Source organism: Gossypium hirsutum, chromosome D06, assembly GCF_007990345.1.
Source record: "Gossypium hirsutum isolate 1008001.06 chromosome D06, Gossypium_hirsutum_v2.1, whole genome shotgun sequence".
In the NCBI taxonomy this organism is placed as follows: Eukaryota; Viridiplantae; Streptophyta; class Magnoliopsida; order Malvales; family Malvaceae; genus Gossypium; species Gossypium hirsutum.
The window spans coordinates 15,071,292-15,215,470 of NC_053442.1; the positions used below are offsets into that span (position 1 = coordinate 15,071,292).

Consider the following 144,179-nt stretch of genomic DNA (forward strand, 5'->3'; position numbering starts at 1 on the left):
GAGTCTAAATCGAGTTTACGAAAGCTCTTTTATTGACCAGAGCATGAAATAGGACCAAATTACAAAGCTTTAAAAATTCAGGGCTGGCGTTGAGACATCACCTTCTCCACGTTGTGACGCTGTAAAATAGTTTGTCACGTCACGACATCAGGCCACTCGACGTCGCGACGTCACATATTGTCGGTCAATGTTACAATGAGGAGATGAGATCGTCGGGACAAGGACTATGTTTTTGGTACAAATTAGACCATTTGGTACCTATTTCAAGCCATCAATACCATTGACCCATTTGGTGCATAATTGCACCTTTGTTCCCGAACGAAACCAACCAAAATACCATCTATAACAATCATTTAACCATTTCTAAAAGCAATCAATCAAATATGCCAAAATTTTGACACCAAACCTACCAATTTAGCCTATTCATACTTCACCTATAAAAGCATGCTTTTACCCATTCACACCAAAATTCAACTCTGTCATTTTAAGCTCAAATATGTCAAGTTAAAGACTATTCATAAGTCCCAAAAAAAAGCCAAATTATGTATAGTCACATGTATGAACATTAACTAAGGTTTAAACTAAACTATCAATTCAAAGTTAACAAAAATTATAAGCTTATATGTACATACCACAAAATCGGGCTAAAACAATCAAAAGACTACCAAGTCTATGGTAGGATAGTATGGTCTTGAAGTTGATCCAATCGCCAAGTTCCACAAACTGAAAATATACAGAAAAAGGGAAAATAACTAGGTAAGCATTTCAAGTGCTTAGTAAGTTCACAGGTATTTAAATAGATAAACTTACCTCGATTTACAATTAAACATATTAAACTATTTATTTCGATAAAGTTTGTTTAACATAGCAAATCGCAACAACAAGGCGAGCTTCATTATATAATCAATCATAGAATGTACCTATTTTACAACTTGTCAATACATATCATTTAAACGACCACCTCAATCTCATGTTAATCATGGATAAGGTATTAATACATGTATATCAAAACTTTACGTTCAAATCATTTGTTAATACCACATTGAACATTAAATACATTTTGTAACAGATCAATTTATCATTTCATGTTATATGTATTACTCAATAAAACTCAATAAATGAACTCGAATACACTAGTACTAATCACATCCATTGCTTATCCTAGCTAAACATATAATTGTATCAGGTTACCCATCCGGGCTAAACCTTTGAAATGACATCAGGTTGCTCGTCTGAGCTAAACCTGTGTCACAAGTATTTTCGAGTTTGCAAAAAATGCTAGATCTTGATAATCATTGGTAATTAACCATATTTGTAACCATGTGTACAATACATTTACAAAGTTTCATCAGAGTAATTTGCAACATAAAAGTTCATATTCATTTCTTTGCAATTTAGTCCAGATCTCACCTTTTGTACTAAATTGTAAACAATCCAAATTTCAATTAGCATACATACATTTATAATTTAAATACACAATAATTAATAACACAGTTATACCACATGAACTTACCTGCAAAATCAACAGACAAGTTCAATTACAAGAATTAATTGATCATTTTGCCTTTTCCACCATTACCCTCGGTTTGGTTTAAATCTCAATCTATATAATAATTTAATTCATTTATCAATTTCAAAAAGTTTATAACAGCCTACTAAATGCATAAATCAGTCCAATTTTTCATTTTTTGAATGTCTATAAAGTATTTCATTTTATTCAACTTAGTCCTTAAAACCAAAATTGACATAACTTTCGAATTTGAACTTTGATTTTGAAATCGATCTCAATTTCATCCTTCTACAACCCTATATTATCTATATTTACAAAAATTTAACATCAATTTCAAAATTTATACACATTAGTCCCTACGTTCAAAAATAACAATTTTTACTTTACAAATTAGTCATTTTCATATCTAAGCTCAAAATCAAACCGTTTAACACCAAAAAAATTCAAGAACTCATTAATGGAAACTTTTAGAAACTTTAACAATTTTACAAGTTAGCACCTGAGTTAGCTACATTAAGCTCTCGGGACCTCAAAACATAAAAAGTAGAAGAAAATGACTTAATTGCACTAACCAATTAGTAGCCAAAAGCCTGAAACCCTAGGGATGTTTCTTTCTTTCTTTCTTACGGCCAAAAAATGAAGAAGATGAAGAAATGGTTCATGCTTTTCTTTTAATTTTTGGTTATATATTTTAATAGTTATTAATTAATTAATATTAACTTAATTAACCTATGTTTAATCAAAATTAAGCTGAATTAACACTTTTGGTGGTTACCAACTTAGCCCTACCATTATTTATCAATTTAATAAGGGTTCAATTGCCTTAATTAATTAAAAATCAATAGTGATTAACTTTTACACTTTTACAATTTAATCCTTGTAAATTAATTAACTATATAATTGCTTAATTGGTCCCTCAATTAATTTAAAATAAATAGCGATTAAATTTTACCTATAACACCCTAAACCCAGCCTAGACGTCCAGTCCAAGTTAGAGAGTTACATCATCGATACCTAAATACCACACAAAACATAATAATACTAAACCATGATTCACATGGTGTTCATCACAAAGATTAGTTAAGTGTATAATCTTTCAAAGTCATATTATCATAGTTTACCGAACTCCTATCGTAATATTTTAAAAGAAAGATAAAAGTTTGATCGAGCTCCCGTGGCACCGACTTGTTCAAGACTGGGAACCACTTGAAATCCAATCAATAACAAAATGATTTGTGAACTCAATAAGTAAAACAAGTTTGTTTAATTAATGTTCACTTATAGAATAGTTTCGAATTCAGAGATTTGATTCGATACAAAAGTAATTTCAGTTCAGATTCAGAGCAAATTAGTTACATATATATATGCTATTTCAGTTTCATATACGATACAAATCAGATTCAGATGTAATATTCCTACACCCATCCGCTACACACCGTTTTCGGCCATCCCAACACACCGTTAAGGACATTCAATGCCCAACCAACCCTGCACACCTTAGAGTGTTCGTTTGACACTTTTACATAGACGCATCTTACCGCTAAATTGGAATGCGACAAAGCGCCAGAATTAAATTTATACGCATGGTGGCTTAACCACTAATTCAGAACAGATTACTTCCTTCTTCACAATATCCCAACCCATACAAATGCAGAGCACACATACCCGTATCATGTACTCAGTAATTATAATTTATTTCACAGATAGATAAGATAGTTCAACATCAGAATAAGTATCACGGTATACATACAATTATGTTATGCACACATCAATCTCAGAGTATCAGACAGTTCTCATATAATCAAATTCAATCATTCTTACATTGAGGAGGCTAGTATCAGTCTTAACCAACATCCACGGCCTCAAAATAGGTTTCGGACCCCAATAACATGCCACACGGCATGGACACATGCCCATGTCCTTTGCCCGTGTGGTTCTGAAGCATAAACACTGAGTTACACGGCCTGGACACTCGTCCGTATCCCTACCCGTGTGACTCACACGACCTGGGCACACGCCCGTGTGGTCCTATACCACAAACAGTGAGTTACACAGCCCAGACACACGTCGGTGTCCGTTACCCGTGTGAACCTTGCACTAATATGACCACACACAGCTTAGACACACGCCCGTGTGGCCCCAAATCGATAAATAGTGAGTTACACGGCCTGCCACATGGCTTGGACACACGCCCGTGTGCCTGGTCGTGAGGTGTCGACAGCCACTATTTTCGGTGATCGAAACTTGCAAAAATTAAGGTTTTCGGTACGCACCTAGTTTCACTTTGACGAAAAATAATGCGGAGACTACTCGGAACCTAATTAACCATCCAATAATCAATTACACCATCTTTTTCAATATTTTACTAAAATCAACCTATCGTCAAGATAATGTCGAAAATTTCGACGCAACCCCAACTCAATTTGCATACTTACCTCGAACAAAATAGAGGAAATCAGGCTAACGCAACGGAGTAACATCTCTTGTAATATCCTCGCCTAAAAAGTAACCAATCGAGTGTTTAAACAGAACATTCAAGCAAATGAGCAAAATCCCGTTTCGATAGAATAGTGTTAACATAAAGAAACTCGTAAAACAAAAGGAGATAATGACGAAACTTACACAATAATAGCACAATCGACCTCACAGGCAACGAAGAATTCCCAATTAACGCAAAATCAAATACAGTAAAAAGAAAAATTAAAAGGAAAGAACAGGAAAAGAGAACCAACCAAAACTTAGAAAAATGAAAAGAAGAAACGATAGAATTTCTTCAGAATGTTTTAAGTTAACCACCATCCCACCTTCCGACATTTGCAAAAAAAATATTCCCTAACGCATACGATGGGGCTTGAACGTGAAACTAGATAGAACACAAACAGATGCTTAACCAGTGAATCAACAGGCTCATTTTTTACACCAATTTACCCAAAATTAAACTTTACTACATAACACATGGATAAAGGTTGTTTTAAAAATAACAAAACTTTTAACGATGCAACTCGAACTCCAAACCTTAAATACAAAAGTAGAGCACAGAACCAGAGATACAGAAATCTAATTACTGCAAATTCTCACAATTAAATTCATAAAATTTTGGGGTGTTACATTACCACTTTTATAGTTTTGTCCTTGTACCTTAATTAGGTATCCGATTGAAAAAATTAAAGAACCAAAAATTTAATTAAACCTTATACTAATATCGTAAATATTATTATTTAATATTTAAGGACTCACTTATTGAAAATGGGGTTCCAAAACCACCATTTTCGACACCATTGACTTTCGGGTTGTTTCATCCCATATCTCCTTGGCGTTAGAACAAGATGACACCCTACTATACTCATTCGAACCAAATGCACAAAATAGAGTGTGCATGCCATTGACATTGAGTTGATTCTTCCTTCTATCTTCTTCATTCCACTCTTTCTTACTCTTTGGCACTAATAGCCAAGATGAGGGTGAATTGAGACTTTAAAAATTTTGTGGAAGCAAGGATAAGAAAATAAGACAATGAACACGGTGATTTTAAAGTGTTTCAGCCCTAATTGCCTACTCCATTACCTTAGCTTTCTAGCACCAATGATTTTCTTAAATTCACTAATTTGATGAACCTTTAAGGACAAGGTTTAACCTTACAACTCCCTTAAGATTTTTACCCAAATCTTAAGACACAAACCCTATCAAAAGAGCAAACAAATGAGTAAACAAAGAAACAATCCTCACAATATTAGAATATTTGCAAATAAAGCACAAACCCAATAAAAACACTTGAGCTAAAAAAATACAATAGATGCTCACATGTGTTTACAAGAGAAAGATGAAAATTTTAAGCACAAAAGGTTAGTAATAGATTTCTTGATGTTTCTTGATGACTTTTAATCTCTTGTAATCTCTCTTGTTGTTGTGTAAGCTTTGGAAACTGGTATTTATAACCTCTCATTGATTTCCAACAGTTGGGGTTGTTGGGAAAATGAATTGAGTCGTTGGAGGTGTAAAACCCAGAGCATTAATGACTCCTGCAACAAAATGTATCGATACATTTTAAAAGGTATCGATACTTTGGGCATTTAATGCCTAAATTCTGTGGCCGTTAAGCCTATAGTATCGATGCAATAGGGAATGTATCGATACTTGCTATGAGGTATCGATATTTTGGGGAGGGTATCGATACTCGAACAATTTTTCTTAAATTTTAATAATAAAATGGTATTGATACAAGGATCAGGTATTGATACTAGGCAAGGGTATCGATACCAGGCAGGGGCATCGATACCATATAGAACGTATCAATACTTTGATCCCTGTGAGCAATTTTACACTTGATAAAAATGTTTGAAAACAAATGTTTATCATTTTGAACAAGTTGAAAATATTTTATAAGTGTTTGAAAGATAGATTGAAAAGTTTATCCTTTAGAAATATTTTGAAACAAATTGTCACTTGAAATTTATCTAGTTTTATTCAAAAACATTATATTTGTTATCTCAAAACATTTATCAAATAAAGCTTAGCTTAACAACATTTAGCTTAGATGCGCAATTATTATACAGGATATACTTGTGTAGTTGAGTCCAATTACTAAGTTTCGTCGGGTGATACAAATGATATGAAATGAGGAATCAAGATGACACGAAATGTATTTAATGTTCAAATGAAGAATTAGTAAATGAATTGAATAAAAAGCTTTGGTATACATATATGATCACTTTATTCATGATTGAAATGAGGTTGAGTTGGTTACTTAAAATGATATGAATTGGTATGTTATGTATATTTGGCATATTACATGGTTGATTATGTACTAAAGCTCACCTGAATGTTGTGATTTACCATGTTAGGCAAACTTTGCCAAGTTAAGTCAAGGTATGGCGGATACAAAGGGGCAGGTGGGGGCCATTGCCCCCTAGCTTTTTAGAAATTTATATAGCACCGCTTTAAGATTAACTTTATTACATTAAACTCCTAAAAAATTTAAATTCTGCCCCCACACCTAAAGAAACACCAACCCCTTTTAAAGTTTAAAAATTATATATATAACTATATATTTATCTTTTATAAAATAACTTCTTTTAGAAGTTCAAAATTTTAAAGCTTTCAAAGGAAGTTACAATAAAAATAAATAAATCATCAATTTTTTAAAATAAAAAACTAAAGAAAAAAAAACTTTTACCAATAAATCTGGAAACAAAAAACATCCTAGAACAAACTAAAAAAAGAAAAGAAAAAGAGGAGTAGTGGAAGAAAGCAATTAAAAAATTATAAGAGAAAGAAGAAGATATTATCACCAAAGAAGAACAAGAAAAAAATTTAAGGTATTCTTTAAATATTTTGGCTTGCTTTCTTTAAATTGCACAACATTTGATGATGATTCAATTATTGATAATTTCTATGACATGAAAGAAAAGAGATTATAGTTTAGAATGCCCAACTTGTTCAAATAAGTGAGTGATTTCTCTCTTTTTTTTGTATTTTAGATCATATGATTTCTATATGCAAAAATTATATTTTAATTTTGGTTTCTTTCATAGATGGTAGAAGATCATACTAGTTTTTGGATTTTGATATGTTGGTATTACTTATTAGAAATTGGAAGCAGAATGCAATTATCAAGGTTAAAAGGTTAAACTTTAATTTTATTCATATTTCAAATCATAAATATATATATATATGTATACGTTAATTATTGACTAATTATACATGAAAATTAATAGTAAAAAAATTATGTAGTCGACAATGCTAATATAAGTTCCCTCTAAGTCGTATTTCTGGATATTCCATTGAAGGTAAGTTTCTTGCTTAAATATCCATGAACTTACTAAGCATTCGATATGCTTACTTCGTTGCCTCCATTTTTCCTTGTAGATTGCTGACTTGTGAAACGTATCTAACGGATCGATGAGAAGCTCACTCTATCCCATTATTGATTTAGTAGTCTTTCAAACGTTTAAAAGTTCGGTTATGTGGCATGTACATAGGTGTTTATATGTGTTAGCTTGGAATGTTAACTTAGTTTGAATCTTATCTAATGCTTGAATTTGACAAGGTTAATACCAACATGTATATGTATGTTTTGGTAACTTGTTGTGATATTGTGAATGAATTTAAAATAGAATGTTTAAGAATGGAATGGTATAGGTAAAATGATGACATTTAATGGCTAAAAGCATGGTGGAATAGGTTGTGTTTGAACAAGTTGAATTGATATGTTTTGATGCCAAATTGTGGCGGATTGAATTGGTTGATTTGAAATGGTAAAATGAAATGTTTGGTATGTATTTTGGGCATGTTTTTATGCAATTAAGTTTTGCAATTATGCACCAAACTTAGAATTTGAGAGGTTGACATTAAATAGGTACCAAATGAACAAAATTTTACCAAAAACAGAGTATGTGACGTCGTGATGTCAAGTGGCCTAACGTCTTGATGTGACAAAATATTTGGTGACGTCACGATGTTGGCCCTAAAATTTTAAAATTTTACAATTTGGTCATATTTTGTGCTCGGGTCAACAAAAGAGCTTTCATAAACTTGGTTGAAACTCGAAATTGGTTAGGAATCAAAATATGAACATGTTAATGACATGATTGTATGTTTGTATGGTTTATTTATTGTATTATCAACGGTATTTGCTTTGGAAACGGTTGTGGCATCCTGTAGCTCGAATCTGACAACCGAGTCAAGCTTTGGATGTTACACAACTGTTTAACATTGCTTTAAAAAATATGGTGAAAAGTTAAAATTCCCATCTTAGGCATGATATTGAAAACTTAAAAATAAGTATTATTAACCTAGTAGCTTGACTCCTCAAACTACAAATATCCATCCTAACTCTCAACACCAACTTACGAATTTTTGAGCTAGTTTGGCATTGGTGTTGTGGATGAAAACTTATATTTTTTAGTGTTTAGTATTGTTGTAAACATTATAATGGAAAGTTAAAAATGCCCATTTAAGACATGATGTTGGAAACTAAAAAAATTAAATTAAATGATGGAATAATATTTTAAAAAATAAATATTTTTAGAAAAAAAGAACATTGCCAGTTTTTTAAGGTTACTGTGGAATAAAAAAAAGTATACTGCTAATGTACCAAACACTAATCTTTAAATGATATTTAAATAATTTAGTATAATAAAAGAATAATATGAACTTTTAAATAATCAAGAAATAAAAATATTTTAATAAATTCATCTAAGGATCCATTTGTTTACATGTAAAAGGTTTTATGGAAAATGCTTTCTGCATTTTCTTGTGTTTGTTTCTTAGAAAACAGCTTGGTCAACGAAAAATGACTTACATATCAACGTAAAATAAATCATTTTTCTTGTAAAATGACTTTCCGTTTTGAAAAGCGTAAGTCATTTTTCGGAAAAGAGCTCCTCTATAGATTATTTTATTTTTATATAAAAATTAACTTAAATCAAGTTTAATATTATTATATTGATAATAATTTTTATTTTTATTTTTAAAAATTTTAAAATATTATAATTTTCAATATTACTAAACATACATATTTAATTATTTATATTTAGTCATATAATAAATTATTAATATGATAAATACAATTTATTATTTTAATATTTCAATTTTATTTTAATAATAATTTTAAATAATATTATTTTCATATTATTGAAAATATTCAATATTAATATTTTAATAATAAATATTTATTACAACTATAAATATATTAATAATAAATGTTATGTAGTATAAAGGTTAAAATATGTCATAAGTCTATGTACATTTCATAGATTTGCAATTTAGTCTTTGTACTTTTATTTTCAAGAATTTAGTCCCTTTACTTTTCAAAATTGAAAATCAAGTTTAATTGTTGACATGTTAAATTTTTTTGTTAATTTTGTTGATGTCACATTTTTAAATAAAAAATACTCACTTGGTAGACATATAATTAAAAAATGATGTTGTAATGAACCTGAATTTAACATAATATTTTTAATATATGCAAAAACAATGTAAAATATAAAATTATAGATAAAAACAAATTCAATTAAACAATAAAAAAATAAGAAAATCTCAAATGTATATTTGTTTCATTGAAAACAACTTTTATGAAATGTTTTAAGAAATCTACTAAATAACAAAAAATATTTTACACAAATTTACCCAAATATCAGAAAATATTAATTTTTCCAGAAAAATAAATTATTTTTCAGAAATCATTTTCAGTAAAACAAACGAAACATAAATTTCTAAGTTTCGCAAAAAAACACTTTTAAGAGAAATTTTGATTCAAAAAGCCAAATATTTACCATTGTTTTTGGAAATAATTAAGGCTTTTGGGGGAGGATTTCATTTAAATTTGGTGATAATAATCATAAAATGAGTGGGATACAAAATTCAATGTACATATTTGAATAAATTGTAATGAAAAGATGAACCATATTCACTCAAACGTATTATAATATAGCAATCATAAATGAATATCCCAGACGTATTTTCTTTTTTTTTTTTGACAAGAGTGAAGTTGCACAGAAGTGACCTTTGATTTAAGGCGCATATATAAAAAAATGCAATAAATTCACACTTTACGTAAGTAAAATAATAAATTATTTTCTTTCGGTAACGATTTCCGTCATTTATCATGTTGGCTGTTAAAATAAATTGACGGATCAATCAGATGATAACATATGATAACTTTTAGTCTAATCTAATAGTTTTTTCATAAAAATAATTATAAAATTATAAAAGCTCATTAAAATTATACAAAAATATAAAATTATTAATATTAAAAATATAAAAAAAATTGAAAATGGATATAAACTAAAAAATACAAAATATTATAAAATATAAAAATTCTAATAAATTATATTTTTTATTAAATTAATGAAACGTATTTAAAATATTTAAAATTTTATTAAAATTCTATAAAATTCATAAAAATTATAAAAAAAATTAGAAGTATTAAAATTGATATAAACTTATAAAAATTATAAAAAAATCATAAAAACTTAAACTAGATCATAGTAGTTGGTTAGATAGATTTGATTGAAATTAGCAAGGGCAGCGGTTCGGAGAAAGTCATTAGACCAATTAATTGGGAACTAGACAGTTGAATCGATTTTTTAATATTTTTAATTTTTAATTTTTTATTTAATTGAACTGCATGGATCAATTGGACTGGCAAATCGGTGGCTTGATCAGTTTGACTACCGGTCTGATTCTGAAAACCTTTAGAATATTTCATTCGGAAATATGCTAATAGTTGGATAATGAAATTTTGGTTTGATAAAAATATTAAAAAAGAAATGCTTAAGGGTGAAAAAAGCCCTCAAAGTTTTTTAAAAAAAGCAATTAAGCACTTCCTTTCTTTTTCACTCAATTGAGCACTTGAGCTTTCAAAAAAAAACCTTCAAACTTAAAAAAAAATAAACCCCTGCTTTTTTTTCACTCAATTGGGTGCTTAAACTTTCAAAATGCATAAAAAAGATCCTCAAAATTTTTCAAAAAAACAATTAAGCCTAGGGGCGTAAATGAACAAAACATTCGATGAACTGTCCGTGAACTGTTCGTAAAACGTTCGTTTATATTCATTTACTAAGCTAAAATAAACGAGTATGGACAAAATTTTTATGTTTGTTTAATAAACGAACGAACACAAACAGAGGTATGTTCGGTTCGTTTATGTTCACGAACAAGCTCATTTATAAACTCTTTTATTGACTCATTTATGACACGTTTATTTATTAATGATATTTTCTTATAAAAATATTAAAATAATATTTGTGTGTATGTATTTATTATTTGTTTGTTTGTTTGCTTGTTTGCTTGTTTGTTATTCATTAACATTGTTAAGTTAAATTAACATCTTCGTGAACATTAAAAAAAGAATATGAACACATATAATTTTAAATAAACGAACATGATCAAAAATTTTGAAAAACGAACATGAACAAAGATTTGTTCGTTTAAGCTCGGTTTGTTTAAACTCGGTTCATTTACAACCCTAGTTAAACCCATGCTCTTATTAAATATTAGAAAAAATAAAAAATTTTAGAAAAGTTATTAAATTTTAATAAAAATATAAAAAAACTAAAATTTATTAAAAAAATTAGATTTTTTATAAAAATCGTAAAAATAAAAAAATTGTAAAATTTTATAAAAATCATAAAAATTAACGGCCCCTATTTTTTTCAATTAAAGTCATCACGTGTTGCAACACAACGTGACATGTGGCAAAAAATGATAAAAAAATAAAAATCAATAAAATTTATAGAAAAATTATAAAATGCTTCTTTTGGTAAGATAATTTTTATAAATTTTTTTACGAAATTTATATTCATTTACATTTTGTATAATTTTCTTAACAATTTATAAAATTTTTATAATTTTTTATATTTCTATATATTTTATATTTTTTTACGTTTTTATAAAATTTTACAATTTTTTTATAATTTTTAATAAAATTTTAATATTTGAAATTTTTATTAAAATTTAATAATATTTATAGCTTTTATTGATTTTAATTTTTTTATAACTTTTAATAAAAGCAGGGGCTTAATTACTTTTTGTTGAAAAAGTTTGAGGGTCTTTTTGATGCATTTTGAAAGTTCAAGTACCCAATTGAGTGCAAAAAAAAACTAGGGGCTTAATTACTTTTTAAGGTTTGAGTGCCCAAATGAGTGCAAAAAAAAAATAAGGACTTAATTACTTTTTTTTTAAGTTTGAGGATTTTTTACACCCTTAAGCCAAAAAAAAATCTGTTCAACCACCTGATTTCCAGGTCAATCGGTCTAATAGGTTTTGCCAGACCGGTACCCTTGCCGATCTCGAGCCAACCGGTCTAGTTCAAATTTTTTATAAATTTTATAAGTTTATATCAATTTTAATATTTTTTTACATTTTTATTATTTTAAAGAATTCTAATATGTTTTTAATTTAAATATTTTAAATAAGTTTTATTAATTTTTATAATATTTATAATTTTTAAAAGTTTATATTAATTTTATTTAATAAGTTTTAATAATTACTAACATTAATTTTTATAATGTTTCTGATTTTTTTATCAATTTTTAATATTTTTATGAGAAAATATTAGATTAAATCAAAAGTTGTCACATGCCACCATTTGATTGATTTGTCAAATTATTTTAATGATCAAACATCATCAAAGGTAAAAACCGTCAAGAGAAGAACTTAATTAGGGCAAAACACCATTAAAAGCCTATTTTTTTAAATTTACCGAAATTGGCCCGATATTTTATTATTTACCGGAATGACCCTTTTCCACGTTAGCGCGTCCACGTCAGCGCGATGTCAGGGGACGTGGCAGAAAAATGCGACCCTGAGGGCGCGCTTTGCCTACGTGGATATAAATCGCTCCCTCAAGGGCGCGTTTTGCTGCCACATAAGCGCTCCCTTGGGGACGCGTTTTGTCTGTTTCTCCCACGTTATGTTTTGGGTTTTTAGGGTTAGGGTTATGGTTAAGAGTTTTAGGATTTTTAGGCTTTTGGAGAAAAAATTAAACGAATAAGGGATTAGGGATTATTAATTAAATTAATTATAATTTTTCAAAATTGGATTAGGTTTCGTGTTTATGGTTTTTTAATAAAAAAAATCAATTAAATTAGAGTTTAGGGTTACGTGAGTAATTTAATTAAAAATTTATTAAGGAAATCGCTCCCACGTGGACGCGTTTTTGATATAGTAGGTCCAGAAAAATAATTTCGAGTTGACGTTTCTGAGCAAATAGTATAAAAAACGCTTCAAGCAGGATGTTTTATAAGAAGAATTTCTGAAATCGCTCCTACGTGGACGCGCTTTTGCTACAGTAGGTCCTGAAAAAATAATTTCGAGTTGACGTTTCTGAGCAAATAGTATAAAAACGCTTCAAGCAGGATGCTTTATCAGAAGAATTTTTGAAATCGCTCCCACTTGGACGCGCTTTTGCTACAGTAGGTTCTGAAAAAATAATTTTGAGTTGACGTTTCTGAGCAAATAGTATAAAAAATGCTTCAAGCAGGATGCTTTATTAGAAGAATTTTTGAAATCGCTCCCACATGGACGCGCTTTTGCTACAGTAGCATGTTTGGGCTGAGGCTATAAATGAGGCAAAAAATGTTCTCAGATTGCATAAGTTACAGCAAAAACAATTTAGACAGTCTAAGAAGGTTAGAAATTAAAGATGAGTGAACGTATTAGTGCCGTTATTTACTATGATGGTGAGGTTTGCCACACCGAGAATGGTGTTGTTTTTTTATAGGAGAATACAGTGCGACTGGTTTTTAACCAGAACATAGATTTGACATAACTTCGTAAAAGAATTAGGCGTAAAATTTTCAGAATGAAGCCAATGAAAGTTCTGTCTATTACGTATCGATTTTGTTCTTCTGTTGATCCGGTGATATATGACTCGTTCGACATAAAAGGTGCCTGTAGCTTGGAGGCAATGCTGCAGACCCATCTTGCTAGTGGAGCACCTTATATTGAGTTATATGTACAATTTACATCACCAAATGATGTACTTGCGACTGATGTTCGAGAGGTATACATGACCCCTAACCGACACTCGGTTAGTGGGTTACAAAACACAGAACAGCCCATGTTTGGTAGCGGTGTGGAATGCACATCCCCTGCAAGACACTCTATCAGTGGATGGGACATGTATGTCGGTGGCTCGATGTATGATGCTAGAAATACGTACTGGGGAACGGCATCAAGTTCTAGTGGTTGGCAATCTACATCCAATTGGGGATGTTATGAATTGCCCAAAAGAAGGGATGATGTACTCTCTACGACGTCCACCGGTGAGGGGAACTTGTATGTTGCAGATGATGATGGGTTAGAATATGACTTCGATGTAGATCCACCTTGAGAGTTCGGGCTCGATGGTACAGATGCTTATTTTCTGAACCGGAGTCTATTCCAACAGAACCTAAAGATGCTGAAAGGAGTTCAGATGAAGAAGAAAATCCATGATTCAGAGCATACTCATCTCCAGCCCACATGCATAATATCAATCCGTCTGCAGATGATGCGTTGAAGTTTCCAGAGCTATCACACCGGTTGCAAGATCGTACAAGTTCAGGGATGGATTCGGGTGAATTTGAAGTTAGTAATCAGTTTTCCAACAAGAATAGTTTTATTGGTGCTTTGAAACAGCATAACATCACCAACGACGTTAACTACCACGTGGTTAAAAAGTACAAAGGTCCACATACATGTATTGCAGGTACAATATTGACGGTTTCTGAATAATACTGTTATTATGTAATGTTGCATTATTTAATGTACACCATTTATAGGTGTTTCAGAAGATCATCCCAAGATAGATTCAGCTATGTTAGCTAGCTTGATACTACCCACGGTGAAGGAAAATCCCAGGACATCAGTGCCGGTCTTAATGGGCAATATTTGTAGCCAAATGGGGTACACGCCCTCTTACCCCAAGGCTTGGATAGTTAAGCAGAAGGCGTTGGAGAAGATGCATAGTGGGTGGGACGCTTCATATAATGAAATATGACAGTGGTGTCAAGTGCTAGAGAGATACGTCCCAGGTTGCATTACAGACCTTGAAACGGAAAATGCGTACTACAACGACCGATTGATACGTGGATGCCAAGTGTTCAAATGTCTGTTTTGGCAATTTCCACGATATGTTGGCAGTTTTGCGTTCAATTAACGGTGAAGGCGCGGACTACCTTTGCAATATACGTTTCGAATAGTGGGCACAAGCATACAATGGTAGCCTACGATATGGTCATATGACCTCAAACCTGGCTGAATGCATAAATTCTGTTCTAAAAGGAACGCGCTATCTACCGATAACATCGGTTGTGCGAGAGACATATTTTTGTTTGGTGGCACTATTTCCAAAGCGAGAAGCGAGTAATGCAGGCCAGATGCAGGGGGGCCATGTATGGTGCAGTAAGGTAGTGCAAGAAATTAACAAGGCCAAGGCGCGGGCGAACACCATGCACACAGTGTGTCCCGATCAAGACAACTTATGGTTTCGCGTGATAGAGTTTGACAAATCGCACCAAGGTGTTATTGGCGGGCAATATCGTGTACACTTGCGAAATAGGACTTGTGACTATGGGATGTTTGATGCACTTCGTTATCCATGCGCTCATGTAATTGCAGCTTGTCAGAATCTCCGTCTGGATCCAATAAGCTACGTCGACGAAGTGTACAAATTAGAAAACATGTACAACGTCTGGAGACACGTTTTCCCACCGGTCCTAGATGAAGGTAAATGGCCGCCCGTATTGCTTGCTCCTTTTAAGCTGCTACCGACTAGAGAATTGTGTCGCAAACCGAAGGGTCGACCTTGCTCGACTAGAATACGTAACAATATAGATATCCGAGAAATAGCTAGTCAAGGCAAGTTGTGCGGATGGTGTAGGAATCCAGGCCATACATGTCGGTCATGCCCAAATCGTAATAGTTCAACGTCATTGTAAACAACTTTGTATTATTAAAAATATTTGCCTATTTTTTGAAATGAAATAATATGCCAAGTGTTCAACATATTGAATTATTTAAAATAATTTTTATTATTAAGAATATTAACTATTTTGTATTTTATTACATCAAATAATATCAAAATATTCAAAATAAACTATTTTGTATTTTATTTTTTATTACATCAAATAATATCAAAATATTCAAATTAAACTATTTTGTATTTTATTACATTAATATAAACTATTTTGTACAAATATTTTAAAATAAAAATCAATCTCCGTGCCCGCCGAATTCAGTGCCACATGGCGGTCGTCGACGGTTACGCTCTGGATTCCTTCTTTGTCTAGCTTCCGACGGGGGTTGTGGTTGCTCCCGTGGGGATTCTGGTTCATCCGGTAAGGGATCTGGTTGTCGGTGTTGGGACGATGAGCCACCTTGATAGAATAGTGAATATAGAGGTGTTTGCATCACCAATGGCGAAGGTGTTTGAAACCCATACGGTGATGGCGTTTGGTAAAAAGAAGAGCTCCCTAACGGCCCCTCTTGCGATCCCTCCCGCGACGATGGCCTATACATCGGCGGTCCAATCGGCGTAGTCAAAAATGGAGATAAATCGGGCCATTGACTCCAACCTGCCATGAGACTAGAAAAAGGAAACATATAAGGGCTAGGATACGCACCTGGCATCATTTGAAAAGGTTGTGCCGTGTGTATCGTCGGTTGAACTATTGGGTCGAGTGACTGTGTCGGTGCTGTTGCTGGGCCTGATAAAGTTATGGACGTTGATGGGCCTAGGTCGTTGTATCGTCTTCTTGGATTTAAAGGGCCACGTCGTTCCCTTTAGACACGCAATTGCCGCTGCCTCTCCTCTGGCGAGAGTAAATACGACTTCCCATTGATCCTAAACCATGGCATGTATTCCGGCACGCACGCTAATTCTAGAACGATGATCGGTTCCCGAATAGGTATATAGTCATACCGATCTTCCCACATTTGGATGTAGTGTGACCAGAATCTCGACCAATCCGTATGCAATTGCCGTAGGTCGATTTTGTGATGATCATTCAACACCTTAAGTGCCACGGGAATCGATTGTCGGAATCCAAATTGCCGTAATACTCTGTTCGACTGGTGCATCTACACAGTCGCAAAGTTGACCAACAGGACTTTTACATGCTAACCGTTTCGATTTTGGAAGTACTCATCCAAAATTACTACCCGAATTCCCGGATCCTCGTATAGTGTCCATTCAAACTATATGACCATGATAGAAATATTAGTTATGTACTAAAAACTAAATACCAATCGACTATCTCATTATGAAAATATCTATTTTATTTAATACTTACTTGTGCTTCCGACCGTTGGTCCAATAGAAGCCATATATCTTCAAGAGAGGTAGGTAATCGAGCATAATTTGCCGGATGGTTCCACCTAATTAAATAAATTTTTTACCATACTATTATTTTTAAAATATACGTAATAATTATAAAATCTAATATAAAATTTACCTCGTTATGAGTGGGAATGTATATGGGTGGTCCACTCGAGGACGTAAAAATGGAAAGCAAAACCGTGCCCATGATTGTAGTAGTGACAGGCAACCTCCGATTTTCGCTTTACTCGGTCGCGTCGCCTCGCACATCTCTCGATATAATGTTACCAACACGGTATACCCCCAACTCAACTCACCAGCTGCTCTAAAATCAACGAATTTCAACAGCAATCTTAGATGTACGAGGTTCCGTGACAAGTCCGCATCACATAACCTCCAATTATTTGAAGAATGTATGCCCGAGCATATCGGATTCTTTCTACTTCGGTTGAATCATCTTCTGGATCCGAGAATGTGTCTCGTAACCAGCCCATCTCAATCCGACCTCCATTAATTTTCTCCGAAATAGCGCCCAAAAACTCGTAGCACACCGCTCCTTAATCGCCAGATTGAACAGACCCGGTGACTGGGTACCTGTCCACCGGCAATCCCAATTGCAGATTGACATCTTCCAAAGTATGCGTCTTGGGTCTCCACCTCTCAACGAACGCACTGATAAGTTTCGGGTCCAACTTGCATCCCCGGCCTACTGCCGCCACGTGCCAAAAACCCGCTTCCCGCAGGTAATTCTCTACCAATGGTGATGGAGGACCATGCATATTCTGGATATAGCATTCCAATATCCGATCTACAGACTTTTATAACAAATAATAAATTAATAATTATTCAAAAATACATAAATAAAAAGTCTTAAATAATATTTAAAAAATAAATTTAACACTTACCATTTTTATTTGTTCGACAGATATGTGCTTGTTATCAAGACGAATCAATTATCTAGCCATTGCTAAATGCGTACAAATTTTTACGATTTAAAAAAAATTTAAAAATAATTAAAAATTTTTTAAAAATAATTAAAAATAGGAATTTAAGAGAAATTTAAGAGGAAATTGAGAGCAAATTGAGATTAAATATGGATTTGAGAGAAATTTGGAAAGAAATTGAGAGTAATTTGAGAGGAAATTAAGAAATGATTAATTTGTGAAAAAAATGAAGGAGTGGGGGGTTTTATAGTTTTTTTTTACCGTTGGCACTGTTCATGCGCGGGGAAAATGCGTCCCCTAGAACGCGCTGACGTGGCAACAAAACGCGTCCACGTCAGCGCGCTTTCTGTCCACGTGGACAAAGCGTGCCCTTGATGACTCGTTTTCGTGTCACGTACCCTGACATCATGCTGACGTGGACGCGATTTCGGGGAAAATGACACATTCCGGTAAATAATTATTTACCGGGCCCATTTCGATAAATTTTGAAAAAAAAGGGCTTTTACTTGTATTTTGCCCACTTAATTAATTATTTTAGTTAATACTGAAAATTAATTGATTTTTTTTTTACTTTTTCTTAAGAGGACATATAAAAAAAATTTAATTTTCCCAAAAATTTCTAAAACCGCTAATTTAATCTCAATACTGATTAGGCGGCAGATTCATGTGGTCCCCACCACATCCAACTGAAAACATTTGCTCAAAATCTCTCTGTTCATCTAATTGCTCATTTGGAAAAATATCTATGCTGTCTTTAACACTCTCGATTACATCCGATCATACCCAAAAAGAAACCCATATATTTTATTTACAGTTAAAATATACTTCAGATCCCTGTACTCTTTTCTCATTTACATTAGTCTATCTTTTAAAAAAATTAATCTTTCTAATTTTTAAATTTTAAAACTTTCTACTAAATTTAGGTTTATTATAACATTAATTTTGTTACATGATTACTAAATGAGTATTCTTTTTTAATTTTAAAATCTTAGTATTCTTTTTTAATTTTAAAATCTTACATCAACAAAAATTTGATAGAAGGATTCTAAGGGTAGTAAGAGTTGGACTTGAATTTTAAAATATGAAAAACAAGACTAAATTCAAAGAAATAAAAGTAGAAGGAGTAAATCTAAAATATACAAAAAATACTTAGACTTGGGGCATATTATTTATAAACTCACATCAAAGTTTTTGCATTTTTATACAGGGATAAAGTCTAAAAAATACATATGAAGTTTGGTCGAATGTTTAATGTCTTGCATGTGTAAATTTATATATTAATTTAATCTTTACAAACCATTACAATCATTACCAAGATAAAATGTTGCGTACACAAATGGTAATACTAACTCCATATAAAAATAAATTGATATGTGTACAAGCTCATTTTGCCCGGGCCCAGACAAACCCAAAAACAAATTACAGCCCGAAGCCCAACAGGCCCAATTTCACCCCATCCCAACAAATCGAGTCAAACTTGCCGCCGTAGCTACCTGCCTTCTGCCACCACCGCACGTCTGCCAACCTCCCCCACTTGCGCCATCAAATCACCTGTAAGAAGAAGATAAACACGCAAGCAGCAAACAGAAACAAACAAGCAAAATAAATCATATATAAAAATCGAGATCAAAGGCTTGTAAAACTCTCTTTTTTTCACGAACATGAAATAAAAAGATAACACTTTCAATGTGGTATTTTTACTTCCGATTTAGGTGTTTATTCTTATTTTTTATCTATTTTATTTTTTTATATATATACAAAAGTAACAAAAAGAAAGAAAAGGGAAGAGACTTACCTGGGCGGGGCCAAAAGGCTCATATTGCGTTACGTCGGCCGTTGGCCACGGCGGCCGCGCGATGAAAGCTGAAAGGTCTTTAATCTTTTTTTCTTTTTCGTTATCGTTTTTTTATTCTGAAGGCCTTAATCTGTTTTAAACCCCCAAAAAACTGGCTCTACTCGGAAGGAAGAGCAAAAGGGGGAAATTTTTTGTTTTCTGGCCACCGCGGACGGTGGCACCATCGTCGGTGACTGGCGGCCGATGTGGTGGCGACTGGCCGGAGCTAAGGCCGGATGCGGGGAGGCTTGAGAAAGCTTTGAAAGGTTTTTTGAAGTTTTTTTAGAAGAAACGGGCTAAAGGTGCAATTAGCCCTCCTGCTCAAAAACACGCGGATCTTGGCTTGGAGCGAGTCGATTGTGCCCATTTCTCATCAAAACGACGCCGTTTAACGTCTAGGGTCATTAAATCAAAACCCGAGATAATTAAATATCTTTTAAATAAGTAAATTTTTTGCATTTATTCGCGCATCGGGAATTCAAGACATTGTGTCCTAACTTACTGGATATAATTCTCTTTCTCGAATAACGTGAAATATGCCCTTTTCTCAAAAAATTTCAACATTTCAATAAAGGATCATATTTTAAATCTCTTCAAAGTTTTCAATTTTTGACACTAAGACATTAAGTAATCAACTAGGTACCAATTTTGGGCATATCGATGATGCTAATCCTTCCTCGTGCGTAACCGACTCCCGAACCCATTTTTCTGAATTTCATGAACCAAAATTGTTGTTTTAATAAAATCAAATCGTTTATTAAAAACCACTTTTCGAGGTGAGCTGATCACACCTCATCAAAAAGGATTGGTGGCGACTCCTATTTTCGTTTTCATTTTTAAAATCCAAGTCGACCCTGTTTTCAAAAAAATGGTGTTAACAGCTTGGCGACTCCGCTGGGGACCCAAAATAGGAGAGTCAAGCCAAGAGTTGATTATTTTTTGCCTTTTTGTCAAAAATTGAAAACTTGATTTAAATATACGATCCTTTCGTTGCATTTCATCAATCTTTATTATGATATTCATCATTGTGGTTTATAATTACTATGTTAGTTTAAGTTTTGGTATTTTTCTGCACATTGCATTGCATGACTGTTGGTTACGCCCTTTTAAGTAGGAGTGAGAAACTACGCATTCGTGAGGTTTTCACCTCTGCATGGGATAGTGAATCGCTTCCGGGATACATCCGTACCTATGTCTTCGTGAGATTTTCATCTCCGCATGGCCATACGGAAATGTATTCCCCTGAACTGAACTTGGTCCATATGAGCCTATAATGGGTGAGGATCGAGGAATCTATTGGTTCGGGTATCTTTACTTTAGAACCAAACCACATGTAGAAGACTTTAGGAGCCTACCTTAGGCAGAGCCACTTCAAACCTTTAGTGGTTACCCGAATAAGCAGTCTATTTTTCTTGTTTGCTTTTGCTTTGTACTAACCCGTTTCGTTTTGTTTATGTTATGATTGCATTGCATTTTCATCTTAGAAAAAATGTGTTGATTCAAATTTGATTACTAAATTAGAAAGCTTGTCATGGAAAACGAATTTTTGATAAAGTGGAAGATAATATGGCTGCCCGAATATATCCCAAGGAACACAGCAAAAGAAGGGTAATGGAAAAGTACATGACTTTACTCCGTGGCCCGAAGATTCAAGCTAATTATTTGAGGGTCGCCGACATTCTGACTTCCTTAAAGAAGATGATGAGCATTACAAGGATAGGCAGACGATGGATCACAACCAGGATCAAGCAAGAAGGAGTTAGTAGTGGCATTTCGTGAGATTCATTTTAACATCCGGATGAAGAAAATGATCGATGTTGTTTCTTAGAGTCTGAAGGCAAGGCCGTACATGCATCCGTTTTATGTAAAGAAATTTATTTTTTAGTAAATTTTTCTAAATGGAATTGAATCAGAGTCAACTTCTTTTTTGCATTCATGCATCTACATTACATTTCATTGCATGCATCAAATTTCACTATAAGACCCTAATTAAACAAAATCATTTCAGAGTCAATGGAAACCAACCTACCAAACCAACACCCTTGCGCTATCCGAACAGAAACTAAAGGAATGGACCAAAGGTTGGAGAGATTAGAGCAAATGCAAATACAGATGCAAGAGCAATTGACCAAATTTCAACAAGATATGAGGGATCAACTGATAGAATTCCAAAGAAATATAATGAGCTAATTAACCCAGTTATTGGCTAAAAAGTTAGAAAAAGGAAAGAGCCCAGTGGTCCAATTTGGGAATGATATTGAGGACCCTGCATATCCTTCAGGCTTTACCCTAACAAACATCCAAACACAACCAAATACATATCCACAAAGGGTAACTGTTAACATCCGACCACAATACCAGACTAGTACCTTGACACCGGTAAATCTCGCGACAGGCTCGGGTTCCAACTTTTGGGGCAATCTAACTAATCCCGTTATCCTTGATGATCTAACAGGAAAAAAATAAGAGAGAGTGGAGTTTTTAAAACAATTTAGAGATCGTTACACACGGAAAGGGCAAAAGTTAAACTCCCAAATCAATACTTTAACGCCTCGAGAAAGAGGAAAATTGAGGTAAATAATGCGAGTAGGTATAACGAGGGTTATTCAAAGTTGATTACCACAAGCCAGCCAAAGACGGTTGCTCCTAACCATCAGATCCCCTCGAGACAAGAATCCGGCACAAAGCAGAACATTGAGAAGTCCCAATTTGCATCAATCCCAATGTCATACCGGGAGCTGTATCAGAGTTTATTTGACGCACATGTTGTTTCCCCTTTCTACTTGAAGCCTTTACAACCTCCGTACCCCAAATGGTATGACGCGGATGCACAATGCGACTATCATACGGGAATTACGGGGCATTCTATAGAAAATTGCACTGCCTTCAAAAAGTTAGTTGAAAGGTTCATCAATATGGGCATTGTCAAGTTTGATGACTCATCTAATGCAGAAAATTCGCTACCCAATCATACTGATAATGGGGAGAATGCGATATATGAAGAAGTGTTGGGAAACGTTCACATCAACGCCATATATGAAGACGCAATTAAAAAGGGACCTTGTTAGATATTCGCCCTTATAAACTTGGGAGTGTTCTGAATAATCGGACTGCAGAAGAAATCCTTGTAGTATTTAGAGCTTGCTCAGAGTAATATTCAGAACACACTTGTTGCTTTTAGCCTAGAAGCAATAAGAACTTTTTTGTGAAATAGGCTCATGTTTGAACGTCGTTATTTTAATATATCTTTGCGATCATTTTTGATCCAATATTATTTCATTCTTTATGAATAATTATTCTTTCATTCTTTCTTCCAAATTATTCATTCATTCATTCATAATCATACTGAACAAATAATTACTCATAAGTTCATATATTCTTTATACATTCTTTTGTACCTATAATAGGTCCCTAGATATCAATGACATAAGTGACGCTGCTACAAACTCAGAATCTCCTTTTGAACGAGACATGTGTTTAGAAGGATTTCATGACTTTGAAGATGACATCGATTGTAGCCTATTTCCGGACTTATTGAGGATGGTAGAACAAGTCGAGAAACAAATCCGGCCTTACAAGGAATCAGTGCAAATTGTGAGCTTAGGAGAAGAGAAAAATGTAAAGATCGGAGCCTGTATCACCGCAGAGATAAAGCGAGACGTTATTGAGTTACTCTAAGAATTCAAAGATGTTTTTGCATGATCGTATCAAGATATGGCTGAGCTACTAAGATGTGTGGATGCTGCTGAGGCTAAGGAAATCTTGGAAGAGGTATATAAGGGTGTATGAGGAACACATGCTAATGGTTTTACAATGGCCAAGCAAATCATGAGATTTGGGTACTGCTGGTCCACCATGGAAGGGGATTACATCAGTTATATCAAGAAATGTCAATAGTGCCAAATCTATGAAGATAAGATTCATGTGCCTCATTCATCTCTTCATGTTATGACTTTTCCATAGACTTTCTCTATGTGGGGCACAGATGTCAGTAGGTCGATCTCGCCAAAAGCTTCTGACGGTCATCGATTTATCTTTGTGGTCATCAATTACTTTACTAAGTGGGTGGAAGCTGCTTTATATGCCGATGTCACAAAGTCGAGAGTCAGTAAATTCTTGAAAAAATTATATGTCAGTATGGAATGCCAAAAAGGATCATATTTTACAATGCGCTAAATTTGAACAAGAGCACGATATCAGAAGTTTACAGTCTGTTCAAGATTAATACAATATCGCCCCAAAATGAATGGCGCGGCAAAAAAAAACCTACTGGGGCAATGTCTTTTTCTTTGGCTTATCGCAATTTTACTCATTGAAGTCGAGATTCATTCTCTCTAAGTTTTTGGATCCAATCCTGATTGAAGGGAAAGTTTTAAAGTTATCCGTTATGGTCAAATGCGCCAAAAACAAATGATGCGAGCTCACCAAAGAAGGTTCACCCTAGAGAATTCCATGAAGGGGACCTAGTATTGAAGAATATCTTCCCCATACAAAAGGACTTCAGAAGGAAGCGGATGCCAAACCGGGAAGGCCTTATGTGAAAGACCCTATCTGAAAAAGCATTGATTTTGATCGTAAGGGATAACAAGGACTTGCCTAATTCTATGAGTTTAGAGTCAATAAAAATATATTTCAAAAAAGAAAAAAAATGAGAAAAAAAAGAGGCTAAGGTGAAAACCCGCAAAGGGCGCCTTGAAACCAAAGGGGATTTGAGTTGAAAACCCGAAAAAGGCGGCTCAAATTTTGGATCAAAATGGGGCATGAGGTGATCAGAGCAACTTAAATTTTGATTAGATTGGGGCATGTGTTGATCTTGTTATACCTGAATCAACAGAAAATGGTAGGCGACATCTTGGGGCATCGACAAAGTCCTGTTGATCTGCTAAACACATGTCAAATCAGAATGGTCTACAGAAAGTTTGTATAGAGAAGTTCAAGCTGCGATATCTGGGGCACCTTGTCTTTATACTATTTATATTGAATTTGTTGTTCTTGGAATACTTCATTTTTCTTCAAGATACGTGTTCCAATTAATTTTTTGCTATATTTAATAATTTATTTCAAGCTATGCTCTCAAATCAATTCTATTTTTATCCATCGTTATGATCTTTTGCAAGCATGTTGCATTGGAATAATGATTAATGGACTAATAATACTTTCACAAGGGAAGTTTTGCATATTACTCTAGAAGTTTCTAAATAATACAGTAAACTAAAACAAGATTATTGTTTAGAACGTACCAAGTTTAAAGGTTGAAATATCTAAGAAGGAAAAGTCTAAACTAAGACCATCCTTTTGGATTTTGTCGTCAAAACATTGATTGAACAAAATGACAAGATGCCAGAGCTTCAATGAACAAACAATCGATGTTCACCAAGCAATAAGAAAAAGTTTCCTGAGAAAATTCTTCATTGGTGCATGAGCATTTGGTATGACATCCTGGGAATGGGGTAAAAGACCAAAGAGCTTCACATTTTGTATCCTTGAATTGCGATAGCAGAGGATTGAAAAAAATTCATATTTTTCTACCCTTGGGTTACAGTGGGAGAATGATGGTACAAATTTTGCGTCCCAGTGGATTGAACTTTGACGTTCACAGTGGGGGGTCTGATTAAGTGTTTCTTTGGATATGCCAGCCGAGCAAGAAGGCGTTGTAGCGCGTCAGTGATAAAACCTTAATAAACTTTGAGTAATGATAACTTAAGTGATAAAGGAGGATCATTCTTGAAAAAATGACATTCTGCATTCATTCAAATGTCATTTATACACTTCTAGTTAGGAGCATTTGATTCATTTTGATCATGTCATCCTAATCACTAGGCATAATTAGGTTCATAAAATAGATTATAGAGGTCATGTTCCCCAGAGAACAAATCAGTGAAGATAGCAGATCTTGCCTTCCTGCATTGACAGCGAAGCAGATCGAAGACAACAACCTTACCTTTCTGTACTGACAATGGAGCAGACTGAAGATAACAGATCTTGCTTTCCTATACTGACAGCGAAGCAGATCGAAGACACTAGCCTTGCCTTCCTGTACTGACAGCGGAGCAGACTAAAGATAGTAGATCTTGCCTTCCTTGTACTGATAGCGAAGCAGATCAAAGACACCAGCCTCGCCTTCCTGTACTAACAGTGAAGTAGACTGAAGATAACAAATATTGCCTTTCTGTACTGACAACGAAGCAGATCGAAGACACCAGCCTTGCTTCCCTGTGTTTGCAGCGGAACAGACTGAAGATAGCAGATCTTGCCTTCTTGTACTGACAGCGAAGCAGATCGAAGGCACCAGCCTTGCCTTCCTGTACTGACAGCGAAGCAGATTGAAGATAACAGATATTACCTTCTTGTACTGATAGCGAAGAAGATCGAAGACACCAGTCTTGCCTCCCTGGGTTTGTAGCGGAGCAAACTAAAGATAGCAGATGTAACACCCCTTACCCGTATCCAACACCGGAATAGGGTACGAGGCATTACCAAAACACATACACTTGTAAACGTATTTAACCGAGTTATAAAATTTCATCAAAATTAAAACTCTCAAAATAATTAACATGTTTCTATAACTTTTCACAATATATCCTCAAAATATTATAATCATAATAATTAGGGCCTGCGAGACCCGATACATACTCATGCAATTTAATGCTTCATTTCCATTTCATTCAATTCGCAATTTCTCATGCTCATAATTTAAATCATATCACTAGCAATTTCCATTTAATTCACGTACAATTCAATGACATCAAATTCAAAACTAATACGTATTTACCATTTAACTCAATGTTTATTGATTATACCATTCAATAACACATTTATGAAATTCTCAATTTAGCAATGAAAATATCACCTTAGTTTGAATAACAACATCGTCCTGATATAAATACACTACCACTTATCCATTTACTTTAATTCTTTTGGGCCCATTTGTCACTTACCATCCTTAATCAAATTAGGGAACGGTCACGGAAAATTGAGTACTTCACTTTTACTTTGCCATAGTATAACTATGGTCTTACGTATGATCACTTATCACTTGTCCCTGATCAGATAAGTGTAGCCACCTATCACTTTGTTTCTTGATCAGATAAGTGTAGCCACTTATCACTTTGTTTCTTGATCAGATAAGTGTAGCCACTTATCACTTTGTCTCTTGATCAGATAAGTGTAGCTAAAGCTATCACTTATCACTTTGTCTCTTGATCAGATAAGTATAGCCGAAGCTATCACTTATCACTTTTCACTTGTCACTTGATCAGATAAGTGTAGCCGAAGCTATCACTTATCACTTTGTCACTTGATCAGATAAGTATAGCCGAAGCTATTACTTATCACTTTCCACTTGTCACTTGATCAGATAAGTGTAGCTAAAGCTACCACTTATCACTTTGTCATTTGATCAGAAGTACTCAAATCCGGCGTTCCGCTCAATTTGATCATTTATTCATATATCAGGCTTACCAACATGTGTTAATTCATAAACCATTCATGGTATTATTTCATGCCAAATCATATACTGAATATACCATACACACATACTATGAAACTTTATTTTCACACATGAGCTTAAACCATGACCAATAATGCACAAAAATAAGCATCATTCATATTTCATCGTTTATGAGTTATAATCAAACATATGACCATTTATACACGAATCATTCATATATTTCCCAATTTTCCTCCTCCTCCTCTCCATTCCACATCCTTAATGTGTATAACACACTTAAACAACATTAATCATAATTTCAATATTCACTAACATGTATATTCAAAGCTGTTTATCCGAGTTAGAGTAACTAAATTATTTTTATCCAGAGCTACAGAGCTCCAAATTAAGATCCGTTAATTTTCCCTGAAACTAGACTCACATATCTTCATACCATAAAATTTTCATAATTTTTGGTTCAGCCAAATAGTACAGTTTATTCTTTAAATTTTCCCCTGTTTCGCTGTCTGACAGTTCCGACCACTCTTCACTAAAAATTAATTATCTCATTGTACAGAATTCGGATGATGTTTTAGCTTGTTTCTTCTAAAAATAGACTCATTAAGGATTCTAACCATATAAACTATAACTCATAATCATTTTTTTACAATTTTTAATGATTTTCCAAAGTCAGAACAGGGGAACCCGAATTCATTCTGACCTTGTCTCACAAAATCTATTATATCTCATGATTTACAATTCCATTGCTCACATCATTTCTTTTATAAGAAACTAGACTCAATAAGCTTTAGTTTCATATTTTATTCATCCTCTAATTCAATCTCTACAATTTTTGGTGATTTTTCAAAGTTACACTACTGCTGCTGTCCAAAACTGCTTTAGTGCAAAATGTTGATTTCCATTGTGCCCCAAATTTCACAGTTTATACAATTCGGTCCTTTCTCAATTAACCCCTCAATTAATCTAATTTTCTCAATTAGTACTTTACTAGACATTATAAGTTGTTACACAACTATTGAAATTCAGAATTTCCACATATAACTCTATCTTCAAACTCTTTTACTATTAGGTCCCAAACATTCACTTTCTATTCAATTCTTTCAATAAAATCAGCATATGAACAATTTAAAGCTCTAATTTCATGCTAAATCATCATATACTTCCAGCACATATTCATATCAACTTTCAACTTCTTTCATAAAATCAAAAACTAATGGATTTAACAAGTGGGCCTAGTTGTAAAAGTCATAAAAATACAAAAATTTCAAGAAATAGTCAAGAATTGAACTTACTTGTAATAAAAATATGAAGAACCAGCTTGAAGAAGCCCTTCCATGGTGTTTTAGCTGATGAGAATTCAGAAAAATGAAGAGAAATCTAGATAATTCCACTTGGGTCCTAACTTTATTAAGCAAATTTTGCAATTTTGCCCTTAATTCTCCTTACTTTCTTGCTGATTTCATGCCTCTGCCGTCCAGCCCAAATAGACCTTGGGTCTATTTGCCTTTTAAGCCCTCTTCCTTTTATCATTTAAGCTATTTAATCATTTCTCAAAATTTTGCATTTGTTACAATTTAGTCCTTTTTGTTCAATTAATTATCGGAACTTTAAAATTTCTTAACGAAACTTTAATACTAACTTTTTAACACTCCATAAATATTTATAAAAATATTTATGGCTCAGTTTAAAATCCCCGAGGTCTTGATACCTCATTTCGATTCTAATTATTTTAATATTTATTTCTAGTGCACTATTCACTATTTCAAAAATTTTCCTAACTTCATATTTAACTTATACTTACTAAATTAATAATATTTTCTACCCATTTGTCGAATTTAGTGATCTCGAATCACCGTTCCGACACCTCTGAAAATTCAAGCCATTACATTTTTTTTTCGTCGGATTTGTGGTCCCGAAACCACTGTTCCGACTAAGCCTAAAATCGGGCTATTACAGCTGATCTTGCCTTCTTGTACTAATAGCGAAGCAGATCGAAGACACCATAGTTTACAGCAAAGCAGATTAAAGATAGCAAATCTTATTTCTCTAAAATTGCAGTGGAACAGATTAAAGCTATAAATAGCATATCTCATCTCTCTGAAGTTGCAGTAGAGCAGATCATATCAAACTTTATCTCTCTGAAGTTACAGTAGAGCATGTTAAAGTAGCAAACCTTATCCCCATGAAGTTGCAGTGGGGCAAGTTGAAGATACAAGTGTTATCTCCCTGAAGTTGCAGTGAAGTAGATTAAAGATAGCAAATCTTATTTCCTTGAAGTTGCAGTGGAACAGATTAAAGCTATAGATAACAGATCTCATCTCTCTAAAGTTACAGCAGAGCAGATCATATCAAACTTTATCTCTCTGAAGTTGCAGTAGAGTAGGTTGAAGTAGCAAACATTATCTCCCTAAGTCGTAGTGGAGCAAGTCGAAGCAACGAGCCTTATCTCCCTAACGTTGCAGTAGAGCAGACTAAAACCACAAATCTCATTCCCCTGAAGTTGCGACAGATTAGATTGAAGCTACATGTCGTATCTCTCTGAAGTGTAGTGGACTGGAATGAAGCTACTTGAAGAAGAGAAGCACTAAAACAAGTTGAGACTCGGCGAGACTGGGCAAAATTGGTCTTTTTTAGTCTTTGCTCTGTTCTCGTTACACGACAACAAGCAAAGAGGGACAACTGTACAAACTCATTTTGCTCGGGCCTAGGCAAACCCAAAAACAAATTACAGCCCGAAACCCAACAGGCCCAATATCACCCCAGCCCAACAAACCAAGTCAAATTAGGGTTTCAGAAAAGTTGAAACCTTAGCCCTTCTAACGTTTGCCACCGCAGCCACCTGCCTTCTGCCACCGCCGCGCGTCTGCCACCCACCCCCACTTGCACCATCAAATCACCTGCAAGAAGAAGATAAACACGCAAGCATCAAACGGAAACAAGCAAGCAAAATAAATCATGTATAAAAACCAAGATCAAAGGCTTGTAAAACTTTTTTTTTCACGAACATGAAATAAAAAGATAACACTTTCAATGTGGTATTTTTACTTCCAATTTAGGTGCTTATTCTTATTTTTTTTATCTATTTTATTTATATATATATACACAAAAGTAACAAAAAGAAAGAAAAGGGAAGAGACTTACCTAGGCGGGGCCAAAAGGCTCATATTGCGTTACATCGGCTGTTGGCCACGGCGGCCGCGCGATGAAAGCCGAAAGGTCTTTAATCTTTTTTCGTTTTCCTCCTCGTTTTTTTATTCTAAAGGCTTTAATCTGTTTTAAACCACCAAAAAAGGGCTATACTAGGAATGAGGAGCAAAAGGGGGAAAGTTTTTGTTTTTCGGCCACCACAGATGGCGGCGCCGTCGCCGGTGATCGGCGACCGGTGCGGTGGTGACTAGCTGGAGCTATGGCCGAATATGAGGAGGCTTGAGAGAGCTTTGAAAGGTTTTTTGAAGTTTTTTTAGAAGAAATGGGCTAAATGAAATTTTTTGTAAAAATGTTGGTTTATATAACTTATCAAAACGGCGTCGTTTTGATGTGAAATAGGCTGAATCGACCCGCTCCAGGCCAGGATTTGCGTGTTTTTGAGCGGGAGGGCTAATTGCACCTTTAGCCCTTCCGTTTTTTAATGGTTTTATAATCAAGTCTTTTTATTGTTTTTAATTTTGCCCCGTGATTTTTTTTGTTTTCAACTTAGTCCCTACTCGAACTACGTCGTTTGAAAGGAGAAGGAGAAATTGCTTTGTTAGTCCCTCCATGCTACGTGCGCGTTCAAAATAGTCCTTCCCCCTTGTTCATTTGCAGATTTGCCCCTCAAAGTTCTGTTTTAAGTTCAAATTAGTCCCTTTTTGTTATTTTTGCTATTAAGTTAATTAATTTTAATAGTGTTATCATTATTTTTACTATTATTATTATTTTTAAATATTACTATTACTATTATTATATTTATTATTATTAATTACCTTATTATTATAATTATTTACTCATTCATACATTTTTTTAATTTCAAATTTAGTTATATATGCATACATACATTTTCATAATATATATATGTACACATATATATTTTTATAACTTATTTATATATACAACAAACTCATATTTTTTTATATTTTATAATTTGTATACATATATATATCTATATACATATTTTTTTATTTTCATGAATATATAAATACATACTTATATATATTATATTTTATAATTTTTATATACATACATATATATATACATACATATATATATATCCTTTTACATTTTTATAATTTTATTCATTTTCTTTCTCTATTTATCTATTTACATTTTCATTATTTTCAAAATGTCTTAATTTTATTTGTTTATATACTTGATATTTTGTATGTTATTGATTTGTCCTTTTATTTATCTTATTTTGTTGCTATTGCTCGTATTATTTTTACATCATCGTATTCATTTTGTTTTGTTACGTATATTAGCACCGTGTTTTATTTCTACTATTTCGTGTTAGATTACTTTTATTCAATGCATAAATTGATTTTTGAATAAGCAAAATCTCGTGTTTAGATTCGAGAAGGTCGTACCCTAACTTACTAGGTTTCGATTTTCACAATAAATCTAAATACACGAATCTTTTTAAACTCAAGTTTTAAACAATCTCGGGAATTAAGAAGAGATCGTGTCCTAACTTACTGGGCATAATCCTTTTTTTCCTCAAGTTTTTAAACGATCTCGGGAATTAAGAAAAGATTGTGTCCTAACTTACTGGCATGATCCCTTTTCTAAACCCGAGATAATTAAATATCTTTTAAATAAGTAAATTTTTTGCATTCATTTGCACATCGAGAATTCAAGACATTGTGTACTAACTTACTCGATATAATTCTCTTTCTCGAATAAAGTGAAATATGCCATTTTCCCAAAAATTTTCAATATTTCAATAAAGGATCGTATTTTAAATCTTTTCAAAGTTTTCAATTTTCGACACTAAGACATTAAGTAATCAACTAGGTACCAATTTTGGGCGTATCGAGGATGCTAATCCTTCCCCGTGTGTAACCAACTCCTAAACCCGTTTTTCTGAATTTTGTGGACCAAAATCGTTGTTTTAATAAAATCAAATCGTTTATTAAAAGCAACAACTTTTCGAGGTGAGCCGATCACACCTCATAAAAAGGGTTTGGCGGCAACTCCCATTTTCGTTTTCATTTTTAAAATTCAAGTCGACCTGTTTTCACCAAAAAAATGGTGTCAACAATGTGTACAATTGAATCAAGATCAAAGTTTCATATATAGATTTGAATCACAATCAAATTTTATGGGTATAATTGCACTAAATCAAAATTCCTGGGTAAACTTACATATTTAACCAAAATTTATACATAGTTTTGATATTTTACCCTTTCTATACCCATAGTAAAAAGTACTATAAAATCAAGGGAGCTTCGTCTCTTTGCTCAGTCTTCTTTTTATCTTTTCCTTTCCAGTTTCAACTCATAATAATCTAGTGTTCCCTTTCGAGGGATTTTCCCCCTTTTTTTCTTTTTTTTTCTTTTGATTTTTTTTGAATTTTTTTCTTTTTTTGGGTTTAATTTGGTTTAGTTTCCTTTTTTGTCCTCATCCTCATCTTCTTTTTCGATTTCTCCAGAAACCCTAACCCTATAGATTTTCTCAGAATCTTCAAAATTTTAACTAAACTGAAAGAAGATGCAGCAGCAAAGGCTAAAGCAGCAACATGCTCTGATGCAACCGGCTTTGTACCACAATCCCAGTCTCATGAGTGGTCCTCAGGTTCTTTTTTACTTCTCTGATTTTCTCCCTCTATTAATTTTGTTTTTAGATCAAAATTGAGGGGTTCAGTTTCTATTATGAAGTTTGTTTCTTTCTTATTCGACTTGGGTTTGTTTTAATTCATATATGTCGTCTGCCAATTTGTTTGCTTGCTAGTATTAATCAGTGAAATCTTTGGGGATTTTAGCCTGAGAATTTTCTGTTTTCTGTTGAAATTGTACGACAAAAATTGGATTGAAAAAAATTGTTCTTTTCTTGGGAGATAATATTATCATTTTTGTGTAAGAAATGGCTCATTAGCTTTGTCTTCTGATGTGGGTCATGATGACAACAATTAGGGACTGTTTTAACGAAAATAAAGAAAAAAATGCAGTTAGCAGCTTAATTATGTAAATATGATCTTTTTTTCTTTTTTGTTTTGTATTTTGTTACTTTTTAAGTTTAAGCTTAGGAATCTCCTTTAGGCATTTGTTTCTAGTGTTTGTCATATTGACCGTTGCGAGAGTGTCCCAGTCCAGCAAAGGGAAGAAATCCTTCTTTTTTCTTTTTTTTTACCTTTAATTTTTTTTTAAATTTAAATTTTGCAGATAGAACCTATCTTGAGTGGGAATCTTCCTCCTGGCTTTGATGCAGCTACTTGCCGCAGCGTGTGAGTTTTGCTTAGTTCACTGTTTAAAAAAGTTCACCTTTGGCCTTCGAGTCTTTTTATTTGAGCTATGCTCATAATTCATAATATCTTTTGCATGTATATTTAGTGAAGAATCTTAAGTCTTAATTTTTCTGTTTATGTCCCATTTCATTGTCATTTTTTTCATTTACCTAATCTTAAATTGCAGATACGTGGGAAATATTCACCCCCAGGTCACGGAACCCCTTCTGCAAGAAGTCTTTCTGAGTACTGGTCCCATTGAAGGATGCAAACTTATTAAAAAAGATAAGGTCATCTTTTGATGCACTTGTTTTCCCATTTTTCTTTTGATATCCGTGCTTCATCAACTTGTTATTGGATTTTTGGGGGTTCTTGGTTCGTGCTTGTATCATTGCTAATGGAGTGGGCTTATATTTGCTTTTAACGCAGTCATCGTATGGTTTTGTGGACTACTTTGATCGCAGATCAGCTGCCCTTGCTATTGTTACTCTAAACGGAAGGCATCTGTAAGTAACAAGATGAACCCTCATGGTTTTGGCCTTTTCCCATGTCCTATACTTTTAATATATGGTATTCTTTGCAGATTTGGGCAACCTATTAAAGTTAATTGGGCATATGCTAGCAGTCAGAGGGAGGATACATCAGGTTAGTAGATGTGCACCATGAGTTCTACCCAGTTGTACCATATCTGTGTATTTCGTCAATAACTAATGATATTTCCACTTTTGCTTTCAGGTCATCACAACATTTTTGTTGGTGATCTCAGCCCTGAAGTTACAGATGCTACTTTGTTTGCATGCTTTTCTGTGTACTCTAGTTGTTCGTGAGTGCTAATTCTCCCCATTTTACCTTGAGATTACCTCTTATCAATCCTGAATTGCTGAAATTGTGGGTTTAAAGGGATTTTGGGGTTATCAACCTTGACCTAGTAGGACAGTCCACTGAAGGGCGAATATGCCCCTCATTTTTTGTGGTTGCAGGGATGCTAGGGTTATGTGGGATCAAAAAACTGGCCGCTCGAGAGGTTTTGGTTTTGTTTCTTTCAGGAACCAGCAGGTACTTGGGTCACTCTTCTTCTCCTCTTTCCAAATGTGTTTTAATAATGTCATGATCATTCTTTTCTTTTCTTTTTTTATTCTTTTCAGGAAGCCCAGAGTGCAATTAATGACTTAAATGGTTTGTGAAACATTGCTCTTTTGTACTCTGAGAAGACTTTTTCAAATTTCTATCGTATTGTTTTGGCGTATTGTAGGGAAGTGGCTTGGAAGTAGACAGATCCGTTGTAACTGGGCTGCAAAAGGTGCCACTTCCAACGATGACAAATCTGGTTCGGATGCCAAAGGCGTTGTAGAGCTGACAAATGGAACCTCTGGTAAGACCTTCCTTCAGTTTTGGAATAGTTCTTGTACTTAAGATCTGGTATCAGTTATTTTAGCTCTCCCTTCATTTTCTTTTCCTGGAATAGCAATTTGTGTTTCTTTCTAAATTTTGAATGCATTACATCTATAATTTCATCCTACATGGTCTCCGCATTTTGGTTCTGGGCTTTGTTGGAGTCAACGCTGCCAATATGGATGTTTGATGTGTTAATTATATTATCTTTAACTATCAAGAGTAGTATTAAACCATAAAATGCTTGTTCTGCCATTATTAAGTGTTCTTGTTTTAAGTCTTTTCTAGTCTAAATGTTCTACAATTACATGGAGTAGGGCATGCAAATAGTTATTTTGATTCTGGTGGAGCTCATATAGCATTATGCTTCTTGCAGAAGAAGGTCAAGAGAAGACTAATGATGATGCTCCGGAGAACAATCCTCAGTATACCACGGTTTATGTGGGCAATCTTGCCCCAGAGGTAAGTAGTTTTTTCCAATCTAAAGTTTGTCTATTTTCCCCTTAATCCTAACTTTTGACTGAGTAAAATAGTGAGGTTGGTGCCATCAAATCTTACTACTGAATTAAGATTCTTTTGCCACAGCCAAGTTTCCCTGCCTGCTGCACAGTTAATGAATGAACCCAAAATTTTCTGGTGTACTGTTTTCTAATAGCAAGATGCTAACCTTATAAGCATCACATCACATGGTAGTGAATTGAGTGGTAAAACTGTAGTTGCTGCCAGAATGTGTCTCAAAAGATTAATGAAGTATCAATTCTTAGGCTTAATGACAACTTTTAATAATTTTTTATTAGCAATATAAAAAAAGCCTTGCATGAATGATGGTAGTGGTTCTCATTGATAAATAATTGCAGGTTACATCAGTTGATCTCCACAGGCTTTTCCATACCCTTGGAGCAGGAACTATTGAAGATGTTCGCGTGCAACGAGATAAAGGTTTTGGTTTTGTGAGATACAGTTTGCATACTGAAGCAGCTTTAGCTATACAGATGGGAAATGCTAGAATTCTATGCGGTAAACCAATTAAGGTATTGCTCTTTCCAAGACCCCATCTCAGGTTTTTTTTTGAAGTTTTTAGGTATAATTTTAAATGCTGATTCAGCTACCATAATTTAATTGATATATTTGATGTCACCAACGACGCTCATCCTATATTTTGACTTACCAAGCATCATTCATCCTGGTATGGAATTATTCTTACCAATGTTATTGCTGGATGTGTAAATTTTCTATATTTATGGCTGGTCCAACTATTATCTTTTGGTGCCATGACCTACAAAATGTTTAAATGGTGCAGTGTTCATGGGGTAGCAAGCCTACTGCACCAGGAACAAGCTCTGCCCCTTTGCCTCCACCGGCTGCTGCACATATGCCTGGTTTTTCAGCTGCCGACCTGGCTGCCTATGAACGACATATGGCAATGAGTAAATATGGCGGTGCACAGGTAATGGGTATGATGCATCCACAGGGTCAGCACCGCCCTTAAGCAAGTGGCCATGGGAATGGGTGCGGCTGCAGCTGGTCAAGCAATCTATGATGGCGGATACCAAAACGTTGCAACAACTCAGCAGCTTATGTACTATCAGTAAATGGCGAGATCCTGATCTATTTTGGCTTCTCGTATTTGGAGAACTGCTAGGATGCTTCTGTTGTTTCCATTTTTCTCTTCGTTTACCCCCTTTTTTTGGTTAAGATTGCTGAATACCTTCAACTTGTATGTGTACTAAATCCATTCCTTTGCTAACTAATGTCTTTTGTGATCATTATCATATATGAGATAGCTTCATATTTCTACCTCTACCAACAGACCATGGATTTAGCTTTCAGTTTATAATTTTGAACATCAGAATCTTCTCTCTCATTTTATCTTCAAAAAAGAAACTGCGAAAGGATGTTCATTTCTTATCAAACCCAATATTTCTCATTACAGCATAATATATATATGTATATACGACCAAAATTTCTTTTTTTATTATTCTTAATAAAGTTATTCTTAATCCTCATAAAGGTATATGGTATTTCTCCGATAGATATAATTACATACGCAGGAAGAGCCCAAATGAGGACCGGAGGCTAAATTGCAAGAATCCCAGTTGAGAAGAAGATATCCCCAGACTCATAAGAGGAGGTTGAGACTTTTGCAGATCTTGAAACTTCTGATCTGCACTGTTCTTTCCTCTCATCCATCATTATTTGCGTTGACCTACACTCTGAACTGCAAAACGCTTTTTCCCCTCTGAAAACAACACATATCATTAAGAACAGAATTATCAGTTTCTCTCATGTAATTAATTACCATATGGTAAGTTGAAACAAGCAAGCAGAGATTGGGTAATTAAAAAAGGGGGAAAGGGTGTGTGTTTACCTGTACATGTAAATGTCTTGGCCATGCAGCTTTTTCCTGCATAGGTTACAACAACTGAGAAAATCTGAAGTTGGGTAAGCAACCTCTTCCACAAATCTTGGTGCTGGAGCTGGGGTTTCACAGTTACTTTTTCTCCTTTCTTCACCTCCATCATAAAACACCTTTGTAGACGACTTGCCAGATCCATGGGTAGTCACATACGTAAAATCCTCCAAGCTTTCCATCTCTAAATTCTTCCCACCAGATTTCACAACAATTACATTTGAGCTACAAATAGTATGCCTGCAGGAATGGGTACTACACTTGTTATCCAGTGCAACAGCGATCCCTAGTCCAACCCCACCAACATCATATCTCTTCGAACTTCTAGGTGATGGTGTCTTCAAATCTAATGGACTCCTAGGGCTTGTAACAACAGCATCCAAAAATCCGGGTTTTTTGCCGGAAACCAATAATTCAGACAATTTCCCCATCATCGGACGTGGTCTCTTCCCTGACATAACTTGACTAAAAGAGAAATCAAATCTATGTTAAGAGGTGGAGAATTCGGAGAGATATTTGAAGCTCTCTCTCCTCCACAAGAGGTAGCCAATGTTTAAGAAAGCCCCTATAAATTTATGGAGGAGTGGAGTGGGTGGTAGACTTAGCCCATGGTTTAGTTTGGAATTATATTATTATTATTATATGACTCATAATTGCTACTTTGCAATTACCAATTTCAACCATTTAATTTTAATGTTATTTTATGTAGGCTTTTTTCTTAAATTCATCCTTAAACTATACTCTAATTTAAAATTACTCCTTAAACCTTTTTTTAAAACTATCAATTGTCTCATTTTATACAAAAGGCATATGATATTTAATAAGTAAATGCCATGTGTCATGTTCTTATTAGATGATATTATTTTTTGGTAAACTAAGACAAAATTGATAGTTTAAATACAAAAAAGTTCCAAGGACAGATATGAAAATTGAGTTATAGTTAAGGGACCAATTTATAATAAATGTTTTTATGTAGAAAATGATTTTATGAAAAGGGTGGCTTTTGAGGTGGGACTAATCTTTTATAATGTGTTTGTCTAATGATTGAGACGTGATCTCGAAAGCTATGGCCCACATGCGCCCCCCCTGCACTTACCATAATAAAAGATTCTTCGCCCATTCCATCATCGCCGTTTAACTCTGGTACGTGGCGCAAATCTATGGGTGATGTTGTCTTGCAATAATTGCTGATGATATTGATTATTTTCTTTTTCTTTTTTAAAATTAGTATCGGAATTATTTTTGGAATCATTCTTTTGTGCAGTGTTCAATGTTCGTAATGTTTCCAAGCTTTTAAAATAATTTTTAAAATTTGATCACTTCATTAATATTTTAACTTTATTTTAAATGTTACTGATAGTGAAGCTGATATTTTTCATACATGTTGCTTACGGAATATTTAAGATTATATTTCAGGAAAAAATTAGGGATGTGTGGGAAAAATACGTTTACAGAAGCGTTTTTTACAAAAAAAAATCATTTTTTTAGGCTTAATATAATATTTGGTATCTAAATTTGATAATTTTTTAAATTTGATATTTAAACTTTTTTTTTTCAATTTCGTACTTGAACTTGATACTTTTTCTTAATTTAGTACCTAAAATTTTTTGGGCCCAATTTGGTATCTAAACTTGGCATTTTTTATTATTATTTGGCACCTAAGCTTTTTTTAAGCTCAATTTGATACCTAAATTTATTAAATGTTATATAAATTACGCAAAATACTAATAGTATTAAATTTTTTGTTATACTACAAAAATACTGTCAGTATTAGAGAAAATTCATATTAAAAAAATAGGTATTGAGCTATGCTTAATGAATTAATAATAAATAAGAACAAAAAATTTTAAACCTCAAATTAAAAGGAATTCATTATTTTCAATTAATGAAATAATTAAATAAATAAAACTAAAAGAAATTAAACATATAAAATACAAAAAAAATCATATCATCTGTCACATGTCAATCATACATTGATTATTTTTTCTACCTCATAAAAAATATTATTAGTATATTGGAGTAATTTGTAAAACATTTGACAAATACCAAATCGAACAAAAAAAATAGGTACCAAATTAGGAAAAAGAGTCATGTTTAGGTACCAAATCAAACCTTAAAAAAGATTAAGTACCAACTTAATAAAAAGTGTCAAGTTTAGGTACCAAATTGGACCAAAAAAAGTTTAGGTATCAAATTAAGAGAAAGTGTCAAGTTTAGATACCAAATATTATATTAACCCTTTTCTTTATTACTACTTTAATCCTTAAGCCTAAGTTCAATTCCTATCTTTTAAGTACATTTGTTTTATTTATTTAATGTTGTTTCATTTTTTTTAATGAATTTATTATTATTTTAAATAATAAACATGTTATTTTCACTTTTTTATTTTATTTTTAATTTTTATTTTTAATTAATAAGTATTTTATTTATATAAATAAAATAATAAATATGTAATTATATAATAAAAATAGATTTGATATAATTCATTATGTTAAAAATATTTTTAATTAATAACACTTTTATTTATATAAGAAAATAATAAATATGCAATTATATAATGAAAATATTATATATAATTATCATGTTAAAATATTTTATTTTTTTAAAAGTATCAACTAATTTTATTTATTTATTCTTTTATATAATCTGGTTGGGTTCCTCTAGCATTGTCCGGACTTTCACTGTTAGAACACTCCCCTATGATTCAGTAGGAACAATCTTTGGTTTAGAAAATAATGCAATTTTCGAGCCATCGAGCCCAGACTCCCAAATTGGATCATCATCGATTTCAGCTGTTGGATCTTGTGCTATACGTATAGTATTTTTGTCTATGTACACTTGTAATTTATTTCAAACAGATTGGTTGATAAAGTTATTCATGAATTACATTAATACTCTTTGTATATTGTATTCACATGGTTTTTCATGCAAAGCAAAATAGAAGAAAATATTAGCTCACTGGTTGTCTAATGTTTAACTAATACTAAGTGGTATTACATTGTCAGGTCATAATACGGAAAGACAACTTATATTAGTACATGAACCTAAACATGTCACTACACCAAAACAGGCTTTTAGCGGCACTTTTAGCGGCGTTTGGACAAAAAACGCCGGTAAAAATCAAGAATTAGTGGCGCTTTATGGAGATCGCCACTAAAGATTGAGAATTAGTGGCGTTTTTCAAAAAACGCAGCTAAAAATGATCATTAGCGGCGTTTTTAGGAAAAGTGCCGCAAAAAACCTAAGCCCAACGACGTCGTTTTCTGACCTTTTGGGGCTTTAGCAGCGTTTTTGGAAAAGCACCGCTAATGCTCGGGGCTTTAGTGGCTTTTTTGCAAAAGCGCCGCTAATGCTTGGGTCTTTAGCGGCGTTTTTGAAAAAGCGCCGCTAAAAACATTTTATCTTAATTGGTTTATTTATTTAATTAAATAAAATTCAATTTATTTCTAATTGAATATTTAAAATCTTCAGAAAAAAATAATGACACGTAGAAATAATTTGAAAATAAAACACATGGAAAAATTAAAATACTATTATTTAAAATAATTTTAAAGTTTTTTGGGTGTATGATTACTGATTGTTTTTTAATTTATATATTAAATTTTTTTATATAATCGTAACAGAAATAGTATTAATTTTAAAATATTGAATTAATTATCACTATAGTTTAGGGTTTTTAGTTTAGGGTATATGATTAATTTAAGATTTAAGGCCGATTTAGGAGTTACTATTTTAAGGTAGGGAGTATGAATTTAAGGATTATGGATTAGGGATTATGGTTTAAGGGTTGGGATTCAATGTTTAGGGTTTATGAATTAATTATCATTATAGTTTAGGGTTTATGATTTAGGGTTTAAAATTTAAGAGTTACTATTTTAAGGTTTAGTGATTATGTGTTTAGGGATTATGGATTATGGATTATGGTTTAAGGGTTGGGGTTTAAGTAGGTTTAGGGGTTAGGGGTTTAAGGTTTATGTTTTATGATTTAGGGTTTAGGAGATTGGGGTTAGGGGTTTAGGGTTTAGATTAATTGGTATTTTTTAATTTATATATTAAATAATTTCTTATATAATTGTAAAAGAGATAATATTAATTTTAATATATTAAAATTGTGATTATAGTTTAAATTATTTAAGAGATAATAGATAAATTATATATATTAAATGGTTTATGATTCAAGGTTTACTTGAGACTTGTTAAATGATGAAATTTTATACAATCAATTAATGCTTTTATATTTAAAAATATTTAATCTAAATCATTTGATATATTTAAATATTAGATTTAAAAAAATATTGATAAATAAATAAATAAAAGTAACATATTGATGTGGATAGGTAACTATCTATTTTGGATAGAACCAAATTATAACAAATAAAAATGAAATACAAGTACTAAAATCATTCCACATCGAACATCTAGCAAAATAAGTAATTATATTTTAGTTAGAAAAAAATATCTCTAATAAAATGGAGATTAGATCAGAAAAGAATAATTTAAAATCATGATTAATGTCTTAATCTTTAATAGAAATTTGATATGTGAGAAATTGATTGCTTATATTGGATAATTCTAACTTAATAATTAATTACAGTCATTTTATCATTTGTTTTCTTATTAAAATATAAAATATTTATTTTAAGAGTACTTGGTTTTTTTATTTTATAAAAAATCAATTTATAAAAAATAGTAATAAAAATGTTTTATAAAATTACTTAACTAATAATTTTTAGCAGAAAAAATAAAAAAAAATTAGCAGAGTAAAACAGTATCATTTTGTTCAAAATAAAATAATTTTTTGCGACATTTTTATGAAAAAACACCGCAAAAAATTAGCAATAGCGGCGTAAAATGGTGCTTTATCCCAAAATTCCCCCCTGAAACCCTAATTTTTCTCCCCTAAAATTGGTATCCTCAAAACACGTTTTAAGTGTTTCTCTCTGCCACCACCGTCTTCATCATCATCTTCCCCTCTCTTTTTTTTTTTTAAATTTCAACACCTAACATACATGTTTCATTACTCAAAAGCCATTTTTATTTGTTTCTCATGTGACTCTGAAGCCTCCTTCTTTCCTTCAACATACCCAAGGTAAAGTTTTCTCAACTTCTTCTCAATCATTTATTTCCATCTACTTGCCTTTCTGTTTTAATTCTTCATGACTTTGGAATTTCTTGCATAAATTACTATGAAGACAATAATAAAAAAAACCCTATTCTTCTGGCTTCAATTCGCCTTCTGTTTGTTGATTGAATTTTTTTAAGTTATTAGTTTCGGACGTTGGTGCTAGGGAGAAGCAAGGAAATCCTAAAGCATGTCTTCACTTAAAGCTTCCGCTCAAATGGATTATGATTTGCAGTACTTACCTAATCTTTCTATTTATTTTATATGTTTCTTATTATTGGTCCAATTTTGCAAAGCACTTAAAGCATTTTTCTTATCTCTTCTTTGTTAGGTATGGCCACCAAACTGCTTTGGTTTATTGGGTTAATGAAAGAATACATTCGAGGTATATAGTTCACTGTTAGTGCTTTTAAGACTTGTGATAATGTTCGAGAATGGTCTTTTCTGGTGCTAGTTTTAAATGATGTACAATCGTTTTTGTTTTTGTTTTTTAATTCTTAACCCTTCCCCTATTCCCAACTGTGGTTTGTTTTGTACCAAAGAATGAATATCGAACTGTGGTTTTCTTCCTTAGCTAGGGGAACTGCATAGTATTGATACAAAGTTTTTCCCCATTTTTAATAGAAGTGTTGAAAGCCAGTCCACTTATGTTTTCGGAAACTCAAGAAAAAAATATATCTTCTGCCTCTCTCTAAAACTCAAGAAAACCCTAGATTGTTAGGAGTTTTGATTTATTTATGTAGAAAATTTGTGGAAATGCCAGCAATTGATTGGCGAGAGGTTGCTGATAATTGGTTTGGAGGTTGCTGTTGTTCATTCGGGGGTATAAGTGAGAAGCTGGTGACTAGATTTGCAAATTCCTATAGATGTGCTAAGGGTGTGTGTCTTTTAAACTTTACGATCATTCTTCTTTTAATTTTCAAATTATTTGAAAATTTTTAATCAAACACAATTCTTTAATGTTTCCGTTTCACAAAAATGAGAATGACTTCTATTTCTTGAAATCAAATGAAGCCTTGAGCTATTTTACGCATTATTTAAGGTTTAATTTTTTTTCTTGAGTCACAATGTGGATGTCATATAGTCTAATTTTTCATTTAAAATTGGGTTAATATATAGTTGATCCCTTTATCTTATCTAAAAGTATTTAATTCGTATTTGAACCATTTTTTTGTACTTAATTGCCACTTGAATTTATATTCTATAAGACATGATACCCCAATTTGTTAACAACTTAATATCAAATTGCAGATATGCTATTGCTTTCCTAAATTGCAGATATTGCACCGCTATCGCTGAGACTGATTACTGTGTTATAGCAGCTGATACTTGAATGTCTACCGGTCACAATATCCTCACCGGTGACTACTCCAAAATCTCCAAAACTGTATGTTCTTTACCCATCCTTCGCTTTTACAATACAAAACTTAATAGAGAAACTTGATTGTAATGGTGTTTTGGCACTAAAGGGCTTTTCTTTTTTGCACTTTTATGTCGTAATTAGTAGGAAGGTTGGGTTTTAGTCTCCAAAACTGGTAAGCTACTTTGAATCAAAGGAATAGAAAGCTTTAGAGAGAAATTAAGAAATTTTGTGAAATTTGCTACTAAGTTTTTGTTGCCTCGTATGGTTGAAGAAGTAGTAAAACTACTTCATTCTTTTTTTTTTTTGTGAAATTTGTTTACCAGTCAGGGAATTTTAATTTAGTTTTTGCCTCCATTTACAAAAGCCACTGGCAGCTAGCTACTTGGTTAGATTTCAACTTTCAAAGATATGATGATGTAAATTTGTTTTTTCATATCAATGTTGGCTTCACTTGACTTTTTTTTTTGTTGTTGCAGTAGAAACTGTTCTATAGTAATTGCAAAAGACAAAGGCATTTAGTTTTGATATAGATTAGGAATCTAAGAACAAAACTATGGCATCACTAAATCTTGTGAACATTCTTCTGCAGCTAACATAATGAACATATGATTCTGTTGGTGCTTTCTCAAGAATATAGATTTGTCAGCACCAACACAAGAAGCAAATGAGCTGCCCTGCAATGGCTCAACTGCTTTCCAACACCCTTTATTATTACAATTTACAAGCACTTGTTTCCTCATTATTCTTATTAATGTTTTTGGGGGGCCTTGATTACGAAGGTATCTGCTTTTGGTTGCTAGCTTTAAGCCTTTCATTATGTTAAACCATTTGGAAAGGGTTGTGTCTTCACATATGATGCCATACGTTAAAATTGGTGTTATCCCACATTATTTAAAGTTAAACCTTCCCTATAGCCAATTGTTTTTAAGTTAGATGCTTAATATGTTATCGAAGCTAGGATTATAATTTGTTCTTCTTGCTTGGTACTCTTGTTACTCTTTGTTAGTTCGTCACATGATTGGCTCTTTTGTCTTGGTTTACTTACGATGGTAGATTAATAGATGATTCCAAGTTTGTCCTCAATAATCAACCCATTTGTTTCTGTTTTCTGTAATTATTATGACTTGAAATGTATCTTGATTTATTGTGTTTTTTTTCCTTTTGATTTTTGGCGACTTAATAATAAGGCTTCACGGTTTAATATTGGCAGATCTTTACATTTATGACTAAAGTTAGATATGTTTCAATCTAGAAAGTAGAGTTGCAGCAATGGATGAATCTATTGTAAGTTAGATATAGCTCTTATTGTGTTTATTGAAGAAAAAGAATCGCTTAATTCCCATTATTGAGTTTAGAGCCATGGTATTAGTCTAAGTAGAATGCGAATTTGAATTGAATTATGCAATGGAAAAGCTTTACATATTGTATTATCTAATAATATCTTATTAGAAGAAAGTTGGAAAATTCATGTATCTGAATCTAATATCTACAAGTGTTAAGAATTTTAATTTGGTTTGTTAACTTGTTCTCCTTGTTGATGTCAAAATTTGTCTTCATGAGTTTTTAAGCTTCCCAGCATTTCTTTGTTATATTAATTGATTAGTTGACCCTTTGATTTTATGGGAGCTCAAGGACTTAAGGCCCCAGCTTTATTCAGCTGCTGAGTATTGCGAAAAGTCGTATCTCCATAATGAGTAGAAGCAGATGTAAGGTTACCTATTTTACTTAAATACTTGTTTAGTTCCTTCATTGTTTGTTTAACAGCCTTCTCATGTTCATGCAAGCAATACCATAATTGATTTCAGAACTTGATCGATTACCACAAGTACTCAACATTTGGTTAAGTTTGTGTATCTTTTATTCAAATATTTATCACTATTTATTTCTTTTTTATGATAAGGCCATAACTTAGTCGTAGAAAGGAAATTAGGGGAATTTTTTGATCCCTTGTTTAAGTGTCATTGGATGTAGTTTTCTCTATATTTATTCTAATTTATTTTGTGGATTTGTTCTTACATATATATTAGTTATTAGTTATCAGTCAGATAGTTCATTGTAATAATTGATCACGTTTGTATCTATAGTCGAATGCATTGATTGTAATTATTATTGTAATTTCATGGACGGTGTTTCTTTGTCCAGCTGAATTGGAAATGCATTACAGCTTTTCGGATGCTCTTTTTGTACCAAAATAGTTTTTATCGTCTCTTTTCATGTTGGGGAGGGTTTGTTCTCACCTTTTTTTTGGTTGAGGTAGTATTCTCTTATGTTAGATAAAGTTTATAATTCATTTCTCTTCAATTGCAGGGGCAAATGATTACTTCTTTGGAAAAGGTATGCCGATTATGCTGTATATTGAATATTTGAGTTTCTGATATTCTATTGAGTGTTGAATTGAATTCTACATTGCAGGTGGTAGAATGGTTTGCGTTGCAGACCAATGTGCAAGGCGGTCAAGTTTATATCTTAATTTTCCCCTCTGATTGGCAAAGGATCATGTTCTATTCATGCTCGAAAATAGTTTCTAGCATATGTTGAAAAAGCAAAGACTACCGGATGGTTGGATTCATCATTTCATTGTGGCAATTCCATAAACGGTAAAGGGAATGGGGCCTGCCAATAATAACGAGTAAGTTTTCTCATCCTTTGTTGTACACCATTTTATATAACATTAGATATACTAAAATGGTTATGATGTTGGGATTTGAATCCCAGATGCCACGTCTTGAAGGTGTTTGCATGAGCAATAGGTTGAATGCAAATTTTGATTCTAATTTATTAATCCCAATCATTCCACTCTTATCAGAGCTGACATGCTCAATTGTTTTTACTCTTAAAATTAATCACTCGTAGGTTTACAGGGAAGTTGAGTTCCTTCTAGCTGTGCCCTGGTATTGCAGAGAATAAGTTAAGAATTGACTTAAATTTAAACATTTGCCTGACACGCGCTGCATTATTGTTGAAGTCAGCATGTTTTGTTTTGTTTTGTTTTTGCCATTACAGCTGCTATAGTTATGTAAAGAGAATGGGGCCTGCCAATAATAATGAGCATGTAGGCACTAAATCTGCAGTTCAATTTCGAAGTCATGCTCAAAAGTTTTTCTCTAAGGCTCATTGCTTTGAGTTCATTACAAGATTTCCTTGATTAAGTAAATGTATTATATCTTTTATTACCAAGATTTACTTGATTAAGAAAATGCATTGTATTTTTTATTACCTTGCAATGTGTACAGTTATAGGCAGGTTCAACTAGTTAGTCTGTTTCTCATATGTATTATTTATTTTAGTTTTGATTCTAAATTTTTATTTTTACTTTAATATTTACGAAAAATTGAGTTCTAACTTTTGGATTTTAATTGTGTTATTAATTTATTATTTTAAATTCTAAAACTAAATTCATTAATTTTTATATTTAGTTTTAAAGTTAAATTTTCATAGAAAATTTAATTTAAATAATATTTTTTATTTATCCTTAAAAGTATATTTAAAGTTAAAATTTAAAAATAAAACATAATATAATATTTATCATAAAAATAAATATTATTTGATTAAAATAAATTTTTTTAAATGTTATGTTTTTAGCGGCGTTTTTGCGAGAAGCGCCGCTAAAGGTTTGTTCAATAACGGCGTTTGTGACAAAAGCGTCGTTAAAGGTCATGGTCTTTAGCGGCGTTTGTGATAAAAATGCCACTAAAGGTCATGTTCTTTAGCAGCGTTTGTGCCAAAAGCGCCGCTAAAGGTCATGTTCTTTAGCGGCGTTTGTGACAAAAGCGTCGCTATAGACCATGACCTTTAGCAGCGTTTGTGTTAAAAGCGCCACTAAAGGTCATGGTCTGTAGCGACGTTTTTGATAAAAGTGCTGCTAAAGGTCATGGTCTTTGGCGGTATTTTTTCACATAAACGTCGCTAAATTTAGCAGCGTTGTCTATAGCGACACTTTTTCCGGCGCATGTGAAAGCGTCGCTAATACTTTTAGTGGGGCTTAAAAGTGTCGTTAAATGCCTAAAAAATGCCGCTAAAAGTCTATTTTGCTGTAGTGTGTCCTTAGTCTGATCAGAAATGAGCAAACCGATTGAAAGACTAATATGTTGTCTATCAAGTCTAATTAGGGAGGTGCACTATCTTGGGCATCGGAGTGGATGACTCCCAGAAGATAGACGTAGATGTGGTTGTCTGGACTAATGTACATCGGACTGGACCCAAGGAGAATAGATCCTAAATCCATTTTTAAATTTAGTCACTTGTAACATTCGTAGTGTATCATACCTTAATCTTGAGTGGATGACAGACTATGTTTGTGTGACTCGTATACTTTGATGTAAGTAAAAGCTTGAGTTCAAATAGATAAGGAACCGAAAGTCATGTGTTGGGTATACGACTTCTGCAGTATGTAGTATTATTCACAATAGTGGAATTCATAGTCCAAGACACAGGTAAATGATATCCAAATAAATAGTGGTATTAATGACTTATAATTTAGGAATTTTTCTATTGAAATAAACTTCTACTAATTCAACAAGGGTTTTACTTCTTGTCCAAATAAATAGATGACACCAGTAGGGCTGAACACACAACTTAGAGATTGTTATTTTGCTCAGGAATAGTGAGAATTAATTTTTTAAGTGTAAATTCTATTTTTTGGAATAAAAATTCTATAGGTTTCTATAAGAGAGATTTACTTTCCAACTGAAAGTAAAGTAAATATTTTTTGGTTCTAAATTTGATTCGAATTTATTCAAGCACACACTCGAAGCAGTTCATGGTATGAGAATAGCGAAAAAGGTCGTTTCGGTTGAAAGTTAAGGACGACAATAATCTGTCTAACAAAAAACACAGGTGTGATTTCGGGTATAGTTTATTGTGATTTCGGTTTTCAAAAAAAATTAATTTTCTGCTATGCAAGAAAATTGTTTTCAACTGAATTTTTTCAAACATCAAATTTCTCTTCAGTATCAACCTAGTTGTGGTTTCATGTATCGAATTGGATGTCCTTTCGCCGGTGCAGGTTGTAGGGAGAATATCATCTGTTCTGATGGCATACTCACGTTAGTGTTTCCAGCATAGGACATTAGTGTGCCAAAATTGAAATCAAAGGCACCCACAAAATGTAGTGCCGTGGTATTCGCGTTGAACTTACTAACTGACCTCGATTGCACGCCAAAGTTGAAATCGAATGTTGAAACCGAGGAATGCCTTCCCATTGATGATTCTAACATTACCTGATACGAGCTTTTCAACAACATCATGAAACCACTGCACTATCATGGTTGGACTTTTTATTTCCTGTTTTTGAAACAAATTAACTGAAATAGTTGTCGAAGTTGGACCACCTTCCTTTACATTGACAAATTGAGTTGAGCAATGCGTGTCAAGCCTTAGTTCGACATCCATGTCGCCTTTGAGCTCAAATGTGTCATATTAACAGGGTTTATTGATGTTAGTGTTCGAAAAAATGGGTTTGTTAAACACAACGGAAAATAATTTAGAGAAAATAGAGTTAAATTTTTTTTTGCAAAACAATATCTTTATTGTGATATCTAAAGTAATAAGCACTTAATCAAAATTGTACCTTTTCTATTCGTCTAGGATGAGCTCTTCAACTAAGTAGTCTTTTTTGCTATTCTCAAACTCACGTCTGTCGAGTGTAGGCTCGCTTCGAATCAGAAAATTTTTCACGAAAATTACCAATAGGGTAATTTTGCAATTTCTCTTAACTTTTGGGTTAACTTGTAAATAAAAAATATCTCTAAATTTTTCTAAAATAATCTCTTCATGGAATTTTCTCTCTACAATTTTCTCTTGAATTCAAGTGTGAAAAATGATGACCCAATGCTCTCTTTATATGGGAAGAGTTTAGAGAGTTCAATTATGATTATACTTAATCACTTTAATATTAAATTAATATAATATGATTAGATTAAATTTAATATTAAGACAATCACTTTAATATTAAATTAATAAAATACTATTAAAATAAGTATTACGTTAAATTTAATATTAAACTTTTAAAATAATATTATTTTTGAAATAGTTAATTTGAAATCAAATTCTCCAGTAGAGTCCTAGTAGGAGTGTAACTCTTCTATTGCTCAACCACCGAAGACCAACCGCCGTAGGCCAGCGAAACACCACCGTTGTAGTCGTCAACACTGTTGTGTCTGGTGATGCAGGTACAACACCCTTACGGCACCCCGAGCCGGTTCGATTCGGTCTAGTCACCGGTTGGATCGTTGACCCTGTTTCACATATCGAACTCGGTTTGACCAGTTTTTGGGTTTTGGTCTTGGTTTTGGGCTCCCAAACCCAATTTACGATCTTAGATCCAATTTTCAAGTTCCATTACCCATTAGGCCAATTTTTTGACTTGAAAATTAATTTCTAAAAATATTATATTAATTTTAATTAAATTGATTAATTTAATTTTACTTGATCAAAATTAAATTTTCCAAAAATCAATTGGATTTTCTAAATTAATTTTTTAAGAAAATTCTTTAATCAAATTCTTTAGTTGACAATTCTCACGACTACCTAATTTAATTCCACATCCAATAAATCAACTTAATTAAATTATTTTCAAAGTCGTAGAGTTTTCTTCTTATTCAAACGCGGTCCGATCAAGCTTTTGTTGAGCTAGTGGATGGACCAATCGGAGACATACAATTAGACTCTAGTAATTGACATTATGTCCAGAAGCATTGTTCTGATAATTCGTAATTACTTAATCATGGAGTCGGTCCACAATAATTACCGTGATTGAAAACTCCTTATTGTATACTCTTTACAAAAGTAATTAATCCAAATGATTTGTCCAATGACCTCGTCATGTGTGTGTTACCCTCATATGATATCATTGATTTATTTGAGTTAAATCCATTCACTCAATACAATCTTATTTTATTTCATTGTCACCATTGTGTCTTTTTAATGATTAACATGATCACTGTCAACAAATGACTATGATAAATTGCTCGTTCGGGAACCAGCAACCCGTGACCACTTTCATATTTGTCAATCCTCACAATGCCCAGGGATCAAATTAACTAGATGCCCTGTATTTGGAACCCAGGGATCCCACCAACATCTAACATTTCGCCCATCCGTTATTGACCAGATCAAATTCTCATGAGTAAGGGACCAAACCTTGGTGAGGGCTTTCCACAGGAAAGAACATCTACTCCTTGAAAGAGATTCAAGATTTCTGTTTGCAACCCCATATTTAGCTCGAAGGACCTGTACCTAGAGGGCTCTAGAGTCAGTAACAAGTTTAAAACACAACTTTATCATAAAAGAAATGTTATGATCTTGCAGTTTTCTCAAACCAATCCCGCTATGCTCTCGAGGTTGACAAATGTCTTCCCAGTTAACTAACGCCACTTTTCGATTTCTACTAGAAGATCCCCAAACAAACTAACACACCATGCTTTCAATTTACATGAGTCCATAAATTTCCATTAACATTATGTATGACATAATTACCAACTAAGTTCGTTAATTTACATTTCCAAAACCATTTAATCCATCTAACTAATAGAAACCAATTTTTGCATCTTTTACGGTTTAGTTTTTTTAACTATCTAAACCTCAAAATTTCTGAACAAAAATTTAATACAACCTTAATATAATCCCATAGACATTAAATAAAAATTAAAATACTAACTCATTTATCGAAATCGTAGTCCACAAACCACTATTTCTAACACCACTGAAAACGGGTTATTACATCACATCTAGTTCAGCCCCATTGTCCTCTACTTCCGCAAAGAATCCCATAAGCTAAAGTATATGTTCTTTGATTGGAGTGTTAGGTATCTATTGAAAATTCATCAAATTTGTAATACCAGATTGTCGAGCCAATGTGACTTGGCTTCTGAGCAAATCTTCCAAATTTTTCATGATCTCTTTGACAGTACGAAAATTCTTGTGTTGCTTTTGCAACACACTACTCATGCTTTCTAGCATATAACATCGAGTAATCGAGTCAGAATCTCTCCAACGATCTCTCACTTTGGGCTGAGCTTTAGGAGGGCACATCTCGTCAAGAACAAATTTGTGTTTCCCACAGTTGAGAACTATTAGCAAGTTTCGTTTTCATTTTTTAAAGTTATCCCTATTTAATTTATTCTTAGTAAGAATGCTAATAAGAGGAGTAGGTGACATATTTGAACTGAAAAAAAAAATGAAAGATTTACTAATTACTATCTTTGTATTAAGCAAATATTTTTATTTCAGCAACATATCAAGAATGTTGTATGATGCATGCGTCTTGTATTAAAACTTTGAAAAAACCTTTTTCCGTTGCTACGATCATTCTTTCAGCCATCAACCATGTCCCTTTGGATCCCATGATTAACTAGTAAGAACATGGATTACATCTAATTAGTTCGTGAATCTTAATTCTCAAGTGTGGAAAAATAACGACCCAAGACTCTCTGTATATAGGGAAAGTTTAGAGAGTTCAACTATGATTAAATTTAATCACTTTAATATTAAATTTAATCTTATTAAAATAATATAATATTTATTTACAAGATAAATATTAAATTAAATTTAATATTAAGATAATCACTTTAATATTAAATTAATAAAATATTATAAGATAAGTATTAAATTAAATTTAATATTAAATTATTAAAATAATATTATTTTTGAAATAGTTAATCTGAAATCAAATTCTCTAGTAGAGTCTTAGTAGGAGTGTAACTCATCCACTACTAAATCATCAAAGACCAACCGTCGTCGATCATCAGAATGCAGCCGTCACAATCGCCGGCACGGCCGTGTTCGGTAATGCAGGTGCAACACCCTTACGGCATCCCGAGTTGGTTCAGCTATTGTTGATTTGATCTGAGTTAATGACGAGCCGACCGGTCTGGTCTAGTCACCGGTTGGACCGTCGATCTAATTTCATATACCGAACCCAGTTCGACCAATTTTTGGGTCTTGGTTTTGGTTTTGGGCTCCCGGGCTCAATTTCGATCTCAGGTCCAATTTTCAAGTTCAATTATCTAGAGGACCAATTGTCTGACTTGAAAATTAATTTCTAAAAAATATCATATTAATTTTAATTAAATTGATTAATTTAATTTTATTTGATCAAAATTAATTTTTCCCAAAATCACTTAGATTTTCCAAATTAATTTTTCAAGAAAATTCTTTAATCAAATTCTCTAGTTGAACAATTCTCACAACCACCTAATTTAATTCCACATCGAATAAATCGACTCAATTAAATTATTTCCAAAGTCATAGAATTTTATTTTGATTCAAATGCAGTCTGATCGAACTTTTGTTGAGTTAGCAGAGGAACCAATCGGACATATACAATTAAGCTCTAGTAATTGCAATTATGTCTAGAAGTATCATTACGATAATTCGCAATTTACTTAATCATGGAGTCAGTCCACAAGAAGTACCATGACTGAAAACTCCTTATTGTATACTCTTTACGAAAGTAATTCATCCAAATACTTTGTCAAATGAACTCGTCATATGTGTATTACCCTCATATGATATCATTGATTTCTATGAGTTAAATTCGTTCACTCAATACAATCTTATTTTATTCACTATACCAAAATAGGCTTTTAGCGGCGTTTTTATAAGTCAAAGCGCTGCAAAAAATGCCGCTATTGACAACGTCGCTAACTTTAGCGGCGTTTATGCGAAAAAAACGTCACTAAAGATCATGGTCTTTAGCGGCGCTTTTCACACAAACGCCGCTAAAAATCATGACCTTTAGCCGCGCTTTTACCACAAACGCCAATAAAAATCATGACCTTTAGCGGCGCTTCTATTACAAACACCGCTATAAAAATAACTTTTAGCGGCACTTTTTCACAAACGCCACTAAAAACATGACTGTTAAAAAAAATTAATTAAATAATATTTATTTCTATGGTAAATATTATATTATGTTTTATTTTTGAAATTTAAACTTTAAACTATATATTTTTAAGGATAAAAAATATTAATTAAATTAAATTTTCTATTAAAATTTTAACTTTAAAGCTAAATACAAAAATTAATGAATTTAAATTTAAAATTAAAATATTATGTTTAAATAAATGAGCAATCTACCTCACAGCTCATCTGATCTATATTAACTCGGCCAAATATAAAAGAAGCTAAAAAACACGTAATAATTAACAATCATGGTTAAAGAAGCTAGTACACAAGGTAGCTACAAAACCCTGTTTCAATAACACCAAATTCAAGTTCCGACTAAGATAAACGACCATGGAATGCAACATTAAATAATACTCCACTTGAAGAAGTGCTAAGCCTTGGCTTTTCCAGCTTGAAGAGATTGAATCCTCTACTACACCTTCAATATCTAAAGGATGCAAAACCAAATGATCAGATAAACCCCAACAGCATACCCTGCATCCTCCAGCCTGATCCATTTTCCATGAAAGATATTAGATTCATTGACAATAGAAGAGCCATTTAATGAACTAAGCATCATCCCAAATCCCAATATTAGCTTTAATGTGAAATAATTAGATCTCAAGATCAGTCAGCAATGATGAGATTCAACTATAAAACATTAAGAAAAAGTACCTTCTTTCTAATTCAGCAATGTTGTCAACCCGAGTTTGATTGTACTGAACAAGCTCAGAGAACAAAAATGCAAAGGCACTCAAGCTAACCTGAAATGGAAGCACAACATTCAACAGTTCAAATTTTGACTCCAAATTGAGTTAAAACAAATCCCCAATAAAAGCTACTATTGATTTGGTTAGTTTTGGCTTATGTAAACACCTTTTCTATTTTCTAAAGTAATAAGATCTCAACGGATTTATTTTATTCTTATTCTGAGACTAATTTGCCTCATTTGATCATAATTTCTCGACTAATTTAATGGATAAATCAAATAATTCAATGAGAAAATAAAAGTTAAAGGAAACAAACTCAATAGATGTCAAATATTGCAATAAGAAGAAAAAGGTGAATTATTGAAATAATCCGAAACTCAAGTTGCTTGCTAAGAATACGAATTTACAGTTTAAATAAAATAAGCGAAAAGAAAAAGCAAGTCTCTAGTTTAAACTTTATCATTTTCTGATGCATTTCTGCATAACATAAGAGGAGGAGATACCAAGAGAGAGTGAATGAACCTCTTGTTTGTCCTAGCATCTAACCTTGTCCCAGCATAATGTCGAGAACGTCTTGAAATGAGAGTTAAACAAAAATCCCTGGAAGAGACAGAAAGTTTCACCTGGACATCAAAGTTGGAAACAACAAACATTAGATCAAAACTTTAAATCATGCACCAAATGGAAACAAAAACTTCTAGCTAACTTGGATGAGAAAAATTTTGAGACAGAATCTAGTTCATCTTTAGTTACTAATTTTTAAGGTACCTAATGCTATAAGAGAAAACCTGGTAAATGGTCGATGATGCTCCTTAAGAATATTGACAAACAAACTCCATTCAATAAAATAAAACCAACGAAATTGTAAATATAATGGTTGGTCCAATAATATGGATTAAATTTTTAAAAAAAGGAATAGTCAATGCAAGACAACAAATAACATTTGACAGCTACTCCATAACCGGAAACAATTCTGCATCGCTGAAAATGGTAATAAAGTTCAGGGTTACCTAGATTTCCCTAAAGCAACATCTTTTAAGCAAAAACCAGACATAGAAACTGAAAGAAACTAAAACAATTATCTGAACTTAACAATCTTCCAGCAAATATTACTTCCATTATCACTTATCACAAAAATAAATGAATAGGAAAAAGCCTAAAGTGTATCATACCTGCTTGAAAAAGCCAAATACCAAAAAAATTTATATTAAACATATTGAACTCTAATAAATTTGAACTCTAATATAGCATCTGGATATCCCTTTAAACATATTGAAACATCTTCCATCTCTGCAAAAGCTTCTTCTTTGTCTCCAACCTCGTAAAAGGCCAATGCCCTACCAACTCTTGCATAGTCTAAGAATGCAAAATCTTTATAATTTTCAACCACTTGAAAGCAAGTGATGAAAATTTATTCACATACACTGCTGCATCACAACTTCACAAGCTGGTCTAAGTTCATAGGCATCAGAGGTGCATTAAAAATAATACGAATTATTGTATATATGTAATATGCTATGGTCATAATAATCCTCTTGCAACAAAATAAGGTCTGAAAAGGGTAGAGACACATTACACCTTCATATTTTTACGATATATTAGACAGTAGAATTCAAAATTCACAAGAAAATTTCTATAAATCCTGTTATACCTCCACCCCTTGGAGACAAATTTATGGCTAGTATTTCCTTCAACATCTGGTCCATCATCCTTCAAAAGAAAATCATTACTCAATATGTGAAAAAGGCCCTCTGTGCCAACACAGAGGCGAATCTTAGGACCTTTTGAAAATTTAATTACATTTATCTGATTGCTAGCTGACAGAATGAAGTGGATCCAAAAGAAAACAACAGGGAGCCATTGCACTCATCCAAATTGTGGGAGAAAGAATTCGGGTCTTTTTCTTAGAAAAAATTTTGATCAAATAAAATATTTTAAAAAATTTCAATAGTATTATATTAGTTTCTAAGTAATACAAACCTCTGCTTCTTCAATAGCATCCTCTCCCATGCCCCATGAGATACCATTAGAAAGAGATGCTTCTGCTCTTGCTCGTCTAAGTGAAGCTTCCCGGTCTAACATCTCTTTTCGGATCTTAGCTTCTCTTATGACTTTCAAGTCTTTTTCCTAGACCACAAAAGCATGAAACAAATTACAGCAATCAAACACAAAAAGACAATTGTATATATGACAATTTTAATGACTGAAACAATAAAACAATGCTACATTTCTTTCTAGTTCTTCCAATAAAAGAATACAATAGAACTAAATGTTAAAGCAGAAGTGAAGATCCTGATCTAGAACACAACCCAATAAAGTATTCTCTCATAACAATCCTTGGAAAGATGTCAAGTAATACAAGTATACTAACTGAAAAAGATACAACTAGATTCTAAATTGTTAATTTGCTAGACTACTTCTTTCAACACTTGGTTTGTATTTGATTTGATTTTATTTTATTTTCAAATTTAAAAAGAAGAATTGTTCCACACAAAAATGTGGCAAGAAATTCATCAATGTACAGGAAGTTCAGAGGTTTAAGAAAATTTAGCAAGCCATCCTAGCCACTGTGCTATGGTATTAAGAGAATATGAGATAAAAAATATTAAGTTGTTGGATGGTGCCTCATGATGTTTTAATTTCTCAGCATTCAAAAATTAGATGGATATTTTAATAAAGAAAAGATCTGCAAGCAAAGAAAATAATTTAAGTGTAAAAAAAAAAAGTAATTCTATCTATTAAACACTTCACCCCTAAATTAAACTAAGATCAAATCAAAGAATCAATAACCAAAATAGGTTGCATAAAAGTCTTACCGGTGGCATCAACTCCGAAGGCCCTTGGAAAATATACAAACGAGTTGAGCTACGAATAAAAAGAAGAAAAATTAATCTGAATCTGATATAACTTTTTTCTTCCAAAAGTAAACAAGCAAATAAGAGTGCAACATGGTAAAGGTGAGAGCAATGAAGCACTAAAACTTTTAGAAGTTTAGAACCTTTTGAAAATCATTACACTAGCATTGGGTATAAACAAAAAGGTGTTTTTTTGTTAAACGTTTGCGGCGGGGATAGCCATTGGAGAGCAGAAGAAGAAGGGGAAGTAGAGAAAATGATGAAGAAAGAGTTCAAAACGTCATCGTGTGGTAGTGAGATGTAAAGCTGGGTTCCTTTGATAGGGTCAGGTGAAGAGGAAAGAGAGAAAGGGAGAGGGGAAAGGGTAATAGGAGAAAGGGAGAGCAGAGTGTTTGTTGAAGAGTGGCAACTGAGAAAATATTGTCGGCCATGGGAAATTAGGGATTTTAGTGGGGAAAATTTGGGGTAAAATGGCGCCATTTTTCAAAGGATTTTTGCGGCGTTTTCTGTTAAAACGCCGCTATTGCTTGCCTTTTGTGGCGTTTTTCATATAAACGTCGCAAAAAAATATTTTATTTTGAATAAAAATAATTTTATTTAAACTAATATTTAAATATATTTATTAATTCTATTTAAACTAATATTTAAATGTATTTTATTTAAACTTAATAATTAATTCTATTTTAACTAATATTTAAATATATTTTATTTAAACTTATTTATTAATTCTATTTAAACTAATATTTAAATATATTTTATTTAAACTTATTTATTAATTCTATTTAAATTAATATTTAAATATATCAAATGGTTTAGATTAATTTTTTTAAAATGTAAAAGCATTAATTAATTGTATAAAATTTTATCATTTAACAAATCTCAAGTAAACCTTAACCTTAAACCCTAAATTAACCATTCAATACATATAAAGTCTCTCTATTATATATCTCTTAAATAATTTAAACTATACTCATAATTTCAATATATTTAATTTATTATTATCTCTTTTACAATTGTATAAGAACATATTTAAAATATAAATTAAAAAATAATTAATCTAAACCCAAAACCCTAACCCGACCCTGAATCCCTAAACCCTAAATCCCTAACTCTTAACCCATAAAGTCTAACCCCTAAACCTTAAATCCCAACCCTTAAACCATTAAACCATTAAACCATTAAACCTTAACCCGAATCCCTAACCCCTAAACTCTAACTCAAATCCCTAAACCAATTAAATAAACTTATTTAATATATAAATTAAAAAACACTAATTAATCTAAACCCTAAACCCTAACCCAAATACCTTACCCTTAAACCTTATTTAATATAAATTAAAACATACTAATTAATGTAAACCCTAAACCCTAAATTCCCAACACTTAATCTCTAACCCCTAACCCTAAATCACAACCCTTAAACCAAAATCCCTAATCCATAATCCCTAATTCCATAATCTATAAACCTTAAAATTGTAACTCCTAAACCGACTTTAAATCCTAAATTAACCATATACCCTAAACTATAATGATAATTAATTAAATATTTTAAAATTAATACTATCGTATCTTTTACAATTATATATGAAATTATTTAATATATGAATTAAAAATCAATCAATCATGTACCCCAAAAATTTTAAAATTATTTTAAATAATAGTATTTTAATTTTTCCATTTTTAACAAATATTTTTCAACGTTTTTATTTCAAATTATTTCAAATTTATCCATTTTTAACAAATATTCAATTAAAAATAAATTAAATTTTAATTAATATAAATAAACAAATTTAATAGTAAATAGACAGATAAAATATTTTTGCGGCGCTTTTTCAAAAACGCCGCTAAAGCACCGAGCATTAGCGGCGCTTTTTCGAAAACGCCACTAAAGACCAGAGCATTAGCGGCGCTTTTCAAAAATGCCGCTAAAGACTAGAGCATTAGCGTTGCTTTTTCAAAAACGCCGCTAAAGCCCCGAGCATTAGCGGCGCTTTTTCAAAAACATCGCTAAAGCCCCGAAAGGTCAGAAAATGACGCCGTTAGGCTTACATTTTTTGCGGCGTTTTTCTAGAAAACGCCTCTAATGCTCATTTTTAACGGCGCTTTCCTTAAAGCGCCGCTAATGTTCAATTTTTAGCGGTATTTTTTATCCAAACGCCACTAAAAATGCCGCGAAAAGCCTGTTTTGGTGTAGTGATTTCATTGTCACCATTGTGTCTTCTTAATGATTAACATGATCACTGTCAACAAATGGCTATGATAAATTGCTCGTTCGAGAACTAGCAACCCGTGACCACGTTTCATATTTATCAATCCACACAATACCGATAAGAGGATATCATTAACTCTTTAATTGAGCTATGTATTTCACTGTTGCTAGTAAATCCATACCATACACAAGTCATGTACCCAACATACCGGCTATGGGCTCCATCATCTTTAAAGCATAAGCCTCTATTTATATCAAAGCATATGAGCTGCATACGCATGGTCAATAACTAATTCAGGATTTAGGTAAATCACATCATGAACGCCATAAGTGAATTAATTCACAAACGGATTCAGAATTAATTCATATTGGGTCCAGTCCAATGTATCGTTCTACCAATGAATACATCTATGTGTCTACCCGTGGAGTCAACTGCTCCGATAGCCAAGACTAGTTATCTCTCCAATTGAAATTGTAGACAACATAATCATCTTTCTCAGTATTTAAGTCAAATGCTCACTTTGATTCTTTTATAGGATTACGGACTCATTTAGATTATATATTGATGTAAGTTTTCTTTCTCACAATGGAAATGTTCTTATAATGCCACTTATCTTCAGTTTGAACTTAGACAATCAATGAGCTAATATTTGGTTGTCACAATTTTGCTATGCATTCAAAATATGAAAGATAAAAATACAAAAGACATAATAGTGAAATGTGAAATTAACTTTATTTATTCATCATTCAAATAAATAGAAAACAGTTACATGTTTACTACAATATGAACACATTTCCAAAAAATCTCCCACTTGCCTTAGTGAAATAAATGTGTCATGTTTCACATTCCCATATCCTCGACGTGTTTGTTAAAACTCCTAGTTACAAGAGTCTTAGTAAACGGATCCGTAAGGTTATCTTTAGAAGATACTTTCATCACATCTACAATTCTTTCGGCTGTTGCCTATCGTATCAAGTGATAATTCCAAGATAAAAATACAAAAGACATAATAGTGAAATGTGAAATTAACTTTATTTATTCATCATTCAAATAAATAGAAAACAGTTACATGTATACTACAATATGAACACATTTCCAAAAAATCTCCCACTTGCCTTAGTGAAATAAATGTGTCATGTTTCACATTCCCATATCCTCGACGTGTTTGTTAAAACTCCTAGTTACAAGAGTCTTAGTAAACGGATCCGTAAGGTTATCTTTAGAAGATACTTTCATCACATCTACAATTCTTTCGGCTATTGCCTATCGTATCAAGTGATAATTCCAATTAATGTGTTTCGTCCTCTTGTGACTTCTTATTTCTTTGGTATTAGCTACTGCAATATTGTTATCACAATACAATGTTATAGATTTTTCCATACCAGAAATGAGTTCAAGATCGATTAAGAACTTTCAAAGCCATATTGCTTCTTTCGTTGCCTCAGAAGCAGCCACATACTCAGACTCCATAGTAGAGTTAGTACTGCAAGTTTTTTTACACCTCTTTATACTATGGCTCCATGGCCTAAAACGAATACATTTCTCGACATCGGTTTCCTCAAAACTATACATGTTTGGATGTCTGAGTCTGTGTATCTAACAGGAGTAAGGTTCTCCTCAGAATACACAAGCATATAATCCTTGGTTCTTTTAAGATACCTTAATATATGCTTTACATCTTGCCAATGCCTGAGACCTAGATTCACTTGATATTGACTAACCATTCCTACTGCGAAACAAATATTTGGACATTTGCAAAACATCGCATACATAATGCTTCCAACTACCGAAGCATATGGAACCTTACTCTTATGCTCTATTTCTTCCGCTATCTTAGGACAAACATCTAAAGAAAGATGAAAACTTGATGCTGCCAGCTGGGCACCTGGCTTCGCATCAGTCATTGCAAAACGTTCCAGTACCTTATCGATGTATGAAGCTTGAAATAGAGCTATCATTTTATTCTTTCGATCCCTAAGGACTCGAATTCCAAGAATATAACTAGCTTCACCCAAGTCTTTCATGTTAAACTGTTGAGCTAACCATAGTTTAACCGATGACAATTCTCCTACATTGTTTCCGGTAAGTAGAATATCATTGACATACAAAATAAGGAAGACCACCTTTTTGTCCTTTATATGCTTATAAACACAAGGTTGATTAGTGTTTTGCTCAAATCCAAAAGTCTTAATCATTTAATCAAATCTTTTATTGCATAAGTAGAACACTTGCTTAAATCCATATATGAATCTTAGTAGTTTGCAAACTTTCTACTCCTTTCTTTTAACAACATAGTTAATGGGTTGAGTCATGTAAATGATCTCATCAAGATAGCCATTTAAGAATGTTGTCTTGACATCCATTTGCTAGATCTTATAATTGAGAGTAGCGGCAATGGATAAAAGTATGCAGATACTTGAGCATGACTACTGGAGAGGTCTTTTCTTTTTGTGTGCAGCATTTCCCTGCAAGTCTAGTTTTGTGTATTTCCACTTTCCCTTCCTCATTTCTCTTCGTCTTGTAAATCCACTTACACCATATGGGTTTAACCCCAACCAGAAAGTTTACAAGTTCCCACACCGTATTGGATTTTATAGAATCCATCTCGGCATCCATGGCCTGTTTCTAGAGCTTGGAATCAATGTCCTACATAGCCTCCTCATAAGTGTATGGATCATCATCCTCATGATTGGCTTTCGTATTATAAATACTACCATAATAGATGAAAAAGTTTAACTTCTTAGAAACTCTCCCACTACGACAGATTCCCTATGTTGTTGATCTTTTGCATGTCTTTCTACAACTTTCTCGAGAATTGAACTTGGTGATTGTTCTACCACTCCCGAAAGTTCCTCGAGTACCACTTTACTTCGAGGCTTAAAGTTATTCAGGTAGCTTTCATTGAGAAAAGTAACATGAGTAGAAAATTTAATCATATTATCTTTTAGATTGTAGAATAATCCTCCCTTTATTCCTTTCGGATATCCTATAAACTTGCACAATTCTGTTCGTGCATCCAATTTCTTTGTATCCTTATCCAAAACGTATGCTGGACAACCCCATATTCTAAATTGATTTAGAGTGGGTTTCTTTCCATGCCACAGTTCATAAGGTGTCTTGCAAGTAAACTTGGTTGACACATCATTCAAAATACAGCAAGCCGTTTGTATCGCATATCCCAGAAGGAAGTAGGGAGTTGTGAATAACTTAACATTGAATTAACCATATCAAGTAAAGTTCTATTCCTTCTCTCAGCTACGCCATTTTGTCGTGGAGTGCCCAACGCAGTCAACTTGGATAAGATTTCATTCTCTATGAGGTATCCTAAAAACTCATCGGATAAATATTTCTAGTGCGATCAAACCAAAGATTCTTGATGGATAAACCTAATTACTTTTCCACTTCCGCACGAAACTCTCAAAATTTATCAAAGTTTTGGCTTTTGCGGTGCATTAGATACACATATTCATATTGAGAATAGTCGTCGAGTGAAAAACTCCCGTACAAGTCTAATGATTCTTTCTTAGTTAATATAACCAAGTCTTAAGTGCCAAAGGTATCCTTCATTAGAGTGAGAAGTTTTTAAGTTTTTTATTCACTATTTCAGTTTGAAGCATCAAGTAGTTATTTGGTTTGATTAAGTAGAGATTGTTTTCCATCCATCCATTACAGATTAAAGAATGACTTCTGTGAACAGAAATCCTTTTATTGAATGTCACGATATAACCGTCATAAAATAAACATGTTATAGAAATTAAATTCCTCTTAAAATGAGGTATATAAAATACGTTCTTTAAAACAATCTTCCTAAAATTATCAATGTGTAAAATAACTTCTCTCACTGCTTTAGCTGAAACATAGCTCCCATCTCTAGTTCGCAATGAGAGGCTCCTGTCACGCAGACTTCTTGTTTCGCTAAACCCTATAAAGAAACACACACATGGTTAGTGGCTTTAGAATCAATAACCTAGTTTTCAATTGATTCTTCCATTAAGCAAGCTTCAACCACAAATGTAACACCCCAAACCCGGGCCAGACGTTATGGTTGGATTTAGCGATGTCACATGATAGGGTGTTTGAGAATTGTGTCGTCGCGTTAAAACCATTTCCATTGAATTCCTTATCTTAATATCTTATTAGTTCCAAAGTTGTGTTGCTCATTTAATCGATAGTTTCAAAATGTTATTCGTTTGTAGAAGCTTTTCAAACAGATTAAACTATCGTGTGTTTAGGAAAAACATTTGTTTCTTTGGAAAACCAAGGTTTCCTACTACTAGCAGTTGTAATCTATAAGGTAAAGATAATTAAAACCTAAAACCAAAGTCCGAAAGTCCAATTACAACCTAAAAACTTAGCCAGTAAAAATAGAAAAGAAATAAAACCAATTATCGTAAATATGAGTTAAAAACCATGAAAGTCCAAAATCGTGGTCACCGCCGAGTCCTCCGCTTCACCATTCCATCTAGATCTGGGGATTACTTGTGCACGTTTAAACAAAAGGGGTGAGTTTATGAAAACGCAGTGTGTAATCCCACATGACCAAACAATAGTAAATCACAGTGTACAGTTAAAGCAATCTTAGGCCTAAGCCCTTTTTTTTCAGTATCAGTAACAGTTTAGGCCTTAGCCCATCTCAGTACAGTATCAAATATGCAGTAGGGCCTTAGTCCATCATAGTATTAGTAGTAGTCATGCAGTATTCAGTAACAAAGCCCTACCCAACCAGCCTCTACACACCATCTCCGACCAACCCTACACTCCATGTGGGGATCAAATCAACCCACCCATGCTACACTCCAGGTAGTATCGAATACAGCACAAAATAGTAATTTAAAGTTGAGCTGCCAGTATGTTAGACTTCAGATCATTTCAGTACACTGCCTCCAAATATAATCAACCCAACCCAACCCCATGCAATGCAACATACAAGTCATGACATGCTATCTAAGGACATTAGTACATATAACCAGTTCAGTATACAAGCATACTATCATCATGCTCAACATATATATAAATCAAACAGTCAGTTCATACAATTAGGGGTCTAAGTGATGCTTACCGACCCTACAATAGGTTCACAGTCGACTTGGGCGACCCGTGCAACCTTAGCACTCAATTCAGTGAAAATGGGCTCACATACCCATGTGGTCTGCCCATGTGGACCCACACGCCCATGTGGCCCACTTGGCCCAAATTGGCCTTGGCCGCGTGGTCCATTTTTAATGTAACTCGTGCTAGCTAAATATTCATATATGTTTTCACTATTTACTTATATGTTCCTTCAAAGATGTCTACTTGAGTCACTATTACTAAATTATTTATATCTTCAGCTACAGAATTCCAAATTAAGGTCCGTTTGATGTCTTTGAAACTAGACTCAAATACCTTTCTAGCATAAAATTTTTAGAATTTTTGGTTCAGCCAATAAGTACAGTAAAATCTTCAATCTTACCTTTGTTCTGCTGTCCAACAGCTTTGACCTTTCTTTGCTAAAAATTAATTATCTCTTAGTAAAACATTTGGATGATGTTACCATTTGTTTTTATTGAAAATAGACTCATTAATAATTTAAACGTGTAAATTTCAACCCCTAATTATGTTTTTCCAATTTTCGATGATTTTCCAAAGTCAGAATAGGGGAATCCGAATTCATTCTGACCTTATCTCACAAAACTTATTATATCTCATGATTTAAAATTTCATTACTTACACCGTTTCTTCTATGAGAAACTACACTCAATAAGCTTTAATTCTATATTTTTTTATTCCTCTAGTTCGATTTCCATAATTTATGGTGATTTTCCAAATTTAGCCTACTGCTGTTATCCAAACAGCAAGTAATTTCTGCTTTTCACTGAATCTCATTTTTTGCGTTTCGAGTACACTTGATTTTGTTTGATGCTAAAATAGTCTCTGGGCACTCCAGAGCCTATAATTGAACAAATAACACTAATTTAGTCTCACATAACGTGATCCCAAATCGAACTCGTGTCGAGGTTTTAACCCATAAGCGACTAAACCTTACCTTCAACCGATGAACAGTAATTCCCACACAAACTAAGACTTTGATTGGTGATTACGAGCCCTTGAATCCTTCCCTAATTGGCATAAACAAAACACTTCAAAAGAAAGTTAACATATGGAGACAAATCACTTATCTAAAACTTACCGAACGATCATAGACAAACATGGAGCGACACGAGGCAGAGTGGGGAAAGAAAAATCAAGAAGATAAAGGGTGAAAGAGAGCAGAAATTCGGCAGCAATGAAGAGAAAAACGACAAGAGGGTGGAGGGATTTTGGGGAAAGTAAAAAAAGAGAAAAAAACAAATATGAACAGAATATTTGATAACTACCCTAATCCCTTATTTTAGAAGAAAGTTAACAAATGAAGACAAATCACTTATCTAAAACTTACCGAACGATCGCAGACAAACGTGGAGCGACACGAGGCAGACTGGGAAAAGAAAAATCAAGAAGATGAAGGGTGAAAGAGAGCAAAAATTCGACAGCAATGAAGAGTAAAACGACAAGAGTGTGGAGGGATTTTAGGGAAAGTAAAAAAAAGGAAAAAAAAGATGAACAAAATATTTGATAACCACCCCAATCCCTTATTTTTCTCCATCAAACTCCCCACTAAATCCACTACTCAGATTTTTAGTCCATCTCAAACTCTCCTGGACGCACGAGCAAAAATAATGCCCACGCTAAGATTCAAACACAGGACCTCCTTCACACCAACACTCCACTTATCCACCAAACGAGCAGTCCCATTTTGTTAATTATTTGCCAACTTTTACTTCAAAGCCTACTAACCAAAGATATTAATAAAAATACCAAAATTTTCCCAAGTCCTGGCTTGAACTTAGGACCTCCCAAACACACCCAGAACACATAACCACTAAAGCAGATAGATATTTTGTGTCACGCATTCACAATACCCAAAAATAAAATTTTGGGGTGTTATAACAAATACTTCTATACCTTTACCTTTTTTGGCTAGGTAATCCAAATATCCTTACAATTTGATCTGAAATGCTCTTTCTTATTGTAGAAGAAACATTTAAACTTTTTAGGATCTTTTGACTTCTTAGCCTTCTTCCTATCCACATAAGATGGAACCGAAGACTTAGTTGGTTTCTTTTTTCCTTTAGCTTTCTGCTTCCTCTTAGAGGACGAGGGGCCCATAGCTAAGTTTGCCTAAGGTTTCTCCTGAACCAGCTTACCACCATTCAGCATCAACTCATAGGATTGTAATTCCTTCATGATCTGAGTCAAGGTAAGCACCTTATTTCCCAAGTTGTAAGCGGCCTTAAAACCAACAAACTCCTTGGTTAAGGATTTGAGCAATATTTCAATCTAAGTGTTCACGTGTAATACAACTAACTCGTCTCCGTCACTAAATTAGGCTTACGAAGCATTACTATAGAAAATAGAACCTTTAACTTCAAAATAGAATAATAATACAATTTAATATTTATTTCTAATAACTCAATACAATCATGGCAAAAATACACATTTGGGCCTTAAATCGAGTCTTCGAGGCTTTAAGAAAAATTTGGGGACAATCAAGGATCAATTTGAAACAAATCAGAACATTTTGGAAAAATATGAAAAATCAATAAACAGGGGTCACATGGTCGTGTGACATAGCCTAGACTGTGCGGACATTCAAAGTAGGGACACACGGTTGTGTCTCAACCCGTGTGCCCACCCATGTGGGTTTTTGAAATCAGGCTACACGGTCGTGTCGCGAGCCTTGTGCCAAACCGTGCCATGAACTGTTTTGAGATACACGGCTACATTAGAGACTCTGTCTCAAATTGTGTGAAACTTACACCTAAAACAATAACGACACACGTCCATGTACAGTGACCGTATGTGGCACATGCCGTGTGACAACACGTGTGCTCCAATTTTAGCCCCTAAAACAAGCCATCATAAAACCAATTGTTTCACATCAAGACACACCATTTACACATACATTCATATGATCAAAACACTGTCCAAACACACTCAAAATATACCAAATCCATCAACCTATAAGTTCTAACCAATATGCCATTCAAAGGCACCACAATTCACACCAATTCATTTCATTCAAAATCACATTATACCATAAACATACATCATCACATCCACAAGTCATTTAACCATTTCAATCACATAGGTATAAGTCACTAGCCATATATTTACAATGCACTTATAAGTGATCCAAAAGACACAACTTGCCTATGCATTACAAGTCAAAGCAAAATATGTACACAAAAGGCATAATCACATCTAGTTGACTAAGTAACATATTTAAACTTCTATTACTTATAAGCCCTATACATGTCATTTATAACCATAGCAAAAAATAACCAAATCTACCAAAGTGATCAACGAATAGTGTGATAGGCTCCGACAATATTCCCAACCGATCGAGCTTCCGATGATCTACAAAATAGAGAAAAAAACAACCACGTAAGCAACTAGTGCTTAGTAAGCTCGTATAAGAGAAACTCAAACTTACCGAACAACAAATGATAAATCATTTAACCATGCTCAATAATTCATATAGGTATTTTTCTTTTCTATTCACAACAATCCACATAGTTAGTAGATAACATAAAAATATAACATCTATGAAACATGATATATAACATGAAATGAATTACATACATCCACCTTTCTTCACATGTTTGATTAGTGCCCTTTTCTATTCATTTGCACATACTAACTTTCCATTTCATATGATCATTAATACAAATAATTTCAATATTTCCATTAAACTTTACTTACCCATTAAACCATATAGAATAACATCGGATACTCGGGAATGCTCACACAAAATGTGTATTTTCATGTAACCGTAACCTTTTTAATAATGCTCACACGAGCTGTGAAATGGGCCTGCTCACATGAGTTGTGGGTCGAAATGTTAGCTACACGATGCTGCTCACATGAGCTGCAGAGAATATGTAACAAATGCAGGACCTTAGCCATCGTTAAGACATCTAGGACCAGCACCCGAAACCATATAATCCCTAATGACATGTCATTTGTATCCTAAGTATTCCCAAGGTTCAAACGAGACTATTAAACCGTAAAATATTTAAAACATTGTAATATTTCCAAATTAAATTATATCTAACACAACAATAACTAACACACAATCCAAACATTGCAACCACCACGGTTGTTACAACAAAGTCTAAAACTAATCTAAGACTTTCAATTTCCCTCAATTCAAGTCCGGTTGATTATTTTCTTGATCTAAATAATAATTTAACTGAATTAAGCATTTCAAATAGCTTAACTTTATAGACTCTAACTTACAACCTATTTTAATATAAAATTATGAATTTACCCTTAACTTTTTAACTTTTTTACAATTTAGCCTGAAATTTACAATTTAGTCCTTTTTAACCAAAAACCATGCTAGGCAATTTTAATAGATCCTAAACAACTCATATTTCCTACTATTTCACATAATTATCAATGAATTTTATTATTTAAACAAATAAATCCCTAAACCCTAAATTCGCTAAAAATCACTTAACAAAATAAGTTTACTCATCACTCAAGCTTAACATTCTATCATCTAAATTCAAAACACATACACATCATTCATGGTAGATCCCTAGAATTTTAAAAACTTAACAAATTGACCCCCAGGCTAAGTAGATTAAGCTAATACAATCTCAAAAACAAGAAAATCATTAAGAACAAGTGAAAATTACCTACCATGCAAAATGAAACCTCCTAGCTGAACCAAGACTTAACAATGGTGTTTTTTTCCCTTTAATTTTCAGTGATAGCTCAAAAAAGATGACAACTCCCTTTCTTGATTGTTTTGTTTTAATTTTTAAAATTTTAAATTACCATTTTATCCTTGATTTTGTTTGGTAATAAATATGGAAAAGAAAAGAACAAATTATATCACGTATCCCATTTTCCCAAATGGAGAAACTTTAAAAACTTGTAAACCTTGACTATCCAAATGAGTTAATTTAACCAATCGATCGGCTGCCTGGTTTTCATCTCTAGGGATATGACAAATACTCTAATGATAAAATCGGGATAACCGCTAAAGAGTTATCATAATCAAAGCAGAGTTAGATCCTCATTTGAAGCCTTCCTTAATGGCAGAAGTCACTTCTAGACTATCTGTTTAAACTCGCACGTCAACATAACCTCGATCACTCAAGATGTCTAAACCATCTAAGATGCCCCACATTTCAGCCTCAAATACTGAGTAGCTCCCCAAGAATCTATTAAAGCCAAAAATCTAATTCCCATATTAGTCTCGCATAGTTCCTCCTGTTGAAGCAAAATCATCCTCAGTCTTGACGGAACCGTCAGTATTCAAGTAGACCCAATTTCCAAGAAAATTGGAACAGGCTTTTGGAGCTTGAGGTGATCTCGTTGGGCTTCTAGCTGACATCATAAACTGTCTAGCCCAATTATAAGAGACCTTAATCATGTCGATATTACTCCAAGATGTCCCCTGAAAGATAAAGAGATTACGATTTTTCCATATGCACCATGTGAGTATCCCAAAAAAGCATTTCCAGTCGACCTCTCCGAATCCCAAGTTATGCTCGTTCTGCAGATTTGAGACGATCTAATCCATTAAATAACTTGAATAAAAACTAACAATTTTATTAGTAGCAAGTAAAACATTCCAAATATCTCTTGTAGCAGGGCAATTCCTAATAGCATGCAACACATCCTCAGTGATGTGTCCACAAACCTCGCACACCGAGCTATGACTGATACCTCTTCAAAGTCTTTCCATGTTAGTGAGAAACTTCTGCTTAAGGGCAAGCCAAATGAAGAACTTAACCCTTTGTGGACCTTGATACTTCCAGGGGATTTTCCACAAAGCCTCATTCGACTTCTGGAAGGTTTCACGAATTTTCTCATAAGCACTTTTAATAAAAAAAGGAACTTGTCAACGTACCTCCCAAAATGATCCTATCAACCATTGTTGTCGGGTAAGGAGAAGGGACTCCAATAATCTTTTGAACAACCATCTCAGGTAGCCAAACCTGAAATAAATATAGATTCCAAGTGCCGTCCTCTGAAACCATATCACTAAGCAAACAATCTAGACCAAGATTTGAATGCCCAAGGATCAAATTAACTAGAGGCCCTGTATTTGGAACCCAGGGATCCTGCCAACATCTAATGTTTCACCCATCCCCTATTGACAAGATCAAATTCCCATGAATAAGGGACCAAACCTTGGTGAGGGCTCTCCACAGGAAAGAACATCTACTTATTGAAAGAGATTCAAGAATTCTGTTTCTAACCCCATATTAAGCTCGAAGGACCTATACCCAAAGGGCTTTAGAGTCAGTAACAAGTTTTAAAACACAACTTTATCATAAAAGAAATGTTATGATCTTGCAGTTTTCTCAAACCAATCCCGCTATGCTCTCGAGGTTGACAAATGTCTTCCCAGTTAACTAACGTCATTTTTCGATTTCTACTAGAAGATCCCCAAACAAACTAACGCACCATGCTCTCAATTTACATGAGTCCATAAATGTCCATCAACATTATGTATGGCATAATTACCAACTAAGTCCGTTAATTTACATTTCCAAAGCCATTTAATCCATCTAACTAATAGAAATTAATTTTTGCATCTTTTACGGTTTAGTTCTTTTTAACTATCTAAACCTCAAAATTTCTGAACAAAAATTTAATACGACCCTAATATAATCCTATAGACATTAAATAAACATTAAAATACTAACTCATTTATCGAAATCGTAGTCCTCAAACCACCATCACTGACACCACTAATAACGGGCTATTACATCGTATCCAGTTCAGCCCTATTGTCTTCTACTTCCGCAAAGAATCCCTTAAGCTAAAGTATATGTTCTTTGATTGGAGTGTTAGGTTTCTATTGAGAATTCATCAAATTTTTAATAGCAGATTGTCGAGCCAATGTGACTTGGCCTCTGAGCAAATCTTCCAAATTTTTCATGATCTCTTTGACAGTACGAAAATTCTTGTGTTGCTTTTGCAACACACTACTCATGCTCGCTAACATATAACATCGAGTAATCGAGTCAGAATCTCTCCAACGATCTCTCACTTTGGGCTGAGCTTTAGGAGGGCACATTTTGTCAAGAACAAATTTGTGTTTCTCACAATTGAGAACTATTAGCAAGTTTCGTTTTCATTTTTGAAAGTCATCCCTATTTAATTTATTCTCAGTAAGAATGCTAATAAGAGGAGCATGTGACATATTTGAACTGAAAAAAATGAAAGATTTACTAATTACTATCTTTGTATTAAGCAAATATTTTTATTTCAGCAACATATCAAGAATGTTGCATGATGCATGCATCTTGTATTAAAACTTTGAAAAAACATTTTTCCGTTGCTACAATCATTCTTTCAACCATCAACCATGTCCTCTTGGATCCCATGATTAACTAGTAAGAACATGGATTACATCCAATTAGTTCGTGAATCTTAATTCTCAAGTGTGGAAAAATAAGGACCCAAGACTCTCTTTATATAGGGAGAGTTTAGAAAGTTCAACTATGATTAAACTTAATCACTTTAATATTAAATTTTATTAAAATAATAGAATATTTATTTACAAGATAAATATTAAATTAAATTTAATATTAAGATAATCACTTTAATATTAAATTAATAAAATATTATAAGATAATTATTAAATTAAATTTAATAATAAATTATTAAAATAATATTATTTTTGAAATAGTTAATCTGAAATCAAATTCTCTAGTAGAGTCCCAGTAGGAGTGTAACTCTTCCACTGTTAAACCACCGAAGACCAACCGTCGTCGGTCACCGGAATGAAGCCGTCACAACCGCCGGCACAGCTGTGTTCTGTGATGCAGGTGCAACACCCTTACGACACCCCAAGCTAGTTCAGTTGTTGCTAGTTTGATTTGAGTTAATGATGACCCGACTAGTTCGGTCTAGTCACCGGTTGGACCATCGATCCGATTTCTCATACCGAACCCAGTTCGACCAGTTTTTGGGTCTTGGTTTTGGGCTCCTGGGCCCAATTTCGATCTCAAGTCCAATTTTCAAGTTCAATTATCCAGTGGACCAATTGTCTGACTTAGAAATTAATTTCCAAAAATATCATATTATTTTTAATTAAATTGATTAATTAAATTTTATTTGATCAAAATTAATTTTTCCAAAAATTAATTAGATTTTTCAAATTAATTTTTTAAGAAAATTATTTAATCGAATTCTCACGTTGAACAATTCTCACAACCACCTAATTTAATTCCACATCGAATAAATCGACTCAATTAAATTATTTCCAAAGTTGTAGAATTTTCTTTTGATTCAAATGCAGTCCGATTGAACTTTTGTTGAGTTAGTAGAGGGACCAATCGGACATATACAATTAAGCTCTAGTAATTGCAATTATGTCTAGAAGTATCATTCCAATAATTTGCAATTACTTAATCATGGAGTTAGTCCACAATAAGTACCGTGATTGAAAACTCCTTATTGTATACTCTTTACGAAAGTAATTCATCCAAGTACTTTGTCAAATGACCTCATCATATGTGTGTTACCCTCATATGATATCATTGATTTCTTTGAGTTAAATCCGTTCACTCAATGCAATCTTATTTTATTTCATTGTCATCATTGTGTCTTCTTAATGATTAACATGATCATTGTCAATAACTGGCTATAATAAATTGCTCGTTCGAGAACCAGCAACCCGTGACCACGTTTCATATTTATCAATCCGCACAATGCCAATGAGAGGATATTATTAACTCTTTAATTGAGCTATGAATTCCACTGTTGCTAGTAAATCCATACCATACACAAGTCATGTACCCAACATACTGGCTATGGACTCGATCATCTTTAAAGCATAAGTCTCCATTTATATCAAAGTACTTGAGTTGCATACGCATGGTCAATGACTAACTCAGGATTTAGGTAAATCACACTATGAACGCAATAAGTGAATTAATTCACAAATGGATCCAGAATTAATTCATATTAGGTCCAGTCCAATGTATCGTTCTACCAATGAATACATCTATTTGTCTACCTGTAGAGTCAACTACTCTAATAGCCAAGACTAGCCATCTCCCCAATTGGAATTGTAAACGACATAATCATCTCACTTTTATTCTTTTATGAAATTACGACTCATTTAAATTATCTACTAAAGTAAATTTTCTTTCTCGCAATGTAAACGTTCTTACAATGCCACTTATCTTCAATTTGAACTTAGACAATCAATGACCTAATATTTGCTTGTCACAATTTTGTTATGCATGCAAATTAAGAAAGGTAAAAAATACAAAAGACATAATAGTGAAATGTGAAATTAAATTTTATTCATCGTTCAAATAAATAGAAAAAGTTACATGTTTACTACAATATGAGACATTTCCCAACAGTTAGATATATATATTTCAAGCTCGAAATTCTTCCCCGGATTGAAGTCGAGACTTTCCTTCAAATTTTTGGCAGAAGCTTGTTCAATTTGATGCTTTGATTGGAAGCCAATTATGTAGATTGAGTTGATACAAAAATGATCTCAATTTCGGTGTCACAAATTTGACCATCGTAATAAATAACGATTGTAGTTCATCTACTCATCTTCGCAAAAAACTTGTTTCACATGTTTAATATAAAATTAAAATGAAAAAAATTATACAAAAAAAATAAATACTCATTAACCATATTCAAGCAACGACACCAAATTTACTTACTTGAATTAATTTACTTTGTTGGGTTGATTTTTCTAGTTCAGATCTTTATCATCCTTGGATTCTTGGATTTTCAAAATTCAATCCAACAATTAAATTTTCTTATATTTTTCTTTGAAGTTTAATTTGATATATATAGGTAGTGTTTTTGTTGGCGTGTCAAGATGGGGGAAAGTGCGTCTCCTACCACTCCAGTAAAAAACACTTCCTGTAGGGAGAATTCATGGAAGAAGTGTTGTAAATAGATAAATATGCAATTAATTTGGCCAAAAATTAAAACCTAACTTGTTTCCATCCAAATAGATAATAATATTGTATTTAAAAAGATAATTGATATTTTTATAAAAATGAAATATAGATTACTTTAAATAAACTATATTTTCTTACACTTACGATATGGGTGGAAGAAAATATTTTATGGTAAAAATATTTTTTAAAAATTTATTTAATAATGAATATAGGTGGAGTGGTAATGAGTTTGCACTATTGATACAGGGAATTTACAAGGAGGAGACAACAAGGAGAATGTGGTGGTGATTGGAGGGCCGCTTTACTTATGACAGGTAGAGAGCTAGAGTAGAAGGCTAAAGGAAGAGGAGGAAGAGTGGAAAACATGGAAGGAGAATGCCAGGGTTTTTTTTTAAAGAGGAAAAAGGATTGATCCTTTATTCATCATGCTCTAAGGTATATATAGGGGAGGGTATTGGAAAGCTGGCACCCCCACGGAGTAGCAAAAAATTAATACATCCGGCGATCAAAACCATGGATCCATGTGTGAGGAATGAATCGGGATGGAATAAGGTTTCAAAATTATCGAATATTTATACTGAATAGAGAGTGATGCCTCAGCAATAAGTATTTTGTTCTACTATCGAACCAAGCCACAACCTTTAGTGACTCCGGCCTTTACGCAATCCACCGAGTTGACAATGAACGGAAGAAATCCCCAAAACTATTTTTAAAGAAGACTTTGCTTGACGTAGACTCCTCAAGCAAAGGAAAAATGAGATTTTATATTTTTTAGGGTTTTTTTTTTAAAAAATTGTCTCATATATCCCTCTTATAATTGGTATATATAATGAATCATAATTCATTAAATAAATAAAATAAATATAACAATATTTTAAACCGAAAATTATAATTACATTAATTATAATAATGATTTCGGTAAACTATATTTATTTGAATTTATATACAAACCAAAATCATATAATATGTTCTCATTATGTGTACAACACCTTGTACATATAATATCACTACACCAAAACAGGTTTTTAGCGGCGTTTTTTATGCTTTTAGCGGCGTTTTTGAAAGCGCCGCAAAAAATGCCGCTGTTGTTAACGCCGCAAACGTTTGAGGCGTTTTTAGAAATAAACGCTGCTATAGATCATGACTTTTAGCGGCGCTTTTCCCACAAACGCCGCTATAGATCAGGAGCTTTAGCGACGCTTATCTCACAAACGCCGCTATAGGTCATGACTTTTAGCAACGCTTTTCCCACAAACGCCACTAAAAACATATATTTAAAAAAAATAACTTTTTTTCAAATAATATTTATTTCTATGATAAATATTATATTATGTTTTAAAGATTTAAATTTTTTACAAAAATTTTAACTTTAAAACTAAATATAAAAATTAATGAATTTAGAATTTAGAATTTAAAATAATACATTAATAACACAATTAAAATCCAAAAGTTAGAACTCTTAAGTAAAAATAAATATCATGCTTATAATGCTTATTGAATTTAAATTTAGAATTTAAAATAATAAATTAATAACTGTACAAATGTTTAGAAAATATTAAAGAATCTTTCATATCATACTTATAACAAGGATGCTTTTACAAATATCATGCTCCATAATTAGTGTAAGAAGAGCAAATCCTTATATAGATGGCAAATCCACTTCTGTCAAAATGAGATCTACATTATGTGGTCTTCCTTTCAGCATCTCCCATGCCTTCAAGCCATCAGGAACAGCAGCAACTACTCAAAAAGAAAACCCATTTTCAGTCACAAATGTACAAGTTAATATTGCAAACAGTTTCTTATTTTAAGCAAGAATCAACAGGCAATTTCCAGCCCCCAAAAAAATGTAAAAATAATAAATTGAACCACAATCCATCATCAAATATTTGTTACTTACATTTAAGGGTCAAACGAGCACTTATAGTACAAAAATAAAATATCAAGCTGAAGCCAACATACCCGATAGTGCACTTTGATTCTATCACCTCTGTGAGTTTGAAACTCGCATGATTTGGGCTTATGCTGTGAAAAAGTGAAGAAAAAAAAGACATAATAAGACAGCAAGCAACAAAGAATGGCAATAAAAAAGGAAACAATTTCTAATATATCAACAGAGTTCGAGTGCTGCAATTTAAGTTTTAGCGACTAGTGTTCAACTTGTAAGTATTTAGCCGAATGAAAATTTCATTGAGGAGATGTGAAAAAAATGATAACTGCTAAGTTACAAATAAAGCTTTAATCCTATATTCCTATTCCTAGATTAAAACTTTAACAATAACTTATAATCCTAACCATCCATCCATATCTCCAACAATCAATAAATAAGACTGAAACAATATAATATCATAGTAGCAGCTCCTGCATTACACAAGCATATATATAATACCAGCTGGGAGAAGCATGTAGTGGGAAATATGGAACAAAAACACTACCATGAAAAGAACGAAGATACTGATAACACAAAGAAATAGAACACTCAATGAGAAAAAAGGTGCAACAAAGCTAACATCGAATGTTAAATTTTAGATTTTCTTCCTTCCTTTTCCCTTTTTATCAGCACATTACAGGGTAAAGAAATGGACTGTTAGGAGAACATGAAACCAAAACATGCAAACATTCAAAAATTCCACATAGTGTTGGTAAAACATCATGTATAAATTATAAAGTAATATCACTTTAAAAAAAAAAAGAAACAGCCTTACCCTCAAAATGGTTACATCAGCTGGTTTGGTAAGACTGCCCTGTATTGTACACTGAGGAGTCCGTAATCCACATTGCATCAGGAGAAGGTTGAGGCAAGCACAAAACAGGGGTGCCCTCAGCATCGACAGCAAACCTTACACCAACACCCAAGGGCCACCCATCTTGAGCTAGAGTGGAAAGGGTCCCTATAGAAGACAATTCCGTTATGGTCCTGGAAACCTCGGCGGGAAATGGCTTGTGGCTGGTTTTTGTTGGTGGGACTGAAACAGTGGAGAGCGATGAGCATAATTTGAAGGAGGGTTTGGGTTTTGCTTGAAGGAATTTGGGTTTTGAAGGGAAGGGTAGAAGGGGAAAGTGTGTCGACATGACTAAGCAAACAAACATAATTAATCTTAATTTATTATTGGGTTTTGGAGGGAAGTGTGGAAAATAAAAATCACTTCCCATCTAATGGAGTAGATTTAGCTGAATTCCCATCTCTCTTCATCATATACAAGTAAACAAAAGGAATTAAACAGGTATTTCACTCAAATCAGGTTATCTTTGGTTTCGGTATTATATAAATCGACAAGTAAATTTTATAAGTTTCAGACATCCAAGGAAGGAATAAAGCAGCACAATCTCTCAAGCCTGGCGAAGGCGAAAGCTCTTAGGCGGCCACTGCGAATGTTTTTGAGAAACAAGCCTTTGAATTTGTCATCATCAACACATATACATCAATTTAAAAACTCCTTTTCACTGAAAATAGCTGGATTTCAATCACAAATTATATTTAAAAAGTGAAACAATTATAAAGATATAATAAAAGGTCTCAGACATCCAAGGAAGGATAAAAGTAGCACAAGCTCTCAAGCCCGGCGAAAAGCGAAAGCTCTCAGGCGGCCACTGCGAATGTTTTGAGAAACAAGCCTTACAACTTATCATCATAAACCCATACACATGAAATATATTATCATTTGACTCAATTTTATGAATATCGTTTATCAATGGAACTGAAAAAAAAGGGAAAAATATACAACCAGATTTCTGAGAAAATAATTGGATTTTCAAGCGCAAATAATGAAAAACAACTATATACAAGTCATAAAAGGTCTCAAACATCCAAGGAAGGAATGAAGCAGCACAAGCTCTCAAGCCCGGCGAAAGGCGAAAGCTCTTAGGCGGCCACTGCGAATGTTTTGAGAAACAAGCCTTTGGATTATCATCATAAACCCATACACAACAAATATATTTTCCTTTGACTGAATTTTAAGAATATCGTTTATCAATTGAACTGAAAAAAAAAAGAAGGAAAAAATGTACAGCCAGATTTCTGAGGAAGTGACTGGGTTTTCAATCACAAATAATGAAAACAACAATCATATAGAAGTCATAAAAGGTCTCAGACATCCAAGGAAGGAAGGAAGCAGCACAAGCTCGCAAGCCCGGCGAAAGGCGAAAGCCCAAAAATAAAAAACCTGGCAAAGTTCTCGAAAAACAGAGTCAGCGTTGGCTTCGGTCAAGGACTGCAGCAAGAACCGAACATGGCTTGAGAGTGTGGAGGAAAGCTCGAGCATGGTGAGTGATGGTGAGTGAAGATAGATCGCGAGTGTTTTTCAATGGTAAATGCTAGTAAGAAGATAAAAAGCGGAATGGATTAGGGATATGATAGGCTTTGAAGATTAGGGATGTTGAGAGAACCGTCGAGAGAAAAAAAGTGAGCGCTGAACGTCTGAGAGAGTGTGTGTGTCTGGATAAACTTCTAAATTGAAACAGAAGCCAATTTTAGGGGGGAAAATGAAATTATTTTGGGGGGAGTTTTGGGATAAAACCGCCTAAAATGAAATTAAATTTGCGGCGTATTGTTTATCTATTGCGGCATTTTTATCAAAAACGTCACAAAAATTATTTTAATTTGAACAAAATGATACCGTTTTAGTATGTTAAAAATTTTTTATTTTGTTTTTTATAAATTGATTTATTTTTAGTAACGTTTTTTTAAAAAACGCCGCTATTGCTTATACAAAAATTTATTTCATTTTACTATGCTAAAAATTTTTTATTTTATTTTTTATAAATTGATTTTTTTGCGGCGTTTTTATGAAAACACCGCTAAATGTTTTGCTACATAAAATGACTATTTTTAAAGTAAAATTATTTTTTGTGGCGTTTTTTTATAAAAACGCCGCTAAATGTTCTGCTATATGAAATGGCGCTATTTTTTTAAAGTAAAATTATTTTACTATCAAATAATCTCTCACATATCAAATTTCTATTAAAGATTGAGACGCTAATTATGATTTTATATTGTTCATTTCCGATCTAATCTCCATTTTATTAGAGATATTTCTTCCTAACTAAAATATAATTATTTTGCTAGATGTTCAATGTGGAATGATTTTAGTTTTTGTATTTTATTTTTATTTGTTATAATTTGGTCCTATATATCTAAAATAGATAGTTACCTATTCGTACCAATTTTTTACATTTTTTATTTATTAATTTTTTAAAATCTAATATTTAAATATATCAAATGGTTTAAATTAAATATTTTTTAGTCAGAAACACTGCTAATGTTACCTTTTTCGGCGTTTACAGAAGAAACGCCACTAATAAATTAAATTATTGTAATGAAACGACACCGTTTTGAAAAATTCTAAATCATATTAGCGGCTTTTTGGCTATAAACGCTGCCAAAGCTCGCATATTTTACAATTTTTTATATGCAGTTATTGTATATTGCATATCAATTTTAAACTAATAATCTTTACAATTTATTATTTCTCTTTTACAATTATATAAGACATTATTTAATATATAAATTAAAAAATACTAATTAATCTAAACCTTAAACCCTAACTCGACCCCGAATCTCTAAACCCTAAATCACTAACTCTTAACCCCAAACCACTAACCTCTAAACCTTATTTAATATAGAAATTAAAAAACACTAATTAATCTAAATTATAAACCCTAACCCGACCCCAAGTCCCTAACCCCTAACCCCTAAACATTATTTAATATATAAATTAAAATACACTAATTAATCTAAACCCTAAACCCTAACCTAACACTAATCTATAAACCCTAAATCCCTAACTCTTAATCTCTAACCCTTAACCCCTAACCCATAACCTATAAACCTTAAATCACAACCCTTAAATCAAAATCCCTAACCCATGATCTCTAATTCCATAATTTATAAACCTTAAAATTGCAACTCTTAAACCAACCCTAAATCCTAAATTAACCATATATATTAAACACTAAACTATAATGATAATTAAATTAAATATTTTAAAATTAATACTATCGTATCTTTTACAATTATATTTGAAATTATTTAATATATAAATTAAAAATCAATCAATCATGTACACAAAAAATTTTAAAATTATTTTAAATAATGGTATTTTAATTTCTTCATTTTTAACAAATATTTTTCTATGTTTTTTTATTTCAAATTTATCCATTTTTAACAAATATTCAATTAAAAATAAATTAAATAGTAAATAGCAGATAAAATGTTTTTGCAGCGCTTTTTTAAAAACGCCGCTAAAGATCTGAGCATTAGCGGCGCTTTTTAAAAAATGCTGCTAAAGATCTAAAAGGTACAAAACGATGTCGTTGGGCTTAGACTTTTTGCGGCGTTTTTCCAAAAAACGCTAATGCTAATTTTTAGCGGCGCTTTACTGGAAACGCCGCTAATGCTCGATCTTTAGCGGCGTTTTACGTAAATCGCTGCTAATGCTCGATTTTTAGTGGCCTTTTTTGTCCAAACGCCGCTAAGAACGCCGCTAAAAGCCTGTTTTGGTGTAGTGTATGTTCGATATTTGATTACCCAATTAAATTAATTCTACAATTAATTTAATTCATGTGACAACCAAACACAATACCAACTATGTTTTATTCCGTTCATTTCAACCATAGGGTGTGACCCTGTAGGTTCTTGTAACGTTAGCAGTAATACTAGAACGATTCTAATGTTACAAACAATGAGTGGCATCTAGCAATGCATCATTGCTACCTAAGTTATAAGAAATCATGATTCGACATAACCTTTTTGCGATTAACCTTTCATGCATTAATCCTTAAGTCCTTTATCTCTAGGTTGGACACAAGTCATGGAATAGTCACACTTGCAGAGTCCATCCCATGTTTCTTGATATCTTGAGTAGACTATGATATACAAATAAGTACGACATCTCATATCAGCTTATTTGAGCATGGCCATGCATTTCTATTCTCACTCAATCAAGTGGCCTAAGATATTACTCCAATTATGTAGGAGGGACTTATCCTATATCGGTCAACCATATCCCTCTACATAGATCGTGGTATATCCAACATCAGCCTTTATAGAACAACCAGTTACGGTGTACGTTTGACTGTATCAAAATATACAACTCACGATGTTGGGATAATGGTGATCTCAAGTCTGAGGATCATATACATATTAATCGCTATGAGTAATGTTGTGACAATTACATAATAATCCAAGAAACATACTCATAATGGGTCAGTCCAATATGTTGTTCTCTAACAGACATATTCATGCATTAATTTTGACACTCCATAGCAATGACAACTCTTTATCATCAATCAACTACATGTTAGTCTTAACGCATTATTGTTGTCTTAGCCAACAATAATACTTGACTAAGGACCCTTTTTAAGAATAATCATATTATTCTCAGGACATTATTATAAAACAATTTATTTATATACACAGAAAAGAAACTGAAATAATAATGGTAACGCCTTGTATTAATAAACATGATAAATCAAGTATGTTATTACAACCATCTCATTGATAATACGGATGATAGGCCTGACTAGGTGGTTGACTAAGTGGTAGGTTATTTGCATGTTAGTTGCTGCCATGTATAATATTGTGTGTCGAGATGGCTCAAAACAAATGTCATTCAGTTATCTTAAAACCATATAAAATAATTGTGCAATAGTTTTGAAACTAAAAAGGATTTGGTAATCATATTATTGGAGTAATACGACGTAAAAGTACGAAAACCATTAAGTTAACTTAAACCAAAAATCCCATATCGCGGTTTACTTAAAGTTATTTACAAACCAACTAAATCGGAACAAGTACTATAGAAAACTTATTTAAACAAACTGAAAAAGAAATATATTGAGATTCTCTGATTTGTTGAGTTCGAGACCTAACCTCATGTTCTACCTGAAAAGATGAAACTGAGGGAGTGAGCTACGAAAGCCCAGTGCGACTCTAAAACAATCGTAAATAAACGATGTCAAATGAACATCCTTACACACGGAGATCTCAGATAATTTATAATACCTATACACAACGAATAAGCGAATCAGTATGCAAATATTAAAATTAGACGTATACATAATACATACTCAGATGTTGAACAAATGCAATGAAATTCCCTCTATCCAACTGCTACACATCATCTCCGTCTATCCCATCACACCAAATAGGGTTTACTAGACCCTTCCATCCCTTACATACCAATTTTGGGTTATAATGGACCCATCCAACCAATTCACACCATTTTGTGGTCATTTTCCACTTGAATTATTGTGGTTTTACCGCCAAATCAAATAATGCAGTTAAAACTGCCAAATCACACTTCCCTCACTTCATATTCAGATCATTCAGATCCCAAACCCAAATGCAAATGCAAATATTACAATCAATACGAACAAACCACAATCATTTTCAGGTAACAAAATCAATATGGATATTCAGAATCAGACATAATTATTCTGAACAAATTAATCAATACAGATATACAAAATCAGGCATAATCGTTTTTGGATACAGAATAACGGAATGACATTGTACACAATTTCCAATTAAAACACCCATACATTTACATACTCCAAATTCGGTATATCACAACAATGCGCACTCATGCAAACAACAGATTGAATCTTATAAATACACATTCTTATTAACATTCGAGGGGTAACACGCCCCTAAATAAACCTTCCACAAATAGAATTAGTGTCCTATCCACTTTTACAAAGGCTTAAATGAGTTAGGAATCACTTGGGAACCAAAACAGAACAATTTCTAAAAAGGTGTAAAAATTGCAAAAATAGGGCCACACGGCCATGTGGAGGGGTCCAGGCTGTGTGACAGAACACACGCCTGTGTGATTGAGGGACATATTCGTTTGAGCAAACCGTGTAGCTCATTGTCAAATTTAAATGCAGAGGAGACACGACCATGTGGTCAAGGCACACGTTCTTGTGGTATAGACACACGTCCATGTGCGCAACCCGTGTAACTCACTGTCAATTTTCCTATCAGTGGTCATAAGGCCATCTGACCAGCCCGTGTGACCCTCCCAGATTGTGTGACCAATTTTACCCAATTTTCTAAATGACACACAGCCGTGTGAACCACTCATGTGGTCCAAAAACCACCCCAGAATTGCTACAAATCACAAAAATTCAACACAAAATTACCCCTAATTATAAGTGTACAAGAACACACACTTGAGAGGTGATGCCATGCGCTAACAATTGATTGATTTCCTTATACTCTACTGTCCTATAACCCAATTGCACAATCGTACTAACTTCTCAAGAATTTCGATCTCAATCCATATGTATAAGAATCAAGGAAACCAATGTAAATCTCAAAGAGAAATGGTATTTTTACTTACTCGATTCGAAACTTGCTTGGACACTGAACAAGAGAACAAAGAAGAAAATAGCAAGATACTAATGGAGGACTCAAATAGAATAGTAAAGAGGTTCCAAAACTTCAAATTGAATGATAGAAGAAAAACAAAACGAAAAAGATAAACGTGCAAAAAAATAAAATGAAATAGATAGCAAAAATAAAAACAAAAGGGAACCGTGAGCAAAATTTTGGAAGTAACTTCCCTTATTAATAAAATAAAATAAAATAACGTTAAATAACTAAATAATCAATCAAAACTTAAGAAACTTTAACCTATCAAAATAAACTCTTCTTTGCACACACAAGGATTCGAACACAAGACCAAAAAAATATAAAAGCTTAACCACTAGGCTCATCATTAACTCTAATTTGCAAAGAAAATCATAAAAGTCTAAGAGTAACCATTGAATCATCCCATAAACCTTAATTCTTATAACCCCAAACTCCAGGGTGTTACCGTTCTAGAATGGTTGCATTAATGATAAAGCCTTAAAACTGTTCATGGGGAAACGACGCTAATGATAGGTTCGACGTGGTGTCCTTTTGTGCGACGTGTGTCTAGACGGGGTTGGTGGTGAAAATATTTATATTTTATATTTTATATATTTTTAAGTTTATATATTATATATTATAAACTTTTATATATATTTCAAAATATTATAGGTTTTTATATATTTTTAATTGTATATATTATATATATCTTTAAAATAATAACCTAAATTTCATATTTTATAAAAAAAATTTAAAATATATAAACTTACTAAAAATACATCTAGAATGAATTTGAACATATGGGCGTCTAGATTCAAATGTATCTAGACAACCATTTGTCTAGATTTATTCTTTAAGTGAGAAAAAGTATATTCCTTTAATTAATTTATATATTTTTAAAGATTTTTTAATTTATATCCACCATGTGTCATACTGAGAGGCTATGAAGTGTCCCCACAAAATTGACCATCAATGTCATATCAACACAAACTAAGGATGTTAGTGTTAGGGTACTAATGTAGATGATGAAATACAAATTTAAGTACCAACTAGGTACTTTTGGACTAGTAAAAGGGTTAAATAATGTACTAACACAATTAAAACAAATTAATGTAATTTTATAAAATATTATTGTACACTCATTTTAGTCGCCTAGGTTTTATAAGTTTTTTTATTTTGGTCATTCATTTATTTTTAAAATTTAATTTTACTTATTTCAAAAAGATAAATTTTTATAGGGAATTGAGTTATTCAAATGTGGAGATAAAATTCAAATTTTTTACTTGTAGCTCGATTCTCCGTAAAACCTAAGTTTCTCACTTTTTATTAAAAAAACTAAGTTAATTCTAGAAAAGAAAAAATTAAAGAAAATTAAAAAGATTAATTTGAATTTTCCCTATAAAAACCAAAGTAATTTGATGTAAACCCTAGGTTTTTCCTTTTTATTGGAAAAAGAAAAAAATAAAAGAAATAAAGAAAAACATAAATTGGTTTATAATTCCCATAAAATCTCATATTTTTCTCCTTTACCGAAAACTAAAATTAATTACCAAAACGAGATGACTAACAACAGTGCCCATTTTGCAAAGTTTCGATTCTCCAAATGGAATTTTATCAAAATTGGATTACTGATCCTAAAAGGAATTATCTACTCCAACTAACCCCGAATGTGTTGAAATTAATAATTGAGGAAGCCAATAGTTTTTAATTACAGGTATAGATATATTAAATACAAAAAACCAAATCTGTGAAAATTTATTTCATTTTATTTTAGATTCTCTTCTGGAGAACCATTTAGCATATTGTTTTTCATTTGAGTGGCAACCTAACCAGATGCCTTTATTTATTTTCTTTTCTTTCTTGATGCAGTTTCATCAACCTTTTGTAATCACATACCTATTTCAACTTCTTATCTACAGCCGGCGATGGAAACGAGCCATATCCTGAAATGCTTCTGCAAGTCTATGAGCTTTCCAACGTGATGAGAAACAGCAATTAAACCAGGGAATCTCAAACCCTGTCTTGGAATCCCGTTGTGCTCACTTAATCTTATTTTTTACCAAATGCTGCATCCATTTATATTTAAGGAAAAAAAATTACAAAATCCTTGTGCTTACCAGCAACTCATCCATTCAATCCAGTTTTAACCTCAAAACCTAAAACCAAACCTTATTACACAACTAATAGAGCGCAGCCATTACATCAGATGCTCTCAGAGCAATATAGTTACTACCATCATTGCCCTTGAAGTCATTCCCAGCATACTTTGAATACAGGACGGTGTTTCCAGGCGAGACCGATAGTGGCTTTAGGTTACCTTCCTCATCTAAAGTACCGGGTCCAACAGCTATCACCTGTTTCATTTAATTCATGTAATTAAGTAAATACATTTTGCAACACCACAGCACAAAGTTCTATGCCCTCCAAAATACTTGATTAACTGTTACTCACCGTTCCAATGGAAGGTTTTTCTTTGCTTGCCTCGGTCAGCAACAAACCTCCTGCAGTTTTCTCCTCAGCTTCCGAAACCTGCAACGGTATTGAAACACACCACCGGGTGCCTTCATAAGTCCATATTAATATCCAATCCCTTTTTACTTTTTTCATCCATTACTTCTCAATACACTAAATCATCACCATTCACACGTGTGAGACTCACTGTCTTGTGAATGGTGATCAAAACTTCAACAGAACATTGCAATGGCAAAAAGAATATACAGATTTCGGAAGGAGGCGAACCTTAATGAAAACTCTGTCGTTCAGAGGTTTGAGATCTTTTATGTCATCGGTTTCAAGAAGTCCAACAATGTCATCCTCTTTTAGGAGAAGATGATTTGCACCATTGAACTCGACCTCCGTCCCAGCATACTTGGAATATATGACCTGAGCACCAGTCTACACAACCATGGCATTGTTGAAGTATAATAGTGGAGCAACAAATGGAAAAGAACTGAGAAGAATACCTAGTCCATGAAAATTCACCTTCACAGAACTTTCCAATTTGGTATTCCCAATTGTCTTCCCTTCACCAACAGCAACCACCTCACCTCCTTGAGGCTTTGATTGAGCAGTTGTTGGAAGCAAAATGCCACCCTCAGTCTTCTCCTCTGTTTCTTTAATCTTCACCAACACCCTGTCACCCAAGGGCTTAACTGAAGTGTACTGCATAGGGCAATAAGATCGTTTTATGTAAGCAGAAGCAGTGTACATACAAGGAGATGAATCCATGGAAACGATTGGCTTTGCTACACTAATTGTAGCAAATTGATATTATTTTTGGAGTTCCAATAAGCCAATAGCAACCAATTCATGTCAGGTTTCGTACATTTAAAACATGTTTAAAACAGAAAAAAGCATTCAGAGTCGCCCCAAAAGGTCAAGCTTCGACGAGTGAAAATATTCAGCAAACAGGTAAACATGAATGAAAAACAATACCGAAAAAAAGCTAGTTTACTCAACAACAAAGCAGCGAAAGCACCAATAATTATATAAAAAAATTAAAGAAATAAGAAGAAATACCTTAGGGGCAACAACGGTAGCCGCTTTAACAACCAAACGTTTGAAGGACCTGCTGGTCAAAGCCCCAGGCTTTAATGTTCCAAAGGAAGAGAATTTGACAGTGGACAGCCTAAGCCCTTGTAATGAAGCCAAGTTCCTAGCTGATGCTGTCACTGACGACGCTGTTAGCTGAGATGTAGCCATTTCTGTATTCAAATTTCACAAAAATCATTCCTGCAAATAAATGATTCTTAGGAATAAAAACCTATATATGTAAAAAGAAAATACCTTTGAGAGAGATGGAAAAGGATAAGGGGTTGTTTGGTTTGGTTGCTTGAGACTGGAGAAGTCTTAAAAAGAAGATAAAACCCTAGTGTGTTAAAATGGGTTTTATTTATTTGATAAGAGACTTCTAGAAAATTGATAATCACGCGCCCCTCTCTCCAGTGAGTGGATTAGGAGTGAAACGGGTTAAACCCCACAAGACACCAGGTTAAGGATATCCCACGCGCTTTCGAGGAACAAGATGAACAACACACAAAGAGCACCTAAAAACACAGACTTCTGGAAGGTGGAAATGAAAATTAAAATTCCAAAATTTTAAATTTGCAGATTTATCGTAAGTAGAGGCTGTAAAAACTATTGTGTTCTTTGATTATATTTTAATTTGTTGTTGGGGGTAAATTATATTCATCAACAGGTAAAAAATACTTACATATTTTAACCTCAAAATAATTACATAATCATAATTATTGAAATTATTAAGTAAGACGTTTATAAAATTATTGATGAATATTTCTTTTTAACCTATTTTTTACACCATATCTAAAATTAAGTATAATCCTTTTCTAATCCATAAATAAAAATACATTCATATTCATATAATCGAATTAATTAGTAATTGTTTTTAAAGTTAAAAGCACTCATAAAAAGCGGTATAATTATAAGAAAAAAAAGTATACTTCACAACAATATTGATGTGTGGCAGAAAAGACATCATTTGTCACAAAAAGAATTTTTTTTTAAAATTTTTTTAATAATATTATTAATTTCCACTCATTTCTTTTTAATTTTTTTATAAATTTTATAATTCATATGTTTTTTTCTAGATTATATATATATTGTCGAAACCATTTTTTTTTGTGAAAAAGGGATCAACTTTGGTTTTTAAAAAATGAAAAAGAACATAGGAGTCGCCACCAATCCTTTTTTGATGAGGTGTGATCGGGTCACTTCGTAAAACGGTTGTTTTTAACAAACAGTTTGGATTTATTAAAACAATGCTTTTGGTCTACAAAATTCAGAAAAAGGGTTCGGGAGTCGGTTACGTACGAGGAAGGATTAGTACCCTCGTAATGCCCAAAAATTGGTACCTAGTTGATTAATTAGTGTCTTAATGTCGAAGATTGAAAACTTTGAAGAGTTTTTTAAAAATATGATCCTTAAAAAAACTCGAATAACAGGAGTCGGATTTTAAGATTCTCTTGTTTTGAAGGAATATCACATCCAACACGTTAGGATACAATATTTTAAACCCTCGAAACCAATATTATTTTATGGTTCCCAAAACCTGTACTTTGAAATTTTAAGAGGATATTTGGCTATTTGGTCGAACGAGAAATCGAAACCTAATGCGTTAGGGCACGTTTTCTCGAATTTTAAAACACAAAATATTGCCTTATTTTGAAAATTTTCTTTTTTTTTTTGCATATTTGAGTAAAAATTAATATAATGTTTAAAACAATGTGTGAATAAAGAGTTACATTGATGAATGACGACAATATGAAAATACGAGTAAACAATTCATAACTCGCATGATAGCAATAATCGCACGATGTACATTACTTTAATACCAGCCAATAATAAAAAACGAATGAAATAATATAACAACAATTTAAAGTAAATAATAAAGATTTAAGATGAATAATACGAAATGCCCAAAATTAACAATGTAAAATTTAACATAAATAAAACATAAAATAGTTTGAAATAAACAATTTTAAACAATTTAAAATAAACATTACATGAAATAGTTTAAAAGAAATGACACCTAAAAATCTAAAATAAATAATATACATAAAACAGTTTAAGATAAAATAATAGAAAGCAATTCGAAATAAATAATATATGAAACAATTTAAAATAGATAATATCAAACAGTTTAATATGAACAATATAAATAAAATGTAATCTGTTAAAATATAATAATAATGAATATAAAAAATTAAATGAAATAATAAATAACAAATTAAAGGATTAAAATAAAGTGGATTAGGCACTAAATTAAAACTAGGACGAAATTAAACGGATAAAATTATTAAAAAAAGAAAGAAAAAGTGAACAGAGGATTAAACTGAAAATGCACGGAAGGAGAGAGGACCGAAAGGGAAATCATTCCCACTCTTAAAAACGAGCCACTTCATAGGGGACCAAATTGGAAACGGGCAAAAAATGGAAGGACCCACCGCAAAATAGCCCAAACGTTGAGAACACGTGGATCCCCCAGGAGCGGGTCGGGTTGCGCGTGGGCTGGCGTCAAAACGACGCCGTTTAGCGTCTGGGGGGTTTAATCTAAAACGGTTGTCATTTTGGTAAGCTATATAAACCCCAAATTTTACCAAAAATTCCATTTACCCATCATTTAAAAAAAATTTCAAAAGCCTTTCAAACTCTCTCCCCCCTCTCCTCTTCCGACCAAGGGTCCGGTCAATCGTCGTCACGCCGCCCAAAAGCCCTTTTTTTTACTCCCCTTTTTGCGTAGAGCCCGAAAGTTCCTGAAAGAAATGGAAGAAGAAGGTCCCTCCTCTCCCCTAGGCTTGGTTCCGGCGACGGAGAAGAGACCTCCGGCGACAAGACACGGTAGCCTCAGGTGAGTCCTTACCTTCCCTCTTTACATCGTTTGGTTTCTGGGCCTATATAGCCGAAGACAAAATACAATATCTGTTTTTTTGTCACTATTTTAAATACTTCTATTACGCTACCTCTATTATTTTTGTCTCTTGGTTATTGTTTTCGTCTGTCTCTATCTTTTTTGTCTTTTCTTGTTTCGTTTGCAGGTCTGGGCGAAGTCAACAGAGATGAAACTTGCCGTTTTGGTGCAAAGGAGGGAACCCTAGGGTTCCCTGATGCTGTTTAGTTTTTAGGCCCTATTAGGCTGTTAGGGTTTTGGAGTTGGGCTGTTTTTGGCCCGTTGTACATGGCTGGTTTTATTAATTTTATTTTATTTGTTTTTTTTGTTTATTTGTTTTTTTTTCTAATGGGCTGGGTAAATTTGGGCCTCTACATATATTCTAAACTTTTATATATTTATTTCCATTTTTACATTTTTTAATGTGTATACAATTAATAAAAAATAGTTATTTTTGTATATAAAGGTACCTCGTGGTATTTTTTAATTGGCTATAAGAATTTCTTTTAACATCTATCAAAAACTGGATTAAAAAAAATATCATGAAGGCATATTTTTAGGTATCAAATTGAAAATTTGAGTATCCTTAAGGTACAAAACTGAGAAAAAAAAATTTAAGGATCAAAATGAGAGGACAAGTATACTTTAGGAGCTAAAATGTGAATGAAGCCTAAAATAAATAAAAAAATATTATGTGTATATTAAGTGAAGTAGATTGAGGAAACACAATGGGAAATGGAATGCATTTACTTTCTTTGGGTTTGCAAGGTTAATAATACCCTAAGTTGTGATACCTTTTTGAAGAATAACTTGGATTGAAACAAAAAAAGTGAATTTACTATTGATGAAGTTACTAATTTGTTTTGGCTCCTGTTAGTGTTAGACGATTGAACTCTGTGGCCGTCCATAGGAAACACATTCATACTGACATGCCTGTAATTAAAAATGCCATCGAAATTATACTCACAAAAGGATTAGCATATGCCTAAATATAGAAAAAAATTGCAGAATAATGAGATCCTTTTCATCCCAATAATTGGTCGCTTATAAATATGTCGATGCTCAGCTTAGATGAATTTAAGCCACAGGTTTCCCAAGGAAAAACATAAAAAGTTTCTACTTTTTTGTTCTTCTTGCTGCAGAATAAATAGGTCCTTGATATGTCTTAATAATTCGTATCATCGTGTACAGGAAAAAAAGTGTTCTTTTCTGATAAAAAAATGACAAAAAATTTGATTCAGTTTCTTCTCTTGGTTTCCTTAGCTTTGTCGAGTTCATGCTCAGCAGTCAAGGTTGGATATGATGCTAATGCCATTATCATTGATGGCCAACGAAAGATTATGAATGTTGCTTCCATTCACTATCCTCGCATCAGCGAGCAGGTTTAGTATAAACACACACACATATATATATATATATATTTGTTTAAAGACTCTGCAAATGGCTAACTATTGACATTAAAACAGATGTGGCCTGATCTCATTATGAAAGCAAAAGATGGCGGGATTGGTGCCATTGAAACATATATATTCTGGGATGTCCATGAGCCTAGACATCGCCAGGTCAAAATTCTTGTTATAGTTTTATGTTAGTACAATTCCCATTAGTAGAGTCTGCTGTAATTTGTGACTTGGCTTCTCTGTATTTTTCAGTATGATTTCTCAGGGAACTTGGAACTTCATAAAGTTTTTCCAGCTCATCCATGAAGCTGGCCTTTATGGCATTATCCGGATTGGACCTTATGTGTGTGCCGAATGGAATTATGGGCAAGTTTATCATGAAATCATGCATATGCTAAGATAAACTTTTTTTTTACTTGAAAATTTAGTGATGGTATAACATTTTCTTCTATATCAGGGGTTTCCCAATGTGGCTTCCACAATATCCCAGGGATTGAATTGAGAACAAATAATGAAATCTACAAGGTCTTTTTCATCTTACAAAACAGTTCTTTTCTTACAATGTTTATTGATTTTAATGGTAAGCATTCTAGAAGAAATCATCTTGAAATACAGAAAGAAATGGAAACTTTTACAACCAAGATAGTCAACAAGGTTAAAGTTGCCAAGCTGTTTGCACCACAGGGAGGCCCCATTATAGTGGCTCAGGTTTTCAAATAATTCCCAACAACATATTTTTGGTTCTGTTTTATTAGATAATGTCTCGAAGAATTTTCATTGTAACTAAAAAAACAAGACTTGCAGATCGAGAACGAATATGGAAATATCATGAAAGGTTATGGAGCAGCAGGGAAAAAATATATCGAATGGTGTGCAAAAATGGCTGTTGCCCAAAATATTAGTGTTCCACCTATGGTATACTTATTTGCTCTTTATCTACAAAACACAAATATCATTTCCAAAAACATAAATTGCTTTATTAAAACTATGTTACTTCATCTGGTGCAGATCAATACTTGCAATGGATTTTACTGTGACAATTTCAAGCCAAACAACGCGAAAAGTCCGAAAATGTGGACCGAGAACTGGACCGTATGGTGTGTTCTCTTCCTTGGTTGTTATGCCTTTCCATTAGTTTGATATATCAAATAAAAAAAGAACTTTGTGTCATAGTTTCAAACTTTGGGGAGGGGTCTTAAATACCTATTACATGGATAGTACTCAACAACATGCTTATTTTATTTGAGGGTTTTCAACTCTTGAATTAAAATTAATCTATCTATTTCTTCCCCTCTGTAAATTTTAGTATCATGGTGGGACAAAGCTTGGATGCACTTCCGATGGTCTGTACATTACTGCGTCGTACGATTACGATGCACCCCTCGATGAATTTGGTATATAATCAAACATACAAATATGATTATGTTTACACTCTTGAGTTTGCTTCTAGCTGAAAGTTAAAACTTTCAGGGTATTCTAACCAACCCAAGTATGGACATCTGAAGTAACTTCATGCTGCTCTTAAACTTGGAGAGAGAGCTCTCACCACTGGAGTATCCTCAACCTAGAGTTATACTAATGATATCCAAGTAAGTGAACAATATAAAAAAGAAAATGATATAATTTTTTGTTTGCAATCAGTTAACCACATTCACCGTCAGTGCTACCAAAGAGAGATTTTGCTTATTAAGCAATCTAAACATGCGCGAAGATGCCACTACCGATTGGGGGCTTGACGGGAAGCACTCAGTGCCGGCTTGGTTTGTCATCATTCTTCAAAACTGAAACAAGGAAATATTCAACACTGGAAAGGTATATATAAAGATTGATTTCATTCCTTCCTTCAAGGCCAAAAACAATGAAGCTAAAAAAGAATTACGTATTGTATTGTCCACAGGTTTCAACTCAGACCTCTGTAATGTTGAAGAAACAAAACTATGAGGATAAGAATAATGCCAAACTCAGTTGGATGTAGGCTCCAGAATCCATAAGTGAAGCCCTCCAAGGAAAGGGTACATTTAATGTAAAATATCTTCTTGACCAAAAATCAACTACTTCAGACATCAGTGATTACTTGTGGTACATGACTAGGTAAACGTTTTAACCTCAATTTCTGTTTGTTTTTTGTTCTTTTACCTAGGATGAAATGATGATTAGGTTTATACTTTACCTGAAACAGAGTTGATATTAATAAGAAAGATCATAGATCATGAAAGAATGCAACCCTACATGTCAAAACCCATGGCCATGCACTTTATGCTTACGTGAACCAAAACCTTATAGGTAAGTACCAATACAATTGGTTTTAGGTTGTGGAACAATACTTTCACAAACTCCATTTTAACTCAAATGATTGATGATAACAATAGGTAACCAATTCGCCAAGCAAGCCAATGGTCTACAACTGGTAAATGGTGACGATTACAGCTTTGAATTCGAGAAACCTGTTTCTCTTGAGCCTGGGGCTAATACCATTTCCTTGCTCAGTGCCACCATTGGATTGCCAGTGTGTGCTACCTTCATAATCATTTTATTTTATTTTTCCCTAGATAAGTTCCAATGTTTAAACCACTTGTAAACCAAAATGTGTTGTGGCAGAACTATGGGTTCAAGTATGACATGAAACCTACAGGCTTAGTTGGTGGAGCAGTGCTGTTGATCAACCCTGCCAAAAATATGATTGATTTAACACCAAACACTTGGTCTTACGGTGTAATTTTATGTTCTCCCTAGCTTTCATGTCTCCTTTTATTGCTTTTTCACTAGGCTTAAAACTCATCTCGTTGTTTTTATGATGAAAGGTTGGCTTAGATGGCGAATTATCCCAACGTCTTTTCGATCCAAAATCACCCAATGGAAACGTCTTTAAGGCTGGTCAAGTCCCGACCGGAAGACCCATGTTTTGGTACAAGGTAATAACAACAAAAGTTCATAGTTTTTTTTTGTGGCTCCATTTTTTGTTTGTAAATTCTAATGAATTTGAGCTGTACATGTCCTTACCAATTTCCAGGCTGCCATGGGTACTGAACCAGTGGTCGTGGACTTGCCAGGCATGGGTAAGGGTCATGCCTGGGTCAATGGGAAAAGCATTGGACGCTACTGGCCAGCGCAAATTGCCGATTCTAAATATTGCAGTAATATATGTGATTATCGAGGCCATTATAAGAAATGAAAATGCAGGAGAAACTGCGGCAATCCTACCCAAAGATGGTGACTACATATGCTTAAAATTACAGTAAAATAAAAACTGTAAATGAACTTCCAACCTGTAACTAAAACAGTATCATACTTGGACCAGGTATTACATTCCAAGAGCATTCATCAAATCAGATTATATATCTGTAATTCAAATGGATGTTATGTAACATAAATGATGATTAGTTCTTAATTTTTTCAACTTGTTAGTGATATTAGCTAGAAAATCTTGGAATTTAATTTCCCTGCATCAAAACATTTCCCTTAAATTGGATTTCCTAGTAAGTTGGCAAATTTAAAACATTGTGGATGTTATATATGTACCTTACTTTCTCTGATGAACCAATCTCAATCTCAAATTCAATTTCTTTTTATTCTTTTAATAAATTATATATAAATAATCATTTTTTAAGACTAAAATTGATTCCTTAAAAATTTAACAAATTGAGTCCTAACTACCATTAGTGTTGTAATAATTAAGAGATTGTGAGTTCAAACATGTTTTAAAAATAAACTTTGCAGTATGTAATAAGTTAAGAAACTTTAAAACACAAAATTAAATTTAGTATAAAAAAATATAAAACTTTGAAATGTCTTGAAAGTTCAACAGAAATGCAATAATATCTTAAATCATTGCTCCCTAGATTTCTCAAGTTCACAAGTAAAGTTTAAAATTTGTAAAAATATTAAAAGAAAGGGTGAGTTTAACCACTCAGTAGGTAAATGACATTTCCCCTAATTAGGGTTAAAGAAGCACAACAATATTTAGGTCAAATATTTTATTGAAAATGCATAATTGCTAAATTCATGAGTAATCCATAATAACTTAATTCAAAACATTTTTCATGTCAAAGTGTTAGCTCGAATGATCAATTCGAAATCGTCAAGAGAAGGTGAATTGATCTTTAAGAAAATGGTGGAAGCAAAGAAAGAATATTTAACAAAGAACACAACAATTTATAGTGGTTCGACCCCAATTTTTTACTCCACTACCTTAGTTTTCCATACCTAAGGATTTTCTCAAATCCACTAATTTGACAATCTTTAAGGAAAATGTTTAACCTTACAATCTCCTTAAGATTTCTACTCAAAATCTTAAGATTAGAACTCACTTAAGGTTTCTACCCAAACCTTAAGATTCAACACTCTCAAAGAGAATAATAAATAGCAAACTAAGAAGTAATTCTTACAAGATCAGAATATTTGCCAATTAAGCACAAATATGTAAGAATACACTTGAGCTAAAAGAATAATAATGAAAGCTCACAAGTGTGTACAAGAAAAGTATGAAAGAATTAAATATTAAGGTTGTTTTGATTGATCTTTAAACTTGATGATCTCTCTAGTTGTTGTAGGACCTTTGGAAGATGATATTTATACCCTCTAATTCATTTTCAACCGTTGTGGTTGTTGAGAAAACAAATAGAGCCGTTGGGGGATTAAAATACCAAATCATTAAATTCACCTACAACAAAAGGTATCAATACTTTGTCTACGAGTATCGATACTATTAGCATTTAATGCAAAGTTCAGTGACCATTTAAGCTAAAGATATCGATACAAATAGACTTTTATCGATACCATATGAAAAGTATCAATACTTAGCTGAATTGGTTGAAAACAGAATGTCAATTTGGTATTAATTTTAGAATGGGTATCGATATTTTGAAAACTATCGATTCTTGGCCAAAAAGTATATTTTTTTGGCCTCAAGCAATACTGACTTGTTTTAAAATAGTTTTAACTTGATTGAAAACGTTTAATTCAATTGAAACCATTTTAATGTGATTTTATTATTTTGCCAATTTTGTTCAACTTTGACGTTTATCCAAAAACATTTTAATTTGTTATATCAAAACATATTATCAAATAAAACTTAGTTTAACACAAATGAATAATTAAGGCAAATTAGTAATTTCTAACTACACCAATAGATAAAATCAATTTCCTTTTTATTGCTATGCTCATCTTTAGCCTCGGTGTCAGAAGTCAAAAACCACAATTACCCCCGGTGGTAATGGGTCGAAATAAAAATCACAATTAACCCTAGTGACAGTTAGTCGAAAGAAAAACTAGAATTCACCCTGATGACAATGGGTCAAAAACCACTATTCTAAACTGATGGCACGATTGAAACTTATTTCTAAGAACAAAATACATGTCAACAAGATCAATGTTTAATCCCCATTGGTAAGATTGGAACATAGCATTTTAAGAGTAAGTTCAAAATAAAAAAAAATTGGGTTGCTTGTAATGTCTCAAATATACAAAATATTCTTCATATACAAAGGTATAATTAAATATTATATTTTCTCAAAACATATTATACATATACCAAAACATAGTTTGAATAGCATAAGTATATAAAAAACATAGTCCGATAACATATTTCTCTAAAAATAATCATACTAGCATGCTTAGCCCAATTTTACAAAACATGGGCAAAAATATATAACATAAAACGTGAAGGTTGATTTTGGGGGAATTAAACACCAAAGGAATGCTAAGTCACTTATCTGGTCTACTGAACCGACACATTTTTCACAAATCTCCTAGTAGCCTAAAATTTAAGAATGGAACTTGAAAATCAGAATTTGATCAATAAACTAGAGGCTTAAGAGGTATGGCTTTCTGTGGTAATTTTAATACATTTCGGTTGTGTGACAATCCCCTAATTGAGACACAATTGTACTATTTAATGAAACTAAATTTTACCTCGGTAAATCAAATTTAATAAAATCATATATATTATAAGAAAATTAAAAAAACCAATACAAACCAATTTAATATGGTTTCAACTAAATAATATGTATTTGGATTGAAAATATTTAAAAAACAATTAAAAATCGAAATTGCAAATAATCTAAAATACTAAATATCATGATCGTTTGGCTTACTTAAAGTCGTTCAAACACAAAATTTAATTAGTATTTCAACGGTGTAAAAATATAATTTAAAGAATAAATGTAATATTAGAACTTAGAATCTTGTTTCATCAAAATATATTATCAAAAACTTAAGTTTTGAAAGCCAAAACATAATAAATCATCACAATCTGCCCAGAATTTTTTAAGATAACAATTTCGACTAGCTTACTTTAGGGCTCGTATTTCTTAGAACAAGAATCATATGACCCAGATAGCAAGATCAACTGAAAGTACAAACTTCATACTATGAAAAACATCTAAATTTCTAAACAAATGAACTACTATAAATAGATTTCTAGTGTACCAAAGTTGGTTAGTTGAAACTGTCAAAACCTATACAATAGAAACTTTAAAAATTATTTTCTTCTAAATTAATCAATGGAAATAGATGCCACACATACCATTTAAAAGATCTTGAAGAGAACTTTCATTTTGCACCAACAATGTGGTCGAAATATCACTAGAATTTGACAAACTATTAAACTAACCCCAATAAAATACGTGGGCTTTACAAAAAATAGTTTAAAACTTAAAGATTTCAATAATTTGAACCAAAACTAACATTGATCGTTAAAATTTACAATCAATTTGCACTCCTTCTCTCTATGGTTAACTTTTCCCGAATTGTCAAAACATCTAAAAAAAACATTCGACAGTGATTCTATCTTTTCTTATTCTTCTTCATTTTCTTCTATTTTTTAGAAAAAAAACCTATAAAATACACATAAAGTTGGGCTAATGACCACATAAATAATTGAACATTTAAAATAATACCCATTTAAAAATTATGGGTATTACATAAGGGAGACTGAATGTTGAAAAAGGCTAAGGTATGTTTTCCATTGCGTTGGAAAATCATTTTTTGGCCTAAAAAGTGTTTTTTCACCGCAAAAGCAGTGAAAAACACTTGGTTTTTGGGGTCAGTGCAATCAAAAGTATTTTTCCATTCAAACGCAAAAGTTGAGATGTAGGTGTTTTTAACTTTTGATTTTTGCTTTTGAAAGGAAAAAAAATATCAAAATATCTTTATGTAAATTAACTATTTAAAAGGTATATAAAAAGTGGATTGATTTATATTTCATATATCATTATATTAATTACTTAAATATTTCATGTATCATTATATTAAATTATTTAAATCTTATTTATTATTATATTTAATTTTTAAAATATGTTATATGTTATATATTATTATATTATTGATTTTACAAATAATTTATATTAATTACATAAAAGATATTTAAAATTTATATTTCATGTATTATTATATTAAATTATTTAAATATCATATAACTTAATTAACTTTTTACTTTCTATTTTTATGTCTAAAAAGGACATTTTAACCTCAAATTGTAATTTTTGATAGCAATGGAGAACACTAAAATTTAACAAACCATATTTTTTCATGGCATTTTTCTACTGCACATTTCAAAAGCACTTTTTAACCTCAAAAGTAATGGAGAACTAGCCCTAAGGTTGTGTTTGGTTGGGTGAAAAAGTGAAGGGATGGGAGGAGGGAATGAAAAAGTGGAAAGAAAATGAATTTTGAGTATGCTTGGTTGGGAAGAAAAGTGAGAGGAAAGAAAATAGGAAGGATAATTTTACATCCTAAAGCATAAAAATCAACCATTCCAAATTGGAAGGATGAGAGACAAAATAAGAGAGGTGCATGTTAGTTCAAAATAATGCATTTTTCAAATATTTTGTTTTCTTTCCTTTCATTTTTTAACTTTACCACACAATGGAGGAAAGAAAATGACCTTGTTCTTTTCATTATTTCATCATTCCTACCAAGCACACTTTATGAATTTCCATCCTTTTAGTTTTCTACCCCTTCAAATTTTCATTATTCATTTTTCTTTCCACTCTACCAAGTGTAGAGGATAAGTGCTTTTAGGTTGCTAAAAGGGAAATATCAATTCTTTATCGTTCTTAAAAGTATTTATGGGGGGGAAAGTCTCATGCCACATCACCAGTAGTAAGAGCGAAGGACTACTCATATGGTCGGCCAAGTGGTAGGCCGATTGTCCTCGAGTGCGATACTACTTTGGCATTCCCTTTATTAAGGTAGTATGATGTTGTTATGCCTTAGTGATCCCGTCTTAGTGTTGGATATATTGAGTGGAGAAGATAGATCTCGAGATGATATTGAATTAAATAGTAAACTTTAAGGCGCGAGTGACGCTTCCCAAAGAGAACTATTTGCCCCTATACAAAGTTGCTAAAGGGTTAAGACAAAGGTCCTCTTAGGATATAACAAAGCTTTTGAATTTCTTTTGATTAGAAAAATCGAGGAATTCCCTAATTCTTACTCTAATTTCTGAAAATAGGATTGATTGTAATGATTTTTGTGAGCATGATAGACCCTCTATTTATATGCACTCAATGGATACTATTTTGAGGAGTACAACCCGTCATGTTGGACATACTTCTCAGAAGAAATATGTCCCATGGAAATGCATTCATTGAATGATAAATCATCACTTTCTAAATTTGAATAAGTGTTCATCAATAATTAAATTTGCAATCTACAATTTCTAACAATCCTCCACTAGATTGCTAATTACAAAAAAAAAAGTACACAATAATTATACATAAGGAAGGGTGTCTGCAGATTGAACCTTCCTTTAGTGCAAACTCTCAAAGTATTAACAAAGTGAATGGTGGCTAGTCGCTTGAATCATCACTCTTAAAGTCAATACCAAAAAATTTTGCACATAACCATAAAGTATTAGAGTAAGAGTGTAATTTACTGTAGCACTGTTATGGCCATTGCTCATCCCGTTTCATGAACATGTACGAGAGAAAACCATAAAGAAAATCTCATTGAAGCGACACCAGTTCATGTTCATATGGGTGGAATTAATGACAATTAATGTCCATCCATTAAGAGCAAAACTCATTCTCCTAAAGTATAAACACTAAATCTTGATCTTTAGTGCATGTTGTCATTCGATAACTTGTTATTAACTTTGAACCTCGAAACTAACTTTTGGCTAGAACAAGGTAGGGTTTCCATTATCAATGACGCGATTAGAATGGTTTTAATCCCATCTTAGTGGTGGTACTCTTAATCATATCCCTTGGCAAACCTTTTGTCAATGGATCCACTAAATTGCCAATTGACTTAACATAGGTAACAATTATCACACCGTCCCTAATCAATTGTCTCACATACTCATGTCTCAAACTTATCTGTCTAGACTTTCCATGTACACCTTCTTCTATGCTCGAGACATGGTGGATTTACTATCACAATATATAGAAATGGTGAACCTATGTTTTGGCCACAACTTTATATTTAACAAGAGATCTCTTAGCCATTCCGCTTCCTTGCCAGTACCCACCAAGGCTATAAATTCAGTCTCCATAGTTGAACGTGAGATGCAAGTTTATTTCTTGGAGGCCCAACTAATGGCTCCACCTCCGATCGTAAAAATCCATCTTGATGTGGACTTATTATCACTTAGACTTGTAATCCAACCTACATCAGAGTAACCTTCTAGTACCGCGGGATAATCACTATAGAATAATCCTAATTTTTTTATTTTCTTAAGATAGCCAAAAATCCTACAAATTCCTTTCCAATGATTGGTACTAGGACAATTTGTAAATCTAGTCAATTTGCACACAATGAATGCGATATCAGGTCTAGTACAATGCATTGCATACATTAGACTTTCGATTGCGTTAGCGTACTCAAGTTGCGCTATAGCTCTGCCATTATTCTCACTTAACTTGAAGTTCGAATTGTATAGAGTGTTCTAATCCTTGATATTCAAGTGTTTAAAATTTTCCAATACTTTTTCGATGTTATGAGACTGGCTTAGTATAGAGCCTCTTTCATGCTTTTCACCTTTATACCTAGAATTCTATCTACCTCATTGAGATCCTTCATTTTAAAATTCGAGGCTAGATACTCTTTGGTCTCACGAACACCTTTCATGTTTGTCCCAAAAATCAACAAATCGTCTACATAGAGACAAATAATTACACTGTACCTATAAGTGAATTTAGTGTAAATACATTTATCCGCACCATTATGTAAAAAACCATATGACAAGATAATCAAGTTAAATTTCTCATGCCACAGTTTAGGCGCTTGTTTTAAACCATATAATGACTTGATCAACTTATACACTTTATGTTCATTCCCAGGGAGCACAAAACCTTCTGGTTGCTCCATGTAGACTTCCTTTCCGAGATCACCATTCAAAAAAGTTGTCTTAACATCCATTTGATGTACATGTAACTTATGGATAGATGCAAGTGCTATAAGAATTAGAATGGAGGTCATCTTAGCCACTGGTGCATAGGTGTCAAAATAATCTAGGCCTTCCTCTTGCCTAAATCCTTTAGCCACCAACCTAGCCTTAAAGGTTGGAGAACCCCCTGTTGGAGTATTTTTCCTTTTAAACACCCATTTGTATTCGATAGGCTTCGATCCTTAAAAAAGATCAACTAGAATCCAAGTATTGTTAGACAATATTGAATCCATTTCATTATTGACCGCCTCTTTCCAAAATGCTACATCCATAAAAGTCATGTTTTCATTATAGGATTGTGGATCACCATCCACATTAAACACTATGGGGATCTTCCTAATTACGGATTCTCTATTTCCCTCAATAAATAATGCTAGAGATTGCAAGGAAATGAAATTGGGACTAAAGTCCTTTACTTTTCTCACTCTTTGACTTTTCCCCGTCTTCGTATCCTTATTGTCACAAAGGCTTCTTTTGGTTTGATCACTTGAGATCATTGGTCGATATTCTTTTTCCAAATCCATTGAATAATTGATAACCTTATTTTCAATGAATACAACATCTCTTGTTTCAATTATCATTTTAATACTATGTCAAGAACATGATAAGCCTTAGAGTGTTAGACATATCCAACGAATGCAGCTTTGATGTCTCTTGTTCCTAACTTTATTCTTCGTTGGTTGGGAATTCTATAGTAAGCCAAACACCCCCACACTTTGAAATAATCTAAGTTTTGCGTCCGACCCTTCCATAACTGATATGGAGATACTCTAAATTCTTTTGATGGTATTTTGTTAAGGATATAACACATGGTCAATAATGCTTCACCCCATAGATTATATGGAAGTTTAGCATTTAACAACATCGAGTTAACCATATCCACTAAAGTACAGTTCTTTCTTTTTTCCAAACCATTTTGTTGCTGAGTATAAGGCCCGAAACACTCATGTACGACACCTTGTTCCTCACAAAATACATTAAATTCATTTGAAAAATACACCACCTCAATCACTACGAAGCACTTTGATTTTGTTACTAAACAAATTCTCAATCTCATTTTTAAAACGTTTAAACATATCAAAAGCCTCTCATTTACTTTTTATGACATACACATAAGTAAATCTAGAGAAGTCGTCTATAAAAGTGATAAAAGATCATTTTCCACCTCTTATTAGAGTTCCATTTAATTCACAAACATCTGAATGGATTAAATCTAACATTTGCGAATTCCTTTCACACTTATTAGGAAATGGCTTCTTGGTAATTTTTGATTGAATACAAATTTCACATTTGTCCACAAAATCATCATTACTTAGATTGATATAACCATTCTTGTGCATATATTGTAAAGTTTTAAAATTAAAATGTGCTAAACATGCACGCCACACAATATAAGACTCAACAATATAAGCAGAAGAATTAATTTTATTCATATCAATGCTCAACTTAAACATACCCTTATTACAATATCCTTTTCCTACATATATATCACCCTTAAGCAAGACAAACTTATCAGATTCCAAGATAATCTTGAACCCCTTGTTACACAGAGTACTAGTGGACACTAAATTCTTCCTCACATCGGGAACATGCAACACATTGGTCAAAGTAAATTTCTTTACAGATGTGAAGTTGAGTTCCATCGTTCCTTGACCAAGCACTTTAATCGATTAATAGTTGCTCATAAGCACTTCACGATTTGCTACTAATTCATAACTCTTGAATTATTATCGGTCATTACTGTAAACTCAAAATTATATAGGGTTTTTCTATACATTTTTACCACCTTTTTACTTAAAAAATATGTTAATATTGGGTAATTGTTATTAAAATAAGTGAATTTTATTTAATTAGTAATATTGGGCATGAATTTATAAAGTATGTGAAATTGTGTTTAATTACATGATTTTTGAACATATTTTATATTATTTCATGTTAATTTATTAATATGTGATTTTTCACTATGTAGGAGGACCATTGAAGATGTGATTAATATGAATGAAACATGGACATGCACAAATAAATTCATGTGGATGGCAAAACCATGCAAATTGGGATGTGAGGTTGATAACTTGACCCAGTAAAAGATGTGCTAAAAGATGGACATGTTTGCTCAATTATTAGATTGAGAAACCGTCCAACAAGGGGGAATTAAAGCCCAGTTTTGGCATAAGTAGATGGCTGCCCAAAAGCAAGCTTTGGGTATTTAATTGAAGGTCTTTGCAGTTGGAAAATAATTAAAAATCATCCCAACAACTTTGCTGTTGAAATCGTCCACCCTATGGCTATTAATAACCTTTGTTTGGATTCAAAATGAGGAGAATAAGTCATCCCATTTTCCATGAATCGTGCTCAGCCATATGTGAGAGAAAAGGAATGAATTTAAATTCTATTTTTATAAAGCTCTACCCCTTACCTTCACCTATAAGTACCATGCATCCCTCATCATTTCATTCATCCCTTCACTCATAACACATCTCTCATTCTCTCTTCATTCCACTCTCTCATTTCCCTTTTGTTTTCCCTTGCATAGCCATCCATCACCCTTCCATCCTTTAGGCACAAAAACTTTGTCAAAAGCATTCCTTGGCTGACCACCTTGAAACCCTTAGCAAAGAAGCACCGATTAGAATAGAGGAGCACATCAGTCAGAATAGATCCAAAAGGTTGCTGAACTGAATAAAGTTTACTCTTTCCTCTTGTTATTTATTTTAATTATGTTTTCTTTGAGTTTATTGTTTTTGACATCAACTATGGCATTTTAAATCCTATTTGCTAGGATGATTATGTTAATTCAATAAGATTTATTTTATTCATGTTTAATATGTTTGGGCCTCAGTCGATCATGTTTTCAATTAATATCATGATACATTTCATTCATAAGTGATTGAGTGCACTCAGATTAGCTGAGGGATCCTAACTAAATGACGACTAGTAGACATATAATTGAGAAGTGCAAAGCTCAATTTAGATCCTTAAACCCAACTAAGTTCATGTTCATAATATCTTTTGTTTGCTCTATTATCTTGCATAGTTTTTAGGTTTATGTAATTAAACTGTTGCGAATGTAAATGTCCCTGTAACCTCACATAAATTCTAAGAAACCCTTAGTCTAATATGATCAGTAAAATGCATACTTTATTAAGTAAAAGATCTGAGAGGACTTAATTTGGTTTCCTAACTCATGAAAGATCGAGTTGCCATGGAAGTATTTCTGAACATTGTTAAGCATGATAAAACATATTGAATTGATTAATATAATTTTCCTAGCCCATTTAATGTTAATTTTTTTTGCTAAAGCCATTCATTCATACATTTAGGTAATTTGCATTTAGATTAAAATTGCATTAGGGATCTCTTTGCAACTAGTTAATTTAATCATCACAATTCAAAATTATTGAGTTATTATATCAAATTGTGATTTATAATTTTACAAATAATCAATTAACATACATAGTCCTTGTGGAGACAATAACTCATTTTACTTACTTATTACTTGAAAGACTGTGTACACTTGCACAAATTGCGTTACAAGTTTTTGGCGCTGTTGCGGGGAATGTTACTTTAATAATTCTTTGTGAAATTATTTTTATAGTTTGGTTTTTATTTTTTAACATTACTAATTTATTCTTTATTCTTTATTTGTGATTTATTTATCAGGTGTTTATGAGCATATATTAAATCATTGATCTATTACTTGTAGACCCTGAAATTAAAAGAGCATTTAGACAGAAAAGACGTGAGAGATTTGCTCAAAGACAAGCCGAGATGGACCTTGGAAATCAAAATGATGGATAAGGTAAATGAGTCAATAATGTGCAGAATCCAATCCTTATTGCGGATGATAAGGATCGTGCCATAAGACAATACACTGTACCACTCTTTAAAAAGATAAATCCGGGAATCAAGAGGCTGGATATCGTGGAACCCCAATTCGAATTGAAACCAGTGATGTTTCAAATGCTCCAAATAGTGGGCCAGTTTAGTGGTATGCCCACGGAAGATCCACATCTTCACCTTCGATTATTCATGGAGGTGAGTGATTTGTTTAAGTTAGCTAGTGTGACTGAAGATGTATTAAGGTTGAAGTTGTTTCCATACTCATTGCGAGATCGAGCATAAGCACGGCTGAATTCATTACCACCAAGTTCAATATCTACTTGGCAAGAATTAGCAAAAAGGTTTTTGGTAAAGTATTTTCCATTGAGCAAAAATGCAAAGATACGAAATGAGATAACTACTTTTCAATAATTGGATGATGAGTCCTTATACGAGGCATGGGAAAGATTCAAGGAATTGCTTTGTAAGTGTCCTCATCATGGTATTTCCCATTGTATCCAATTGGAGACGTTTTATAATGATCTCAATGCACATACAAGAATAATGCTGAATTATTCTGAGAAGAGTGCGATTTTGTCTAAGTCTTATAACGAGGCTTATGAGATCATCAAAAGGATCGCTAGCAACAATTACCAATACCCAAAAAATCAAGCAGTTTCTAGAAGACGAGTAGCCAAAGTGCATAAAGTAGACGCCCTAACTTCATTCTCTGCTCAGGTATCTTCTATTTCCTCATTGTTGAAATAGTTTATCACTAATGGTTTGGATAATTTTGTAGCTCAATCACCAAGTCAGTATGATGTTGTTTCCTATGTGTATTGTAGGGATGGTTATTATTTTGAGAATTACCCTTCAAACCCCAAGTCTATTTGTTATGTAAGGAATCAATATCAAAATAGAAGTGGACAAGGACCAAGTCCAACTTCTACAATCCATCATGGCGGAATCATCCAAACTTTTCCTAAAGTAACCAAAGAAATGGACCGAACAACCATATACAACGTAGACCCAATCAATCCTAAGGGTTTAATCAACAAGCTATAAAACTACCTCAAGCTGAGTCATCAAATAGTTTGAAGGACTTGTTGAAGTCGTATATGGCAAAAAATGACGCTTTGATCCAAAGTCAAGCAACAACACTGAAAAATCTGGAAAATCAAATGGGTTAGTTAGTTATTGAGCTTCGTAGTAGACTGCAAGGAGCCTTGTCGAGTGATACAGAAAGTCCAAGGAGTTTGGGTAAGGAACATTACAAGGTATTTGCATTACGAAGTGGCAAGATTTTGGAACCTAAGGAGGTTGTGATTGAAGATGAGCCTACTGAGAAAAAGGAAACTCAACCAACAGTTGAAGTTCCTACACCAGAAAAATCAGATGCTGAAAATCTGATGAGGTAAACCTTAAACTAGTAAATTTTGAGAAGCTAACACCTTTTGTAGATTTGCCTCTTCAGAAAAGTTGTCTGTATCAACCTAGAGTTCTATATCCTCAAAGACTCCAGTAGAATAGGCAGAAACAAGAGGTGCACTTCAAAAATCTCTTGGATGTTTTAAAGCAAATACACATAAACATTTGGTTGGTAGAGGCTTTAGAACAAATGCCCAATTACGTGAAGTTTATGAAGGATATTTTGTCCAAGAAGAAAAGGCTTAGTGAGAATAAGACTGTTGCTTTGATGAAGGAGTGCAACGCGTTCTTATAGAATAAGCTACCTACTAAAATGAAAGACCCTAAAAGCTTTACAATACCTTGTAACATCAGAGAATCTTACCACGATAAAGCTTTGTTTGACCTTGGAGTAAGCATCAACTTGATGCCCAAATCTATTTTCAAACTGTTGGGGATAGGTGAAGTAAGATCCACTACTGTGAAACTTCAACTTATGAATTCTTCATTAGCATATCTCGAGGGAAAGATCGAGGATGTTTTCGTAAAAGTTGATAACTTTATTTTTCCTGATGACTTTATTATGTTAGACTTTGAAGCAGGTAAGGAAGTTCTGATCATCATTAGGAGACCTTTCTTAGCCATGGGAAGAATGTTGGTAGATGTGCAAAAAGGTGAACTCACCATGCGAGTTCAAGATGATAAGGTAACATTAACATTCTGAAGGCCATGAAATTTCTTGATCCTTCAAAAGAGTGTTCAGTAATAGAGGAATTAGAAACTTTGGTTTTTCTAGAAAGTAATTCTGAAGAAGACCCATTGGAGAACATTTTAGGGTTTAAACCATTTGAAAATGAAAAAAGGTAATAAAGATTTGGGTTTGATGGAAGTCAATCCAAGAAGTTATGATCAACCACTACAGTTCGAACCGCTAGAGTTGAAAGTTTAGGAATTTACACAGCACAAGTTGTTAATTGAGGAACCACCTAAGCTTGAACTAAAGGTACTTCCATCCCACCTAGAATACGTTTATCTTGATAATAGCTCTAATTTTCCTATGATTGTTTTAGAAGACTTGACAAAACATTAAGATGAGCAGTTGATTGATGTTTTAAAGAAATTTAAAAAGGTAATTGGTTGGACCATAGTTGACATACGAGGTATAAGCCCTTCCTTCTGTATGCATAAGATTATTTTGGAGGAAGGTGAGCAAGGTTGAATCGATGGAGAAATGAGACTTAACCCTATAATGAAAGAGGTAGTACAGAAGAAGGTAATCAAATAGTTAGACACGGGAATTAGCTACCTCATCTTAGATTGTTCTTGGGTAAGTCCGGTACAATGTGTACCAAAGAAAGGTGGAATCACGATTGTTGAGAACAAATGTAATGAGTTAATCCTGATGAGAACTATCATGGGTTGGAGAATCTGTTTTGACTATAGAAAATTGAACAAAGCCACTCGTAAGGATCATTTTTCATTGCCTTTTATGGATTAGATGTTAGATCGACTAGCAGGTAACAAATTTTACTAATTTTTAGATGGATATTTGGGATACAACCAAATAGTTGTAGCCCTAGAAGACCAACATAAAACTACTTTTACTTGCCCATACGATACATTTGCTTTTAGGCGAATGAATTTTGGCTTATGTAATGCACTTACCACATTTCAACGATGTATGATGGCAATTTTCACTGATATGGTTGAAATTTATACCGTTTTTTGTAACCCTTATGATATTTGTTTGCGTAATTTGACTAAGGTATTAAAAAGATGCGAGGAGACGAATCTTGTCATCAACTGGGAGAAATGTCATTTTATGGTTAACGAGGGAATTGTCTTAGGACATAAATTTCCAAGAATGAGATTGAAGTGGATAAAGCAAAGGTAGATGTAATTGAAATATTACCACCTCCAGTTAGTGTCAAAAGAGTTAGAAGTTTCTTAGGTCATGCCAATTTTTATCGTATATTTATTATGGATTTTTCAAAAATTTCTAAAAATCGGTTAATTTCAGGCCCAATAATTGTTACACCTGATTGAAATTCACATTTTGAGTTGATGTTTGATGCAAGGGATACGATGGGTCAAAGAAGAAACAAAATGTTTCATCCTATCTACTATGCAAGCATAACTTTGATAGGAGCCCAACTCAATTATAAGGTAACCGAAAAAGAACTTTTGCTATAGCTTTTGCTCTGACAAGTTTCGCTCATATCTCATAGGTACCAAAGTTATAGTGTTTACCGGTCATGCGACCATTAAGTATTTAGTTACGAAGAAAGGTGCTAAACTTAGGCTAATTCATTGGATACTTTTACTCCAAGAATTTGACATTGAGATCCAAGACAGAAAAGGTGTTGAAAATCAAGTAGCTGATCATCTGTCGAGGGTTGAACAGAATAAGGTAACTTCTTCACTTATTCCAATTAATGAGAATTTCCCTAATGAGCATATCTTTTATGTAAGTTGAATCTATGAAACACCTTGGTTTGCTAATTTTTCCAATTATTTATCACGTGAAATAATTCCTCGAGAAATGACATACCAACAAAGGAAGAAATTTCTTCATGATAGTCGATATGGTTTTTCGGAGGATCCATTTTTGTTTAAAGAATATACAGATAACATAATCAGAAAGTGCATAGTTGGAAGTGAAATTGACGAGATTTTGCACCACTGCCATTCATCTCCAAGTGGGGGACACTTTGGTGGTTCTCACACTACAGCAAAGATTTTGCAAGCAGGATTCTTTTGGCCTACAATATTTAAGGATGTGTATGCATATGTGAAAAACTATGATAGATGCCAAAGAATCGAAAACATATCAATGAGGAACGAGATCCCCTTAACAAATATTTTAGAGGTAGCTGTGGACTATGTATCCAAGTGGTTTGAAGCCGAGGCGTACCCAACAAATGATGTTAAGGTAGTCATGTGATTCCTGCATAAGCATGTATTTACACAGTTTGAGACTCCTAGAGCTATAATTAGCGATGAAGGATCTCACTTTGTAAATAAGTGGCTTAAGTGATTACTTAAAAAGTATGATGTGAAGCATAGGATTGCTACTGCCTATCACCCACGGTCAAATGGGCAAGTTGAAAGGGGGAATCGTGAAATCAAAGGTATTTTTGAGAGGGTGGTGTGCCCTAAAAGAAAAGAGTTGTCTCGAAGGCTCGATAATGCTCTATGGGCCTATCGAACTGCTTTTAAGACACTGTTAAGAATGACTCCCTATCGGTTAGTTTTTCAAAAGGCATGTCATTTGCCACTCGAATTGGAGAATAAAGCTCACTCGACTTTGAAACTGTTGTTTAACAATATATTTTCTGTGAAATCAGAACAGTGGTTTTGGAACCACAAATCTAACAAGTAAATTATTATTATATTATTATTTTAATGTCTATGGGATGTTAGCATGATCGTATAAAAATTTCGTTAAGAAATTTTGACATTTTCATGATTAATAAAATAAAAAGGACTAAATCGTAAAAAGTGTAAAAGTAGAATTCCATTAGTTAAAAAGGTAAAATGACCATGGAACCTTAAATTGAGATGACTTAGATGGTAATTAGACCATTTCTATAGTTAGTGGATGTTTATGGCAAGGTTTTATTGAAATTATTAATGTTTTTAAGGGTAAAATGGTAAATTGGTAAATAAAACATAAAAGAAAAGAAAAGAAAAGATGGTATCATCTTCTTCATTTGATAACTCAACCAAAAATAAACCATTGGAGCTAGATAGGGTATTTTACCAAACCTTCTTGCTTGCATGGTATGTTTTTCAACCATATTTTTAATGATTTTTATGTTTTAAGGTTGTTTTAGCTTAATCTAGCTAGCCCCGGGATCAATTTGTAAAACCTCCAAATATTGAGGGTCATACCATGAATTTTTTGTATTATTATTGATGTTTAATGATAGATTATGAGTCATTTTTGATAAATAAACAAGTTTTGTAAAGTGATTTTTGATGAAAATGGCATTTAGGGACTTGTTTGTAAAAATGGTAAAATTTCATGTTAAATTTGTGAAATTATGGTTTGTATGGATTGGTTTAAGTCCCTAGAGAAATTGGCTAGATTTAAAAGAGGATTAAAATTCTTAGATTTCAATTTATGAGCTTAAGGGCTAAATTGTGAAAAGTTAAAATGTTAGGGGCAAAATAGTAATTTTGTAAAATGAAACGTGGACTAAATTGAATGCTAGGGATTTTAAATTGATTAAATTTTTCTATATAGATCAAGATATATCAAGACGAATCTAGATCTGGGAAAAGCTAAAGGCTCGGATTAATAGATCTCGTTTATATTCCCTAGTCGTCGAGGTAAGTTCGTAGTGTTTTAATATGTAAATGAATTTCTATTTGTGTACTTATATAATGATGCTTTAATTATTATGTTTTTAGAAGATTATTCCTAAATTGCACATATGTGCTCCTGTTTGTACTTTAATATCCTTGAATTGAACATACGTGCCCCTGTTTATACTTCGGTACCCCTGAATTGCACATACGTGCCCCTACTTGTACTCTGGTACCCCTGAATGCATTTTTGTGCCCTGTTTAGACTCTGGTAACTCTAAATCATATTCAATTATTGTTAGATTAAATGATATACTATGTTCTTACTAAGCTCTATTAGATTATTCGTTCTTGTGGATTGTTTTGTATATCATTGTTGTTGACATTTTGGACGGATCAAACCTTCAGCTCACACTATCCATCGATATTGGTAGCTTTTGTATCTCCTAGGGTAGTGGCATGCATAAATTTATGCAGTTCAATTTGTGGTTGAAATGTATATAGGATGTTTTATAGTGGTGTTTGATGAATATGTAAATAATAACTAAATGTGTTTGTGTTTTGGTGTCATTTATGCATAATAGGTTATAATGTTTGCTTTAGAAAGTAGTTTTGGTCACTTTTGGTAATGGATGAAAATGGCTTATTAGTGTCATTTGATGGTTTGTGTCATTAAGCTACCTTATGTTGTATGTTTAGTAAGTTTTTGGAACTAGCAGTTGATGAATGGTAAGTAGTAAAATATGCATGTTTAGATAGGTTTTGATTATTGCAATTGAGGTGCCTTGAATGACATATTGGTTAGTTGATTTAAGACTCTTGAATTGGTATTTATATGTATGTTTTGATAAGGTTTAGATGCCTTCAATATGTGCACAATTGGCCTAAAGGATCATGCATGAATTGGTATTGGAAATGGCTTGATTTTATGCAAATTTTAAGTCCACACAGTCTGAGACAGAGGCGTGTGACTTAGCCGTGTGTGACACATGGCCTGTTGACACAACAGTGTGTCTCCTGTAGGTTCCTTTGTATGCAAGTCAGTTAGTTACACGGCCTGGCGCAAGGGCATGTGGGGCTATTTTGAGAGTTATACGGCCTGACACACGGCCGTGTGACCCTACTCAGAGAGTTACACAGGTGAGGACACGGGGTGGGACACGACCGTGTGTCCCGAGTTCGAAGGTTACACTGCCTAAGACATGGGGGTATGTCTCAATTGTGTGGGTCACACGGCCGTGTGACCCTTGTAGTCAAATTTTTCAAAATTTTTATTAAACTTTCCAAATGTTTCCAATTTGGTCCCGAATTATTTCTAAGGTGTTTCTAGGGCCTTGAAAGCTCGATTAAGGGACGATATGTATGTGAAAGAAGGTATTATAATATGTTTTCAGTTATGTATGAAATGTATGTTTTAATGTTCCATTTGTACGGTAATGCTTCATAACCCTAAGTCGGTGACATATACGGGTTAGGGTGTTACAAATTGAATTTGTATCTTAAGCAAGCCGATGAGAGAATGATGCTACAACTTGATGAGTTGGAACAATTGAGGTTATTTTCATACGAGAATGCCAAGATGTGTAATAAAAATATAAGAGATGACATGATAGTACTATACAACCTCGTGAATTCAGTGAAGGTTAGAAAGTGTTCTTGTTTAATTCGAGTCTAATGTTATTTCTTGGAAAACTCAAGCCTCGGTGGAAAGGACATTATACCATCCACAAAGTTTATCCATATGGAGTTGTAGAATTGTACGACAACCATGGAGCTACGTTTAAAGTTAATGGTCAACATCTCAAGCACTATTGGGATGATGAAGTTAAGCGAATTAAAATCTCGTTCAAATTATTAGACCCCTAATTTTTCATAAACCTACCTTTTAATAAAAAGTTCGAAATTATTTTCTTAAATTAGTACATTTAATTAATTCTGCCTAAGGAGATTGGAACTTAAGTAGGACCGTTGTGACCCTTCCAACCTTTCTTGAGAATTAATTTAATGTAATTTTTTGAAAAGAAAATTTCTAATTAATTTTAAAATTTTTATTTTTATTTTTATTTTTCAATTTTATCTTTGCATCTAATTTTAATTTTAATTTAATTTGTTTATGTTTTATAAAGGGGGTCAAATTGACCCAAGTACTAATCAATTTATTTATTTTTAAGCAGTCTAGTTTGTAAATATAATTTGGGCTTCAGGCCTCAATAGCAAAGAGGAGAAATTTACCCATTGATTTTCATTCATAAGGGTTCCCTAAAACCCTAATTTTGCCACCACTTTTTCCCTCCATCTTTACTTGCCGCCCAAGTCACCTTAAGTAGCTAAAATTTTGCTACAAGTTTGCCCTAATTCACCACAATATAAACCTCTCTCTACCAACATAATTCTCACAACCCTTAAAACAATTAGCTTAAACCCCAGCCACTCATTTTTTTCCTCTTAGCCGTCGGCCTAAATCCCAAATTTCTCTCCAAAATCCTTTTCCTGTCGTAAAACCCTAGCATTGTTGCTGCAAGGTTTTTGCCGGAACAACCCTATAACACCCTTAACCCATATCCATCGTCAAAATAGGGTTACGGAGCATTACCGTAAAACTATAATGTAAAAACATACATTTCCAATCATTTCATTAAAAATAGCATAACCAATTCATATTCATGCATTTCGTCCCTTAGTCGAGCCCTCGAGGCCTTAGAAACACTTTAGAAATAATTTGGGACTAAATTAGAAACAATTGAAACCTTGAGGAAAAAGTTTAAAAAATTCACACTACAGGGGTCACACGGCCATGTGGGCAGGTCGTGTAACATTCGAAATAGAGACAAACAGCTGTGTCCCGGCTCGTGTTCGTGCCTGTGTAACTCTCTGAATTGGGTCACATGGCCAAGCCACACGCCCGTGTGCCAGGTCGTGTACTAGGCCATGTAACTGTCTGACTTGCAACCTTTAAAACCTACAGGGGACACAGGGTCGTGTGTCATACACGACTAAGACACACAACCGTGTCTTAGGTCGTGTGGACAAGAAATTGGCCAAAATCAAGCCATTTCTTTCACCCATTCAAAACATGAATCCTAACAGAATTGCTCATATGACCAAGCCATCATAACCTACCCCAAACATGAATAAAAATGACCAATTCATTACACCATTTATCCATACAACCCATATGCCAATAAGGCACCTAAATCAAAACAATCAACTATACTTAAACATGTGCATATTTGGCCATTCATCAACCATTCACATCTAACTTATTTCTATACCAAACTTACCACAATTGACAACATTGAAACTACACCAACACATACCAAAATGGTTATTCAAAATATGCATCAACCTAGCCATATTAACATCAACCCTCAAGGCATCAAAATACCATAACTTCCACAAATTCAAAGCAACATTACATACCATAAGCACCAACTGAACATTAGACATAAATCCACCTATACATGCCATTATAACCTTGACTAAAACATCAAAATCTACCGATATAATCACTGGATAGTGTGATAGGTCTCTGATGAGCTTCCAAACTGGTCGAGCTTCTGATAATCTATAAAAGATAAGAAAGAAAACAATGTAAGCATATAATGCTTAGTAAGTTCATATAATATGAACATATCTTACCATTTAGATGCATAACTTTAAAATTAACATGAACCAATCCAACATAAGCTTGGCACAAACCTAAGCATCATCAACAATAAAGCTAGTGCTTAAACACATAACTTAACAAAATCATCACATGATAAGATAGATTTTATGAACATAGCACATTTGAATTCATACTTTCCATAAACATGGTTATACATACTTTGATCAACATCACTTCATACATTTCCATAAGTTCATAACTTAGCCATTTGAACACTTATAGTTCCTTCCCTTTTCATGCCCATTGAACCACTTAGAATAATATCGGATACACGGGAAGCCCACACAAAGTGTGCTAACATATGGTCTAAACCATTCCTTTTCCTTTACATCATTGCTCACTCGAGCCATAAATGGGTCTATCACACAAGCTGACAGTCAGAATGTAGATACATGATGCCGTTCACCCAAGCTTACAAGTATCCACAAAAAATGCTAAAACTCAGCCATTAGTAGGACATTTAGAACCAGCACCTGAAACATGGTAACCATAATGACATGTCATTTGTATCCTATATATTCCTAAGGTTCAAATGGGGCTCGATAGTCATCGAAACGTCGTTGGATTTCTATTGTAACATGATATGATAAATAACATAATAGCATATAAATCAAATAACATTAAATGTTTTTTAAACATACGAACTTACCTCAATTTTAAAGATGTCAAAATATGATTCACTAATCCGAGGCTTTAGCTTTTCCTCGATCTACATCTGTATGAGGCTTAACTTGATCAAAATAAGTAAATTCAATATGTTTACTATTCATACTATCCAACTCAGTCCAAATTCATACTTTTGCAAAATTAAATTTTTGCCCATAATATTTTAACTTCTTTATAATTTAGTTCTTAAGCTCGTAAATTAAAATTTATGCAATTTCATCCACATATCATGCTAGCGAATTTACCTAGGGGCTCATAATACCTCATACAAATCAACATTTTAAAAATTTATCATGGTATTTTCCTACTTTTACAAATAAGTTCCTAAATGATAATTTCATCAAAAATCACTTTATAAAAGTTGCTTATTTAACAACAAGGACTCATAATCTTTCATCAAACTTCATAAATAATGTAAGAACGTTCTGAAAAAACCCTAAACCTTTAATAATTTTGCAAACTAGTCCCTAGGCTAGCTAGATTAAGCTACAATGATCCCGAAAACATAAAAATCATTAAAAACAGGACCAGATTACACTCACATGCAATGGAAGAGCTTGGCCAAACCCTAGCTAAGTCTTCAATGGTGAAATCAGGTGAGAAAATGCAAAAATGAAGAAGATGGACACATTTTCTTTTAGTTATTTTAACTTTAATTCCTATTTACCATTTTATCCTTTTAAAACATTAATAATTTCAATAAAACCAAACCCATAAATTTTCACTACCACATAACTTGTCTAATTACCATATAAGTCCTCTTACATTAAAGATATATAGCCATTTAATACCTTTAGCTACAAGAACTATACTTTTGCACCTTTTACGATTTAGTCCTTTTCAGGTAATTAAGCATGCAAATGATAGAATTTCTTAACAAAATTTTTATACGATACTACTAACATACCATAGATATTAAAATAATAATAAAATAAATATTTTCACGTCAAATTTGTGGTCCAAAAATCACTATTTCAATTTCACTAAAAATAGGTTATTACAAACCCTATCGCCGTCGCATCCTATTGCTATCGCAAGCTTCACGCCACCGCAAGCCCGTTGATGTCACAATCCTTTTGCCATCACAAGCACCCTTCTATAACCCAGTGTCAATTTCTTTTCTCTTCCTTTTACCAAAACTTTGCCTATGTTTTGGGAAAAATCACCATGTCTCGTAAAAGAACTAGATCTTCCAAGACCTTTACCGAAAATGTCATTGTGATTCAAGATGAAGAAGTGAAAGAAAGGTTTGATTCTATCTTCAAAAATCAACCTATGATGCTAAAAGAAAGTTTCAACTTGGAAAACAATGATAAGATGGTTGTGTCTTTGCCAATTCGAAAGATAATTGATGCCCTCAATTGGAACTATTTTTACGATGCACGATCATGACCCAATAAGGAGTTAGTTTGAGAGTTCTATGCCAATTTGACTAAGCCAGATGCTACTGAAGTTCTTGTTTGCAAGAAAAATGTACCCCTAACTTCTAAGTCCATTAATGATTTGTTTAACTTGTTTGATGTTAAAGAAGATGAGAACTTAGCCATGATGACAAAGATAAATTGGGATTTTCTTCAACAATAGTTTAATTTTGTAGCAAATCTAGGATCCCAATGGATTATAAGCAAGTATGGTAGTCATTCTTGCCGAAGGGATATCTAAAATTATTGGCTAAGGTATGGTTTTACTTTGTCTGATATAGTTTCATGTTATCTCACACCGTTCCACCATCTCGATGGAGTGAATACTTTTTTTGTATGTAATTATGACAGAAAAGTCTATCAATGTTGGGAAGATCATTATTAAGGAGATCCATGATTTTGCTAGAAAGAAGACCGGAAGTGCTTACTTCCCATCATTGATAACTTCACTTTGTTTAAGGGCCCAAGTTAAAACTAAAGCAAACATAAAGGGTCCGTATGTTCAAGGTTGCATCATATCCCATGATCTTGAGAGGTCAGTGGAGAATGTCTATGAGCTAAACCCAACTGAACCAGATAAACCAATAGAACCAAAAACTGATGAGTCATTGAACAAATCTGAAACTGAAGCTAACTCAGTTACTGTGATAGAATAAACAGAATCAGAATAAGAATTGAGCAATCTAGAATTAATAAAGGAACCAGAAGTTTCTGAACCAAGCAATGAGCCGAATGCTAATGAGCCAGTTGAATCAAGTCTTAATCTTGAGTTGACTATTCATATGCCCACTTCTTCAAACATTGCGAAGAAATCAAAATTGTCAATTATGATGGATATGATGAAATTTATGCATAACCAACAACAAGCTTATCGGAAATATGCAAAGATTAGAGATGATTCCAGAAGAAATATTTTGAAAAATATCTCTAACAAATTTTTTCTTAAATTCCTACATTATATCTTTGAGTCATGGAAGGAAGATGAGAATGAAAGCGAGGATGAAACATCAAAGGAGAAAGACGAGGAGGATAAGTTAAATAAATAAAAGGGGAATTTCTTGCCTTTAGTTTTTATTTCTTTTAAGTGTTTATTTTTATTTCCTAGTTAGAATTTTTGCTTTCGTATAATAAAATAACAAGCATGAATAAATAAGTTCAATGCCTCTTCAATTGAAAAGTGAAGTGATGTGGTAATGAGAATGAACATGTCTAGGATTGGATTGTTGAGAGAGACTTAATATTAAGTAGTCTTTATGACTCGCATTTTTTTTCTTGCAACCCTACCTGGTGTCAGTTTTCATTCATTACTTTGTTTTTGCAATGAGGACATTGTTTCTTTTTAAAGGGGGTAAGGCATTTCGCATGGATTTTAAAGTATGTTTCGATCATTTTACTTAATTATGCTGAAATAAATGAATGTTCAGAGAGAATTTTTGTTCATAAGTATGTTCAAATGCAAGCATGATTTCTGATTTTATCTAATTTATTCTTATGTTATCTTGAGTGATGGAATGCTTGTATGTTCTTTATACTTATGTAGTATTTTCCATGAAAATTTGATTTCTTTAGAAATAGACATGCATAAAGGTTTAAGTCTTTAGAATTGACTTAGTAACTTTCTTGAGGTGAAACCTAAGAGGTATAAGAATCCAATATGATATAGGCACATTTTCTTTGGATCGTTTGAGCCTTTCAAGCTGACCTTATTAAATTAACCTTTGAAACTTAATTTTTGAGCTTAATGGTCTGTTTATTGTAAATTACCTACATCATAAGTCATATAACCATTTTTTTAATTTTATCATATTTTTTGCACCTATCTTAACTAAATTTGTCTTGGTGATCAAATTTTGAGAAAAAATAGAAAAGATGTACATGCTCTTCACATGTTTTTTTAAAAAAATGATAAAAAAATAAAGGTAAGTTTGTTCAAAAGAATAAAGAGTAAAATTTTCTCAAAGTTTGAAAAATAAAATTTGAGCATGAGTTCGAAGTAAGTTTGGGGGTGTTCCAAAAATCCAATTTTATGAAGGTTGTGACACAGAAAGATCCAAGACAAGTTAGGGTTAAGATGATTGAACCTAAAAACTCACTTCTCTTTATCCCTACCTTTAGCTTAGCCCTATTACAACTAATAAAAGACCTATTGATTGAATGATTATATCGACTACATTAGTAGAGAGAAATTACTAAGCTCAACTTATAAAGACCATTAATTAAACCTTGGGATTGCTATGTTTAGTTGATAAGGAATGCATATTGATTGGTGAATGTTATGTATGACTTTGAAAATGCATGCAAACTATGATTCATGTTGACATTATGATGTACTTAGTATAAAGTTGGAAATAGTATTTGCATTAAAGCTACTCGTCAATAAAAAGTATTTTTGAGCATGATTTTGTTGATGCATGTTTATGTACGAAGATTGGTGCTACTTTATCATTTTGCAAAATTGCCTTAGCAAAAGTTGTGATGTGCATGAACATTACTCGGGATGAGCAATGGTTTAAGTTTGGAGGTGTGTAAACTCGAAATTATATAGTATTTTTCTATATATTTTTACCATCTTTTTACTTAATAAATATGCTAATCTTGGTTAATTGTTATTAAAATAAGTGAATTTTACATAATTAGTAATATTGGGCATGAATTTATAAAGTATGTGAAATTGTGCTTAATTACATGATTTTTGTACATATTTTATATTACTTCATGTTAATTTATTAATATGTGATTTTTCACTATGTAGGAGAACCATTGAAGATGTGATTAATATGAATGAAACATGGACATGCACAAATCAATTCATGTGGACAGCAAGACCATACAAATTGGGTCATGATGTTGATAATTTGACCCTATAAAAGATGTGCTAAAAGATGGACATGTTTGCTAAATTATTGGACTAAGAAATCATCCAAAAAGAAGAAATTAAACCCAATTTCGACATAGGTAGATGGCTTCCCAAAAACAAGCTTTGAGGTATTTAATTATAGGTCTTTACAGTTGGAAAATAATCAGAAATTAGCCCAACAACTTTCTGTTGAAATCGTCCACCCTATGGCTATTAATAACCTTGGTTTGAATTCAAAATGAGGAGACTAAGTCATCCTATTTTCCATGAAATGTGGCTCACCATATGTGAGAGAAAAGGAAGGAATTTAAATTATATTTTTAGCAAACTCTACCCTTTACCCTCACCTATAAATACCATGCATCCCTCATCCCTTCATCCATAACACATCTCTCAATCTCTCTTCATTCCACTCTCTCATTTCCCTTTTTTTCCCTTACATAGTCATCCATCACCCTTCCATCCTTTAGCCACAAAAGCTTTGTCAAAAGCATTCCTTGGCCGGCCATCTTGAAACCCTTAGCAAAGAAGCATCGATCATAATAGAGGAGTGCATTAGTTAGAATAGATCCGAAAGGCTGCTGAACTGAATAGAGTTTACTATTTCCTCTTGTTATTTATTTGAATTATGTTTGCTTTGAGTTTATTGTTTTTGACATCAACTATGGTATTTTAAATCCTATTTGCTAGGATGATTATGTTAATTTAATAAGATTTATTTTATTCATGTTTAATATGTTTGGGCCTCAATCGATCATGTTTTCAATTAATATCATGATACATTTCACTCATACGTGATTGGGTGCACTCAGATTAGCTGAGTAATCCTAACTAAACGATAGCTAGTAAGCACATAATTGAAAAGTGCAATACTCAATTTAGATCCTTAAACCCGACTAAGTTGAGGTTTATAATATCTTTAGTTAGCTCTATTATCTTGCATAGTTTTTAGGTTTATGTAATTAAACTATTGAAAACGTAAATGTCCCTGTGACCTTACATAAATGTTACGAAACTCTTAGTCTAATATGATCAATAAAATGAATATTTCACTAAGAAAAAAATCTAAGAGGACTTAATTTGGTTTCCAAACTCATAGAAGATCGGGTTGCCATGGAAGTACTTCCGAACATTGTTAAGCATGATAAAACATATTGAATTGATTAATATAATTTTCCTAGCCCATTTAATGTTGATTGTTTTTGTTGCTAAAGCCATTCATTCATACATTTAGATTATTTGCATTTAGATTAAAATTGCATTAGGGATCACTCTTTGCATCTAGTTAATTTAGTCATCACAATTCAAAATTATTGAGTTATTATATCAAATTGTGATTTATAATTTTACAAATAATCGATTAACATACATAGTCATTGTGGAGACGATAACTCATTTTACTTAATTGTTACTTGAATGACTGTGTACACTTGCACAAACTGCGTTACAATTAGAGACATAGATAGTAGCTTTAGAGTCGAGCCACCAATTACAGGACTTATCGGTCATGGCTATGTTGAGTTCGGTAATCATATCAATCTCCAAACTCTCGATCCCTTCTGTAACCATGGCCACTAAGTTCATGTCCTCCACCATATTGGCTTTAGAAGTTGTGGCATCTTGCTTATTTTTGAGAAGTTTACAATCCTTAATGTAATGTCCTTTCTTATTGCAATTATAATAATTGCGAGATATTTTCTTCTTGTCTTGCACGTCCTTGGCCTCGGATGTGGCTTTTTGCTTACCATTTCGAAAGTTTTTAGACTCGCTCGCATGGTTCACTTTAGAACTTTGGGGAAGATACACTGCATCACGCTTTCGAGTTTCCTCTTCAATATGCAAATGCCTAAGTGTTTTCTCCATAGTGAAGTCCTTTGTTATATGTAGAAGTTTCTTTCGATAATTGTTCCAAGACAAAGTTAACTTTGAGATGATAGCCCTGACTTGTAACAATTTCGAAATACAAACTTTCAAGTTACGAAGCCTGCTTACAAGGACTTGTAAGTGATGGACTTGATCCATGATGGGGATACTATCGAGCACTTTGAATTCAAAATACTTCATCATTAAAAATTTATCAGTACATTGTCTCTCGGTGTTGTATTTCTCTTCAAAATCTTTCCATATTTCCATCGGTGATTGCATTGACTTGTAGAGATCATACAATCAATTAGATAAGGTGTTGAAGATGTATCCTTGACATGTGAAATTGTCTTCTTTGTGCTTCTTTTTAAGTTTGACCACTTTCGTAATTTCCTCGGGGTTTGCATTGGGGGTGGGATCCTCTACGAGTTGTAGGTTTGGATCTAGAACTTACAACACATTTAAGATAGTAAGAAGGAACAACATCTTGTCCTTTCAGCGATTGAAGTTTGAACCATCAAATCGGTGAAGTTTCACAAACTCTTGGTTCACCACTTTGAAAGTGGTGGTAGCCTCCGTCGCCATCTCCAAAATAGTTTTCTTTGATTGTTGGATATTATAAGTGGAAAAGATAGATCCGGAGACGATATTGAATTAAACAGTAGACTTCGAAGAGCGGGTGACACGTTCCAAAGAGAACTATTTGCCCCCACATAAAGTTGCTAGAGGGTTAAGACAAAGGCCCTCCCGGGATACAATGAAGCTTTTGAATTTCCTTTAATTAGTAAAATCGAGAAATTCCCTAATTCTTACTCTAATTTCTGAAAATATGATTGATTATAATGATTTTTGTGAGCACCATAGACCCTCTATTTATATGCACTCAATAGATCCTATTTTAAGGAGTCACAACCTTTCATGTTGGACATGAAGAAATATGTCCTATGGAAATGTATCCATTGAATGATAAATAATCACTTTCTAAATTTGAATAAATGCTCATCAATAATTAAATTTGCTATTTACAAATTCCAACAGTTAGTGGTGAGTGCATTCACGCTAATAAGCGAGTGGTCTGATGGAAGATGAAGCATACAAATAGAGACCAATCAAGTGATGCGAGGTGGAGAGTCATCTACAAATATCTTTCAAGTGACTTCTAGTTACGCCATGTATCCAAAAAGTGTAGGGGGTGTTTAACAATTTGAATGGTAAAAAATGATGCATTTAAGCATTCAACATTTAGTGGAAATATGGCGTTGTATTAATAAATTGGGAAGGTCAGGATGGAGAATAAGAGCTAGGGTAGTAAAATTGGGAAAGTGAAAGTGAAATCCAAGTTTATATAAAGAAGATGCGCAAGCACTGTTGGAACTGATTAAACACTTTGATACCAACTCTTAAATAAGATCTGAAAAACAAAATAGAATAACTTACCCCTTAAATGGAGTGTGGTCTGTTCTGACTCCATGCAAGGAATTAAAATTTTAAAATAACGATAAAATTTTCATTCTAAGCTCACACATGAAATTTATGTGTACCGACAGGTTGAGAGACATCCTATACTGTTTCTATTTTAATAGCTGTAGTAATATAATAATCCTTTTATATTTTATTAAAATAATAAACAGTAATCCGTCCAATTACTACAAAAAATTACACACGAGAAAGAAGAAGAAAAATAATTTTTTTTATAAACTTTACATTCGTTTTACGGACTAAGCTATTATAGTTGATGTTTTTAAGGATGAGCAAAAAAGGATGGCCGTACAAAAATTGGCCTCTCGAATATCCGGATCCAACTCTGGATACTAAAATGCCCAGGTCGACCCGATTTTAGAAATTCCAAAGAAAAGATTCTGGAACTAAAATCCCATCCAAATAATCCTCTTCGTACCCGACGTTGGGCAACGATGATCCGAGAAAATCACTTGAGAAATCCTCAAATCCAGGGAATATCAACCCATAATCCGATTCATAAATACCCGAACCGATTGTCAAAAGATCAAGAAACGATCCGTCCATAGGCAACTCACTATCTAACTGAACAGTCCCGTCCGAAACCGACGGTGATGGGGACTCCGTTTGGAACCCAGAGTTGGATTGCTCGGATTGGATCCTGGGAGGCTCCGAGTTCGCAAACTGTGCTGCAGCGGCTTGAATTTGGGGCCGCGTTAAAGACCTAGCTCCAGCTATCTCGGGAGGGTTATCAGGGAAGTTGAATTTGGCAGAGCGGCCGCGTAAGCAAAAAAGAGCGGCGTCGAAAGCACGCGCTGCTTTCTCGGCTGAGTCATAAGATCCCAGCCAAATCCTTTCCCTGCTGTTGGGTAGTCTGATTTCGGACACCCATTTCCCCCATTTTCGCTTTCGGACACCCTTGAACCGTGAATCGCTTCGCTCCACTGCTGGTTTTTCACTTATGTGTTTCACCATCTTCGAGTGCTATATGGTGGAAGTCTTGATTTTTTGTTTTTGTTTTTGTTTTGTTCTTTGCAGAGGATTTGATTGTTGTTGTTGTTGTTGTTTGAGATTGAGAAATGGAGGAATTTGCGGCTCTGTTATATATAGGATATGGGGGAAAGCCATCCTTTGACTCTGAGTGATGAGTCAAAGTTAAAGAGACGCGTCGATTGGAGTTTGGAAGCCGCAAAGAGCTTCACTATGCTGATGTGGCGTCTTACAGAAGTCCAAAAGTTCTACGCGGGGATGAAATTTCCACCACGTGCCTCTTTTATTACTCGTGCCAATATTCTACATCTAGAGACTAATTTAATTTAACAAAAAGAAAAAGGACTAGGACTAGGCAGTGAATAATTTATTGGGACTTTAAAAACTATAAACATGTTGCTGCACTGGATATGCATCAAAGGCATTCGCTAGTCTCCTCACTCAGCTATACAATTAACTTCTATACTAGAATTGCAAGAAAAGGAAAATGGAAATTATTTTGAAGAAAAAAACTTTTAAAAAATATAAAATATCAACAACATGGCATGTATGTTTATTTGGCATTACTTTTATATTTAACCACAACAAAAATAATTAAAATAGTAAAATTAAGAATTTAGAAATCATGAAATGCTACGTCCAATTTATGTTACTTGTGGGTATCGCTTAAGATTTATTATTTTATAAAAAATAAATACATTTTTAATTATTTCTCCGATGACTTGATCAATAATTTAAATATAACATAAATAAGTTAGATTCAAATTAAACTTAATGATAATTACCATTTGTGAAATATTAAAACAAGGATAATTATTTACTATATTGACTGTAGAACAAGTGGGGTTAAGATTTTGTAATGTTGTTTTAAGTTATATTTAAAATATTTAAAAATATATAAATAAGACATGTGACAAAATCTCAACTCAATTTGTGAAATAAAAATTTCGTATACCAAATAATTACCCTAAAAATAAATAATGGATGTAAAGTAATCTTGCTCCTAAGATTATAAAGTATGACCGGAACTTAAATTATAATTAGATTAGAATAATTCTATGCATGATTTGCATATATTACTACTTAAACTAATATAAAATTTAAAGGGTAAATTATATATATCGTCACTCAACTATAAAAAATTTTCATTTTAGGCATTTAAGATAAAAGAAAAGTTTGCAATTTAAATATTCATGTTACATAGTTTAGTCCTTTTGGTCACTCCTATTAAAATCACAAATAATTAGATGACCTAGTAGTTAAAAATGGTATAATAACAAATTTAACTCTCAACTTTTACATATTATGTCGATTTAGTCATAATTTTAAAAAGTAACCCTCAAAATTAACAAATGTTCTCAATTTGGTCCTAATTTTAAAAACAATTTAAAGAAATATATAAAAACACATAAATATTTTATTTATTTTTATTCAATCCAAAATTATTTTTTTAAATATTGAAAACTAATGAATCAAAACTATCCAGTGAATTTGATTTAGGTCTATTTGATTATCTTTAATACAAATTCAGAATTTTAAAAATCATAATCTTCACCCACTTTACAATATGATCAATTCTAACCGAAGCCTTCACTTAAAAATATGATTATCTTTACCAACCAACTATGAAGAATGAGAAACCATCCAAATGCCAAGTATGGATGACATCTAAGCCATTCTTCAACACTAGCTCTATCCACCCATTATGGATCCCTGATGCTACGGATACTCCATTCACTGCTTCAACCTTTGAAGAATTTGTGGGGAATTTGTGCTGCACGTAAACACCATTCCCTCCATTGGTGAAGGCATCAGCTAGCTTTAATAGAGTTTTCGGTGGAACATAAGATACATTGTTGACAGTGTAACGAGGTTCGCCATCGATCTCTGCAACCGAGTTTTGGAGAATAAAGGATTGCGATAATAATTTTGGTTTGGGGGAGAGGGAGAGGGACGGGGTGAGGTGAGGTGGGGAGAGTTTTTATTATTATTTTATTTAATATTAATATAATATAATTATTTCTATTTAATATTAATATTAATATAAAATTTAATTTATTATTATATTCTTTTTGAAAACATTTATATATTTCTTTAAATTTTTTAGAATTAGGATCTAATTGAAAATATTTGTAACTTCAGATAGTTACTTTTTTTTAAATTATGACTAAATAGATATTAAAGTTGAGGGTTAAATTTTTTATGATACTAATTTTTTAAATACTACGTCAGCTTGTCGTTTGGAATTTTAACGGGGAGTGACTAAAAATAACCAAACTATATAATGTAAGTGCTTAAATTACAAACTTTTTATTTCAAATGCCTAAAATAAAAAACTTTTGATAGTTGGGTAATTGTTTATGTAATTTACTCAAATTTAAATTGAGAATTCATACATAGTTTACAAAGAATTAGACTCAAACTTTGAGATTATAAAATTCTCAAAACCTTGTCAAAAGTCATACTTTAGTTAGTATCGACATTATTATTAGTATGATAACATATATAAATTTTAACTCACTTAAATACGTTTATTTTCTTATTTGAATGTTAGGAAGAGATTATAAGTAATTATTAAGATTATATTAAAAAAAATTTCAAAGCCTTAAACGTATTAGGGTAGGTTTGAATGGACGATTGGGTACGGTGCGGTGCGTTTAGCTTACTTTTTATCTCACACTATAGTATCGTTACAATATCTAATCTCACTGTCACCGCTGTTTTTACATTAACTGTAGAAAAACACACCGTCCATCCAAACTCGTTTAAATTGGGTTTAGAGCAGCTCATATTATCTCAGTTTCTGTTTTGAAAATAATAATTTTTTATAAAAAAATTAAATCTATTGATGCCTGATATTAGAACAAGTGTCGGAGGCATTTCAGCAGTAGACTGTAAAAGGAGACAAAAGAGTGACATCATCCTACAGCGTCAGGTTGGCATAAGTAGGCAAATATCGTACGGGTCCCAACCACCGCGCATGCCATCCGGCAATGGATATGTGTTTCCTGGCCGCACGCGCTCATACTTTACGTCATGCATGATTTACATATTTCCCTGAGGAGACGTTGTTCATCTTATCAGTCAAATTTTACCTTTGACTTCGTTTTCATGAATCTTTTTTGGGTGAATGTATCCTACTGATACAAGATCTAATTCCACTATAAAAATCTATTTAAATTAATTTTTCTATTATTAAATAGATTAATTAAAATTTTATACTATTAATAAATTAAATAAATTAAAATTAGAATTGAGTTAAGATTCACGGTTTAAAAAAATATTATTTTCTATGTAACAGAGTTAATATTTTTAAAATTTGTATGGTTTCACAAATAAAATTCTTTTATTTAGAATTGAAATATATATATATTTTATTTTCTATATAATAAATGTTAACTACGTGATAATTTGAATTTGTTTATTTTATTGTAATATAGATACAAAATTAATCTAGAACGACTAATTTTATCAATTCCTAATACGAAGATTTCCTAAATATTATAACCATTTATTTTGTCTTTCCCCCTTCCCTTCCCTTCCTTTTGTTTTTGTTTGGTAACATATATAAACAACGAAGTTGTTCTAGTAAATATGGTCATTCATGTTGGAAAAATATAAATTTTCGAAAGCTTTGAGGCATATTCTCGATTAGTAAAGGTAGAGATTTGAATCATAAAATTATGGTTTTATATTCTAACCCATGAGACCTTTATAAAAGTATATCATATGCTTAAAATGGTTGAATAATGAATAAGAAATTGATGCTCAAAGTAAGACACTTGTGATTTATGTTGAGGAAAATGGAAAGCTTAGTCCTACATTAGTTAGATATCAAGTGTGAAATATATTTATATATATGAACCAACTTGGTAGTTATTGAATTACTAAACTTATGCTTTCCCTTGCGCGCAAGGTGGCGTGCAAATCCAAACTTGTCAGGGTTGTGGACATGGGCGACGCGAAATGTTCGGACCGATTAGGGCCCTTCTAGACTTGCGAATATTTTAGTTTTACCCCAATACGTAATTTTATTTTCCTTAAAGCTTAACAAAGCTTATCTTCAAATTCTATTTGGAATTAAAAAGACAAATTGAGGTTAAGGCTCATTTAATTCAGATGTTAATGGCTCCTTAATTCACAGGCGTTATTGGCTTCATTAGTCAAAAATTTCCAAAAGTTTTTCATTTGAATTTTATTTAGAACCAAATAATTTGCAGGAAAAGAAGTACACTTAATTTTTCAAAATTTCGAGATCTTTTCCTTGCATATTTCAAACCTGTTTTCGATGATAGAAGAAAGCAATGCTACAGTTCGTTGATCACTGCAGCCATGCTACTGCCGTGCTCATCTCGTTGTTGTATCCTGGGAGTATAATTTTCAATCCAGTCTTTATTTCTATTTTTTTAGATTATATATATGTAAATCTATATTGTTCTGGTTTGGTCTTGTGATTTAAATAAATATTTTACATTACTGTTTATTTCAGTAACGTGTGTGCAACAATCTTAAGACAAATCCTTTACCATTTTCTAATCTGAGACTAACATGACACTTTAGTGAAATTGTATTTTGTTTGTAAACAAAAAATCAATTGAACAATTCTGTTTCAGGATTTTATTTTTGTCGTTCAACAGGATTTGTTTGATTTTCTGTTTCCAAATAGAAATTAATTGAACAATTCTGTTCAGATATGCATCGATATATATCAAGCACTATTTGGTAACCATAGAGGTGTGTGGGTAGAGTGCAGAAAAGTACAACTTTGGTATATAAAAGGTTAGGAATTTCAGTCCATTTTGACAACTTTTCTCTCATGCGTATACATTGTCCCAAGAATGCGATACTAAGGTTAGAGCTGTAAATGATTAGAGATTAGACAAACCCATCTATATTTATATATATTTTAATTTTTAAGCTTGTTTGTATTCATTAAAAATTTCAAATTTTCACACTTAATCCATTGCTCGTCCCGCGTAATGTAAAACAAAAAATTTAGATAAGACAATCTTGCAATATGTTTAAATAGAACCCTTAAGCAGAATCAACTTTTATACATACACATACATCAACAAAATCATGCTCACAAACTCTTTTTATTGATAAGTCGCTCATATGCAAACATTATTTCAAAATTTTATACTAAGTGCGGGAAAAATGCTAGCATAAGTCATAGAGTGCATGCTATTCAAGGTCATACATAACAGTCACCATTCAATCAAAATATCCTTATCAATTAGACTGAACAATCACAAGATTTAATTAATGGTCCTCATATGTTGAACCTAGCAATTCCTTTCCACTAATGTAGTCAGCATAATCATCAAAATAAATAAGTCTTTTACAAGGTTGTAATGGGACTAGGCTCAAGGTAAGGATAAAGAGAAGTGAAAATTTTTAGGTTTAATAATCTTAACCCTAATTTTGCCTTGGATCTTTTCGAGGTACATCCTTCCCACTAACAGGTTTTACCACCACAAAACTTAATTTGAAGCTTTGTTGTAACACCCCTTACCCGAGACCGTTGCCGGAGTCGAGCTCGAGGCATTACTTTACTTAACTTAAAAATTCGGGGCATAAAATTTTACTTTTGAAATTAATTTCACTATTCACAACAAAGTTGTCCACCTGCACAACAGTTACTAATTTAGTTATAACTCGAGCTACGGAATTTGAAATTTAAACCTGTAAATTTTCTCTAAAACTAGACTCATATGTCTTCTTACCATAAAGTTTTCAGAATTTTTGGTTCAGCCAATTAGTACAGTTTATTAGTTAAAGTCTCCCCTGTTTCACCACTCGACTATCCTGACCTCTTGTCACTAAAAATAAGCTTTCTCATTGTAGGATTTTCATATGCTGTTCTCACTTGTTTCTACAGAAAATAGACTCAATAAGGAATCTATAAATATAAACTACAACTCATAAAATTTTTATTACAATTTTTAATGATTTTCTAAACTCAGAATAGAGGACTCTAAAAATAGTTCTGACTCTGTCTCACTAAAATTAACATATCTTAAAATATAAAATTAATTTTGCTACACCATTATTTTTCAATGAAAGTAGACTCAATAAGCTTTAATTATACATATCATTCACCTTATAATTAATTTTATACTATCATAGGTGATTTTTCAAAGTCACGTCACTATTGCTGCTTGAAATCTGTTTCTTTGCAAATTTTACTCTTTCATGATTTCTATGCATGATTTATCACCTAAACATTTGTAACAACAAACACTTTCATACTTAGCCATTTTAACAACCATTCATCATCAAATACTTACATATCATTGTCGAAACCATTTTTTTGAAAAATAAAAGTTTTAGGTTGTCGACTTAAAAAAAAATGAAAATTGGGAGTCGCCACCAATCTTTTATTAGATTGTGATTGGATCACCTAAAAAACAGCTTTGGTCTACGAGTTTAAAAAACGGGTTCGAGAGTCAGTTACGTACGAGGAAGGGTTAGCACCCTCGTAACACCCAAAAATTGGTACCTAGTTAATTAATTAATGTCTTAATGTCGAAAATTTGAAAAATATAATCCTTAAAAACTTAAAACGTTACGTATTAAGACCCTTCTCGTTTCAGAGAAGAAAAATGCCACACCCAATGCGTTAGGGCACAACATTCTAATTCCTAATGAATTAGGTCAGAATACTCGTATAATGAAAAAAATTAAAAGAATATCCATTTATCCAAGATTTAAGGAATCGCGACCCAATACGTTAGGGCACAATTCCTTTAAAATCCCAAACTCGAAATATTCCCTTTATTATTTTTTAGAAAAAATTTCATTTCGAGAAATCAATGCGTCACATCCAATACGTTAGGACACAACGTGTTGAATTCCTAATAATGAATTCTTATTTTTTTGATTAAAGAGAAATTGCTCGATTGTTAGATTTAACGAAGAAAATCGGAACCCAATACGTTAGGGCTCAATTTTCTTGAAAAATCCTAAAAACAAGCATTTATCTTAATTTTAGAAAGTTTGAAATCAAGTAAAAAAAGTGATGTGATGTTACATTAAATATACAAGGCAATAATAAATATTACAATAGCATAGAAATAATATGAATAAATGAATAAATAAATAATTATGACATACAAAATATCAAATAAATGGGCAAGATAATAATAAACGATATGCAAACATAAATTGATAAGCGAATAATTAAAATAAATAACAAAAAGTGCATACAAGTATACATAAAAGTATATATAGGTTTGAAATAAATAATACCAAAAATAATTAAATAAATAAAACAAGTATATATATTTATACAAGTATGCGAAAAATAATAATTTCAAAATAAAACATAATACATGCTCTTTTTAAAAAAACATATATATACAAAATAATAATAATTACATATGAAAATTATAAGATAAGATAAAAACAATTGCATTATCCAAAAAAAATATTGATTTTTAAAGAAAATATGAAAAAGGGACTAAATTGAATTGCAAGTAAAAATATAGGGTAAATCTACAAATAAATAAAATCTAGAGGATTAAATTGAACGCGAGAATTACATAGAGGGGCTGGAAGGGCAATTTTCCCTTCTCCTCTAAAACGCGCCGTTCAAAAGGATTAAATTGGAATTTAAAATAAATAAAAGGGTAAATTAAAAAAAATAAAAAAAACTTAATTACAAAAACATTAAAAGGTGGAGGGGCTAAATAAAATTCGCAGTGGTATCACCTTCTCCCCTTTTTTAAAATCGTAAATAAGTAAAAAAATAATCGAAAGAAAAAAATAGTAAGCCACCTTTAAAAAACTGCCAATCGTTCTCTTTTTTATTCCTCCTCCCTCTTTTTCCTCTCCTTTTACAATGAAGGGAAAGGCCTCTATTTATAGTAGAGCCTCCCTAAATCCAACGGTACAGATCAATTACATCAACGGCTGAGATTAAATGGTATCTACAAATTAAATATCTAAGATTACAAAATCATATCTTCTAAAATTACATATCATATCTAAGATTGCATATATCATATCTAAGATTGCATATCTTATCTAAGATTACATATCCTCGAAGATTATGTTTCCATATGTGAGCCCGGGCTAAAATTGGGTATTACATCATTCTTTAGCAAAATCATAAATACAAACATTCAAAATAACTAAGTCCCTATACATGCCATAACCCAAACATGGTTCATCATAAAATACCGAGTTGTTGTCGTTGATAGTGTGGACGATCTCCGACGTCTTTAAGTTCCCGAAAGTAGCTTTACAATACTATAAGAGAAAGAAAAATAAAAGAAGTAAGCATAAGCTTAGCAAGTTTACTAGCAAATAAATAACAACATTTAACACAAATAATTAAACTCAAATGTCAAGATCTCTAGTTTACTCTTTATTTAATCTCATTCTCGTTCTCTTGCTGGTTTACTTAGTTAACTCATGATCGTAACTTATTCTTCTCTTGCTGAAACATTGAGTATCAATTGATAATATAGTAAGTTCTTAACTCTTATAACTCATCTGAGCTTGCCATTTATGCATTTAAATGAACTTTCATTAACATGATTCGTTTACTAGCAGGTTGAGCCACGTTGAAATAATAAGGATACTTGGGTCTTTTTTGATAATAACATGCCAAAGCCATGTCCCAGACATGGTCTTACATGGGATGTTCTCATATCAGTGCCCATGCCATGTCCCATACATGGTCTTACGGGAGACCTCTCATCTCAGTGTCAACGCCATGTCCCAGACATGGTCTTACATGGGACCTCTCATCTCGGTGCCAACGCCATGTTCCAAACATGGTATTACATGGGACCTCTCATATCGGTGCCAACGTCATGTCCCAGACATGGTCTTACTTGGGACCTCTTTACCCAAATGTCATGACATTTGTATACGATACATTCCTCATGTTTCAACGGGGCTTTTTAACACCAATTCTTTGTCATCTCATACTTGAGTCAACATTAAATAAATTCATAAAATAAATGCATAATTACTGGAAAATAAAAATATTAATAATTATTGAAATATTGTATTTAGTTACTGTAAACTTACCTTGGTACAAAACATAGCCAAATTCACCAACTTAGCCTTCAACTTTATTCTTTCCTTTGTCTAAGCTCGAGTTTCGTTCTTCCTGATCTAAAATAGCAAATTTAACTCATTTAATACTCACATTTATCAAAATAGCCCTTGACTCTAACTTTGGAAAAATTACGATTTTGCCCCTAAACTTTTACATAATTACGCTTTTGCTCCAAAGTTCAGAAATTAAACTTCATCTCATATTCTTATGTTATATAACATGCTGAACATTTTTCTCTTCTATGACAACATCAAGTTCTCACTCTAACACTTACTTATGTACATTAAGGATTTTTACCGATTATATCAACTTACTCGTTTTCGCTTAAAATTGGCTAGCAAAAGTTGTTTAACATAATTTCTAGCTTCATATTCTATCATAAAACATCAAAATAAACACTTTTCACCTATGGCTATTTTTCCAGATATAAACCCTAGGTTAAATTATTGCTAGAATAAGCTAAATTAAGCTATTGAGATCTCAAAAACGTAAAGAGCATTAAAAACGGGGCTTGGGATCACTTACTATGGAGCTTGGAAGCTTGAAAACCCTAACTATGGCTTCTCCCCTTGTTAAATTCAGCCTAATGAAGAAGATGATCAAAAGTTGTCTTTTAATTTTGTTTTTATATCATTTTAATAACTAAATGACTAAAATGCCCTTAATGAAAAACTTTGGAAACATGCCTAACCATGTCCATTTTTGTCCACCAACTTTACCAATGGTCTAATTACCATATAAAGACCTCCAATTTAAAATTTCATAACAATTGGACACCTCTAACATATAGAAATAAACTTTTGCAGTTTTTACAATTTAGTTCTTTTGACTAAATTGAGTGCTCAAACGTCAAAATTTTTGAATGAAATTTTCACGAAATCTTTCCATGAAATTGTAGGCCATAGAAATATAATAAAAATAAAATTTTCTTCATCGGATTTGTGGTCCCGAAACCACTGTTCCGATAACCTTAAATTTGGGCCATTACAACTCTCCCCTTTTAAGGATTTTCGTCCTCGAAAATCTTTCCAGTAAAGAGATTTGGGTATTGTTTCCTCATTGTCTCTTCCGGTTCCCATGTCGCTTCCTCAATCCGTGCTTTTTCCATAATACTTTCACCAATTTTATCTTTTTGTTTCTAAGCTCCTTTGTTTCCCGTGCTAATATCTTAACCGGTTCTTCACTATAAGTCATATCCGGTTGAATCTCAACTTCTGTTGGAGTAATAATATGTGAAGGATCTGATCGATACCGTCGTAGCATAGATACATGAAAAAAAACTATGAATTCTATCGAGTTCTAGTGGTAATGCCAATCAATAAGCAACCAATCCAATTCTTTCTATGATTTCATATGGTCCGATAAATCTTGGACTCAATTTACCTTTTCGACCGAACCAGAGAACTTTCTTCCAAGGAGACACTTTTAAGAATACTTTACCACCCACCTAAAATTCAATCCCTTTTCGTTTAAGATCAGCATATGACTTCTGACGATCGGAAGCTGCTTTTAGACTATCCCGAATCAGCCTTACTTTTTCTTCTGTTTCCTGGATCAAATCAACCCCATGTATTTTCTTTTCACTGAGCTCTGTCCAATATAACGGTGTTCTACATTTTCTACCATACAAAGCTTCATATGGAGCCATTTTAATACTGGACTGATAACTGTTATTGTAAGCAAATTCAATTAAAGGTAGATACCTTTCCCAATTATCTTCAAACTCTAATATACAACATCGGAGCATATTTTCCAATACCTGAATTATACACTTAGATTGGCCACCTGTCTGAGGATGAAATGCAGTGCTGAAATGCAACTGAGTACCCAAAGCTTCTTACAATTTGTCCCAGAAACGAGACGTAAATTGGGGATCTCTATCTGATATAATGGAGACTGGCACTCCATGTAGTCTGATAATCTCAGATATGTACAATTCAGCCAATTTATCTAAAGAATAATCCATACATACCAGACCAGAATAAAGTGCACGGACTTTGTCAATCGGTCGACAATTACCCAAATGACATATTTCTTCTTCGGAGACATCGGTAACCCCAGATACAAAATCCATAATGATTCTTTCCCATTTCCATTCCGGTATAGTGATTGGCCGAAGTAATCCCGAAGGCTCTTGATGTTCAGCTTTAACCTGTTGACATACCAAACACCTAGACACAAACTCAGAGATATCACGTTTGATACCTGGCCACCAATACATCTTTTTCAAATCATTATACATTTTATTACTGCCCGGATGTACAGACATAGTACCGCTGTAGGCCTCGTGTAAAATCTTCTGTATGAGCTCTGTATCCTTCGGCACACATACTCTACCTCTGAATAATAAACAACCGTCAGTCCCAATCTGGAATTCTGAATCATTACTGGATTCACAATGTACCCGTTTAGCCTGTAATTTCTCATCATTTTTTTGAGCCTCACATATTTGTTGACGAAACATCGATTTAGCCTTCCTTTCAGTTATGATTGAACCATCATCAGTCAGTGACAACCGAGAATTCATAGCCCGTAAAGCAAACAGAGATTTCCAGCTCAAAGCATTAGTTACAACATTAGGCTTACCCGGATGATAATCAATAACCAATTCATAATCTTTTATCAATTCTAGCCATCTGCGTTGTCTCAAATTCAAATTTTTCTGTGTCATCAAATACTTCAAGCTTTTATGATCAGTATAAATATGACACTTTTCACCAAACAAATAATGCCGCCATATTTTCAATGCAAATACAATAGCAGCTAATTCAAGATCATGTATCGGGTAGTTTCTTTCATGTGGCTTAAGTTGTCTTGAAGCATAGGCTATTACTTTATCTTCTTGCGTCAAGACACAACCCAAACCATTTAATGATGCATCACTATAAATAATAAATTCCTTACCCGATTCAGGCTGTACCAACACAGGTTCTTCCGTCAACAATTTCTTTAATCGGTCAAAACTTTGTTGACATTTATCTGTCTATTCAAATTTAACATCTTTCTGTAATAAACGGGTCATCGGAGAAGCTATCATAGAAAACCCCTGTACAAATCTTCGATAATAGCCAGCTAAAACCAAGAAACTTCTAACTTCAGATACATTCTTTGGTGGACTCCAATTGACAATAGCTGGGATTTTACTCGGATCTACCCTGATGCCTTCTGCAGATACAATATGTCCGAGAAAACCCACCTCTCGAAGCCAAAATTCACATTTACTGAATTTAGCATAAAGCTTATGTTCACGCAGAATTTGCAACACTATTCTCAAATGTTCTGCGTGCTCATTTTCATCTCAAGAATAGACTAAAATATCATCAATGAAAACTACTACAAACCTGTCTAAATACGGTCTAAATATCCGGTTCATCAAATCCATAAATACTGCAGGTGCATTAGTCAGCCCAAACGGCATAACCAGAAACTCATAATGCCCATACCTAGTTCTGAAAGCTGTCTTTGGCACATCTGGCTCTTTTACCCATAGCTGGTAATAACCTGATCAGAGATTAATCTTCGAGAATACTCTAGCACCTTTCAGCTGATCAAATAAGTCATCAATTTGAGGCAACGGGTACTTATTCTTTATAGTTACCTTATTGAGCTGCCGATAGTCGATACACAATCTCAAAGACCCGTCTTTCTTTTTCACAAACAAAACAGGAGCACCCCAGGGTGAATGACTCGGACGAACAAAACCTCTATCAACAAGTTCTTGTAATTGCGTCTTTAACTCTTTTAATTCTATAGGAGTCATATGATACAGAGATATGGAAATTGGGGTAGTTCCTGAATTCAGATCTATAGAGAATTCCACTTCTCTTTCTGGTGGCAACCTCGGTAATTCCTCTTGAAACACATAAGAAAATTCACATGCAACTGGCACTGCCTGTATCTTTGACTCATATGCCTTAGTATCCAACACATATGCCAAATAAACATCATACCCTTTTCTGACACACCCCTGAGCTATCATCACTGAAATCACATCAGATAATTCCTCTGTCTGATCAGATTTAACCCGAAGTAATTCTCAATTTTGGCACTTCAGCACAATATATTTTTGTTTACAGTTTACTACTGCATCATGCTGAGTTAACCAATCCATGTCTAATATCACATCAAACTCATCGAAAGGCAATAACATCAAGTCAACCAAAAAACAAATACCTTTTATCATCAGTGGACAATTTTTACAAACTTTATCCACCACCACAAACTGGCCCAGGGGGTTCGAGACTTTAACCATAAATTCAGTAGGTTCAAAAAACAAATTTTTAACAAATACTAATTTTGTGCATATGTATGAATGTGTAGAGCCAGGATCAATTAATTCAATAAAATTAGTATCATAGAGAGAAAACGTACTGGTAATTACATCAGGGGAGGATACCTCTTCACGAGCACGAATAACATATGTTCTTGCGGGTGCTCTAACATCTGATCTAACTGCTGAGTCTCTGGACATACCCCTGTTATTCGCTCCAACTCCTGGGTTTCTCTGTGGTCTACCTCTGATAGAAACATTTCCTGATCTAGCACTGGGTATAACTTCTCTCTTAGCTGTTTCAGGACAATCCCGAATAAAGTGATCTGGTGCACCACATCTAAAACAAACATTTTCACTTGCTCTGCACTCTACGGGATGGCATCTACCACATTGAGGACATTCTGGCCTAGAAGGTCGAGTACTGCTCGTACTTGCAGCTGTAGTGGTTTGAGCTCTAGAACCCTCAAATCTTCTACTTCTGCTTCGGCTAGAATATCTGGCTGGAAAATTTGATCCACTAGAGAGCTCTTTATGCCTCTTAGACGTAGACTGAAATGATTTACTCGTTTACCTCTTTTTTGTATCTTGCACTTCAACTTCAGCTTTGGCCTTCTTTTTTTCTTTTAACAAATCTTCTACTTTACAGGCTCTTTCCACCAGAACAACAAACTCTTTGATTTCCAATACACCTACTGATAGTCGGATGTCATCATTAAGCCCATCTTCAAATCTCTTTCACATGTTAGTTTCAGTGGACACAAATTCCCGAGCATATTTACTAAGTCTGACAAATTCGCGTTCATATTCAGTCATGGTCATCTTACCTTGTTTTAGCTCAAGAAACTCCTTCCTTTTCTGATCTATAAATCTCTGGCTGATATACTTCTTACGGAACTCCTCCTGAAAGAAATCCCAGGTAACCCTCTCACTCGGTACCACTGACACGAGAGTCTTCCACCAGTGATAGGCTGAATCTCGGAGAAGTGAAACAACACACTTCATATGTTCTTCAGGTGTACAAGATAATTCTTCAAAAACTCAGATAGTATTTTTGAGCCAAAATTTAGCTTTCTCGGCATCATCGTCTTTGGTAGCCCGAAACTCTTCAGCCCCTTGTTTTCGGATATTATCAACTGGAGGTCTCTCTCTGATAACTATACTTGCAGCTGGGGAAGCTACATGGGGAACCTGAGAATCATGAGGGGGTGGAGGTCTCACGGATTCCTACGAAGGAACTCGGTAAACCAATCATTCATAGCTTGGAAGAAGGCTTCTCTAGCTCCTCCTCCCTGACTAATTGATATGGGCCTTTCACTAACATTAACATCTGGTGGCACCGTCCCTTCTGCGAAAGTGGGTGCATTGCTTTCTACTTTATCAGTTCCAACTCGTTCGGGATCCATAACTATAAAAGGAAATATTTTAAAATCGTCACGAGTCGTCACACTATCAAAATATAAGTATGGCATGTATAGGTAGACTCTTATTCACATTGAGTATTCCGAAAACTGACTAAACCTGTCTGATACCAACAAAATGTAACACCCCTTACCCGAGACCGTTTCCAGAGTCGAACTCGAGGCATTACTTTACTTAACTTAAAAATTCCGGGCATAAAATTTTACTTTTGAAATTAATTTCACTATTCACAACAAAGGTGTCCACCTGCGCAGCAGTTACTAATTTAGTTATAACTCGAGATACAAAATTTGAAATTTAAATCTGTAAATTTTCCCTAAAACTAGACTCATATGTCTCATTACCATAAAGTTTTCAAAATTTTTGGTTTAGCCAATTAATACAGTTCATTAGTTAAATTCTCCCCTGTTTCACCACTCGACTATCTTGACCTCTTGTCACTAAAAGTAAGCTTTCTCATTGTAGGATTTTCATATGTTTTTCTCACTTGTTTCTACAGAAAAGAGACTCAATAAGGAATCTAGAAATATAAACTAAAACTGGTAACCATTTTTTACAATTTTTAATGATTTTCTAAACTAAGGAAAGAGGACTCCAAAAATAGTTCTGACCCTGTCTCACTAAAATTCACATATCTAAAACTATAAAATTCATTTTGCTACATCATTATTTTTATATGAAAGTAGACTCAATAAGATTTAATTCTATATATCATTCACCTTCTAATTCATTTTATACTATCCTAGGTGATTTTTCAAAGTCACGTCACTGTTGCTGCTTGAAATCTGTTTCTTTACAAATTTTACTCTTTCATGATTTCTATACATGATTTATCACCAAAACATTTGTAACAACAAACACCTTCATACTTAGACATTTTAAAAACCATTCATCATCAAATACTTACATATCATTCTTTAGCAAAATCATAAATACAAACATTCAAAATAACTAAGTCCCTATGCATGCCATAACCCAAACATGGTTCATCATAAAATACCGAGTTGTGGTCGTTGATAGTGTGGACGATCTCCGACGTCTTTAAGTTCCCGAAAGTAGCTTTACAATACTATAAGAGAAAAAAATAAAAGAAGTAAGCATAAGCTTAGGAAGTTTACTAGCAAATAAATAACAACATTTAACACAAATAATTAAACTCAAATGTCAAGATCTCTAGTTTACTCTTTATTTAATCTCATTCTCGTTCTCTTGCTGGTTTACTTAGTTAACTCATGATCGTAACTTATTCTTCTCTTGCTGAAACATTGAGTATCAATTGATAATATAGTAAGTTCTTAACTCTTATAACTCATCTGAGCTTGCCATTTATGCTTTTAAATGAACTTTCATTAACATGATTCGTTTACTGTCATCTCATACTTGAGTCAACATTAAATAAATTCATAAAATAAATGCATAATTGCTGGAAAATAACAATATTAATAATAATTATTGAAATATTATATTTATTTACCGTAAACTTACCTCGGTACAAAATATAGCCAAATTCACCAACTTAGCCTTCAACTTTATTCTTTCCTTTGTCTAACCTTGAGTTTCGTTCTTCTTGATCTAAAATAGAAAATTTAACTCATTTAATACTCACATTTATAAAAATAGCCCTCGACTCTAACTTTTGAAAAATTATGATTTTGCCCCTAAAATTTTACATAATTACGCTTTTGCCCAAAAGTTCAGAAATTAAACTTCATCTCATATTCTTATGTTATATAGCATGCTGAACATTTTTCTATTCTATGACAACATCAAATTCTCACTCTAACACTTACTTATGTACATTAGGGGTTTTTACCGATTATGTCAACTTACTCGTTTTCGCTTAAAATCAGCTAGCAAAAGTTGTTTAACATAATTTCTAGCTTCATATTCTATCATAAAACATCAAAATAAACACTTTCCACCTATGGGTATTTTTCCAGATATAAACCCTAGGTGATGCAATCGAGAACCAAGAGCTATCAAGTGCTAACGACACTTCTCTCGAGCTGCCCAAAGGACCTATTACTCGAGCTACGGCTAAGAAGTTCAAAGATGCAATTTCAGCTTTGGTTGATCGAGTTTCGGGCGAATCCTTGGCTGGTCTTCTTGAAACCTCATGGACCAGCAAGATGAGCAAACCGTGCACTCTACTTCAAGCTCACTCAGCTCAACGTTAGCTCAACGAGCTCATTTTTAGGTCATTTAGCTCATCTTAAACTTATTTTAGTTTGCATTTATTTTGCTGGAATAAGTATTTAATTTGTCGTTAGTTAAAGTAGTTAAGTTAATTAATTTAACTTAATTCTGGTCAAATAATTATTAAGCGTTTTTAATTATGTTTTAATTATTTTTAGTGTCTTAAATATGTCCTAAACTCATACAAACAATTAATGAGTTGACCAAATTTTAAGTGCAGATTTTTACATTCATTTGATGCTGAATTTAATTTGTTTAATTTGCTGTAGGTACATTCATCTCCTGGACGGCAAGGTGCATGGATAAATTTAATTGTGAGTTGATTATTGGTGTTTTCCAAGTGACTCTTCAGCCAAGCTTTCCAACTCTCAAAGAATGAACATTCGGCTGCCCACAGCTCTTTTAAAGGCTGTTCACATCAGCTGAATATGCTTTTCACATTAGGGGCTGTTCATTTTCGTGTGTTCACATTGCTTGATCATTCAAATTCTTTTGTTCACACCTTTTGGCTATTGAAGTGTTCCAAGCAGCCCAATTAATATCAACAATGTTCAGCTGAATCAAAGAACTTAATTAAGTGACATTCAAGCACATGGCTGCCCAAATTAATGCCAATCAGCTCTCCAATGTTTCATTTATTGTTCCAGCTGATTTGTTGCCTTTAGAAGCTGTCCATTACCGTTCCCTATGGTTATGAAGCTTCAAAGAAGTTTCCTTAGAATTTCTGGAATTTTCAGCTGACCATTCAGCTCCTTAAAGAGTCTATTCGGCTAACTCAAGTAGAGCCTATAAATAGAGGCTTCTTTCACCATGTAAAGGACTTTTTCCAATTTTATAATATACTGAATATTTTTGTGAGAATTTTCTTCTCTCAATTTCGTCCAAAGACTCCGTTGGCTTATCTACTAGTTAGTGGCGTCAACCCTGCTCTTTGCAAACCGAACTTATTACTTTCAACCAAATTGTGGCGTTCTACTTATACCGAGGTTCCTATCTTTGATAGATAGTGGGTCAAGGTCCTTTTACACCGTTCATCATCCACCTTAAGAACATATAAGATTCGGGTCAGCACTTACCCTTAGTGTTGGTTCTTTCTTGTTTTTAAGCCTATCAATCCATTTTTCATTCAAACCGAATTTACCTTTCTCAAACTAAATCTTTTCTTTTAGTAACTGAACCTTTGCACTTAAACAACTCCATTGCACATAATTTGAACCCAATTGCCATTTCAAAGACGACTACATCTTTACTTGAAGCAATACGAACAAGACTTCTTCGTTAGACAATCGGGCAACAAAAGCAGCTCAACTCAATCAAACGAGGCTGGTTCGTATCAGTTGGTATCAGAGCTACTTAAAACAAGGATTTCAGACGTTTGGAACAACTCCAGGGTAGGTTTATTGTAAAAAATTTGAAAAAAAATTCGTAATTTCAAGTTCTAGTATTGTAATTAGCTTGCTAATTTCGAATATATTGTAAAAAAAAGATACGAAATTAAAAAAGAAGAAGAAGAAATCCTTTTCAATGTGTATGTTGGTTGAATTCCCGATCAACAAAAGTTCTTCCAAATCCTTGATCAACCTTTTGCGCCTCACTTAAACCCATTTCTACCTTTATTTCAAGCCTACCCATCACCATTACATCTACCGTCCTTTGTAATTCAATTAAACCGACCCTCTAAACTAAAGATCAAGCCTTATCGAGTCTTATACGAAATTACAAGAGAAGAAACAAGAGGAAAAAGACACGAGTGTGTGAGCACATCTGAGAGGAGGTAAAAGCCAAAAGAGCGTAAACACGAGTGTGAGTGTCGTTCTTTCTTTCTTTTCTGAGTGAACGTGAATATTTGTGGTGAGGAATTCTTACTATGTCACAAAGTCCCGAGCGAAACATGGTGGAAAGACCCGAAAGGCAACCGGTAAGAAATGTTGTTCCTGAAGGAGGAGGAGTTCCCGATTTAGGCCAACAAGCCCTCTTAAGAGAATTTCAATGAATGCTTCGAAATGAGCTTGAACCCATCAATGAGAGGCTAAATCAAGTGGAAGGAAGGGAAACACGAGAAGGAACCCCTCAAGGACCAAGACAGGAGCGAGGGCGAGCAAGACATCCTGAAGATGAACTCTATGAGCCAAGCGAGGTGGAAAGTGACCAAGCGTCGAATCAAAGTGAGAGACGACGGGGTCAAAGGAATAGAGGTCATAGAGAACGAGGTCAAGCTGATGATGACCTAAAGAATATTAAGCTATCAATTCCCCATTTCAAGGGAAATCCGATCCGGAAGCCTACCTAGAATGGGAGAAGAAAATCGAGCTAGTCTTCGAGT

The 144,179-nt window shown here is 33.0% G+C and overlaps 5 protein-coding genes, 2 long non-coding RNA genes, 4 other non-coding genes and 1 pseudogene across 37 annotated transcripts; 3 read left to right on the forward strand and 9 right to left on the reverse strand.

Moving 5' to 3' along the window:
• The first annotated feature begins 32,718 nt into the window (after positions 1–32,718).
• Positions 32,719–37,150, forward strand: LOC107901043 (oligouridylate-binding protein 1). 5 transcript variants are annotated; one of them, XM_016826876.2, is made up of 13 exons: positions 32,958–33,306; positions 33,894–33,955; positions 34,143–34,245; positions 34,385–34,461; positions 34,539–34,600; positions 34,691–34,778; positions 34,936–35,011; positions 35,101–35,131; positions 35,208–35,327; positions 35,724–35,809; positions 36,205–36,378; positions 36,520–36,533; positions 36,648–37,150. In XM_016826876.2, the coding sequence occupies exons 1-13, from the start codon at positions 33,223–33,225 to the stop codon at positions 36,772–36,774; spliced, it is 1,104 nt and encodes a 367-aa protein (XP_016682365.2). In that variant the 5' UTR covers positions 32,958–33,222; the 3' UTR covers positions 36,775–37,150. The 5 variants fall into 5 exon arrangements, with proteins under 5 accessions (XP_016682364.1, XP_016682365.2, XP_016682366.2 ...); XM_016826875.2 differs by lacking the exon at positions 36,520–36,533 and having other exon boundaries at positions 32,719–33,306; XM_016826877.2 differs by lacking the exon at positions 36,520–36,533 and having other exon boundaries at positions 36,662–37,150.
• Positions 37,151–37,299: 149 nt separating this feature from the next.
• LOC107901044 (FCS-Like Zinc finger 13) lies at positions 37,300–38,424 on the reverse strand. The gene is made up of 2 exons (XM_016826878.2): positions 37,716–38,424; positions 37,300–37,586 (listed from the first exon to the last, which is right to left on the reverse strand). Exons 1-2 carry the CDS (start codon positions 38,213–38,215, stop codon positions 37,424–37,426), a joined length of 663 nt encoding a protein of 220 aa, XP_016682367.1. The 5' UTR covers positions 38,216–38,424; the 3' UTR covers positions 37,300–37,423.
• Positions 38,425–42,598: 4,174 nt separating this feature from the next.
• Positions 42,599–47,510, forward strand: LOC107901042 (uncharacterized). Of its 10 annotated transcripts, XR_005914821.1 has the most exons (8): positions 42,619–42,846; positions 43,027–43,113; positions 43,211–43,264; positions 44,131–44,266; positions 45,875–45,948; positions 46,550–46,576; positions 46,655–46,871; positions 47,096–47,510. It is a non-coding gene; the product is annotated as an uncharacterized lncRNA (long non-coding RNA). The 10 variants fall into 10 exon arrangements; XR_005914823.1 differs by having other exon boundaries at positions 42,607–42,846; positions 44,131–45,948; XR_001685102.2 differs by having other exon boundaries at positions 42,610–42,846; positions 46,655–47,510.
• Positions 47,511–54,316: 6,806 nt separating this feature from the next.
• LOC107901041 (uncharacterized) lies at positions 54,317–58,188 on the reverse strand. 14 transcript variants are annotated; one of them, XR_005914827.1, is made up of 7 exons: positions 57,853–58,188; positions 57,654–57,702; positions 56,818–56,964; positions 56,489–56,547; positions 55,384–56,227; positions 54,803–54,891; positions 54,317–54,575 (listed from the first exon to the last, which is right to left on the reverse strand). XR_005914827.1 is itself a non-coding variant. In XM_041095807.1 (7 exons), exons 1-7 carry the CDS (start codon positions 58,170–58,172, stop codon positions 54,569–54,571), a joined length of 747 nt encoding a protein of 248 aa, XP_040951741.1. In that variant the 5' UTR covers positions 58,173–58,188; the 3' UTR covers positions 54,317–54,568. The 14 variants fall into 14 exon arrangements, 5 of the variants coding, with proteins under 5 accessions (XP_040951741.1, XP_040951742.1, XP_040951740.1 ...); XM_041095807.1 differs by lacking the exon at positions 56,489–56,547 and adding an exon at positions 54,622–54,636 and having other exon boundaries at positions 55,341–55,460; XR_005914828.1 differs by lacking the exon at positions 54,317–54,575 and adding an exon at positions 54,622–54,636.
• An 18,164-nt stretch (positions 58,189–76,352) lies between these two features.
• LOC107901040 (uncharacterized) lies at positions 76,353–79,349 on the reverse strand. Its single transcript, XR_001685096.2, has 3 exons — positions 77,594–79,349; positions 76,851–76,913; positions 76,353–76,628 (listed from the first exon to the last, which is right to left on the reverse strand). It is a non-coding gene; the product is annotated as an uncharacterized lncRNA (long non-coding RNA).
• On the reverse strand, positions 78,178–78,302 carry LOC121218793 (small nucleolar RNA SNORD14). The gene has a single exon (XR_005915270.1). It is a non-coding gene; the product is annotated as a small nucleolar RNA SNORD14 (small nucleolar RNA).
• LOC121218771 (small nucleolar RNA SNORD14) lies at positions 78,402–78,526 on the reverse strand. The gene has a single exon (XR_005915248.1). It is a non-coding gene; the product is annotated as a small nucleolar RNA SNORD14 (small nucleolar RNA).
• Positions 78,684–78,807, reverse strand: LOC121218782 (small nucleolar RNA SNORD14). Its single transcript, XR_005915259.1, has one exon. It is a non-coding gene; the product is annotated as a small nucleolar RNA SNORD14 (small nucleolar RNA).
• A 6,640-nt stretch (positions 79,350–85,989) lies between the features above and the next one.
• LOC107901038 (20 kDa chaperonin, chloroplastic) lies at positions 85,990–88,322 on the reverse strand. The gene is made up of 6 exons (XM_016826870.2): positions 88,030–88,322; positions 87,763–87,947; positions 87,226–87,405; positions 86,983–87,138; positions 86,695–86,772; positions 85,990–86,597 (listed from the first exon to the last, which is right to left on the reverse strand). The coding sequence occupies exons 2-6, from the start codon at positions 87,943–87,945 to the stop codon at positions 86,424–86,426; spliced, it is 771 nt and encodes a 256-aa protein (XP_016682359.2). The 5' UTR covers positions 87,946–87,947; positions 88,030–88,322; the 3' UTR covers positions 85,990–86,423.
• Positions 88,323–91,854: 3,532 nt separating this feature from the next.
• On the forward strand, positions 91,855–95,221 carry LOC107899944 (beta-galactosidase 7-like; annotated as a pseudogene).
• An 11,436-nt stretch (positions 95,222–106,657) lies between these two features.
• Positions 106,658–106,761, reverse strand: LOC121218894 (small nucleolar RNA R71). The gene has a single exon (XR_005915376.1). It is a non-coding gene; the product is annotated as a small nucleolar RNA R71 (small nucleolar RNA).
• Positions 106,762–124,039: 17,278 nt separating this feature from the next.
• Positions 124,040–125,070, reverse strand: LOC107901037 (ethylene-responsive transcription factor ERF017). Its single transcript, XM_016826869.2, has one exon. The coding sequence runs from the start codon at positions 124,878–124,880 to the stop codon at positions 124,284–124,286; it is 597 nt and encodes a 198-aa protein (XP_016682358.1). The 5' UTR covers positions 124,881–125,070; the 3' UTR covers positions 124,040–124,283.
• Positions 125,071–144,179: the final 19,109 nt, after the last annotated feature.

What these genes read in the sequence shown, in the direction of transcription:
- LOC107901043 (XM_016826875.2), top strand. Translation starts at nt 33,223, where the DNA reads ATGCAGCAGCAAAGGCTAAAGCAGCAACATGCTCTGATGCAACCGGCT. An exon ending in AACTTATTAAAAAAGATAAG is followed by an intron (nt 34,246 to 34,384) that starts GTCATCTTTTGA and finishes CTTTTAACGCAG; the next exon opens with TCATCGTATGGTTTTGTGGA. An exon ending in GCTGACAAATGGAACCTCTG is followed by an intron (nt 35,328 to 35,723) that starts GTAAGACCTTCC and finishes TGCTTCTTGCAG; the next exon opens with AAGAAGGTCAAGAGAAGACT.
- LOC107901044 (XM_016826878.2), bottom strand. Translation starts at nt 38,215, where the DNA reads ATGTCAGGGAAGAGACCACGTCCGATGATGGGGAAATTGTCTGAATTA. An exon ending in CAAGACATTTACATGTACAG is followed by an intron (nt 37,587 to 37,715) that starts GTAAACACACAC and finishes TGTTGTTTTCAG; the next exon opens with AGGGGAAAAAGCGTTTTGCA.
- LOC107901041 (XM_041095806.1), bottom strand. Translation starts at nt 58,172, where the DNA reads ATGGCGCCATTTTACCCCAAATTTTCCCCACTAAAATCCCTAATTTCC. An exon ending in CTTCGGAGTTGATGCCACCG is followed by an intron (nt 56,965 to 57,653) that starts GTAAGACTTTTA and finishes TTTGTGGTCTAG; the next exon opens with GAAAAAGACTTGAAAGTCAT. An exon ending in GGTTCATTCACTCTCTCTTG is followed by an intron (nt 54,892 to 55,340) that starts GTATCTCCTCCT and finishes CTTCCATTTCAG; the next exon opens with GTTAGCTTGAGTGCCTTTGC.
- LOC107901038 (XM_016826870.2), bottom strand. Translation starts at nt 87,945, where the DNA reads ATGGCTACATCTCAGCTAACAGCGTCGTCAGTGACAGCATCAGCTAGG. An exon ending in AATTGGAAAGTTCTGTGAAG is followed by an intron (nt 87,139 to 87,225) that starts GTGAATTTTCAT and finishes ATGGTTGTGTAG; the next exon opens with ACTGGTGCTCAGGTCATATA. An exon ending in AAAAACCTTCCATTGGAACG is followed by an intron (nt 86,598 to 86,694) that starts GTGAGTAACAGT and finishes TAAATGAAACAG; the next exon opens with GTGATAGCTGTTGGACCCGG.
- LOC107901037 (XM_016826869.2), bottom strand. Translation starts at nt 124,880, where the DNA reads ATGGTGAAACACATAAGTGAAAAACCAGCAGTGGAGCGAAGCGATTCA.